The sequence below is a fragment of the Anthonomus grandis genome, chromosome 3 (assembly GCF_022605725.1).
Source record: "Anthonomus grandis grandis chromosome 3, icAntGran1.3, whole genome shotgun sequence".
Lineage (NCBI taxonomy): Eukaryota > Metazoa > Arthropoda > Insecta > Coleoptera > Curculionidae > Anthonomus > Anthonomus grandis.
The window spans coordinates 5532807-5676985 of NC_065548.1; the positions used below are offsets into that span (position 1 = coordinate 5532807).

The 144179-nt window shown below is 28.2% G+C and overlaps 2 protein-coding genes across 3 annotated transcripts; both read right to left on the minus strand.

Annotated features, from left to right (window-relative positions):
• Nucleotides 1-13471: 13471 nt before the first annotated feature.
• Nucleotides 13472-20292, minus strand: LOC126734594 (uncharacterized). Its single transcript, XM_050438286.1, has 4 exons — nt 20202-20292; nt 16946-17124; nt 16796-16879; nt 13472-13969 (listed from the first exon to the last, which is right to left on the minus strand). Exons 1-4 carry the CDS (start codon nt 20218-20220, stop codon nt 13625-13627), a joined length of 627 nt encoding a protein of 208 aa, XP_050294243.1. The 5' UTR covers nt 20221-20292; the 3' UTR covers nt 13472-13624.
• Nucleotides 20293-27490: 7198 nt separating this feature from the next.
• Nucleotides 27491-58041, minus strand: LOC126733995 (uncharacterized). 2 transcript variants are annotated; one of them, XM_050437502.1, is made up of 4 exons: nt 57742-58041; nt 33163-33398; nt 32990-33073; nt 27491-28800 (listed from the first exon to the last, which is right to left on the minus strand). In XM_050437502.1, the coding sequence occupies exons 1-4, from the start codon at nt 57785-57787 to the stop codon at nt 28417-28419; spliced, it is 750 nt and encodes a 249-aa protein (XP_050293459.1). In that variant the 5' UTR covers nt 57788-58041; the 3' UTR covers nt 27491-28416. The 2 variants fall into 2 exon arrangements, with proteins under 2 accessions (XP_050293459.1, XP_050293460.1); XM_050437503.1 differs by lacking the exon at nt 57742-58041 and adding an exon at nt 43867-44165.
• Nucleotides 58042-144179: the final 86138 nt, after the last annotated feature.

Consider the following 144179-nt stretch of genomic DNA (forward strand, 5'->3'; position numbering starts at 1 on the left):
CTAATACAATAGATGTTATTTCTTCTATTTCCACCTTCAGTTACTTGAATTGTCTTGAAATATTCAAGACCAAATTGAAGGTTTTTCAATGACATTGAATTAGTTATAGATAAAGGTTTTTTATTTGGATTGGAATCTGACAATATATTGAGAGTAAGTAAATGGGGAACATCAAAAATGGTAAATATTTTTAGGTTTTCAATCTCTATTAAGGGTCTTTCTTCTGAAGCACCTAAATTTTTAAAAGCTTTTCGATTATTTCTTCCCTGATCACATGTCACTGGAATAAGCCCTAGTTTTTTTTAATTTTTTATAACATATTTTATTATTTCTGTTAATATCGCCCTTAACCGGACCTTGAGAGGTAAAATAACACAAGGGAATCTTCCAGTTTCCAAAAATACCTCTTGCGTAAAAAACTAGAGCTGTATTTTCAATAGAATCATGACGATCAAGAAATGCTATATCTTCAAAACCCTCAATATAATCATGTGCCTTATGGTAGTCTAATTTAGGTTTTAATGCAATCTCATCAAAAAAGAACTGCACACACTCGTTCTGAGTTTTCCACAGATTTTACTTTCGTAAAAAGTTTTTTGTTAACGTGTTTTCAAGTCCAGTTTTTAGGTTAATTACTTTTAACCACGACTGAATAGTGCATACTGAAGGTAGAGAGAATAATAACTTATTCCTTAAAAATTTATACCAGCATGGAGATTTATAGTAAATTGAGAGAGCAAACCTGCACATTTACAATAGTTTGAATGGTGGTTAATAGCAGGTTTTTTGACAGGTGACAAATATAGACTATGTGTGATGACAACAATAAAAAAAAAATCAATTATAATCTTAAGACCTATTTAAATAAATGCTTATCTTACCTTTCCATGAAGCGGGAACTGCATTTTTTAATAAAGTTTTCCTTTTGCCGGCGTTATACACAATGTATTTTTTATCAAAATGTTTCTCACAAACAACTCTGTTTTTTAACATGCTTTCGTCCATAATAAATTATTCAGCGTTCCCGGTGTTTTGTATCCACTCATTAAGTGTCACTGGCTTTAAGATCAAAAATTTAAAAAAAACTAAGAGAATTGTTTTTTCTCTTTCTAGTATTAGTACATCCCCGATAAGCACACTCGTTAATTTTGCTTGAATTTTACATTATTCAAAACAATAATAATACAAAATAATACGCCAAACATGCAAAAACTCCCTTAGACGATGCTGGCGAGCTCCGCTAAACAATAATGAGCGAGAAACGGCAAAAAGATTTCCGCGCGCGTTTGAGCGTGGCTCCATCTATCCGCCGCGCGCTTTTTGGGTCACGTTTTTGCCCGTAAATATGCATATCTTCTCGCCTCTTCAATCAACGCTTAACGTCTTGGTTAGTCGGGGGATTCCCCGTTGAATAGAATTAATATATTATTTTTTAATTTTTCCCATTTAGTATTTAGTAGTTCAGGGCCTTTTGAACTAAACCGTTCTGTTAATCTATCATGGCAAGCACGATTTTGACTTTGATTTGAAGCTAGTTGATTTTTTTAAATATCGCGGTGTATCGTAAAGTGTGTGTGTTTCATTTAAGTATTTTAAAAAGTAAGATAAAACCATTTTATTCAGTAGTTATATTTTTGTAGGAAATTTAGTTATATTTTTGTAGTTTTTTTTGGTTCAAAAAAGATTTCTAGCATTTTAAAAATATTTTATCCTGAAAATAGTATTAGATAGGATGTGGTTCTTTTATTCTAACTAGATTTAAAATGAAAGATATCTGTATTCATTATTTTTCTAGATTGCATGAAAAGATGAGCTTGAGAAAATATTTGGTAGCACAACCTAAACCATCAACTTCACAAGCGCAAGATGGTGGATCTTCTTCTGATTCTACAAAGTCTAGAGAACAAAAAGAATACGTAGATCCATCTTTAAGTCCATCACCCAATCCTAAAAAGAAAAAAAAAATTACAAATATAGGAAAATTTTTGCAAGAGGATTTTCCATGGGTTGCAGGTACATCAAATGAGCTATATGCCCAGTGCATTCTTTGTAAAAAAGACTTTTCTACTTCTCATAGCGTTTTAAGTGACATTAAACACCATAAGGTTGGAAATGAACATAAAAGACGTGAAAATGTGGAAAAGTCACAAATACTAGCAACATTTTTTGTTGATAACAGGAACATACAAAACACTAGTAATGTAATAATAGCCGAGTTAGCACAAATTTTTCAGTGTGTCAATCCTATAATTCTTTAGATTGTGGGATAAAACTTCTTCCGAGAATTTTGTATGACGCACATATTTGTAAGAAAATGTCCTGCGGGAGAACCAAAGCGGAAAATATCGTTAAAAATATTTTGGGGCCAAATTCTGTAGAAGAGATTTTATATGATTTAATTAGCGAAAAAGGGGTTTATAATTATTTTTCTGTAGCAACGGATACATCTAACAAAGGAAACAGAAAAATGTATCTCATCTGCCTACAATATTTTTCAATTGAAAAAGGTGTTCAATCCAAACTACTGGATTTCTTTAAGGAAGCTTCAGAAACGGCTGATGCAATTGCCAATTCTGTTACCAAAGCACTAGAAAGAGTAAATTTAAAAATTGAAAATCTCGCTGCTTTGACAACACAAACGCAAATTTCAGGAAAAATAGATCTGGTTACACTCTTTTAAGAGAAAAAAATTATCGGTTAATTAAAAATGGGTGTTTGGCACATATTGTTAACAATACGTTTAAATTTTCTCTTCAGCAATTACATGTTGATGTTGAAATAATTATTTTAAAAAATTATAACCACTTTAGTTCTAGTGCTTCCAGAAGGGAAAATTTAAAGGAATTTGCTAAGTTTGTAGATTTAGAATGGGAATAATTATTAAAACATATTCCAACAAGATGGTTATCTTTAGGGCCTGCTATTCGGCGACTTCTTAAAAACTACCCTGTAAAATTATCCTATTTTATTTCATTGGGTAATGAATGTCCCTTACCTATTAAAAAACTTCTCGAAATTGTGAAATATGAAGAAAGAAGTGACTTAGACGCTTATTTACACTCCAAGACAGTCATTTACTTACATTTTTGTGCCAATTTATTTCCCGTTTTTGAGAAAGTCTCGCTAATTTTACAAAATGAATCTACTACATCTACAGAATTATTTGAAATTATGTTGATTTTCAAGAAAAGTTTAGAGAGCCGTTTAGAAGAAGAATTTTGTGGATCTTATGCTATGCAAAATATCAAGAACCTAAAACTTACGGAACAAACAACTTTAGTTATTGATTTTAAGTTGGTTTTAACTCGGGAAATAAATTATCTGGAAAGAAATTTTGATTTTCATGAGAATAATATTTTTTTCATATTAGAGCCATTAAATTTAAAAAAATAATTTTCTTTTAATGAATTATTAAAAATTGTAAATGTTTTAAAACTAGATGAAATAGATGTTGATACAAATTTGCCTTAAAGAAATTTGTGAAAAGAACATAACAATTATAAATAAATGGCAATTTATTTTTAAAGCTACATCAATTCAAATGCCCTCATTGTTGAAAATAGTTTCTTTTTTATTAAGTATTCCACCATCTAATGCCTTATTAGTATTCCACCATCTAATGTCGAGCGAATATTTTCATCGATGTCGTTAAAGTGGACAAACACAAGGATTAGATATTCAGTGGATTTAATTAAAATCGAACTTCAAATTTCATATAACTTCAATTTAAGTTGTGCCAAATTCGTAGAGAAGATTAAAAATGATCAATCTCTTATTTTGGCAGCAAAATCAAATAAAAAGTATTCTTTTAACAATAAATCAAATTATAACTTTAGTTTTTAGCATTTCTATTTAGTTAGAATTAGTATATACAATATGTAGTGTACCTAGTACCTTTCTCAAATTTAAGTAAACTAGAAATATTAATTTTTTTTTAGATGTAGTTAAATAAATTATCAAATGTATTAGAATGTAGTCAGGTTAAGTTTCTTTTTGGATCCTATTTCTAATAAATAATACTATTTAGTTTTTACTTTTAGGTAAATATAATAAAATGTAGATAACAAATTTAAGAGTAGTTTTTTTTTAAATCAATTTTATAATATTTGGCATTTTTGGCTGTGTCAGTTCTGTCCCGATTTTCTAAACAGAAAAGGTGGCAACCCTGTACCATACATTAACTTCACTTAAACGTTTAACTTCTATGAAATAAAAATTGTATATTATTAACATGTAATAAACCTTCTTATTAAACGTGAATAAAACTCCTAAACGTACATTTTATCCCTTATTTATAATTAAAGTTCAACTAAAAATGTGCATCTAGTGAAATAAAAAATAAACATTTATTTAGCTATAGTGTGTTGGTTGGGATAATAAATAATTAATAATTTTGTACTTCTAATAATTTAATTTTGCTTTAATATTCCTTTTCGGCTTAAGACACCTTAGTTCATGTTTGAAAGTACGACGGATAGATGACGCCACTATAAAAAAAGCCTGAAATAAACTGGCGCCATCTATACAAATTTGAAAATATTTATGCCCTAAATAATAATAGAAATCAATCGACAATCTTATGCTCTTTGATATGGGTAAGTTTTAAAAACATTTTATATCAATATTTAAAGTTAGAAGCTCTATCTGTGTATAGTCACAAAGAACAACCTGAATAAAATTTAAATCACTTTACAGGAACCTGTTTCGAAGCAAATGAAATGCTTTTGATGATCTCTCCTAGGTGGCGCCGCTAGTTCTAGAGCGGTGACTAAAATAAAATATACAGGGTGTCAAATCAATATACAACAAATATGTCTCTTAGTTACACGTACTTTAGTAATAAATCAATCATAATCGTTTATATTAAAAGAACCGATGCGTATTTCGATATTTACATTATCTAACACTTCGCGGCTATTTTTAGCATTTTGTCTCAACTATTTGCCGGCATAAGATGCAAAAAAGTTTATTATTTCTATCGTAAATGTTATTAAATTTCAAAACAATATATTACGCCTCGCTAAAAATATGTTTTACGAGCGTGACTTTTTTTGCTAAATTGCATTCTTTAATCTCTCTTTAGAGTCGCTTCATATACCGCGCCTGATGATGTCAATAACCCATTTTTTTTTAATAAATTATTTAAAAAGTATTTATTTTAGACAGTGTATTTTTATATGAGATGGAAATATCTTAATAGCTCTATAAGAATGCATGTACCCATGACACAATTTTGAATTTATTTTATTTTATTATTTTATTTATTTATTTTATTATTATATTTATTTTTTTATTTTATATTTATTTATTTTATTTTAGACCATTGTTAATAATAATACAAACGCTCTGTGGTGATATCTGCATTATTAAGTACTAAGAAAAAAGACAAATAGAAAAAGCACAAGTCCTGACCCAAATAAACCTAATCAAAGCAGTTTAAAGACATTTTCCAGAGAACTGGGAATACCGAAAACTCTGGAAAGGTGGGCGAATGATACATTTTAAAATAAATTTTTCTGGAAGGTGAACAACTTTTGTTTTCCAAGATGACCTCGGCAGAGCATAGAACCTTCACTAAAAATATTAATTTTTCTATAGATATATTAATAACTCTCATTTTATTTTATTGTTACTTAAACTGAAGCAATGGACCAATTTGTCGTTGCAGAAATATAAAACTCTTTTAAACGTTCATGTCATTGGGCATTGGACTAATATATTTTGCATTTACAGAATAACTGATTGTGTTAGAGCGAAAAAGCAATATTGTAAGAAGCGTTTATTCTAAACAGTCCCTAAACAAAGACAACGCTGTGAAATAGCAGTGCTTTAGAGAAGGAGAGGAAATATTATTGGGAAGCCTTATTTTATAGTCCAAGTACCTATAACATAATTTTGAATTTATTTTATTTTAAAACATAATAAATTTTGTAAATAATTTACATAAAAACTGCTGGACTATTACAATTTGTTTTTATTGAGAAACTGAAAACTCTATATTGTGAGAGGCATGGCTATATCCTAAGTGTTCACTAAACAAAGACAATACTGTCAGATAACCGAGCTTTAGAGAAAGATTGAAAATATTATTGGGCTCCTGTTTTATAGTCCAGGCACTAATGATATATTTTTCAATTTATATAAATTTTAAATATATTGAAATTTTTAAGTAATGTAAGTAATTTATATAAAACGCCTGGACTATTAAATTTTCCTTTTCCCTAGAAACTGAATGCGTTAGAGCGAAAAAACGGTATTATGAAAGGCCTGTACTATTATATTTTGCATTTGCAGAGTAACTGAATGTGTTAGAGCGAAAAAGCGATATTGTAAGAAGCCTTTATTCTAAACGGTCCCTAAACAAAGACAACGCTGTCAAATAGCACTGGGCGCTCCTGTTTTATAGTCCAGGCACTAACGATATATTTTTCAATTTATATAAATTTAAAATATATTGAATTTTTTAAGTAATGTAAGTAATTTGTATAAAACGCCTGGACATATTTTCCTTTTACCTAGAAACTGAATGCGTTAGAGTGAAAAAGCGAGGTCAAGAGAGAAAAGGCGTGGTCTTGTTGCAAACGATCTCTAGACAAGGACAATACTGTCAAAAGCCATGTATTAGAAAAAGGGAAAGATACTATTGATCAACCTTTTTTTTACTCCAGGTACTTATATTTGAATAATAATTTTGAATTTATTTTATTTTAAAATCTATTGAATTTTTTAGTAAAGTGCCTTTTTTTAAATTTAAGTATAGCTTAGAATGTCAGGGTAATATTTTCCTTGATTATTATCAACATTTGTCACCTGGAATTATGTGGATTTTGTCAGTTTTTTTTTGAATTTCACCCAAAATACCTGAAATTTTTAATTTTGTACTACAAATGCCTGGAAGCAATAAGAATTTTGAATATTTTATAAATTTTTACTTCAATATCTGGTAATTATGAAATAATTACTTTTTTCCGTTAAATTATAATAAATGTTGAATTTTTTTCATTCATCTTTAACCTAGAAAATTAAATTTATTGAATATTTTCCTGGTATTTCTAGCCTGGAAAAATGAGTTAAATTTAAGGATAAAGTGTATTTTACACAAATAAATATTTTCTTTAGTTAAGTATAGGCTAAAATTTTAGGAAAAACACCACTTTTTTATTTTCAACATTTATTGCGTGGAAATATATGAATTCTCCTAGTGTTTTTGACGTTTTGCCTCAAATGCTTGGAAGAATCAAGGAGTTTGAATAATTTACAATTTTTGACGTACCTAAATACAAAAAAATATATAAATCTTCTTAAAAAACTAATATTTTTTCAAAATTTTTTGAAAACTTAGATTTAGAGATTTATTCGTTAAATTTCCATATTTTACAACAGTGAAATATTTTCCATTTTTTAAAATAACCAAACATTTTCACAAATTTTTTATAGAAAAACTTTAATATTTTTGCTCAATAGTTTCTTGTGAATTTATTTACTAAATTTACATCTACATAAAATCACTATGGGGTTATAATACAAATACGGATTTTAATAAATTCTAATATTTTTTCAACATTTTCTGAAAAATTAGGGAAATTTATTCGTTAAATTTCCACCTTTTACAACACTAAAATATTTTATTTAAGACACTTTAATCTTTTTTGTCAAAAATGTCTTGTGAATTTATTTGCTAAATTCACATTTAAATAAAATTAATAAAAAGATTAACATATAAATAAAAATTCTCTTTTTAAAATATTCCGGTGAATTTATTCGCTAAAATTACATCTACATGAAATCACTAAGGGGTTATAATACAAATACGGATTTTAATAAATTCTAATATTTTTTCAAAATTTTCTGGAAACTTAGGAAAATGTATTCGTTAAATTTTCACCTTTTAAAATAGTTAAATATATTTACAAATTTTTCATAGAAAAACTTTCATATTTTTTCCCAAAAGTGTTTTGTGAATTTATTCGCTTTTAACCAAAATTATTAAGTAGATATCAAGATATAAGTAAAAACCTTCATAGACTTTAAACATCTTTTAAAAATGTACCTCTTTTATTAGCTAAATCTGACATAAAGATCATGATAGTCAAACATTCTAAAAAACGACGAACAAAATATTTATTGGCAGATTTATTCGCTAAGGTTGCACTTCAAACTAATTTTATAAAAAAGGCATTTAGAATTTATTAAAATCTTGGGAAGTTTTCTGTAGGAAATTTATTCGCTAAATTTCCTTATTAAAATTGCTTTCTTTTCATAATATAATTGAATTAAGGGTTTTTATTACTACAACTAAATGGGACCTAAATAAATTAATATCCAATCGTAGATAAGCAGCAAAGACATTTATGATGTATCAGTTTCGTTTCGAATGTTAATTTTTGTAATTTGAAAGCGTCCTTTTTAGATTTTCAGAAGTAACTTTTCTCTTTTCCTTTAAATTATATTAAATGTTTAATTTTTTCATGCATCGTTAACCTAGAAAATTAAATTTATTGATTATTTTTCAGGTATTTCTAGCTTGGAAACATGATTTAAATTTAAGGGTATATAAAGTATATTTTCCACAAACAAATATTTTCTTTAGTTAAGTATAGGCTAAAATTTTAGGAAAAACCCCACTTTTTTATTTTCAACATTTATTGCGTGGAAATATATGAATTCTCTTAGTGTTTTTGATGTTTTGCCTCAAATGCCTGGAAGAATCAACGAGTTTAAATAATTTACAATTTTTGACGTAAATGTAATTGCGGCACACGGGCAACAATATAAAATCACATGGTTTCTGGTCATTAGAAGAAAAGAAAGAGCATATAAATTTTTTAGAATTAAAGGCTGCATTTTTTGGTCTCAAATGCTGTGCTAGTAATCTTAATAATAAAAACATTCTTCTGCGTATCGATAATACAACGGCCATTGCCTACATTAATCGAATGGGGGGGATTCAGTACCCTACAATAAAATCCCTCTGTCGGGAAATTTTGCAATGGTCTGAAGAGAGGAATCTTGCTATCCATGCTTCTTACATCAATACTAAGGAGAATGTGATTGCAGATTCAGAATCTCGAAGGTTGATTTCGAAACAGAATGGGAATTGAACGATAAATTTTACAAACAGGTAATCCTAAAATTTGGGCGACCAGACATAGACTTGTTTGGAACTCGCGTCAATTCCAAATGTTCCCTGTTTGTTTTTTGCCACCCAGACCCTCATGCATTTAAGGTAGATGCCTTTACTTTTGACTGGAAAGATTTTAAATTTTATGCTTTCCCGCCATTTTCTTTAATTCTTAAAGTTACGCAGAAAATTATTAAAGATAAAGCAGAGGGTATTGTAATTGTACCTTATTGACCCACCCAGCCTTGGTATCCTATTTTTATATCTCTTCTACAGATACCCGTTTATTTAAAACCTAATGAAGAAGCTTTTATGTTTTGATAGGTCTCGGTCGCACCCTCTTTGGAGGCAACTTACCCTGGTGGCAGGATACTTATCCAGCAGGCCTTAGAAAAGAGGAGGACACCAAAGGCCGCGGTGGATGTTTGCCTGGCATCGATTACTTCTTCCACCATGAAACAGTATGACTCGGGCCTTAAACAATGGTACCAGTTCTGTCATTCAAGAAACAAGAACTGTTTTTCTGCCTCAACTGAAGTCGTTTTAGAATTTTTGCAGGAGCAATACAGCAGGGGCTGTTCACATGGAACACTAAATTCCTATCGTTCTGCTATAGCCCAAATTTTAGGACACTCTTTAGCCAAAGACTTCCGTGTAAAAAGGTTTTTTTAAGGGTGTCTTTCATTTAAGACCCAGTTTACCTAAATATGTTAACACTTGGGATCCTTTGCAGGTTTTAAATTATCTAAGGTCTTTAATAAATGAAGTTGTTTCTATGGAACTAATTTCAAGTAAATTGGCCATGTTGTTGGCCCTAACTTTTGGCCAGAGACCCTCAGTAATAGAATGTCAAGATATAAAATCTTCCTCCCAGGGGGTTCAAATATTCATTCGTAACCGAATAAAAACTTCTGGGCCAAGTAGAAAACAACCCATCATTTCTTTACCTTTTTATGAACAAGATAAGACCATTTGCGTAGCTACCAATTTATTATTTTATTTGAACAAAACAGAATCCATGCGAAATTCAGATTGCAGTAGACTTTTCATAATCTTTAAAAGACCCTATCACAATGCGTCATCACAAACAATTTCCCGATGGATCCAGAATGTTATGGTTAAGTCAAGTATTAATATCTCAGAATACGGGTCCCATTCTACGAGACACGCATCTACATCTCTAGCAGATCGTAGAGGTGTTTCGATGGATGTTATTAGGTCAGCAGCAGGCTGGACCGATCACCCAAAAACATTTGCTAAATTTTATAAGAGACCTGTTTCTGATCCGTATTCTTACGCAAGGGCTATATTAGATTATTTATAGTAACCTTGTTATTTAAATATATTATTTGAATACAAACTGAAATTAGTGTATAGAATATATTTCTATATTTTGTATATATTTTTTATTTACTTGTTTTTTGCTTTGTTTGGATTGATTTATTTTGTTACCATTTAGTCATTAGCTAAGAATATAATAGCTGATAGATTTAGGGAGGTATTGGTTCACTTTAAAATTCGTGGTGTGCGTTATGAAGTAGGAATGCTACGTTGTTGTCTTATTTACTTCACGAGGACTTATATAATTACAATCGAACTTCATTACAGGTAAGTTCGTTATATTTAGTAATAAATGTTTAATTTTTTCCATTCATATTTAACCTAGAAAATAAATGTATTGATTACTTTCCTGGTATTTCTAGCCTGGAAAAATGGTTTAAATTTACAGGTATATAAAATGTATTTTACACAAATAAATATTTTCTTTAGTTAAGTATAGGCTAAAATTTTAGGGAAAACACCAATTTTTTATTTTCAACATTTATTGCGTGGAAATATATGAATTCTCTTAGTGTTTTTGATGTTTTGCCTCAAATGCCTGGAAGAATCAAGGAGTTTGAATAATTTACAATTTTTGACGTACCTAAATATAAAAAAAAATCCAAATCTTCTTAAAAAATTCTAATTTTTTTTCAAAATTTTCTGAAAACTTAGGGAGATTTATTTGTTAAATTTCCATATTTTACAACAGTGAAATATTTTCCATTTTTTAAAATAATCAAACATTTTCACAAAATTTTTATAGAAAAAAAAGTTTTTTAATAATAAAAAAAAATTTTTTTGCTCAATAGTTTCTTGGGAATTTATTCACATCTACATAAAATCACTATGGGGTTATAATACAAACACGGATTTTAATAAATTCTAATATTTTTTCAAAATTTTCTGGAAACTTAGGAAAATGTATTCGTTAAATTTTCACCATTCAAAATAATTAAATATATTTACAAATTTCTCATAGAAAAACTTTCATATTTTTTCCCAAAAGTGTTTTGTGAATTTATTCGCTTTTAACCAAAATTATTAAGTAGATATCAAGATATAAGTAAAAACCTTCATAGACTTTAAACATCTTTTCAAAATTTACCTCTTTTATTAGCTAAATCTGACATAAAGATCATGATAGTCAAACATTCTAAAAAACGACGAACAAAATATTTATTGGCAGATTTATTCGCTAAGGTTGCACTTCAAACTAATTTTATAAAAAAGGCATTTAGAATTTATTAAAATCTTGGGAAGTTTTCTGTAGGAAATTTATTCGCTAAATTTCCTTATTAAAATTGCTTTCTCTTCGTAATATAATTGAATTAAGGGTTTTTATTACTACAACTAAATGGGACCTAAATAAATTAATATCCAATCGTAGATAAGCAGCAAAGACATTTATGATGTATCAGTTTCATTTCGAACGTTAATTTTTGTAATTTGAAAGCGTCCTTTTTAGATTTTCAGAAGTAACTTTTCTCTTTTCCGTTAAATTATAATAAATGGTTAATTTTTTCAATTCATTTTTAACCTAGAAAATTAAATTTATTGATTATTTTCCTGGTATTTCTAGCCCGGAAAAATGATTTAAATTTAGAGGTACATAAATTGTATTTTACACAAATAAATATTTTCTTTAGTTAAGTATAGGCTAAAATTCTAGGAAAAACACCACTTTTTTATTTTCAACATTTAATGCGTGAAAATATATGAATTTTCTTAGTGCTTTTGATGTTTTGCCTCAAATGCCTTGAAGAATCAAGGAGTTTGAATAATTTACAATATTTGATGTAAATATACAAAAAATCAAAATTTTCAATTTCTTTTAAGCATTTTTAGCCTAAAAAATTAAAAATTTCTCATGTTGAATATTTCGTCTCATTCTTAAAATCTCAGAGATACGATGATTTTAATTTAAAATGCATGTAAAAAAGTAAAATTTTGAATTATGAAATAACTTCTCTTTTCCATTAAATTATATTAAATGTTTAATTGTTTTCATTCATTTTTAACCTAGAAAATTAAATTTGTTGATTAATTTCCTAGTATTTCTAGCCTGGAAACATGATTTAAATTTAAAGGTAAATAAAGTGTACTTTACACAAATAAATATTTTCTATTATAGTATAGGCTAAAATTTTAAGGAAAACACCACTTTTTTATTGCGTGTAAATATATGAATTCTTTTTGTGTTTTTGATATTTTCCTCAAATGCCTGGAAGAATGTATATGTATTATGTAAGTATCTATATTTGTATATCTATAGCATGCAATATTTCTGCCAATCTTGCATATCCCGCATTTTTTTTTATTTCTGTCGTGGTATTCCTTGCACTGTTTGCCAAAAACTCTCTCATTCTAATATTATGTTTTTTTTTTTATTACAGTTTATCCAGTTACGTATAAAAACACTAATTTTTGTAATAATTCTTGGCTTATTTTTAGACTTCATTCAGATATTGAAAACAAGTTAAGTAATTAAAAGAAATCAAAAATTATGTAAAAACCTGAATATAAAAACTAGTCCATATGCCTGAAACTGATTTAGAAATTCTCCAAAAGTTACTTAAAATAGCTGAGAAGCTTGTTACTTTCGTTTTGTTTGAATAAAAAAACCTAATCCTGAAAAAAAATTGTCCAAAAGCCTGAACTAAAATTAAAATGTAAAATACCCGAAAGGTATGAAAAGTTAGTACCTTAGAAAAAAAGGCATGAATTAACTGAAATAGATAAAAAAGATTGTAAACTTTTGTATAAATAAAACAATATTTTATTTATTCTTTAAATTTTATTAAAAAAAAACAGATTTTTGTACATTTAACATTAGAAAAATATGTAATACCTAATCAGAATTGTCATGACTAGTTTAACTTAATAACGTCAATGTCTTTGGTTATTTAATAATAAATACATAAATAAATAAATAAATAAATAAATAACAATAAATACTTAAAATGACATGATTCGAATATCAGTCAACTTTTATCACTAAATCGAGCGTAATTTAAGCCCAACTTAAAATACACTCGCCTAAACTATTTTTTGGTATGACTACTAATTAATATTTAAATAATCACACTACTGACTTTGTTCCTAATAATAAATAACTTATTGTCATAAACCTAATATTAGTAATTTGGAAATATCCGATCTAATATTTTATCACAGTATAAATTATTCATCTTCGAAGCGTTTAATAGCAATATCCAGGAATCGATTTAAGAAGTCGATAAAATTAAAATCGATATCCATAATATTCCCGAAGAAGTCCGGTTGAATTTCCAGTAATTTCTTTTTATGTTTTAGGGTATATTTCGGGTAAAAATCTAAGATGTCCTCGATAGCTTGATTAAGTTCCGAATTCACCAAATCCAGCCCGTGTATTAGTCGATTCATAATCTTCTCTCGTTCAATTTGCTTATCGTAAAAGTAAACGTTAAAACTTTCAAATTCGATTTCTTTTATTTGTTTTATTTCTTGATAAAATTTAGTGGTCAGTCGAAGGGTTATTTTCAAGGCCTGAAATAAGAAAAATTGAAAATTCTTCTTCACTATCGCCGTGTAAAATAACTATTAAGGAGAAAGTAATTGGTGTAATTTAAATACAACTTTCGAGTTTATGGTGAAGGAGCGGAAAAATGTATTTTATATTAAAAGGTGCCGTTGCTTTATGTAAAAAAAACATTTTTTAAAGGAACATGTTCTTGGATACCCAATATGAAAAAAAGGCGAAGGAGCAAGGGAATGGCAAACGATGGGATGCTAAGTTAATGGTGAAGAATCGAAGAAAATTTATAAAGAGAATAAAGAGAGGAACAAGAACTCTTAATAGAAAAAATTAATTTTTATACTCTCATTTATTCCGATTAAATCCAACGCCACCATTTGCGCAAATACATTTTCTGTTTAATTGTCTTATTGGGGCAGAAAGTTCTAAATTGGTCAAAATATAATTAGTTTTAGTTCTATGATATTTTTTTTTAGGAAAAGAACATTTGTAATTATGGAAATAAAAATGGTGAAGGCGCCGGGATAGTTTTTAAATCCAAAAGTGTGGCAATTTATTTTTTTAAGAAATGGTGCATGCGCGAAAAATGGACAACAGAGCAAAGCATAAGATTACAAATTTTTTCGTAGCTTTTAACTTTATGGTGGAGGAGCAGGGAAAACTTGTCAAACCGAATTTTGTAAAGGTCATCAAAGAAATGTAGGAGTAAGAATTTGTATAAAAAAAAAAATAATTTTTATCTATAGGCATTTAAATCCAATGCCGAATATGAGATAATACAAGTTCTCTTAAGTTGTCTTAGAGTGGTATTAAAGAACATCTTGAAAATAACAACCTCCTAATACAAAAATTGGTGAAAGATATAGAAAATTTTTTATTTAGGTCATGGTATAAATGGTGAAGGAGCTGGGAAATTTGGTGTAAATTTTCCAAAAAATTCTAAATATGTTATGAACATAAAGTAAGGGATGGAATATTAGGAAAAAAGGTTTTAAAATCCAAACGTCTAAAAAATTATTTTTAAAAAGAAATGGCGAATGCATTATTAAACAATTTTTGTAAAAGGTATTAAGTTAATGGTGAAGGAGCGGGGAAAATTTATAAATGAAATAAGGGAAGGAACGAGAATTCTTATAAAAAAATTCAATTATTATTCTCATTTATTTAAGTCAATGCTATTATTTGAGAAAATACGTTTTCTGTTTAATTTTCTTACAGTAGCTAAAAGTCTTAAATTGGTGAAGAATTTGGTAAAAATATAATTAGTGATATTTTCATGATAATTTTTTTAGAAAATCATAACATTTATAATTACAAAAATCAAAAATAATTTTATTTTAAGAAAAGCTCAATAAAATGGTGAAGGCATAGGGGAAAGTTTTATAATCCGAAGGTGTATAAATTATAATACTTATTTTAAGAATGGCTTGAAAAAAGGACAACAGAGTAACAAAGCATCAAACTACAATTTATTTCTTAGTTTTAAATTTTATGGTGAAGGAGCAGGGAAAACATGGAAAACCGAAATTTGTATTTTCATTCACGTTATTTAAATGCCAATGAGAAAATGCAAGTTATCTTAAATTCTCTTAGACTAGTATAGAATATCTTGAAAAACCTCTTAATCTAAAAAAATGATGGAGGATTTGAGAAAAATTGAATTAGTTACATTGCTATGATAACTTCTTTTTGATAAATCTAACATTCATAATTACAAATAAGTTTATTTTTAGACATGTAATAAATGGTGAAGGCCCGGGAATGTTGTTTTAAAATTTTCCAAAAATTAAAGAGGAAATTTCGAAATATGATAAGAACCTAAAATAAATAATGAAATATCAGGAATAGGTTTTAAAATTCAAATGTCAAAAAAATTATTTTTGAAAACAAATGGTGAATGCGTGGAAAAAAGATAACAGAGCAAACCATTAAGGTACAAATTTTTTCACAGATTTTAAACTTATGGTGAAAGTGCGGGGAAAACTTGTAAAGATCGTGAAATAAGTGAAATACGTGAATAAGAATGAAAGTTTCTATTAAAAAAATATATTTTTCTTCATAATTATTTTACTTAAAAATATATTTTTTTAAAATTGTCTTACAATGATTCATATAGATTATCTTAAAAAGCCTCTAATAGAACAATTGGTGAAGGATTTGGGATAAATCTAATTAGTTACATTTCTATGATAATGTTTTTTGGAAAACATAGTATTTGTTATTACATAAAATGCAATCAATTTTATTTTAAGAAAGACGTACGAAATGGTGAAGGCACCGGGAAAAGATTCTTTAATCCAATGGAAAATCTCTTTATTTTCACCACTACGTTTCTTACAATGGTAGAAAGTCCTAAAAAAAAACGCGGAATTGGTGAAGGACTTGGGAAAAAAATATAGTTATGTTCCTACGACTATTTTTTTATTTTTGCAAATCATATCATTTATAATTACAAAAAATTGTAAATATTTTTATTTTAAGACGTAATATGGTGAAGGCGCTGGGGAAATTTTTATTTCCAAAAAAAATGACGGAAGAAAATTCCAAATATGCAAAAGACGTAAAGTTAATGGTGAAATCAGAGAAAAGTTTTCAAATTCAACGTTGTCGAATTTTTTTTTTAAGGAAATCGTGGATGCACGAGTTTACTTATATTTAAAGAAGGGATAAAGCTCAATACAAAACGGTTTTCGTCAAAAATGTTGATGTGTTGAAAAGTGTAAAACTACTAAAATTAACTGGAAAAGTAAGTAAAATCTAAAATTGTATTCTATTTTAAAAACTAATATTATATATATTAAATTCATTTTAAAAAAAGTACATAATACCACCCTTACCTCTAATTCCGATATACTACTATCTTCCATATATCTCTTAATACTCTCAATTTTCCTACGCTTAAATGAACTTAGGCTGATTTCCTACATTAAATAAGAAAAAAAAACCTAAATAAAAAATTTTAATAACTATCATAAAAATTATAATACCTTATGTTTATGTCCATAAAGTTCTTCAATTCCGGGTATGACTTTATTATGTAAAACATATCTGAGACTCTTTAGTTCCATGAGATAAGGCTTATCATTATCCGTGGGTCTACTTTTGACCAATGGAAAGCCAATAAGGGCACTGAATGGTAGCAGAAGGGCAATTGTGCATAGTCTTCCTAAATAATAAGTATTAAAAATTTATAAAGGAACTTATGGAAGTAGATACTTGAGATAAAAATCTAAAAACAATGCTTCTGTGAAAACCGAAAACCGTCTATGTACACTGATAACGTTTATAATGTTCTATATTAACTGGTTTATTTGGAATTTATTATGTTACGCAAATAATTAAAGATATATTATCTACGTAAATAAATTGGAAAAAGTGTCGTTTTCTGGAAATTTGAATTTTGAGAAATTAATAAGGTGTTTTAAGGATTAAGATATTTAGTCGTACAAAAGTAAATTTTCCTATAAATTAATTACTGTTTTAAGTAACTATTGTTCTTTTTAAACTCATTAAATATGTACCAGTGTTTTATGTATATTTTTTTAAATGAACGAGAAAAAGGCTACTGAGAGTTTTTCGTTATCGCAAATATGGCTGTAGTGATCGACTGCCTGCAATTTTAAATATATTTTAATTTTAACGTCACTAATATATTAATTAATTATTAAGTCCAGGCATTTAAGGGATAACTTTAATTAAAAGGACAAAAAACTACAGCTCGACTGTTAAGAATTGTAAATAATTTTAGTTTAAGTGTAACTATTATATTCATTAATTAATTATCCCAGTCACATGAGTCATAATTTTAATTAAAGTGCCCAAAATCTACAGCTTATTTACCTGGAATTGTAAAGTAACATAAATTGTACGTTAACGTAATTAATTATTCCAGGCATTTGAGTCATAATTTTAATTAAAAAACTTGAAATCTGTATCTTTACTGCCTGGAATTCTAAAATAATTTTAATTGAAACATTAAAAATATACCTAAAATTCGTAAATAAAATTCGTAAAATAGTACAAAATTAAAAGCACGACTGCCTGAAATTGTAAAATAATAATTTTATCTTAACTGTTCACTGCAAATTAATTAATTAGTTAGTCGAGACATTTGAGACTAATTTTAATTAAAAAGCCTAAAATCTACAGCTTGACTGCCTGGATAGGTAAAATAATTTTAATTGAAATGCTTACTATAAACTAGTTAATTAATAACTTTAAACATTTGGGGCATAATTTTAATTAAAGTGACCGAAATTAATAGCTCGATTGCCTATAATTGTAAAATAAATTAAATTGTACGTTAACGTAATTAATTATTCCAGGCATTTGAGTCATAATTTTAATTAAAGTGCGTAATATAATACGAAATTATAGCAGCACTGCTTGAAATTGTAAAATAATTTTAGCCTTAACGTTGACCATAAATTAGTTAATAAGTCTCGGCATTTAAGGCATACAGTTAATTAAAGTACGTGAAATAGTAAAATTTACAGTACAGCCTGAAGTTGTACATAATTAATTAATTAATTAGTAAGTCCTAGGAATTAAGTAATCATTTTAAGTAAATTGTGTGAAATTCTAAAAAATTTGCAGTATGACTGCCCGGAAATGTAAAATAATTAAACCTTAAATTTTAATTAAAAGTTAATTATCAATTAGGAGTGCAGGCATTTGCGGCAATATTTTAATTAATGTGCCTGAAATCTATAGCTTGACTGCCCATGAATTAATTAATTTAAAAGTCCTTTATATTTAAGGCATAACTTTAATTAAAAAACTTGAAATCTGTATCTTTACTGCCTGGAATTCTAAAACAATTTTAATTATTGAAACATTATTAATATACCTACTTAGAAATTAATTATTTCAAGCATTTGAGTCATAATTTAAAATAAAATTCGTAAAATAATACAAAATTAAAAGCACGACTGCCTGCAATTATAAAATAATAATTTTATCTTAACCGTTGACTGCAAATTAATTAATTAATTAGTCCAGACATTTGAGGCATAATTTTAATTAAAAAGCCTGAAATCTATAGCTTGACTGCCTAAAATAATTTTAACTAAAACGCTTTCTATAAACTAATTAATTAATAACTTCAGACATTTGAGGCATAATTTCAATTAAAGTGACCGAAATTAATAGCTCGATTGCTTAGAATTGTAAAATAATTTAAATTATACGTTAACACAATTAATTATTTCAGGCATTTAAGTCATAATTTTAATTAAAGTGCCTGGAATAGTAAAAAATTCACATCACGACTGCCTGCCGAACTTAAACTATAAATTAATTAATTAATAGGGCCAGGAATTTGAGGCATACTTTTAATGTAAGTACCTGAATATTTGCTCGACTGCCTGGAATTGTAAAATAATTAAAACTGAAACGACAATATTAAATTTAAAAATAAATTATTACAGGCATAAAATTGTTAAAGGCATAAAAATTTAATTTTCTTTGAGAAGTATGAACATTTTTAAGATTTTTAAAAACCCTATAGCGATACGAAAAAGTGTAATTTTTTAAATAAAAAAATTTGAAAATTTAATCTGTGATTATTGAGCTTTTTGCTATTCATTTTTTAATGTAAAAAAGTTTAATTTTTCATAATTAAACAAAAAATAAATTGACTTGAACAGATTTTGGAAAATATTTAAAAGTTGACCAGATTTAAATTTCTTGTACCTTTTTAAGTATGCCTAATAGCATAATATAAGGCACATTTTTGTCAATAATATGCAATTTCCTTAAGTAAAAACTCTTTTTTCTTGGAAATTTGACTTTTCTATTATTAATACATGTATGGAATAAAGAAATTTTAATTAAAAAATTAAATAATTGAAGAAAATAAAGAATAAAAAATAAAAATTGAAGGTACATTAAATAAAAATCTTACACATTTTTCCAAAAATGAATACTAAATTATTACCTAAAATTTAAAATGATTTTTTTTTCTGAACATATTAATGAGTCATATTTAAAAAAATTATATTGTATAAGATTTTCTTATCATTAAATTAGCTTTGAGAGAAAATTCATTGGAGGCTTCAATACAAATTTATCATTAAAAACTCTAAAATATGACAAACTAGATACAAATTAAAATTTCATAAAATTTAAATGATTTTCCTTAATTATTTATAATCAGAGTACTCAAGTGCCTACTTACGCATTACAAGTACACATATTATAATAACAAAATATAAGCGAATCTCCAAAAAAATAATTACTGACCTTGATTTATTGCCGACATTTTCCAAAAGCACTTTTTACGGTAATTCTAGTATAACTTTAATTAATTTTTATTAATTAACTTGAGTTTACTCAATGCAGGTTGTAGTAAGACTAATCTGGTGCACGTCCGTCTTTTATACTAAATTGTCTTCGGTCGAACGCCAAAATTGATTTGACTCATTGATAAGAATATCATTTGTTTACCTTATTGATTGAAGAAATCACAGGTGATGATAATTATTTTTAAATATAATAAGATAACCTGAGATTTAAGATAAGACCATTGTTGGTGTTGGCTTATTTTAAATGCACTTACGGGTTTTTAGTTTTATAATTATGTTGTATTTAGGTATTTATAGTTATAGTGCATATGTCAATTTCAAGGAATTATCGGGGATAATTTTAAAGATTTTTGATTCCAGATTTTTTTTCTTTTTTAAAAATGTACTTGATATTAAAATAAAATTTAATAAAAATTACAGCAATTAAGGATGTTAGATAATGACATCTATTCCAGATTTTTGTGTGAAAAATATACCTGAAATTGGAAAAAGTTGATTTTTTCATAATTTTTTTATTACTAAAAATTTTATTAAAAATTAATAAATAAATTAATAAAAATGAAAAAAAAAATCAAGTTTGGTACTCAATTAGATAAAATATTCCAGGTACCTCCAATACTCTTTTAATTTTTTTTTCGCTTTTTTGATACGTTTTGGAATTTTGACCGAAATTATTCATTTGAATGGAATATTCAAAGAATGCATGTATATTATGAAAATGCTAAATTTTCCATTAAATAAACAAAACAAAACTCAAATATTCCAGTCAAATCCTTCAATAACGAAAAATAAACCTAACATCAATAAATATTTTTTTTAAATTATGCCTTCAGAACATCCCCAATAAATATGAATATTCATTATATTCCACCTTAATTCAATAATTTTTTTTTTAATTGGGCGTGGTATACCTTATGACAGTTTCAAAATGGACGAGCGCCATCTTGATTGATCTGAATTAATTAGAATTAATACAAAATTGTGATCTACTAAGGGCAGTTATGAAATACATAATATTAAGAACCTGCAAAAAACACCCTAGATCTCACATTTGAATCTAGTCCGTCATATACTAAAGAAATATTACCTTGGATACAATTTTTCATTTAAATTCAATATTTATAGAATATATGTATATTATAGTCTAGTGTAAAAGTTTATTTAATAAACAATAGCAATTTAAATATGTCAGTCAAATTTATTTAACAAACAAAAAATACGTAATCTCAATTTCCTAGATTTCATAAATAAGGCCTTAAAAACAGTTCATAAATGTTTATTAGATGCCTTTCAATTTTAATAATTTTTTTCAATTGAGGGTGGTATACTTGATGATAGTTGAACGCCATCTTGAATTTTTTTTAATGTCAATAATCAGAACCAAAACAAAATGGCCTCCTATTAAAGGTACTATTTTATTTATATAACCCAAATATCTGTAATTACTGAAGAAAAGAAATATCCTAAATTTCTTATTTTACTGTACTGTGATGCAATACACATAGTGAAAAAATCATTAATTTGAACTTTACATACTTATATACAGATCAAAATTATCAAGACTATGAACCAGTGCCATCTTTAATTTTATTTATGAATTAAACACTTCAGTCGAAAACAAAATGGCGTTTTATTAACAGTATTAATTATCCACATAACCTTAAAAATTTGCAATAACTAAGGAACAAAAAAATACCATAAAATTCGTCAAATAAAAAAAAATATTTATTTATACATGGCATACTCATTGACAATTCCAACGTGTCAAAATTATGAACAAGCGCCATCTTTATATACATACGTCACCAATTAAATCCAAAAGAAAAATATAAATTTTAAATTATTTCTTAGCATTAAATTTCTTTTTATATCAGTTTATATCAGTGTTTTATTTTCTTTGTAATATTATTTTTCTTATTAATATTTTTTTATGATGAGTATTTAATTTTTATTTATCATAACAATTTTTTATTGTAAATATTTGTTTTGCTCTAGTCAGCATATTTTGGATAATTTGCATGGAAATAAATATATAATTTTTTTCACAAATAATATTAAAGGAAAATTTATTAATTATTATACAAAAAAGAGAGGACAAAAAAATAGACAAAATATGTTATGTGGAGAAAATTTTATTTTACATTTTAATAAGAAATTAATTAAGACTCACTAAAAAAATATACTAATCTATGAAAATAGATTATTTTAATTGTAACGTAAATAAAAATTAAACTAAAATAAAAGAATAAAATTGAAATAAAATGTAGAATAATTTCTTTAGTTGGTTCAAACATAATTTATATAAATGTTTATATTTTGTATCGTGTTTATTCTTTACAGAATTTTATTTTACTATTCCCTATTTATATTAATTATAATTTTAATTTTCGTGCAATTGTTTTAATTGTTAAAGCAAATTCCTCTTTTATCATCGTTTTATTAATTTTTTGCTCCTGAATTAGACTTTACAATGTTGTTTTTTTTATTTATTTGGTTATTTTTAATGTTTGCTCTTAACACACATTTATAGCTATATTTACTGATCCTGAAACTCCATTTTTTCTAATTGCTTTTTATTCTCATTTATGATATAATTTAATTTAATATGGGATAATAATCATTTACTAGCTTTAATTGCTTTTTTAATTCCTGATTTTATTGTCTTGTTTTATTTATTTAATAATTTATTTTCTCTTACTGTTTTTTATTTTCCTAAATTTTGTTGTTTATTCCTTATACAATATTTAATTTCTTTTCAGTACAATGTATTTTTATCAGAGAATTTAAAGTAATCGATTATATTTTTTCATTATAGTAAATTTGTTCTAAGTAAAATATTTTCTTTAAAAAAAATTATAATAAAATAAAAAAAAAATATATAGGCGAAGAATAAGAAAAATTCAATAAAATAAAAACAAGAAGAGAAAGAAAAATATATGAATTTAATTTATTTAGAAACTAATAGCTAAGGATACCGATTAGTAGCTTCAAGAAAATTCTAAAAATTATGAACAAAAGGAAATAATTTAATAATAAAACAACTCTTAAGGCATAAAATATAACGGAAAAAATAAACGTTAAATAATAGTTAAATAAAAGAATAAATTTCTAAATTTCACATTTTTCTCAAGTCGGTCAAATAGAAAAGAAAAATAATTTATTTGGGCGTGGCATAGTTATACACAGTTTCAAAATGTCAAAATGATGAGAGAGCGTCATCTTGAACTCTTCCTACGTCATCAGGCAGATCCGAAACAAAATGGCGTCCTATGAGCAGTAATTATTATACCCATGACCTCAAAATTCTGCAATAAGTAAACGAAAGGATATCTCAAATTTCGCATTTCAGTCAAATAATAAAAAAAATATTTATTTAATCGTAGCATACTCAGTGACAGTTCCAAAATGTCGATTGAGCGCCATCTTTAATTTTTTTTTATGTCACCATTCAGATCCAAATCAAAATGTCATTTTATTAATTATATTAATTATACACATAATCTCAAAAATGTCTAATAAATGACCGTAATTTTTACATCTTAGTTATATATATTAAAGAGCAAAAAACATATTGTTTAGGCATAGCACATTTAATGACTTAGGTGTAACTTAATGTTTTAGTTTTAAAATTTCAAAATGGCGAATAAGGCCTTCCTTAAATTCGATTTACGTATACATAACCTCAAAAAATACAGTATAATACATTTCGGTTCTTAAATATCCCCATTTACTTATTACAGTTATTTTTTGGGACCAACACTAACTGCAACAGGATAACTACATGCTTCTATTAAGTCTGGGTGACGTAGTGTTGACGGGATATGCTGATTTGGTCATTTTAATAAATGGGAAGAATGTGACTATTAAAATGTATAGAGTTATTCATGCTTCTAAAAAGATAATTATATTTTTAAATGAGAATACTGCTTTTAAGTAGTAAATGTGACACAAAGTGATTTACTAGGATAAACAAATATATCAAATCTCCACCAATCATACTCAACAATGCTGTTATTTACTTTAAACACCATGGAAAGTACTTAGACATAGGTAAAGTGTAGGGTAATTTAAAGTGGAACATACATATCGAAAACATAGCCAACAAAGCTATAAAAGTCACTCAAGGTGTTAAGAGTATTACGTAGAGGTGTGGTGAGGTGCAAACCCAACTACTTCTTTAATAACCTTCTTTGCCTTAGCTTGATTTCGGATACACATTGATCCTAGAATTCAATAGTTTTAACTTTTAGCCACTAGAAATCAAGATACTCAGTTGCCAATAAGAGACAAAGTATTTTTTTTTTTCAGGCACAATTTCTCGATTTTTAGTGTATGCATTTTAATAACTATTTTAGTATTTACTTGAAAAGCCCTTGAGTATTCTATAATAGTCAGTAATTCAATATTTCAATTTCAATAAGTCAGTAATTTCAATATTCTAGCCACTAAAAATCAAGATGTTCAGTTGCCAATAGGAGATAATTATTTTATTTCTTCCAGGCACTCCATTGAGAAAAATTTTATGGATTTTAATAACTATTTTAATATTTACTTGAAAAGCCTTTGGATAATCTATAAATCAAAAATTTTAATACTTTAGTCACTAAAAATCCAGATGTTCAGTTGCCAATAAGAGACAAATTATTTTACTTCTTCCAGGCACTTCAGTGAGAAAAATATCAATTTCTTAATTTTTAGTATACGGATTTCAAAAGCTATTTCAATATTTACTTGAAAAGCCTTTGGATAATCTATGAATCAAAAATTGTATTACTTTAGCACTAGAAATCAAGATGTTTAGTTGCCAATAAGAGACAAAGTATTTTACTTCTTTCAGGCACTTCAGTGAGAAAAATAACAATTTCTTGATTTTTAGTGTATACTTTTTAATACCTATTTTAGTATTTACTTGAAAAGCCCTTGAATATTCTATAAATCAGTAATTTCAATATTTTAGCCACAAATTATTTTATATCTTCCAGGCACTCCATTGAGACAAATTTCATTTTCTTGATTTTTGGTGTAATGATTCAAATAATTCAGTAAATTCTTAAGAAAACCTTGTGGTATCCTTAAAATGAGTAATTTTAACATTTTAGCCACTAGAAATTAAGATATTCAGCTGCCAATAAGAGTGAAATTATTTAATTTTTTCCAGGCACTCGAGTCAGAAAAATGCCAATATCTTGATTTTTAATTAATCAATTTAAATATTTTTGTTAGTAGTTGAAAAAAATTCCTAAGAGTATCCTAGCAATCAATAATTTTAATATTTTAGCCACTAAAAATCAAGATATTTAGTTGTCCGTAAGAAAGAAATTATTTCATTTCTTCCAGGGACTCCAGTGCGAAAAATATCGATTTTGTAACCTTTAGTGTATGGATTCTAATAACTAATTCAAGATTTACTTGAAAAGCCCTTGAATAATCTATAAATCTATAATTTAAATATTTTAGCCACTAGAAATCAAGATATTTAGCTGCCGATAAGAGACAAATTATTTTACTCCTTCCAGGCACTCTGGTGAGAAAAATAGCAATTTCCTAATTTTTAGTGTATGGATTTAAATAATTATTTTAATATTTACTTGAAGATCCCTGCGATATCCTTGAAATCAATAATTTCAACATTTTAGCTACTAGAAATCAAGATATTCAGTTGCCAATGAGAGACAAAGTATTTTACTTCTTCCGGGCACTCCAGTGAGAAAAATAATAATTTCTTGATTTTTAATATATGCATTTTAATACCTATTTCAGTATTTACTTGGAAAGCCCTTAGATATTTTATCAATCAATAATTTAAATATTTTAGCCACTAGAAATCAAGATATTTAGCTGCCGATAAAAAACAAATTATTTTACTGCTTCCAGGCACTCTAGTGAGAAAAATATCAATTTCCTAATTTTTAGTGTATGGATTTTAATAAATATTTTAGTATTTATTTGAAGATGTCTGCGATATTCTATAAATCAATAATTTTCATATTTTAGCCACTGAAAATCAAGATTCAGCTGCCAATGAGAGACAAAGTATTTTACTTCTTCCAGGCACTCCAGTGAGAAAAATAATAATTTCTTGATTTTTAGTGTATGCATTTTAATATCTATTTCAGTATTTATTTGAAAAGCCCTTGGATGATCTATAAATCAATAATTTTATTATTTTAGCGACTAGAAATCAAGATATTTAGCTGCCGATAAGAGACAAAGTATTTTACTTCTTCCAGGCACTTCAGTGAGAAAAATAACAATTTCTTGATTTTTAGTTCATGCATTTTAATACCTATTTTAGTATTTACTTAAGAAGCCCTTGGATATTTTACAAATCAATAATTTTAATATTTTCGCCACTAGAAATCAAGATATTCAGCTGCCGATAAGAAACAAAGTATTTTACTTCTTCCAGGCACTTCAGTGAGAAAAATAACAATTTCCTCATTTTTAGTTCATGCATTTTAATACCTATTTTAGTATTTACTTAAGAAGCCCTTGGATATTTTACAAATCAATAATTTTAATATTTTCGCCACTAGAAATCAAGATATTCAGCTGCCAATGAGAGACAAAGTATTTTATTTTTTCCAGGAACTCCAGTGAGAAAAATAACAATTTCTTGCTTTTTAGTATATGCATTTTAGTATCTATTTTAGTACTTACTTGAAAAGCCTTTGAGTATTCTATAAGGTAGTTATTTCAATATTTTAGCTACTAGAAATCAAGATATTTAGCTGCCAATAAGAGTGAAATTATTTTATTTTTTCCAGGCACTCGAGTCAGAAAAATGTCAATATCTTGATTTTTAATTAATCAATTTTAATATTTTTGTTAGTAGTTGAAAAAAAGTCCTTAGAGTCCTAGAAATCAACAATTTTAATATTTTAGCCACTAGAAATCAAGATATTCAGTTGCCAGTAAGAGACAAATTAATTTATTACCTGCTATACAGCTCTTAAATAATACTGGAATGAAGTTATTATGAGGCTAAAGTTCCTTATTTAATTTTGGCATTCCAGGAGTTTCGATCGTTTATTAAATAAATCAATAGAGAGATCTATCTTTCCTGGATTTTTTGGATCAATGAAAAAATAGAAAACCTAATCATAAATTATGTTTTTAAAAATAACACTATTTAATTCTTATTTAGGCATTCCATACTTCATGACAGCTCTAACTCTCACACAACCTGAAGAATCTGCAATAAATAAAAAAAAAAGAAACACGAACTATTAAACTTAAGAAGTATATTTCGACTTATTTACAATCATATCGTACAAAAATATCAAATTTTCAGATCCTTAAACGTTCCTTATTGTTACTCAACCATTTTACATTGGCAAAAATAATACTGATAAAATAATACATTAACTAACACATACAAAATACCAAACGAAAAATATAATATGAATTAAAAAATTAATTGTATTATATTTTTGTCTTTTTCGCACGTGCAGTTTACACCACTAACTAAAACTACAAACCAGTCGATATAACAATAAAAAATATTCAAGAAGATTATTGGTTGTAAGTACAGTTTCGGATATACAATCGATCACAAGTCTTGACAAGGCGACGGTATACAAAATTAAAAAAAATAATAATAATAATAAATAAATAAATACTAACAATATATCACAAAGTATAATACATTTAAGTCTGTACAGAAAAAAAGCTTATTTGTTTTTTTTTTACATTTTCCTCACTGGTCTTTTCGTTTGTAAGACTAGCTACAGTGTATAATTGTCATTCCTTGCGCAAAAATATTTTTTTAAAAATCCCTTAAGGGTCGCATAAAATTACATTTCGCCCGCACGCTTTGAGTACCTTAATAATATTAAAACAATAAATAAAATAAATACAGTATCACAGACAAAATATGTTAAAAAAAAGAAATTTATCTATAAAATACAATGTACAGTGCTTTGATTTATTACAGTCAGTTCGTTCCACTGGGATCAACTTTTTTTAAGGGTTTTTTTTTTGTGTTAGAAAAATGATCACTTTTGTCATTAAAAATATAAAAATTGGTCAAAACATACAGTTTTTTCTGTCTAAGTGATCACTAAATTACCCAGCTGGTCACACGCATCTTATAATATAAAAAATACATAATATAATAAATAAATTTAAAAGTCTATGACAAAAAAAAAACACTACGACACTTCACCTTTTGTCCGCTTATGGCTCAATTCGTTTTTCTTTTTTTGCGCTAAAATTTTCCGCCCCTTACGTATCACCTTTTTCAGTTTTTTAACGAACTGTATGTCCAACATTTGAATTTCCCCGAGGTTCGCGGTTTTCGGCAAACATCCCTTTTTGACTTTCGGGGGTTTCGACGCGAATACCACGTTATAATCCCTCTTGACGGTCTCGTGGAACTCGCAGATGGCGAGTTTAAGGGAACTTTTCGTAGAATTGAAGATCTCGAGTCGCTTTTCCGGATTGAATGTCGATACGGTGGTGTTGATGTGGATGTTTCTGAGGGCATCGAGGAATACGGCCAGTTGATACATGGCCAGGTGGAAGTTCTTGTAAGCCTGGAATAGAAGAAGGTTTCGTTAAATTATGTGGAAAATTAAAAAAAAAAGCTTACAGTTTTTATGTTGTTTTTTATCATTAACATTTTAGCCCCTAGAAATCACGATGTTCAATAAGAGACTATTAGAGAAATTATTTTACTTCTTCCAGGCATTCCAATGAGACAAGTATCGATTTCTTTATTTTTACTAAATAGGTTTTAATAATTATTTCAATCGTAGCCTGAAGAGCCCTTGAAGTATCCTAGAAATGACTAATTTCAGCATTTTAGCCACTAGAAATCAAGATATTCAGTTGCCACTAAGAGATAGATGATTTTACTTCTTCCAGGCACTCCAATGAGAAAAATATCAATTTGTTGATTTTTAGTGCATCTATTTCAAAAATTATTTTAGTATTTACTTGAAGAGCCTGCAAATATTCTATAAATCAATAATTTTAACATTTTAACTACTATAAATTAAGATATTCAGTGGCCAATAAGAGACAAATTATTTTACTTCTTCCAGGCACTCCAGTGGGAAAAGTATCGATTTCTTGATTCTAAGTGAATAGGTTTTAAAAGTTATTTTAGTAGTAGCCTAAAAAGCCCTTGGAGTATCCTAGAAATTACTAATTTAAACACTTTAACCACTACAAATCAAGATATTTAGTTGCCAATAAGAGACAGATGATTTTACTTCTTTCATGCACTCCAGTGAGGAAAATATCAATTTCTTGATTTTTAGTAAATGGATTTCAATAACTATTTCACTATTTAATTGCAGAGCCCTTGTATATTCTATACATCAATAATTTTAGCATTTTAGCCCCTACAAATCAAGATATTCGGTTGCCAATAAGAGATAAATTATTTTATTTTATCGAGTAACTCCAATAGAAAACTATCAATTTCTTGATTTTTAATAAAATGATTTTAATATTTTTTTTAGTAGTTGTATTTTTTCTAGTATTTATATTAATTATAATTAATTCTATTATTATAATTAATATAAATATTTTAAAGACATTGATTCATTTTTCTACATTGCACTATATTTTGAACTGCTGAACTGTTAATGTTTATTGGAATTATTAATTTTTTAATTTGTATTTTATTACTGTTGTAATACGTTTATACATTATTAATTATTTATTTATTAATTTATTTTCGATCTAATTAACAACGTTTTAAAAAGTTACTCATAGTGCCGTAACACAATATAGAAAAATATATAAATTCATACACAAGAAAAAATTAGCAAAATCAATATCGAGAAAATGTTATGCAGTAATATTTTTAATTTTAATAAAAAATAAATAGGAAAATAAAATACATCAATTGATACAGAAAATAATTTTTATTATTTTAAATTTCCTGCTCGTGTGTTAATTTATTTTCTCTGTTAATATTCATTTTAGAATTATTAATTATTTATTTATTTTTTTTTACTTTTATTAATTTTGTGACAAATCCATTCTTAAATATATTAAATTTATGTTTAATTCATTCTTACGTAGTTTCTAATCATTTTTAGCTCTCTTTAGTAAATTATTAACTTTTTTAAGGTTAAGTATTTGATTTTATTTTTAATTATTTATTACTTATATTTTCTTTTTAATCTAATTAAATATATTTACGATAAGATTTAAAAAAATATTGTGTTTAAGACCGTGGAATAAAATATAGTTTTTTTTACAAATAAAGTTAAAGGGAAAGTATATTAATTATTAAACAAGAAAAAGAACACAAAAACAATAAGAAACATCCATTATTGCATTTTTTATATTTGTCAATAATAATTATTTGTGTTAAAATTATTAAATTTTTTTTCTTTTATAACTATTTTTACAAAATATTTAACTTTTTTATGGCACAATTTTTTTCCTTATTAAATATTAATTAGTATTGGTTAATTTATTTTAATTTCTGAGTTCATAAATAATTATTTATTTATTTATTTATTTACTATTTGCTTGCACTGTTTTATATTCTTTCATATTTTTGTTGTATATTTATTACAAAATAATTAGTTTTTCCTTAGTAAAATTTTTATAGCCGAGGATTTGGAGTAGTCGATTATTTTTATTTAATTATTAACAGTTCTTAATGAAATTTCTTAAATTAAAGGACAAATTTCCAAATTAATAAACATGAAGAAGAAGATGAAAAAAAAATGAAAAATTAATATAGGGAAAATGGTATATAGCAATATTTTAAATTTTAATGAAAATATAAAGTCAGCAAAAAAATTTATTGCCAAAATATTGTATTTTAATTAATAAATAAATACAAAGAATACGAGTAATGAATATAAGAGTAAAATTGAAATAAAATTTAATAATATGGCCTCAAATATTATTTAATTAAAAATTTATTATTTTTCTTTTGTCTTTATTCTTTTTAGAACTTTGTTTCTAGCTATTTATAAATTTCCCTATTTTTCTTTAAGCACTTATTTAAAATTGTTATAACAAATTTTTTGTTTGTGTCATTGTTTCATTAATTCTTTGTTTATAAAATGTAATCTATAATATTAAATTTTGTTTTTTGGAAAAAAAATATTTATTAGCAGGTAATGTTTATTGTTATTTTTAATGTTTTTTTAATTCCGTTTTTTCTTAAATGTTTTTATTAATTATAATTTATTTATTAATTTTTTCTTACTGCTTTATATTCTTTCTTATTTTTGTTGTTTTATTTTTACATAATATTTAATTTTTCTTCAGTAAAATATATATAATAATAATTCGTATATTTAGCAAATTTGCTACATATAAATTACAGTGTATTAATATAATAAATACAAAATATCTAAGGATTTAGAGTAACCGATTCTCTTTCTTTATTTATATATTACAAATTTGTTTTTAACTCAATATTTTTTTAAAATAATTATACTAAACTAAAAAATTATAAAATAAGAATAAGAAGAGAGTAAAAATATTTAATAATCAAAATTTACTTTTAATCATTATCTATTAAAAAGATACCAAATAATAAACAGACGCAAAATTAATAAAAAAAAAGAAATAATTTAGTATTAAAATAATACCACTTAAAAATGCATTAAAAATAAAGAACAAACAAAAAAAAATTAAGAAGAAAAAAATATTATAAAAGCAATGAAATGAAATAATTAGAATTTAGGTGACGAAGGAAAAAGAGTACCCGAGATAAAAATTAAAAATGTAATCAAATATATTTACGTAGGCAATTAAAAAGGTAAAAAGCAGCATTATTTTAAATTTAAATAAAAAATATTTAAAAGTACGCACAAAAAAATAAATGACGAAAAAAATTAAAGACTGATGAATTAAGCCAAAATACAATGTAATAATTTTGCTCAAATATTATTTAATTAAATGTTTATTTCTTGTCTGTTATTTATTCTTTAGACGATTTTATTTCCAAAATAGAATATTTCTTTTACTATTCCTTTGTTACGCACTTGTTTCAACTATTTTTTGCAAATTCCTTTTTTGCCAACGTTTTATTAATTTTTAGGTTCTCGAAGAATTTTTTACTTTTATGAAATTTGTTTATTTATATTAACCACATCTTTTTCTTTATGAAATTTTTTTTATATTTGCCTTTAACTATATTTAAGCCTCCATTTTTTTTAATTATCTCTTAATTCTTATTCATGGTGTAATTAGTTTTTTAAACAAAATATTAGTTATTGTTCTTTATTGCTTTTTTGTAATTATTTTTTTAATTCATGAGCATATTATCCAATTTGGAATAATAACAATATTTAAAGCGTTTTATGTATGTATTATAAATTATTTCCTCTTACTGTTTTGGATTCTTTTTTTATTTTTATTCCTTATTAACAACAATGAATTCTCCTTCAGTAAAATAAATAATTTAATAAATTTTGATTTAGAGTATGTTGAACAAAAGTAATTAAATAAAAAGAGATAAAAACCAGAAGGGAGCAAAAAAGATTTAGTAATTAAAATTATTAATTATAAGTAAGAAACTTATAAAAGGATGCCAATTAATAAGAAAAATAAAAACCACGAAAAAAGGAAAATAAGTTAGCAGTAAAACATTAACACTCACAGACATACAAATGAGTTAAAGAAAAAAATAATTTATTTTGTAAAATAAGAAAGAAGGAAACGAACTATACAAGCAATAAAATAAAATAACTAAGGAAAAAAGATTGCGAAGTAAATAAATTATTGAATGTAGATACTTACGTCAGCAACCGTAGCGGCATTACTAATGGGTTGCACGAGTTTGTTATACTTGGGGCAATTTCCCTTGACGTGTTTCATTCCAACCTGAAACAAACGAAAGAATAAAACTTAAAAAAAAATACACAAAAAATTAATAAAAAAAATTAAAAAAACGTTAAATAAAAAGTACTCACCCGAGCATTCTTAGGGTACAGCTTCTTCATCTCCCTTATTAAGCTCTTGTTCAAGTTCTCCATTAAAAACTTCAACTCCATGTCGGCACTGGTACTGCGGGCGTGACGTATCGGTCTTGCAACCTGCCCGGAACACGGATTATGCCAGAGGTCAAAGTTCGATTGGGAAGTTGTCGGGGCAGCCAGGCAACAACTCAAAGTCACTAAGATCAGAACGGATATTTTTGCACAGGAAGCTGAAATCAAGAAAAATGAAGTCTAATTAGTCAAAAGTCTTATTGCATATAATTAATGTAAATATTTTAAAGACATTGATTCTTCTTTCTGCGTTGCACTGTATTCTAATTTATTTATATTTACTGGAATGTTAACGTTTATTGGAATTATTTATTTTTTAATTTGTATTTTGTTACTGTTCTTCGATAAGTCCATACTTACATTCATAATTTTTTTTCGATCTAATTAAATACTCTTGTGCTAATTTATTATTCATTTTAGAATTATTAATTTTGTGACAGATGTTGAATTATTTCACAACATTTTCTTTTTATATTAATTTTATTTTTAAGTAGTTTAAAAAGTTTCTAGAGCAATTCAGCTCTCTTAAGTAAAATTTAAAGTTGTTGAGGTTAAATATTACATTTTATTCTTGTATTTTCCATTATTTATTGCTCTTTATAAGTTCTCAAAGTTGGCATTTCATACCGTGGAATAAAATATAGTTTTTTTTTTACAAATTATGTTAAAGGGAAACTACACTTACTAAACAATAAAAAGAAGACAAAAAAAAATGATAAAAAACATCCATTATTGCTTTTTTTATAATTGTCATCAATAATTATTCGTTATAAAATTAATATATATTTTTTCCTAAAATGCTATATTTTAGTTTCTAGGATTTTAGATTTAATTATTTACTTAATTATTTGTTCGAATTAGTTTATATTCTTTCATGTTTTTGTTGTTTATTGCTTACAAAATAATTAATTTTTTTTTAGTAAAATTCATGTAACAGAGGATTTAGAATAGTCGATTTTATTTGTTTTAATATTAACAATTTTTTCTTATTTAAATTTCTTAAATTAAAGGAAAAATTTATAAATATAAATAATTATTATTTTATTTATTAATTTATAAATTATTAAATAAAAAGAATATAAGAATAAAATTGAAATAAAATATAATAATATAGGCTCAAATATTATTTCATTAAATGTTTACCTCTACTCTTTTATTTATTCTTTATAGGAGTTTATATCTATTTATAAACTTACAAATCCAAGGTATTTAATGATTACAATATTTAACATATTGTCAATGATTGTGAAGAAAATAAGTACTGGTGAACCTGATGTTAAATAATATAATCTGGATATTTCTTCCTTGAACTTAGATGATATCAGTCAATGTGAGGCTTATAAACTGATTGAAAACCTCCAGCTAATAAATATACTGATCAGCAATTAGATTCAAATATTGTATACAATTCAAGCATTGTATACTAAAACTGCCATAATTACTCTATTCAAAGACCGACATCCTAAGATCTTGTTACTCAGTGAAACTCGCTAAAATCGCTATTTCTACGATAAATAATAATAGAACTAGACGATTAATTGCTAAATATTTGTATTCTGAATTGTATCATTCTACACAAAAACAAGATGCTGTCTTTATTCAATTTTTTGAAGACTACCTAGACCAGATGCTTGATTTTAATGGTATTAATAATATTTTAGGCGATTTCAATCTCTATTTACTCAATAACTCATTTTATGCTTACAAGAGCAAGGATTTGCATATATTGAAAAATCGCCTTCAAGATTGGTCACTTCTTGACTATGTAGTGAATCCAAAAAACTCTTAAAAGATTAACGAATATTAATAGTACACCTTAAAACACCATCATTTAAGAAAAAGCTTTTATTATATCGATTACTTATTATTATTATTTTTGTCTTTCTGTCATATGGTTAAATGCACTCAATTACCTAGAATAAAAAAAAAAGATTCTTCCAGGCATTTGAGTGGTACCTTCTTACTCTCCCTCTGTCTCTTTCGCTCTCAAATAAATAAATGTACTTAACTGCCTGAAAGAAATAGAAAGATTTTTCCAGGCAATTAAGTGGTACTCTCTTACTCTTTCAGATGATTAAATGCACTTAACTTTTCGAATTAGTAAGAATATTCTTTCATGAATTGAGTTGAACTCTTTTAATTTTTTTCTCTTTCTGTCATGTAGTCAAATAAATTATTCAAGGGATTCTCCCAAGCAAATGGTTTTAGTTGAACTTTCTGACTATCTTTCTCTCTCTCAAATAGTTAAATGCACTCAATTGCCTGGAATAATACAACAAATTTTCAAGCAGTTAAGTTGGAGATTATTACTCTTTTCTTTCTCTCTTTCTATCATGTGGAATCATGCTAAAAAAAATATTCTTCCTTGAATTAATAAGAATTTTCTTTCATTAAATTAAACTGAACTTTTTTAATTTTTTTCCCTCTCTGTCACGTAGTCAAACGCACTTAATTACCTGGAATTAAACAAATTTCTTCCAAGTAAATGAATTCACCTGAACAGTCTTACTATATCTCTCTCTCTTCCTCTCTTAGATGGTTAAATGCACTCAATTTTCTGAAGTAGTAGCACAATTGTCAAGTAGTTAGGTTGGAGATTATTACTCTTTTCTCTCTCTATTTCTAATGTGTGAAAATGCACCACAGTGCCTAGAATTAAAAAAAATCTTCTATGCAATTGAGTGGTACCCTCTTAGTCTCTCTCTCTCTCTCTCTCTCGTTGATAAATAACTGTGTCCAACTGTCCAGAAAAAATTAAAATATTTTTCCAGGTAATTAACTTATGCTCTCTTAATTCTTCTATCTCTGTCTCAGATGATTAAATGATTGCTTGTAATTAATAAAAAAAATTCTTCCAAGCAAATGAATTCAGTTGACCTTTCCGACAATCTCTCTCTCTCCCTCTTTCTCTCTTTTAGATGGTTAAAAGCACTCAAATACCTGGAATAGTAAAAAAATTCTCAAGCAGTTTAATTGAAGATTCTAACTCGTTTCTCTCTCTCTTTCTGTCATGTGGAGTAATGTACTCAAGTGCCTGGAATTGAAAAAGAAATTTTCTAGGTAATTGGGTTGTACTCTCTCTGGCTGTCTCTTTCGCTCTCAGATGATTAAATGCACTTACTTGACTTTTCTCTCTTTTTCTGTCATGTGGAGTAATGCAGTTAAGTGCATGGAAGTAAAAAAAAAAAGACTCTTTCAAGCAAATGAATTTAGCTGAACATTCTTGAACATACTATCTCTTTCTCTCTCTCCCTCAGATGATTAAATGCATTCAATTTCCTAGAATAGAAACAAAATTCTCAAGCAGTTGGGTTGGAAATTATAACTGTTTTCTCTCTCTCTTTCTGATATATGAACTAATGCACCCAGTGCCTGGAATAATAAGAAAATCTTCTAGGCAATTGAGAGGTACCATCTTAGTCTCCCCCTCTCTCTCTGGTTGATAAATAACTGTGCCCAACTGCCTAGGAAAAATAAAAAGATTTTTCCAGGCTATAATAAGCTAAGCTTTAATTAAGTTATACTCTCTTACTTCTTCTATCTCTCCCTCAGATGAATAAATGATTTTAAAAAACTTTTCTAGGCTATTAAGTCGTATTCTCTTACTCTGTCAGATGATTAAATGCAATCAATTGTCTGGAATAATGCAGAAAATTTTTAAGCAGTTAAGTTGAAGATTATTCCTCTTTTCTTTCTCTCTTTCTGTCATGTGGAGTAATGCACTCAAGTGCCTAGAATTAAAAAAAAATTCTTCCTTGAATTAATAAGAATTTTCTTTCATTAAATTAAACCGAACTTTTTTAATTTTTTTCCCTCTCTGTCACGTAGTCAAATGCACTTAATTACCTGGAATGGAACAAAAATATTCTTCCAAGCAAATGAATTCAGCTGAACATTCTTACTATCTCTCTCTTTCTCAGATGGTTAAATGCACTCAATTTCCTGGAATAGTAACACAATTTTCAAGAATATTACTCCTTTCTTTCTCTCTCTTTCGGATGTATGGACTAAATAAAAAGATATTTCTAGGCAATTCAGTTATACACTCTTATTTCTTCTATCTCTCTTTAAGATGATTAAATGATTGCTTATAATTAATTAAAAAGTTCTTTTAAGCCAATGAGTTAAGTTGATCTTTTTGACTATCTCTCTCTCTCTCTTAGATGGTTAAAAGCACTCAATTACCTGAAATAGTAAAAAAAAATTTCAAGCAGTTAAGTTAGAGATTATTTCTCTTTTCTCTCTCTCTTTCTGCCATATGGAGTAATGCACTCAAGTGCCTGGAATGTAGTCAAATGCACTCAATTACTTGGAATTAAACAAAAGATTCTTTTTAGCAAATGAATTCAGCTGATCATTCTTACTATCTCTCTCTCTCTCTCAGATGGTTGAATGCTTTTAATTACCTGGAATAGTAAAAAAAAATCTCAAGCAGTATAATTGGAGATTATTACTCTTTTCTCTCTTTCTTTTTGTGGTGTAGCCTAATGCCTGGAATTTAAAAAAAAATTCTTCCAAGCAATTGGGTGGTACTCTCTCTCTCTCTCTTTCTGATAAATAAATGTACTTATCAACTGCCTGGAAGAATTAAAAAGGTTTTTCTAGGTAATTGAGTTGTACTTTCTGTCTCTTTTTTCCTCAGATGATTAAATGCACTTAACTTGGATATGGAATAAATAAAAATATTCTTTCATGAAGTTGAGTCAAACTCTCTTTAATTTTTTTCTCTCTCTATCAGGTACTTAAATGCCTGGAATTACTTAAAAAATTGTGTGATTGTTGGAATGGAGTTGAACTCTCTTAGTATCTCTTTCTCTCTCTGTGTCAGATACTTAAATGCACTCAAGCGCCTGGAATACCAAAAAAAATTCTCAAGGAATTGAAATGGAAATTATTACTCTTTTCTCTCTCTTTTTTTGTCACGTGGTCTAATGCACTCAAGTGCCTGGAATAAATATTAAAATTTAGTTTTTCAGCTATTGGGTATTAAAAGTTATTGCAGATTAGACTGGACCCCAAGAAACATAAAAGCTAAATAAGTATTAAACAAAGACTGGTAAAAGCATTCCGAAACTCTATATCGGGAGATAATTTTAATAAAATCCTTTGTTCAAAATCAGACTATGGTGCAATAAATTTAAACTCCTTATAGCCATAAAAAATACAACAGTATCTGGCTACCTATAATCCCATTAGCAAATATTTTATGGCAGATTAAAGGTACGTTCGGTACTAATCCCTCCCAAATAAAATGCACGTCTTTCACTTTTGGGCACTTGTTTTAGATCAGAATAATAAACTGCCACAACCATCACGAGTGTTTATACAAAACTTTTACAATAGTATTAACAATTTCCAATCTTTTTTTATATGTTTAGTAATGTGTTCAATTTGATGTGGGTTCCATAAGGTGAATACTAAGGTAATAAACAGATTCAAGTAGGTGTCTCTCTATTTTTCGAATAATTGATTTGGAAACAAGTAAGCAAATGTTGTTTCCATTATTAAAGAGGAATTTAAAAATGTGGTACTAGTTGTTTCATTATAATTAGTTTTTGAGAGTTAAATGGCCCATTTAAGGGACTGCCACTTGTTACATTAGATTTTTCTCACTGTATGGAATATAAAATGAAAAATATTAAAGCATCTTGCTTGAACGTTTCTATTGATTCTGAATGTAGAACTTTATATGTGATTAAGCGAGCAATGAAATCCCGATTGTTTTGTTAAAGCGACCTCTTGGTTGCAAATTTACCACATTTTTTTTTATAACAAAAACAAAATATCGTAAATTCATCAGAAAAAGGCATGTACGTGTGGCGGTAGATGAGTAATATGTTAGCGCGACCTACTTGTGATGCTCATCTCTCTTTGTCTCAAAACGGAAAAATGTAAAAAATGACTTTTTTTCTTCGTCATCGTTGTTCGACTGCGAATTATTATATTTAAGGCATAGTTGAAAGTATTTTTGGGTAAGGCGTTAAAAATAGTGACATTTTTTGGCCGGTACTATTTTTACCATTTAGGATGTTAATGTTGTTATATTTAGATGAAATTCGGGTCAATATGCGATAAATTAATTTTATTTTAGTTTTTCTTAGGAATCAAGTTTTTGCGCACTTAAGCCTAATAATATGTCAGGAATTTTAATAATGTACCTGGAAATTGGCCAATTTATAGTAAATAATTTAAAGTTTTTATGAAAAATTCATAGTTTTTAAAGGTAATTAGGATGAACGTCAATGTTATAAATATAATTTTATTTTGATCACTAAGCTTCGTTTAAATTTTGGGAATCAATAGTAAAGGGATATTTTTAAGGTGAATACTTTAATTATTTAAGGCTCAAAGCAATTCAATCAGAATTTTTGAAAGTATCGCTATGTTTGGAGTCTCTCTGATCTTTAAAGTAACTGCAACATTTATTGGAAATATTTCCTAAAACTGTCTAAAATGCCTAAATTTATAAATCAAATGCCAAAAATTAAAAAAAAATTCACGATTTCTTCCAGGCACTTTAAGTGAAATTTATATTTCAATTCAAATATAACTAATAAAATTAACCTTGTTTGAAAGTACCTCAACTGCCTGGAATAATAAATTAATTTACTACCCAACTGCTTGGGATCAAAGTCTGAATTAAGAAAAATTTTAAAAACTACTTAAGCCTAAAAATAAGAAATCTCTAACTCAGGCAGTCAGCAACCCAAAATCTAAATAAAATATTTAATGATTGTATAAAAATAATTCATTAAACCTAGTTAAGATATCAAATAGTTAATTAACTGCCTAGAATTAATGAATTCATAAGTTACTTGCCTAAAATTGGAAAAAGTCTCAAGTTTCTGAAATAATAAAATCGTCTCAGCTGCCTGAAGTCACTGACTCAACTGCCTAAATAAAAAAACATTTAGACAATTGAAGTGCAAGGTTTTCTTTAAATCCAAATACGAATGACGAGTTTACCGTTGGTCGATAATCACCTAATGCCAATTCATAGGTCTCAAATATTGGCATTGCACCTTGGAATTCATAATATATATCTGCACAAACTCTTTCAAAAAAGCTGAATCCTTGAATTAATAGTGGTATGAAGAGCAAATGAAGAAATGTGGCTTTTTGAGGTAACTAGATGATGTTTCGCATATATACAGCGGGCCTAGAGCGTCAGCAGTCATGTAACGTTTTATTGATGACTTATTTCGAAAACAAACAATCTACTATCTTCTAGTAAAGATATATTTCCACTAACTCAGTATTGCTTCATTAAAGCCAAGCATAGAAGGCTTATTCAGCTTAAAATCTCATAGTTTACACAATGAATCGCATGAAAAAACTGCAGAAGTATTGGTTCAGACTAAAGTATTTTGAAATAAAAGAGACTCAGATTATTAAAATTATTTAAAAAAAATCTTGTCTAAAATCATCGACTTAAATAATCTTAAATGCCTGGAATAGTAAAATCACAATAGCGGCCTAAAGTCTCTGGCTCAGCTGCATATCAATTAATATTTAAAAAAAAAAAACCTTATTCCAGGCAGTTGAAATGAAATTTTCCTTTAAACTCAAATACGAGTGACGAATTAACGTTGATTAAAAGTAGCTAACGACAATAGCTCAATTGCCTGGAATAATAAATTGATTATTTATTTAACTATCTGGAATAGAATTATGAACTGCGTGAAATTTAAAAATCGTATTGTCTTAAGTGCATAAAGCTGAACATAATTTTGATGCGTAAAATCAGTTACGGCTTAACTATCTGGAATCAATGAATAAATTCTAAAAAAAAAATTGCTTAAGCTACTTTCCAGAAAGTACCCGTTAAGGCATTGGATATCTAACGAATGTTCCTTTTTGGAAAAATTGGCTATCCTATGGACATATAAATATTGTCCGAAGAATATTCAATAAAGAGTGAAATGACACACTTTTGGATATCCTTTATTCGTCTTATAATGTAAATACACAAATACAGAATTTCCTTAAATTTAAAGAAAGGAAAATATTTAAATTAGTAAATACAATTCATTCTTTATTAAATTTTATCCTTTATTTTCACATCGGAGCCATCGGAGGTAACGCTTTTTTAAAGAATTACTAAAATCCATAGACTGAAAAGCAAGATTTTGTCTCTTATTAGCAAGTAAATATCTTGGTGTTTTTAGCATTTCTTGAAAAAATTACTAAAATCCTTACACTAAAAATCAAGATATTGAAATTTTCCTCACTGGAGTGCCTGGAAGAAATAAAATAATTTGTCTCTTAATGGCAATTAAATATCTTGATTTCTAGTGACTGAAATATTGCAGTTATTAATTTCTGGTATACTTTTACTGTTTTTTAGCATTTTTTTGAAAAAATTACTAAAATCCTGACATTAAAAATCAAGATATTGAGATTTTCCTCACTGGAGCGCCTGGAAGATATCAAATAACTTGTCTCTTATTGACACGTAAATGTATTAATTTCTAGTAGTTAAAATGTGGTAATTATTGATTTCTAAGATACTCTTATAGTTTTTTAGCATTTTTTGGAAAAGTTACTAAACTCGTTACACTAAAAATCAAGATAGAGAAATTTTTATCACTGGAGTGCCTGGAAGAAACAAAATAATTTGTCTCTTATTGGCACGTAAATATCTTGATTTCTGGTAGCTAAAATTTTGTAATTAATGATTTTTGGTATACTCCTATAGTTTCTTAGCATTTTCTGAAAAAGTTACTAAAATCCTTACATTAAAAATCAATATACTGAGATTTTCCTTATTGGAGTGCGTGAAAGAAATAAAATAATTTGTCTCTTAATGGCAATTAAATATCTTGATTTCTAGTGACTGAAATATTGCAGTTATTTATTTCTAGTATACTATTACTATTTTTTAGCATCTTTTGGAAAAAATACTAAAATCCTTACCCTTAGATTAAAAATCAAGATATCTAATTTTTCTCACTTGAGTGCCTGGAAGAAATAAAATAAGTTGTCTCTTATTGGCACGTAAATACCTTGATTTATAGTAGCTAAAATGTGGTAAATATTGATATCTGGGATACTTTAATTGTTTTTTAGCATTTTTAAAAAAAAAATACTAAAATCCTTACACTAGGAATCAAGATAAAGACATATTTATCAGTGAAGTGCCTTGAAGAAATAAAATAATTTGTATTTTATTGGTAACTAAATATCTTGATTTCTAGTAGCTAAAATTTTGTAGTTATTAATTTCTGGTATACTCTTATAGTTTTTTAGCATTTTTTTAAAGACTTACTAAAATCTTTATACTAAAAATCAAGATATTGACATATTTCTTAATGGACTGCCTGGAAGAAATAAAATAATTTGTGTCTTATTGGCAAGTAAATATCTTGATTTCTAGTAGGTAAGATGTTGTAATTATTGATTCCTAGGACACTCTTATGGCTTTTTTAGCATTTTTGAGAAAATTACTAAAAGTTTTGCTTTAAAATTCAAGATATTCAAGAGTTCAAAATTCAATAATAAAAAAAATTCAAGACATTGTTGGCTGGACTGCCTGGAAGAAATAAAATATTTGTCTCCTATTCGCAAGTACATATCTTGATTTCTAGTGGCTAAAATGTAATAATTATTGACTGCCAGGAAAAACATAAAGCGCCAAACTTCTCAACTGCCTGGAATCAAGGTCTTAATTAAATAAAACTACCTAAAAACTAAAAATAAGGAATCTATAAATTAGTCAAACCACTACCTAAACTGCAAATAAAATTTTGTAAAAGGGAAAAGTTAAAAAAATGTATTCTTACAAATTACTATAGTTCATTCGAATGTCTTTATTATTACAAAATTTCCTAAGCTACTATAATGTTTCTTCTCATTGGATATTGCATAAGAAGTTAAATTAATTAAGACAAACCCTAACATTCAAGACATCAATAATCTAGGAATCTTTTTAAGGGAACCACTTACTTTAAGTCGCAATATCTCGAAAATTAGTCAGACGATCTGTATAAAGTAAAAAACGTAATATTCACGGAGATATTCTCTATAAATTGAATTGTTTTAAGGTTAAGAGACTATTTCAGTCAGAATTTCCAAGAGTATCATTGTATTTAAGTATTGAGGTCCATCCGGTCTTCAATGTGCCTATAAATTTAATAATTGATAAAAGTTTTATGAAATTTTATTTTTTTTGTCAAATTTTTTTTAAATTTTAGATTTTAAAGTAATTAAAAAAATATTTAAGAAAAAGGGCAGTATTTAAAAAAATATGCTATAATCAACTAATGTATCAACTATTTAAGACTTTATTTTTTTTTCATTGAATTTATTTAAATTTATACATTGTTTAAGTACCCAGACTTTTTTTATATACTACCATATAAATTAATTGGGTTCATTTACCGCCAAAATAATAATAAAAAATGATTGAAATAAAAATTAAATGCAAAAAGCGATAAGAAATTGATTAATTAATTGCTTAAATTAAACCAATATTTAAAAATAAATTTATAAACATTTAAAAAAATATAGACTCTTGAGGACGATGAAATTAATCATTTTCTATTTATATGCAGATGACAATAAACCTAGTTTTACTGGCTACAAGAATACTTTCATAAGAATCAAGAAAAGTATGAAAATCCTTACCCATATCACAGTAAGGCATAGTCCAAAAAAACGTTAAAAAAAAAACAAACTCGTCACTACTACTAATAAAACCGTACACACGTCATAACATCACCATAACATTGAGCACGTCATATAAAAATCAACACATCACGATGATGACTATCACAAGCGATCGATCTAATGAACCATAACGTGAAAAACGATAAAGTACCAACCACACTTTTAAGTCGAGAGATGCTGATGATGATGATGATGCTACCTGTCGCGAATTTGGTTCGACGCGGACTGACTACAAAACGCCGGTGGTACCTCACTACTAAACTACAACTACAACCTTTTTCCGCACACCAGAGGGAGGCTGTGACGACGATGGGATTTCGTACAATTGAGCAGTACCACACACACACAGGCCCAGCCTCCCGGTGAATCGCGTTGGTACCGGGAGTTGAGACGATTTGGCGTGTCGTACTTCTTTTGTTTGTCCGGTCCACCCTGGTTGGCCAAAATGTGTTGGAGAGTTTTCTTTTGTTTTGGTGGTGGGTGGGGTGGGGAGGGTTGCTTGGCATCTTGAACGAGGGTGGGAGGAGGTGGTGCACTTTGATTTTGACTGAGCTTCAAACTTTATAAACATTATGGTGACGAAATGGTGAAGGAGCCACTTACGTGTTTAAATGAGTCCATGTTGGATTTAATTGACTCCATGACGAAAAAATTTTTTTATTAAAGATCTTTGGTGGGTTAATTGCTGCGACAGTTTTAAGTTAGAAAAAGCAGACTGCGTCAGTTGATTTTCTATTGACGTACATAAGAAATTAATTAAAGGAACTTAATAAAAAATTAATTAAAAATTTGTTTTAATTTTAAAAAAAAATGAGCTGAAAAAATTTGTTGCGTGGACTTTGGCTACTGTAGAGTTTTAATGGTACAATAAAGCATCAGAGTCTAGAAAATGCTTAACGTATTAATTTGAGGTTTAAAATATTGTAAAAAAACAATAAATTTCTAGAATATTCTAGTAATAATTAAAAAATAAAATGAGAATAAATTTACAAAAATTGTACCAAATATGCATACAACCATCCAATTTACGATATATAATGAGATACTTGTTCAGGAACTGCTTCAGTTGATCATAATTTTAACTTTTATTCACCACTGATTATCAAAATTTATATTTAGTTTGTAATCGAGGTTTATCTTTTGGTTTTTCAATTACACTTTTTTTATGTGAGTTTTTTAGCGACTTAATAAAATTAATGACTTAATTGTTAATATATTTTCATGTATAATTGGAGTTTTCCATATATGAATGGATGAATGACTAAAAAAATCAATATTTTTTTCAGCTTATAAGGTACCGAATATATACTGAACTAAAGGGAATATTTTTATAAAATAAATAAATAAAATATTCAAAAATATGTTTTTAAAAAAAAGTTTCAATTGGCTATTTTCAATACCAGTAGTAAAAAATAATTTTTTATCTTCAAGGTGAGTACTCACATATAACTCCAAAATCTTAAAAAATAATAAGAATATTCCTATGAACCAAAAAGCAGAATATTTTCAGGAATATTCTCGACAAATGTTGTTTAAGGTTAAAGGCAATCCAAGGGAAAGTTTAAGAAATATGGGCCTCTTTTAGTAGTGGTACCGAAAAATTAAGGTTAATTTTTAGGGTGAGCACTTACTTATTTAAATAACCAATATGTCAAAAACTAAAAGGAATATTTTTATAAAATAAAAAGTCAAATAATAAATGGAATATTCCTTCCAAAACAAAAACCATTTTTTTTTAAATATTGGCCTCTTTTGGATTCTTGGCTTCTTAATAAGTCGTGGTATTGAAAAACGATGTCTTTTCTTCAAGCTGTGTACTCACTTAAAAATCTAAAATCTCAAAAACTTATTGGAATATTTTCATGAAATAGAAAGCAGAATATTCTCAGAAATTTTCTTAACAAATAATATTCTAGGTTCAAGGTAATTCAAGTAAAACTTTAAGAGATATCGGCCCCCTAAAGTAGAGGTGTCGTAATGTTGATCTTGAAGGTGACCACTCACTCCAATGTCCAACATTTTGAAAACTAAAGAGGATATTTACATAAAATAAAAGAAAAGAATATTTACAGGAGTATTCCTTAAACACTTTTTTTAGGCTCAAGCTTATTTGAGATTTTTTTTTTAATATTGGCTAAAAGTAATGGTTTTGAAAAACCGAGGTCTTATTTTCAAGGTGTATACTTACTTGAAAGTCTAAAATCTCAAAAACTTATAGCAATATTTTCACAAAAAAGAAAGCAGAATATTCTTGGGAACATTCTCGACAAATGCTGTTTAAGGTTTAAGGCAATCCAAGGAAAAGTTTAAGAAATATGGGTCTTTTTTAGTAGTGGTACCGAAAAATGAAGGTTAATTTTTAGAGTGACCACTCATTTTAATAACCAATATCTCAAAAACCAATAGGAATAATCTTATAAAATAAAAAGTCGAATATTAAATGGAATACTCCTTTCAAAATCTTGTTTAAAGTTTAAATCAATTTAAGCATTTTTTTTAAATATTGGCTTTCTTAAGTCGTGGTATTAAAAAACGATGTCTTTTCTTTAAGCTGTGTACTCACTTAAAAATCTAAAATCTCAAAAACTTATAGGAATATTTTCATGAAATAGAAAGAAGAATATTCTTAGGAACATTCTTAACAAATGATATTCTAAGTTAAAGGCAATTCAAGTAAGATTTTAAGAGATATCGGCTCCTTAAAGTAGTGGTGTCGTGGTGTTGATCTTGAAGGTGACCACTCACTCCAATGTCCAAAATTTTGAAAACTAAAGAGAATATTCTCATGATCCAAAAAAAATTGAATATTTAAGGAAATATTCTTTTTACACTTTTCTTAGGTTCAAACTGATTTAAGATTTTTTTTTAAATATTGGCTACTTTAAGTAATGCTATCGAAAAATGATGTCTTATCTTCAAGGTAAGACATTGAATCTTGAAAACTCATAAGAATATTTTCATGAAAGAAAAGACAGAATATTCCTAGGAACATTCTCGACGCTCGTTGTCTTGGGTTTAAGGCATTAAAGTAAAAGTTGAAGATATATTGGCTCCTTAAAGTAGTGGTGTCGAAGAAAAAAGTTTGATTCACTCCAATATCCAAAATCTCAAAAACTAAAGAGAATATTTTTATTAAATGAAAAGCGGAATATTCAAAAAAATATTCTCTTAAAATTTTATCAAAGGATAGATTTAAGCATTTTTTTTAATATTGGCCTTTTAAGAAGTAGTATCGAAAAACGATGGTTTATCTTCAAGTTTAGTATTCACCTAATAATCAGAAATTTAAAAAAAATAATGAGAACATTATTCTGAAATAAAAACTGAAGTATTCTCAAGAATATTCTTGACTAATGTAACTTAAGGTTTAAGGAAATTCAAGAAAAATTTAAAAAAATATTGGTCCCTTAATGTAGTGGTGTCGAAAAATAAAATTTGACCTTAAAGGTGACCACTCAGTCCCATATCCAATATCTCAAAAACTAAAGGGAATATTCTCATAAAATAAACAGAAAAATATTGAAAGGATTATTTTCAAGAAATTTTCTTAAAGGTTTAAATCAATCCAAACAAGAATTTCATAAATATTGGCTTTTTAATGTAGTGGTGTCGAAGGACGATTAAAAGTTGGAAACCTCAAAGGTTAATAGGAATATTTTGATAAAATAAAAAGCAGAATATTCATAAAAGTATTCTTGATAAATTTTATTTAAGGTATAAGCTAATTTAAGTAAAACTTAAAAAAATATCAGTCATTGTTAGTAGGGGTGTTAAAAAATGAATGTTTGATCCTTAAAGGTGACCACTAACTTAAATATCGACAATTTTAAGAAGTAATGGGAATGTTGTCATGAAGCAAACCTAAGCATGTTTCATGAAATATTTCTAAGAATTCTAGAGAGGGTTTTAAGTCAATTTAATCAATAATTTGATAAATATTGGCCCTTAAAGTAGTGGTCTCAAAGGACGACATAATAAGTATATAATTAAATTATAGCGGTCAATTTTCATTCCAATATATCCGTCTTAATCCGGGGTATTATAAACTGTTTTTCAATTACGCTATCCTTAAGTTTTAAAACCCTTTAGTAAACAGAATCGTATATGATATACATATTTTATATAGTTTAATAAATATACATTTAACGATAATAATATATGATGTGTTGATTGAGTAGTTTGAGATATCACGAGAAAATGTACCATAATTATGCTTTTCTCCTATAAGTATACAAACTATGGAATATAAATGAATAAATAATAGAAAGTAAATAGGGATATATCTATGAAAAATTAAACGAATTCAATTTAGCTCATTTTCAGACCTATAAATTTTTTTTATTTTTCTCAAAATACAATAAACCTATTTACTTTTCCAGATCGGTTTTTCGCAAGAAATGCACTAAATTATATTAACATCAAAATTAAAAATGCTAAATGTTGAAAATATTTCTTCTGTAATTTTTTTTTAAATTTTTGTTTTTAATTTATAGCAAACTGATCATTAAAATAACGATACAGTGACCCAAAAAACACTAAATAAAATCAACGCGATTTTTCCACATACCTAATCCACTTTACTAAGCCACTTAAACAGACAATATATCAACAGCGATCTCTATACTCAAGATTTATCTGATACCTTTCAAAACAACTAAATTAAGGACCACTTATCGTCGCTTTTACTTTCTTTTGGCATCTTTTTTACTGTTCAAATACAGGAAAAATAAAATTATGTATTTTTGTGTAATACCACTTAACTGTGAGATCTGGACTTAAACGTAAATGACGAGGTCATCATACCTGTAGCATTAGAAAAACCAGATCAATAACCCGCGAGGATTTTTTTTACGGTTCAGCCCTATCCAATTTCACAAATTATGCTAAAAATTGACTCATACTTGTCGCAGATTAATATTGATGTACCTGTCTCCTTAAATTAAGAGCTTTTAAATATGATGTTTGAATAACGATTTGTTTTTGTCTGTAAATGCGAGTTCGGACAAGTTTATTTAGTATAGTACCGTTATACCTGAGTAGGTATTAGTATGGATTTAATAGATAATAATATAGATCTGGAATGATCTAGATATGTTTTTTTTTAAGTATTGGTGTTTTTGGTGTGACTCAGTTGCAGATAAGCGATAAGGATTTTGGGACATCACAGAACCGTTGACTATTTTTAGAAATGATTTCCTTACAATAAGATTTGTGAAACAATAGATATAATGTAGTTAATTTTAGATAATTACTGATGATCTTATAGCAATACGAGGTGTCACGAGTCACAACGAAAAGATAAAAAGTCAAATTTGATAAAATATGTAAAACTGCAACCGCAATTCAATTAGGAAGGAACATTTTAAAGGAACCGATAAAGATAGAAATTACTGAAAATATAAAGCTGAAGAAAGAGAAGTGAATTATCATAAATTACACACTTTTTCAGTTAATTTATTAAAAATTTATAATTATTTTGACAATTCTGTAAAGGGAAGTGGTGATATAGATTAGGATGATAATGGTGGAAAAAATGATGACGATACTCCAGAATAAAAGTTGATGCTCATATCAAAAATTTAAAGTTTAATAAAAAAGAACAGAAATTAGGAGGAATATTGAAAACACATTGAAAATATTTTTTTTAATATATTAAAAAAAAAATAATGAAAAAATATAAAAGAATAATGATAAATACGAAAAAGAATTGGAAGTTACAATGTCCAAACGAAATGCTCGAGACAGAAATACAAGAGAAAGAATTAACATGAGAACAAGTATATGAGGGTAATAAATTCGATCACAAGTGACAGATAAAGAAAAAAATTCTGCAAAGTGAAAATTTACAAGAACATGATGAAATTGAACAGACACTAAAATATTATATTTTAGATAAAAATAAATTTAAGATAAAATTAAGATTAAAGATAAAAATATCATCATCAAAGGATCCTACTAATTAAAAAACAAGAGAAAATATTAGGAAAAAAAATGAATATTATTTAGTAAAAGTTAACAAGTCAAAACTTCTTTAGTTATTTTATTTTTTTTTATAAGGATTTGTGCTTTCAAGAAATATGCGAAAATTAAAAAAAATCAATAATTTAGTGAAAATGAGATGCAAAAAAAAAATTAAAAGAAGTAAAGAAAAATTTTTTAAGTGAAGCTGATAAAGACAGCAATATTAATGAGTTCATTACTAAATAGAAAAGAAAATATTATGAAAATTATACCAATAAATTTTTTTTTTATAATTGCCCTCATAAGACACAAAAAATTAAACAGAAAGTGTAAAATAAAAATTTAGAGAAAAATAATAAAGGAATGAATATGAAAGAATTCAAAGCTGGAGAGAAAGAGAAAATGCAAAAGAAATTTCATATTTGTAGATAAGATTCTTGATTTTTTTAAAAAATTAATATAATAATTACAGATTAAAAAAATTAAAGATTGTATTACAAAGATAAAGAAATAGAGAAATATGGTCATACACGAATCAAAAAACGATATAAAAAAATATGAGAAAAAAAAATTTCACGAATGTGATTTACAAATTTACATCTTTGTTAAACAACAAATTAACAAGAAAATTAGAGATAATTGAAAAAAGAAAATAACAGAGATTCACAAAAAGCGCAAAATCGAAAATACCATGGAAAAGAACATTAAAAATAATAACAAAGATAAGAAGTAAAAATATATATTGTGAAAATAATAAAGACTGAAATACCACCTATTTATTATTAAAACCTTATAATATAAAACTGGAGAAAAAGAGAAACACGTACACAAAATTTAAAAAATCAAAGATCACGTGTAAAAGAGCAGCAAAAAAAATAAAAAGAAAGTGAAAAATAAAAATTTAGAGGAAAATAATAAAGGTAGGAGTACCAGAAAATCTGAAGCTGAAGAGAGACAGGAAGTATAATCTTTTTTTTAATTTTTGAGAAAATTAAATTTACTTATTTTCATTATTTATTTTTTGTAAATAACTAAATAACAAAAAGAGTACAGATAAAATAATTAAAAAAAAGAAATTGAGATTCAGAAAAATTAAATGTAATCGTATGCTTAAAATTAGTATTAATTGGATAATTATTTTATGAGGAAAAAATTAAAGAATATAGAAAATATACATTTAAATGAAAATAATAAAGACAAAAATACCACAAATTATTTCATGTATTTTTTAATGAGACTTCTTAGTATAAAATCGAAGATTAAAAACTTAAGAATTAAAAAATTAATATTTTGCGAAAAATGATAAAGGTAGGAATATGAAAGAATCCAAAGCTGGACAGAAAGAGAAAATGCAAAGGAAGTTTTATATTTGTAGATAAGATTCTTGATTTTTTTAAAATTAATATAATAATAAACAAAATTACAGATTATATTATAAAGATAAAGACATAGAGAAATATGGTCATACAAGAATTAAAAACTATATAAAAAAAAGTATTAAAAAAAGAAAAATCAGAAAAAAAATATGAGAAAAAAAAATTTTGAGTGAATATGATTTTCAAATTTACATCTTTGTTAAATATTAAATTAACAAAAAAATAGAGATAAATAAAGAATGAAAAAAATAGACATTCACAAAAAGCGTAAAATCGAAAATACCATGGAAAAGAAAATTAAAAATAATAACGAAGATAAGAAGTAAAAATGTATATTGTGAAAATCATACAGACTAAAATACCACATATTTATTATTAAAACCTTATAGTATAAAACTGGAGAAAAAGAGAAACACGTACACAAAATTTCAATAGTCAAAGATCACGTGTAAAAGAGCAGCAAAAAAAATAAAAAGAAAGTGAAAAATAAAAATTTAGAGGAAAATAATAAAGGTAGGAGTACCAGAAAATCTGAAGCTGAAGAGAGACAGGAAGTATGATCTTTTTTTTAATTTTTAGAAAAATTAAATTTACTTATTTTCATTATTTATTTTTTGTAAATAACTAAATAACAAAAAGGGTACAGATAAAATAATAAAAAAAAAGAAATTGAGATTCAGAAAAATTAAATGTAATCGTATGCTTAAAATTGGTATTAATTGAATGAATATTTTATAAGAAAGAATTAAAAAATATAGAAAATATAAATTTAAATGAAAATAATAAAGACAAAGATACCACAAATTATTCAATATATTTTTTAATGAAACTTCGAAATCGAAGATTAAAAACCTATAATAAAGGTAGGAACAAAATAATTATGATGAATCTTAATTTATAGTAAATTTATAAAATTACAGATGAACTTAATAAAATTATAAAAAAAAGTGGAAATAAAAAAATTAAATGTAAAAGGTAAAGACATTAATATTACAGAAAATATTTTGTTTTATTTTTTTTAACTATTTTTTTGTAAATAACAGATTGACAAGTAAAAGCAATAAAATTAAGGTACAAATAGAGACAAAAATTCGAAAGTCAAAAGTCTTATGAAAAAGAGAAGTGTCAGAAAAAAGGAAATAGCGATAACAGAAATTATAGTTAAGCGTCTATTTTTTTTAATTATTTTTTTTATAACACACTATTAAAAAACAATTATAGATTATATTATAAAGCTAAAGAAAAAAAAAGACGGTCACCCAAGAATTAAAATTTGTATAAAAAAGATGTATTACAAAAAAAGTAAAAAAGACAAAATGAGGAAAAACGTTAATTTATTAAGAAAATATGATTCTTAAATTTACCTCTTTGATAAATAACAAATTACGGATAAATAGAGAAAAAAATAAATATAGAATTACGAAAAATTGCAAAACCGAAAATATCAGGGAAAAGAGAAGTAATGAAAATAATAATAAAAGTTAGGAATAAAAATGTATGTGAAAATAATAAAGACAGAAATATCACATAATATTTAATATATTTGTTATTAAAAATCTACTTGAAGAAAAAGAAAAATACGCACATAAAAATTAAAAAATAAAAATGCTGTGCAAAAGAGAAGTAAAAAGGAAGTGAAAAATAACAGTTTAGAGAAAAATAATAAAGAGAAAAAAAGAGAGAAATATCAGAAAATCTAAAGCAAAAGAGAAAGGAAAAATATGAACAATATTTTAATTTTTTTGGGGATATGATTTCTAAATTAATATATTTTATTTATTGAATATTAAATTACGAAAAAAATTAGACGTAAATAAAATATGTGTACATAGTTAAATTTTCTAAAAAAAAAATCCAAAGGAATGGAACGAAGGTTTACAAAAAATTGAAAAAAAAATCTTATGCGACAGAGAAGCAAAAATTATAAAAAGAAGTAGGGAATAAAAGAATTAAATGAAAATAGTAATATTACAAAAAAAATTCTTAATTTATTTCCTAAATTTACTTTTTTTTATAAAATTATACGTAATATAATTATAATAATAATAATCTTTATCTAGCATAAAAAATCTACATATAAAATACAAAATATTTAACAAAATTCAATAAAATTATAATATTTTTATCAATCCAGTACATTATAACCTACTTTTATCAGCAGAAATAGCATATATCATTAATAGAACCAATAAATTTAAGGTAAAAAAAATATAAATAAAGACAAGAATTTAAAAATCAGTACATTTGTGAAAATAAGAGGCAAAAAAAGTATTATCGAAATAATAAAAATAGAGCACCTAAAACTAAAGAAAAAACTAAATAACGGTAACAAAAAGTGTAGTTAGATAAAAAGATTTAATTTATAAAGAAATTTTTTAATTCAATTTTTTATAGCAGTTTGACAAAGAAAACAGATAAAATAAATAAATCTATGAAGTTAGGTAAAAGAAGATAAGCAAAACACAATTGAAAAATCAAACATCTTATGGAAAAGTAAGTAAAAATGAGGAAAATTGAAGGAGACTAACAAAGACAGAAATATCTATAATTCTAACTAAAAGAATCACTTAATTTTAGTTTATTCTTTAATTTGATTGATAACAAAAATAAGGAAAATAGAATGAAATTAAACAAACAAAAGAAACATTGAAAGTCAATAGTCATGTTAAAAAAAAGAAGTCAAGAACAGAATGAGCAGATTTAGATACAAATGATATAGACCATAATGTTAGGGAATACAAGACTAAAAAGAAAGAAAAGATATCAGAAAAAAAGTATTCCTTCCTATTTATTCGTTAATTTCCTATTTTTGCAGTAAATTTATTCTTTATAATATAAACTTAATGCACATAAAATGGCTCCTAAAAAACATTTTTTGCATAATATTTTTAGGAATTACTATTAGATTCCCAGAACAACATGTTACTGAAAAATCCAATAGAATTTCGGTGAAAACTCCTCTAACACTAAAAACGATTTATTATTATACAGGTCCAAGAAAGTCAATTAATTATTACCGAACAAAAACCGTTTCTAAGTAATCTTATCATTTTAATTAATAAACGCTTTGGCGATTCCGTGAACTTTTCACTAATTATCCGTAAAATGACAGGAATAATAGTATGCCGCCCACCGACATGAGTAGAACATTTTCATGAATGAATTTCGTATCGTTCAATGGGTGGGTTTTGCGTTACTCATTCTTGCGATTTTAAATACGGTAACCTTACGCAACGGTTTAAAGGAAATTAATTAGAATGCCCCATAATTAATTAACAAAAATCAGTGACGTATTATATGAGAGAGAAAACATTCTCATATGGTTGTTTCACGTTGCTGTTATCTTATCCGATTATGATGATGATGATGATGGTCTTGTCTTTATCGTGCGTTGTCATTATATCGACACGAAAGTACACAAAAATAAGGAAATGCAACTTATTATTTGGTTTGTGAATAATTTATTTGACTGCGTGATGGAGGAATGAAGCGTTGAACTCGATATCGGGTTGGATCGGAAGTTATGGCTAAATATGTGTTTTTATGCAATCAAAAGTTTGTTTTAAGAAGGAAGTAGAGGTTATAGACAGTCGAGATTTCTAGGGTATAAAAAAGTAAAGAAAAAGGACCTAAGAAGAGTCTTCAGGGGGCCAACGAGGCTAGTATGGAACTATCTAATAAAACTAAAGAAGCTGGGAAACTAATATAGACTTTCTAGTAGACACCCTGTTTCTTTAAGAATCAAAATTTAAGGATTTTACATAAAAAACATTTTTTAAGCACTCTTAAAAAATAATTTTGCCAGGACATGAAAATACCAAAAGACGTAAATGAAAGTATTTTTTTTATGAAAAAAGGCTTATGTTCATTAAATTAAAAAAATATATATATTTAATTTTATTTAGCTTTTATAAATTTGCTATTTTTAGAAATATCAAAATTATTTGGAAAACATTTTTGGGTACTAAGTACTCTAAAAATACAGTTTTAGTCGTAGTCGTAGTATAACAGATAGTATGTGTTATGGCAAACATTATATTTTTTAGACTAAAATTAAAGCCATTTAAAGAGTTTGTTAATTATTTCTAAATACATTAAAATGCTCTTCAAGGTGTGTTGCTTTTTTTACAACCCTTTAGTTTTCTAAAAAGTCTCATTATATTTTAAAAAAGCTGTATAATTTTTGTTTTCTATATTTTTTTCTTAGAAAACTCAAAATGTTGTTAACAATCGTAGTGCATGGAAAACAATTTCTTTTTTTTTTTTGACAAGCTCTCAAATCTCAATTGAATTAAATTTAATTAAACTTGACAAAAATAGTTTTTGCAGGAACAATTATTTTTTAATTTCTTTTTTCTTTAAAATGCAATTCTCATTCTTTATAAAAATTCGAAAATTCCTAATAAGTATTTTTAAATACACAAATACGCTGAATTTTCATTTTTAAAAATTTTTTTTTTCATTTTTCAAAATTGATTTTTTTGCCTTTTTTTTTCTTTAAAAATTAAAATTTGTCTCAAATTTTCATCATTTTCCTAAATGGATTTAAGAAGAACATTTTGAAAATAATAATTTATTAGGATCCATAATTAGTTATTGAATCTAAAATCAATTTTTAGCCTCAAAATTTATTTATTATTACAGGTTAAATATTTTTAAATTAGAACTTAAAAAAATCTGGAACTATTATACTTTTATCTATTAAATACGAGTACTCCAAAATTTATTTGTTAGAATCTTAATTTCTTTCCACTTATTTTCCTTAATAATTCAATTTTTCCTAAAAATTTGATTTTTTGCAATTTTTTCTTTTAATATTTTGAATATTGAGCAAATGCAACATTTGTTTTGTCTAAAATTAATTTTTTTCTATTGGAAAACTGGATTAAAAAAATCATAAATTATTTTTTTTGACAAGTTAAATCCAGAAAAATAATTTGAAAAAAATAAAACTATTTTATTTATAAATTCTTTGGCCATTACCGATAGTTGCAAATACTTTATGCTTTAATATCCAAATTAAATTTTATTTATCGGAACCTTTTAAGTTTTTTTTTGAAACAACTTTATTTCCTAATTCTTTTTAAAAATAATAAAAATATTATGCAAAGTATTAAAGAGTTCACTTCCCAAGCAACACACCACATATTATTATCAATAAATATATATTTATTACACGATTTTTGGTTTTGGTATATTTATCAACCGTATATGGTCAAGGTATATTTATTAAACTGTAGAACATCCGTATATCATATACGATTCTGTTCAGAAAAGGGAAATAAATTTCGGCATTTAACAAAATTGATATAGGATTTATATATCTAGTTTTTAAACTCGGTTACTACACATCAAATATTTGATGACATTTCTTGAAAAATCATTGTTTTTTGTCCATATTATCCAACCTAATAACGCTGTTTTTATACTAAATATTTATATACAAAATTATATCAAATTTAAATAAACAGTATTATTAAATTAAATATTCAATATATATTCTCTGCAAAAACATTGTTTTTTATTGACAAATCCCTTACCCCCCCACCCACCCCAAACATTTGCTCAGTAAGAAATTCTTTTGAAAAATCACCGTTTTTCGTCCATATTATCCAACCTAATAGCACTGTTTTTGTATTAAATATTTATTAACATACATATACATATATAATTATATTATATTTAAATAAACAAACTTTTTTGTATTGGATATTAACGACGAAGCCTGCTGCTATTCATGCGTATTATTTTAAAAAACAATGATTTTTGAAAAAAATTTCTTACTAGTAAATTGTGTGGGCTGGGTGGGCAAGGGTAAGGTTAATGAAAAACGTTTTTTTGCAATAAATAAACAGATGCTTTTTAAGAAAATTAATATAAGAGATAAGACGTATATCGCAAAACAAAATTTTAAATAGGGTCAAAATCGATATAAAAAAACATTAATTATTAAAATTTTGTAACTACTTACTTTATTACATTTTTCAAATGCATATATCTCGAAAACTCTTTGACCAAAGTATCTTATGTGACCTATTATTTTTTGTTAAAATTAGCATAGAATTCAAAAAAAAAACATATAAGATAATGCTATTGAAATAACACTGCTGCAGTACGAATTACCCTAACCGAAAAAAAATTAATAGACAATTAGTTCGAATATAATAAAGTATTTAATTTTTCGATATCGACTATTATAATCTCACCATTCTGCCTAATTATTATTCGATTTCCTAACACTTTATTAAATACCTTATATGCTAACCTAATTATTATATGATCATCACTAAGCTTTAATATATTAGGTAAATTAGGCAAAATTAACGTTAATGAGAAACGATAACCTGATAGATAACTTATTTTATGCTTAATTACTGATTGCATTGATATGAATTTTCAAGTGGATTTACGAACTAAATATTTTTCTAGAATAATCAACACAGGTGTGGCTCTTTTAATATTTAAAAAAATTATTATATACGTATATTGTGCTTACCTCTGGCTTTTGGCGATCCTTTGCTCCAACAGTCTACTCCAGCCATGTAGTAGTCAAAAAACAGCAGTTAATCCAGGAAAAAAAATAATTAAAAAAAAATCGAGAAAAAGGAGACACTCGTTTCTCCAGTTAGGGTAACTCTAGGTTACCAATACAGGAAAACTATCGCGTTAAACCGTCTATCGTATCGTAAAAATCGTATGATTCATTGAAAAACACGCGTTTTCGGGTAAGCGAGGAGAGTGTGTGTGTATGTATGATGCTTCACTCTCTCGCTAGATTTCGATTTTGATCGTTAAGGTCGGGTTCGTTTGTGAATGAAATTTTACTAACGACGGGTTTTATATGTCTCGCCCCCTCTGCCCACCTTGTCGCTCTTTTGTTTTACGTCATTTATTTTTTTTGCGATGGTTCCCACAGATCCCGCGGGATAAACGCACGTCGGTTTCGTTCGTAGGTTCCGGGATCGAGATTTTCGTTGTGCTCTGGTTTATCGGTGCCGTAATCCGCTATTATTAGGTTCCGTTTACTTAAATCAGTCAGATGTGATATTGTCACGTTTAATTGTTAAAAATTGCTATTATTTTTTTTAAAAGCTTTTTAGTCTGCTCCTATTATGTTTTCTCTTATGCACTGCGCTGGACCTATGCTTCCTCTACTCTTTTATTCAACATAATCAAAGCAACAAAACTTATATTATTGGCAATTAGTTCAGAATTCGGACCAAAAAATCACAAATTAGTTGTAACCAAAAAAGAGGAATATTTTGAAATAAATAAAGAAAAAATAGCTTATATTAAATTGGATTGACTCCTTAAATTGGATTGACCGAGTTTCCTGAGTCCATTTTTCAATTTCTTTCCAGTCCTCTAGCATCCAACAATGTTCTGGATGACTCAATAGTTACTAGAGATGGGTTGTTATTTGACAATCTGGTATTTGTCAATAGTTACCCTCAACAAAAAGCAACAGATATACAAATAACAGGGCTGATGCCTGATATACCATTACACTTACATTCACAAAATACAAATATAAAGAAATGCGTGTAGCCTTAGAAATACTGTTGACAGTTCCATTGACGTTATTGACAAGAATGAGGGTGGCATGTGGCGGGAAATTTAAACCTGATCTATTGCGCGATATTTGATTTCGAAGTCATTGCAAAACTATAGAAGTTAATACGTTAACTGGAGAATGATAAGAGATGTATTTAAATGGAATTTTATTTTATTCTTAAATTAATACTCACACTCATTGAACGAAAATATAGAGAAATGCGTATTGCCTAATGATCAGACAGAAATTCCGTTGACAGTTCTGTTGACGTTATTGAGAAGAACGAGGGATATTTACAATGGGTGGCATGTGGCGGGAAATTTAAACGTGATCTATTGCGCGATCTTTGAGTTTTAAGTTATTCGCAAGATATAGCAGTTAATACGTTAACTGGAGAATGATAAGAGATGTATTTAAATGGAATTTTATTTTATTCTTAAATTAACACTCATACTCATAGAACGATAATATAGAGAAATGCGTGTTGCCTAATGATCAAACAGAAATTCTATTAACAGCTCAATTGACGTTGTTGACAAGAATGAGATGCATTCATAATAGATCGCGTATGGTGGGAAATTTAAACCTGATCTATTGCGCGATATTTGAAAGTTATTACAGAAGTTGCGTTAACTAAAGAGTGATGAGAAATGTATTTTAGTGGAATTTTATTTTATTATTAAATTCACAATATATTTATCAGTTTAACAATAGCCGCATTTTATTAAAATTGTTAATTTTGGAAGTTGCAAAAGGAAAATATCTCATCAATTTTTTCAAGAATTAACATATCAATAAAAATTTAATTTGATTTAAATTTAGTTCAGTTCTTAAGGAATAAATTTAATGGGTCAAATTTAGTTCTCATGAAATTGCTTATTTAGGACATTTGAGTCTGGACTTTAAAAATATTTAGTTATAGATACTTACCAATAATTATTAATTAGCACCATAAGTATAGGAACAAATTTTAAATTTAAAAAAAAACACTAAATTTGTTTTTTAAATACTTTATTTTAAGATGAATTGATATAAATTTAACAAAGGGCTTTAAAACACATAAAAATAACTACAATATATTCAAAATTAAATACTAATAAAATATGGAATTTTTGCAGGTATAGAGCGTGTTTTACCTGAAAATCATGACAGCAAGTAACAAACACCCTTTAATAAAAAAATATGATTTTAAAAAGATTTTTCCTCAGATAATACCATGTAAATTAAAAATAAATAAATAAATATATTTATTTTAACTATTTAGACGATCATAGCAAAATATTATAAAAATATATCCCCACTTTATGGAAAACAAAATATAAGCTCTTATAAAAAAATGTACAAATTATTATACATGTTTTTTTTTACTAATTATTTTTAATGTATAAATAACAACGAAATATAAATTGTAACAACAAAAAATAAACAATAAACACACTCAAATATTGAGTTTCACGGTAAAGACAAAACTTATTAGTCCACGCGTTTTTATACAAAGTACTTACGTTCTTTAAAAAAATAATTTTAAAATAAACTAACAACTTACAAATTATAATATTAGTACCTGGACTATAAAATAATGCCAATCAATAATATTTTCTCTCTTTCTCTAATGCACGGTCATTTGACAGTGGTGTCTTTGTGTAGAGACCATTTACAACATAGCCACGCCTCTTGCAATATAGGTTTCTCGCTCTTACACATTCAGTTTCTTTGTAAATGCAAAATATAATAATTCAGGCGTTTTGTATAATTTACTTCAAAAATATAATATATTTAACAATAAAATAAATTTAAAATTATATCATAAGTATCTGCACTATAAAATAAGGTCACTGGATAATATTGTCTCCCTTTTTCTGATACATGGTTTTACATTATTTAAAAAATCAACATTTTGTAAAAATTAAATAACTTGAAAATTATATCATTAGTGCCTGGACTATAAAACAGGGGCGTCCAATAATATCTATTTTATTTCTCTAACGCACCGATATTGGGCAGTATTGTCTTTGTTTAGGGACCGTTGAGGATATAGCCACGCCTCTTATACTATCGCTCTCTCGTTCTAACACATTGAGTTTCTTGGTAAAGGCGTAACATAATAGCCCACACGTTTTCATACAAAATACTTACGTTATTTAAAAAAATCATTTTAAAATTAAATAAATCTAAAATTATAATATTAATACCTGATGGACTCTAAAATAAAGCCAATCAATAATATTTTCTCTCTTTCTCTAAAACACGGTTTTTCGAGAGTGTTGTCTTTGTGTAAAGACCACGACTCTTACAATATAGGTTTCTAGCTCTAACACATTCAGTTCCTCGATAAAGGCAAATTATAATAGTCCAGGGTTTTTTATCCAAATTACTTACACCATATTCATTAAAAGATATATCATTAGTGCCTAGACTATAAAATAAGGCCTTCCAATAATATTTTCTCTATTTCTCTAACGCTTGTTTTTAAAACTATGAAGTATCATAGCAATTATTTTTATCTCCAATTAATCAATTACGTAATTCATTTAAATTTAGGCGCCATAATAACGTCAAAATGACAGTTTGTTTAACGAATTTTGTCACAGCCAACTGATGTCTTTTAATCCGTCATAACCACAGCACCCTATAATAAGTTTATTCAGGTTCTCGATAATGACAGAAAATTATATACCAGGTGTTCATATAAAAATTCAATTAAATGAAGTCAAGTTTATATGGACTATGAACTAAAGCCAATTGATAACATTTTCTCTCTTTCTCTAACGCGCGGTTATTTGATAGTGTTGTCTTTCTCTTTAGGACCAAAACCATTCCTGGGACAACATTGCTTTTTCGCTTTAACGCATTCAGTTTCTCGGTAAAGACGACATATAATAGTCCAGATATAAGTCCACGTTTTAAATTATTTAAAAACTTCAATACATTTAAAAGTAAAATGAATTGAACATTATATTATAAGTACCTGGACTATAAAATAAGGTCTCTCGAATATTTTTTTGATTTGAATTTATATGTTTTCTCGCTTTTTCTAATACACAGTTTTTGATAATATTGTCTTTGTCTAGGGATCACTTACAACAAAGCCACGCCTTTCACACAATCACTTTTTCGTTTTAACGCATTCAATTTCTAGATAAAAGGAAAATACAATAGTCCAGGCCTTTAATACAAATGACTTACGTTACTTAAAAAATTCAATATATTTTAAATTTATATAAATTGAAAAATATATCATTAGCGCCTGGACTACAAAACAGAAGCGCCCAATAATATTTTCTCTCTTTCTCTAACGCTCGGTTATTTGACAGTATTGTCTTTGTTTAGTGAACTCTTACGATATAGCCACGCCTCTCACAATATAGAGTTTTCAGTTTTTCAATAAAAATAAAAAATAGTCCAGCAGTTTTTATGTAAATGATTTACATTAATTATTATGTTTTAAAATAAAATAAATTCAAAACAATGTCATAAGTGCTCGGACTATAAAATACGGCCTCCCAATAATATTTTCTCTCTTTCTCTAAGACGCTGTTATTTGACAGTGTGGTCTTTGTTTAGCGACCGTTTAGAATAAACGTTTCTTACAATATCGCTTTTTCGCTCTAACACATTCAGTTACTCTGTAAATGCAAAATATAATAGTCCAGGCGTTTTATACAAATTACTTTAAAAATTCTATAGATGTTAAAATAAAATAAAATAAAAATTATCATTCAAACAAAGTCCCTGGAGTATTAAATAAGGTTGATCAATAGTATTTTTTCCCTTTTTCTAATACATGGCTTTTGACAGTATTGTCTTTGTCTAGGGATCGTTTACAACATAACCACGCCTTTTACAGTATCGCTTTTTCGCTCTAACGCATTCAGTTTCTAGGTAAAAGAAAAATATAGTCCAGGCATTTTATACTCCCAATAATATTTCCTCTCTTTCTCTAAAGTATTGTTATTTGACAGCTTGTCTTTGTTTAGGGACCGTTTAGAATAAAGGCTTTTTACAATATGGCTTTTTCGCTCTAACACATTCAGTTATTCTGTAAATCTAAAATATAATAGTCCAGGCGTTTTCTACAAATTACTTAAAAAATTCAATAGATTTTAAAATAAAATAAATTCAAAATTATCATTCAAACATAAGTACCTGGAGTATAAAATAAGGTTGATCAATAGTATTTTTTCCCTTTTTCTAATACATGGCTCTTGACAGTATTGTCTTTGTCTAGGGATCGTTTGCAACAAGACCACGCCTTTCACAGTATCGCTTTTTCGCTCTAACGCATTCAGTTTTTAGGTAAAAGAAAAATATAGTCCAGGCATTTTATACTCCCAATAATATTTTCTCTCTTTCTTTAAGGCACTGTTATGCTGACGCCGTTGTCTTTGTTTACGGACCGTTTAGAATAAAGGCTTCTTACAATATAGCTTTTTGGCTCTAACACATTCAGTTACTCTGTGAATGCAAAATATAATAGTCCAGGCGTTTTATACAAATTACTTGAAAAATTCAATAGATTTTAAAATAAAATAAATTCAAAATTATCATTCAAACATAAGTACTTGGAGTATAAAATAAGGTTGATCAATAGTATTTTTTCCCTTTTTCTAATACATGGCTTTTGACAGTATTGTCTTTGTCTAGAGATCGTTTGCAACAAGACCACGCCTTTCACAGTATCGCCTTTTCGCTCTAACGCATTCAGTTTCTAGGTAAAGCAAAAATATATTAGTCCAGGCATTTTATACTCTCAATAATATTTTCGCTCTTTCTCTAAGGCACTGTTATGCTGACGCCGTTGTCTTTGTTTACGGACCGTTTAGAATAAGGGCTTCTTACAATATAACTTTTTGGCTCTAACACATTCAGTTACTCTGTAAATGCAAAATATAATAGTCCAAGCGTTTTCTAGAAATTACTTAAAAAATTCAATAGATTTTAAAATAAAATAAATTCAAAATTATCATTCAAACATAAGTACCTGGAGTATAAAATAAGGTTGACCAATAGTATTTTTTCCCTTTTTCTAATACATGGCTTTTGACAGTATTGTCTTTGTCTAGGGATCGTTTACAACATAACCACGCCTTTTACAGTATCGCTTTTTCGCTCTAACGCATTCAGTTTCTAGGTAAAAGAAAAATATAGTCCAGGCATTTTATACTCCCAATAATATTTCCTCTCTTTCTCTAAAGTACTGTTATTTGACAGCTTGTCTTTGTTTAGGGACCGTTTAGAATAAAGGCTTTTTACAATATGGCTTTTTCGCTCTAACACATTCAGTTATTCTGTAAATCTAAAATATAATAGTCCAGGCGTTTTCTACAAATTACTTAAAAAATTTAATAGATTTTAAAATAAAATAAATTCAAAATTATCATTCAAACATGAGTACCTGAAGTGTAAAATAAGGTTGATCAATAGTATTTTTTCCCTTTTTCTAATACATGGCTTTTGCCAGTATTGTCTTTGTCTAGGGATCGTTTGCAACAAGACCACGCCTTTCACAGTATCGCTTTTTCGCTCTAACGCATTCAGTTTTTAGGTAAAAGAAAAATATAATAGTTCGGGCATTTTATACAAATTAATTAATTATTTAAAAAATTTAATTCAGCCGTCCAATATTCTCTCTTTCTTCATCGCAATGTTATCGGACAGTATTGTCTTTATTGAAACAAAAATCGCAAAAATCTGTGATATAAGCAAACACATAAAAAAAAATCTAACCCGTTTACATCACGTTATGTGGCTTCAAGTGTTGATAATATTTGTAGAAAATACTTTATTGAATATTATGCTTCTTAATTCAGGAGCATCGTGGCAACAATTTTCCAGATTTTGGGTTTTGAAGTAAATAGTCTCCTTCAAGATTAAACACCTGCTTGAGCACTGCTGACTTGTGTTCAACTCCGTTGATTTAAACCGATAACTGGTAGACAAGAACGCATAACAATTCATAAATAATATGCGTTATTACAGAACAAAAGAGACGAGTCCGTGGTCGTCTTAAGTAATTTAGCATTTAAACAAGTGATTAACAATGCCCCAAAGATTGCTCATCCGAATTCCGACAATCCGAAAAAGGAATTCCTGAGTGTCGGTCGCGATCCGTTAAATTAAAAAAAAAAAGGCAGATTTAACCAGCCTCTTTACTTTCTTTAACCTCCGGTTAAGTGGGCGAGTGTCGGGTTATTTTTAGACGGTTTACGTTAATCATTGGTTGATCATAGTAATATACCATATTGACTATTTATTTCTTTGGTCGCGGTTTTATGATTCATTAGGCCTGTTTGTCATTTTTTTTCTCCTGTGGGAGGATTATTTAAAAAAAAATATTTAAATTGCCTTTTAAGCATCTATAAAAATTGTTGAAGATCATTTGCAAGAGTTCCATTTTTAATTGCATAAAAGCCCCATGATTAAAAATCGTTTTAATCAAAAATAATTTGTAATTAAATTCGAATTATTGTGAGATGTGACCAGCAACCCCTATTGGTGATAATGATCATATTGGCCTTGATGATCTTATAAGTTTACTGAACACATGTTTGGAATTTTAAGGAATTTAATTTGAAAATGATGAATATTCTTAAGCATTACTTTATATTTTTATGTAAAATTGATTATATCAAATGCTCGTTTCAATGTTACAATTCAATAATAGAAAGAACGCTAGCACAGAGAGTTAAATACTTAAAGGATAAGTTTATCAGGATACTTTGGACTCTGCTGGAACCTGCGTAAACTCATAAAAACTGGACGTATGTGCACTTGTTGAGAACATTTTGCTTAGTTTCATTAAAAGATGAAAGAAATATTAAAATGTCAAACATAAACAAGCAATTTTTGTGCGAGTTATATAAAAGTTATATAAAAGCTTGCCTTGTTTATGGAAGTAAACATAACATGGAACATATGTAACATAAGTAAATAATATAGTGATAGAAATAAAAAGGAAATCAATTCAAATTCAACATGGGGAAATGGCTGTTAAAAATAATAATAACCTAAGAAGTTCCTTTTGAAAAGAACTGAAGAAAATTTAAAAAAGCAAAGTAAGAAGATGTCTATACCCCGAATTTGTGATATTATAATCTATTGCTGTTTTTATTTGATCAAGAGATACCGCATACCTCTAAGAGTAGCCTAGAAAATGAAGAAAATGGAATAAGGGTAAGTATTGCTATAATTATAATATATACAGGAAGTCTCAGGTAAAATAACTTAACTAGAAAAATTAAATAGATGAGAGCACGTTTTCGAGATACAGGATGGTGAATTTAATTAACAAATTATGTCCCAATCAACACATAATATATTCAACGATTTTTTAGTAAATTTGTAGTTTTGGTATATTAATCAACCATATATGGTCAAGGTATATTTATTAAACTTTAGAATATCATATACGATTCTGTTTACAAAGGAGAGAAAATTTCGGCATGTAAAAAAATTGACAAGGAATTTACATATTTAGTTTTTAAACTCGATTACTACACCTTAAATATTTGATGAAATTCTCCTGAAAAATCACTGTTTTTCGTCTATTTTACAATCTAATAACGCTGTTCTTATCTTAAATATTTATATATAAAATTATATCAAATTTAATTAAACAGTGTTCATAAATTTAATATTGAATATATATTTTCTGCAAAAACATTGTTTTTCATTGACACAACCCTTACCCCCCCACCCACCCCAAACATTAACCCAGTAAGAAATTCTGTTAAAAATCACGGTTTTTCGTCCATAAAATCTAATGTAATAGCACTGTTTTTGTTTTAAATATTTATTAATATACGTATATATAATTAAATCAAATTTAAATAAACAAACTGTGTTATCAGATTAGATATTAATGACAAAACCAGCTGTTTTTCATGCATAGTATTTTGAAAAACAATGATTTTTGAAAAACATTCTGGGGGGCTAAGGGTAGACTAAATAAAAAACATTTTTTTTTGCAGAAAATAATTGCCTTAGAAAATATGATTTTTTAGAAAATAAGTTTTAAAAATTAATTAGAAAATAAGTTTTTGAGTAAAACGTGAAAAAATCCTACTTTATTTCTTAAAAGCAAGGCGTATTGCTATGAAAATTGCAGAAGTTGTGCCATTTTTTTATTGCAAATAAGTGGAAATTCAATTTTTTTAAGATGAAATTTAGTTTTTGTCAGTTCTAGACAACTTTCCATTTACTAAGTTTAAAAATACAGTTTTTAAATTAAAGCTATTGGTATATTTATTAACCGTATATGGTCAAAGTATTAAGCTGTAGAATGTACGTATATCACATACGATTTTTTTAAACAAGGGAGAAAGTTTCGACATTTAAAAAAATTGACAAGGGACTTATCGGACCATCGCTAATTTTTACACTCGATATAAACAAAATTTTAATATAAACAAGTCCTTAAATATATTAATTATAACATATTTTAGGTTCTAAAATTGATGATTATCATAACGAAATAAATACTGAAAATTTCATGAACTGGGTGGAAATCCAATTACTTCCCAATTTGCCGCCAAATTCAGCCTTAGTTTTAGACAATGCATCTTACCTTAATGTACAAGTAGAAAAGAATATTAGGTCAAACTAAGACTAAATATTTAAGGGACTTATTTTTTCACCATGATTAACACAATGTAAGAATTCCAAACTTAATTAGAATTCCATTTCATCATTGAACATCAGGTTTTAAAAAATCATTCCAGTATATAGGCATTCATATGTGGAACAAGTTTACATTAAAAATAGTTCACCAAAGAGATTTATTGCATATGTTAAAGAAATTCTTCTTAATTCTCAACTAACATAGGCATTTTAACAAATACACACCACCAAATTTTTATTAAAAATGTAATTTAATTATTTTTATTTAATTGCAACCATATTATTTTTGAGTTCTTATTTTTTAAATTAACACGGGTCTTGTTGAACTTTTAGGCATAAAAATAAAATTTTAAATGGTTCATTTTGGAATACCTATTCATTTTTGCGTCGTGTTGCCCTGGTTTTCCAGTCTCGGCCTCTCTGCCTATTGCACAAATGGTACCTATATTAATGTAATTGATATAGTTTAATAACTTATTTTCTAAATAATTTTAATTGGAAAAGTTTTTATTTTTGTTTTAGTTGTAATTAAATTAGTATGTTTTAACGATCTGAGCAGCACATGAGCGCTAGCTTATGTATGTGTTATCGGTTGTTTTTATAATCGCAGTTCAGTCCGCATTACTCTTAGCATTGTGTAAAATCTTGTAATAAAAAAAAAATAATTTTTTGTGTACAATGTTTAAGTGGTAATAACAGTCTTTTGAATTTGAAACTTATGATTGATTGGCTTAAGCAGAAAGTGACAAAAATGGAACTTTATGAAATAATTTAAAAAAATAAAAGATGTTATTCAATAAAGTGCAAAGAAAATTTTGGCATTTAAAAAAATTGACACGGGATTTGCAAATCTAGTTTTTAAATTTGGATTACTACATCTTAAATATTTATTAAAATACTTTTAAAAACTCATTGTTTTTCGTCCATATTGTACAATCTAAAAAGGCTCTTTTTTTTATACTAAATATTTATATATAAAATCATATTAAATTTAAATAAACCGTGTTTTTAAATTAAATATTAGTTATATATTTTCTGCAAAAATATTGTTTTTATTTAACACAACCCTTACCCCCCCCACCCACCCCAAACATGTGCCCAGTAAGAAATTCTTTTGAAAAATCACCATTTTTCGTCCATATTATCCAAACTAATAGCACTGTTTTCGTATAAAATATTTAATTAACTAGTTGTTGTTTATGCGTATTATTTTGGAAAACAATGATTTTTGAAAACGATTTCTTACTGGTAAATTGTGTGGGGTGGGTGGGGGGCTAAGGATAAAGTAAATGAAAAACGTTTTTTTTTGCACAAAATAATTGCCTGAGAAATCAAGATATTATCCAATAAAGTGCAAACTTGACGTACTAATGGGTAGAGATAACTTTACGGTTGCCTCCATACCACCCAGAATTAAACTCTAATGAGAAAATCTCAGCCACTGTTATATAGCTTGCAGAAATACAACTTTTAAGTTGGCAGGTATCGATACTTTGATGGGGCAAATAATTGCAGAAGTATCTGTCGATACAAATGTAGAAAATTATTTAAAAGACCATGATTTTTTTTATGAAACTTTAGATTCCCTAAAATTTATTGTAAATACTGGTTCATCAGTAGTAGCAATTTCGATATCTTATCAGATAGTGAATAATTTAATAATATATGCATTATATACCACATTTATGTAGGACTTAATGAGAAGTAAATTCATATTTTTAATATAAACAATTATTTCATTTGTTTAATATCTTTAATAGCTGAAGAAAGAAAAGAAATAGATGTTTTAAAACATATTTTAGTTTTATTACAAGATATCTTAAAGGACATATTATTAAATGATCATTAGATTAACGAATAGCAAATAATGTTTGCATTATAAATGGATCTAAAAATATATATATTTCTTTAATATGTATCGTAATCGGTATTTTGTGGATCCAAAGTAATATATTATTATTATTATTATTATTATTATTACTTTTATTATTATATTAAATTTATTAGACGCATATTTTAGAGTTTTTAAAAAAATTGAAAAAATACGGGTTTTAAAAGTTATTTAAAAAAAATTATTACTGTCCAATAACTCGAAAGGCACAAACTATAGACAGTAGAAAATTTGTATAAAGCTTTTTTAATCAAATTTCTTAGAAATGTATAGCATATTTTTTCAAAAAAACATTATTTTTCGTTCAAAAATGTTATTTCTGTATAATCCAGAAACCCAAAATTGTAGACATTTCAAAATTTGTATAATACTTCTTCTATTAAATAATATAAATATTAAAAGAGTAAAATACAACGTTAAACTACACAAATATTAAAATTAGATATACCCTCCTAACAACTGTTTAAATTCTCTTATATAACTACATTCCTTAAAATTATTTGATAACTTATTAAATTCGATTAACTATTTATAAAGAATAGAATTCATCACTTTGCTAGAATAGCATCTATAACAATAATATTATATTTATTTAGCATATTTGCTACATACATGATAGCAAGGCAAGATTTGAGAAACTATAAACTCATAATTAACAATATAAAATTAAAAACTATACTAAAAAGTGTAACAATAAAAGACACAAAGAGAGACAATTAAAAAATTCAATGTTTTTCTAAACATAATTAGGCTTTTACAGTTCTTAATATTAATGGGTAATTCATTTGTTTCATTTCAAATATATTGAAAACTTTTTCAAAATTTTTCCAAAAAAAGTAAAAAATATAGACATAGCCATAAGTCGATAACCTAAGAACCAAAAATTGTAGATAGTAAAACATTTTGATCAAAATCCATGTTCCAGTGCAAAAAAATATAACTTAAAAACCACAAAAAATAAATACATTTTAAAATTTGCGAGAATTTTCCAAATAATGACATTTAAAAAAAAATTAAAACGAATTTAGTGTTAAAACCTGACTGTTTGCAATTTTTGCATAGTCACATCTAAACAACATTGGCATTTAGTAAACATAACTTGATTTGATTCCACAAACAATTAATCATAATAAATAAAAAAATAATAAAATTTTATTATTAATCGTCTCGCTGTAATATTTCCCATTGTATTTTAAAAAACTAATTCTATAAATATCTTAGCACCCAATTATCATACAGTTTTTATTTCTAAGTACACCGACTAAGAAATTTACCAGCCTTGTTTTCTCCCGATAATTTAAATACACTGCGGTTACGATATAATCGGTTTTCTGAATTATATATGCCCAATAAATCTTGTTAATTAGATTTATTTTTCTTGGGGAATTTTTTAGTTTTAGGAAACAAATATGAGTTTATAGGGTAACAAAATTTATATAAAGAAGTTGTTATATGTCCCTCGTAATAAAACAATTCTAATAACAATAAGTAAATAGACTTTGAACAGGCGGGATTCACCACTGATGATGATGGTAACCTTTTAAATAAATAGCGGAGATTAGATAATGACATTCTGATATGTATTACGCGTCAAATGATAAGTCGGTACGAAAGTTTTTAAATGTTTATTATTATTATTTTTATCAAGAAAATTTTCGTTCAAAAACTATTAGAAGCCTTTACTTGAAATAAATGTAGAAATATTGCAACTGTTTGTACTTTTATAGTATATTATTTTCTTTAATGCAATTTGTTTTTGGGTCTTAAGGTGGTATAATTCTTGGAAGAAAGTAGCAATATAAAAAATTTAACTTTTTTATTCTGATTAATACAAAATGGGTTTCCTTACTTCATAAAAAATTATCCTTAATTAGGACGTCAAGAAAATCCTATTGATGACAAATTGTTGCAACTAATATTACTAAAAAGGTATTTCACCCAATCTCAAATTACACAAAATATGACATCTTATTATTTAAATAACCCCCGATAATTGCGTTAATAAATTAAATTTAACCGTCAAAACCGCACAGATTGTATGCTGGATAATTAGTAGCAATTATACAAAAAAAAACTTTAAAACAGTATTTATAATACTGTTTTATTATTGCATTACACCTAATTATCCTATTTCGATTTACGGTACAACGAGTTATAAAAATCAGAATGGAAATATTTTAAAAAAAATTTAATAGAGAAATAGTTTTATATTGAGGGAAATTTTACTCGGCAGGTGAATCCCCCTCAGTAAACGGAGAAAATACTGAAACAGGAAAATTTGTAATTATGCATAATATTTTATCACGACATTTTTATATTTTTTAAAATATTTATGCATCAAGAGAGTTTTCGCATAAAGTATTACACGGGAGCAATCAAGGTAAACAAAACAATGAAGCATATTTTAAATAGTTGAAAATTATGCGTTTGTACGTAAGAGTTTCGCTTGGGCTTCCCGGTTTTTTATATTTAATTTCGATTTGCCATTTTACCTCGAATTAAATGAACTTGAAGAAATATCTTTCTACTTAGAAGCTATTTTATGAATGCAAAGAAGTCGGTTAGGTAATATTTTAATTAGTACCTATAATATGTGGGTTTAACAATGACGCGCGAAAATATTTAATTTATATCGACGTTTTAATTGTTTTTGAAAGTATAATAAAATTTCATAAAGATTTTTTTTGTTTTTATACCTTTTAGAACAAACAGTCATTTAGTAATGATATGGAAATAAGGTGCAAAAGTTTATTGCTGGTAACAATACCTCCACAATCTGGGATATCATTATGAGTTTGTATCTTTCAGAATTCATGTGTTCTCTGCAAGTAATTTAAAGTTTTATTCAGGGAAGGATGAAAAAAGCTCAAGCTCTTTACACACATCTAGATCCAAGGTAAAATTTAAAAAAGTTCTTGTCCTATCAAATTGACCTATATCATATACGCATTTTAAAAATAAGCGAAGAATTATTATAAAATGTTTCTTCGTACCTGATGGGATAACTAAACCTTGCTGTAGTCTAACAGCACTAATGCAGTAGATTTTCTACGATCAGTGGCTTCAGTTATATCATCTGTAATTTTTAGAAGTCAAGATACTCCCTTATTTGAGCATTCATTATATTCTTAGTAACCTTGGATAAAACTGACAAAATACTTATGAATCTAGAAAAACACAATTTTATGATACCAAGGATATTAAGGAACTGATAGGGATATGTCCGAAATATCGCCCTAAAAGTCGAGATTTTGCCTCTTCTGTTATCTAAATTCTGGACACCGTTTACAAATTGGTAAATAATTTTTATAAAATGGGTGTCATTGAATTAGCTACAGAAGAAATCAATTTACACTTGAGTATAATCACTATCGCATGTAACTTGGAGTAGATTATATAGGTAATAAATAATGGAAAAAATTATAGGGTCTAACACAGAACCTTGGAAATTCAAGCATTTACTGATATTAAAGGGGTTATGTATCCATTAAATTTCAATCTTTGACTACCTTAAGATCATCGTAACATAGGACAGCAAAAGCGCAGACAGACCCATTTTTCAAATCAAAATATTTTAGTTTTAAGGGAAATAAATCATGTCGAATGGCTTTGGAAAGTCAAGAATGATAAAAATATCCTTGGGTATGTCCCAAAAATTGCAAAAATTTCAACATTATCATGGGTAACTGATTACGTTTATATTTTTTGGTTTTTACCATCATGCGTTAATAATTATCAAAATTTCATATAAGATTCAATAAAATTGTTTCTCTACAAGGAACCCTAAAAGTTAAAAGTTCTCTGAAATTACAAATAATTAATTATTGCATGGTCTGCAAATGTCATATTGGATATTAAAACCTAAATACGTCAAAAACGCTAAGACTTTGATATAAAACATTATAGCCAAAAAGTTTTTTAATTTTAATATAGAATTCAAAAATGTAATATCTCATCCAAATTAACAAACCTGAAGATTGACGTCATTATAGTGTCAAATTATCAGATTTTTCCTAATTAACCTGATCCATCAATAAACCTATAATGCTGCAAAACTAATGTACCAAAATTGATGCAAGTTGTTGATGAGAGGTAAAGCACCTGATAATAGGATTTTAAATTCCTTTAAATAGTGATTGATAATTTAGTTTTAATTAAGCACATTCACTTTGACATTCTTCTGCTGATGTGCGGGCAATCAAGAGTTGAAATGAATAAGAAAAACCCAATTGGAAAATGGGTCAATTAAAATAAGCAGGTAACAGTATCGTTTAAACGAAATTATTTGATTTCAGTTCAAAGCCCTCCGGGAATCCCTTCTACCACAAGAAGAAATTAATAAAACTGTACTAAGGTGGTAAAATAATTAGAGCATATTAAACGCTGTGTTTTTCTTTCAAGAAACGGAACTGCATGAAAAAAACAAACTTAAATGTAAACAATCAAAATGTTCATCGAGTGACATAAACAACGTTTTAAAATTGTTATAACCAGTTGTAATGAATAAATGAATAAATAAAAAAACAATTCGCAAGCATGAATTGACAAGGAATTCCCGAATGTAATCTGATAATAATAGGATACCAGTGCGTCGACTTGCGGATTTCCGAACGGATTATGTAAATCAGTATTGACGCAAAGCAAAAAAAATATGTATGTTTTATTAACTTTACGTCTGATTTTTTTCTTAATTAACAGAAAATAAGTGGTCGTTCGGTATGTGATTTAGTAGTTAACGGTAGAAGGTTAGGTATAAATATTATTATTTAGAAAAAATTCTAGTCATGTTATGTTTTTTTAATAAATATTTCAGTAGCATTGTATATGGAACATCACACTAAGATGGCGATATAAGGAATAAAACTGACCTTTTTACTTTTTTTCTTTATGGTCGTTTTATTTCTAAATTAGTGCTTAGCGTTGGTCTGATTTAATAGAAAAAATATACTTTTATTAACATTTTCTGAGATACTTCAGAGTGAGATGACGATAGTCTAAGATATTCAACTTTTTTATTATAACTCATTCCGTTACTCAATTAGTATCTGTATCACTTAAAACTTGCACTTTCTGCCATCTAGTTTACTAAATTATGTACAAAAAACACCATTTGACCTTTGTCAGTATACCCTAAGCTAAAATAAGAATAGACGTTGGAAAATTGGACCTTTCTACCAAGAAATTCACGGAAATATTAACCAATAACCATTACTTCATCAAAAAAACCCAACAGCACGTCAATATGAAAAGTAAATTCAATAGTCATGCAATTAAAAAAAATCTAATTAACTTTCAATTGCAAAACGTTAGTTTTTGGTGAAAGCCCAGGGAATCCCTTATAGCAGTACCAAAAAGGTTCACTCAACCCACTATGTTGGTAACACAAATAGAACATAACGATCGCGTACCAGTAATGAAGTAATTTTTTATCAGACAAAAAACTAAGAAGAATCTTAAATACTTATCATACATTTTCAATGGGATTAGGATCGGGACATTCCCAGGGCCAATCCAATTTGATTGTACAGCCAATTCCTCACAAACTAGGATTTAAGTGTGGTAGTATTTGTAAGCAATTTCCATTATTCTATTTTATAGAAAACCATAAATTATTTTGCCAATTATTTAGGGAAGCAGAAGAAACCAGCTCAGATCATTACACTTTCACTGGAATTTTTTAAAAAGTTTATTGAAAAATTCTATTGTGAAAGTGAAGTGAATAATTAATAAGAAAGACACTTTCTTAAAAAAAAACCAAAACTAAATGTTTTGTACGATGATAATGAGTTCTCATCAAAAAAAAAAAAAAAAAAAAAAAAAACTAAAAAAAACTTATTAAATGACTGTTGGTTAAAAAGGTTTCTTCGTACTGTTAACCAATTAAAATTCAATTTTATTCCTTAATGGTAAAATATTGTTAGTTAGAAATAATACGATTTTTTTTTATTTTCAACTATGCAATTTATCCCAAAGAGCCTCAAAGAACCTCTTGTCGTGTTAAGAACCCAATTTCATTATTTTCAACTAAAGATAACTTTCTTGCTTATATGTTACCAGAATATGCTTTCTTATTCTTTTGTGATTCTGAATCAGTACTTTGTGCTAAATGTCATAGCCAAACCAGGTAAACAAATTGAAGTATCCTCTATATCTATGTAAGATTGGGATGAACATGAAACTATTTCTTAAAGTCACTTGATCCCATTCTCAGGATGTGACGTTCTAGATGAAAATTTATAACTAATCAGAAAGTCTGAGTGGAAGCTGACCTCACTTATCAACAACAAAATGAAGTTCATAACGTTAATGATGAGCAAAGACGACGTAGAGAGAATAATACTGATTCTCTAAAATAGTACCATCTATTGATACAAAAAATTTCGTGCTAAATTATTTTTAAAATTTATGTGTTTATAATTTATATATTTTTCCCACTGCTAGTGATTTAGATGTCCTTACTTTCTTTGAATCCGTTTCTTCACTTGACTGTTTATTTGATATTATCTCTTAAGGGAGCTAATATTCATCAAGGAATATTTTAACATTTCTTCATATGCTACTATTAAGCTACCTAATTCTTGCCATTAATTCTATATTAAAATCAATTTTTGCATCAACAGTGCCCCTTAAGGTCTTTTTATTCTCGATTTCTTCACAGCATTTACCTCGACTCGGTATTTTTTACCATTTCAGAACTTTAATACAACTGGTGACTCTAATTTCATCAACTTACATCATTTCTTTGAACAAAAAATGGAAAAGTGTTCCTATGAAATAAATCTACAATTTTGAATACAGATACTGAAGACCAAATAAAACAACGTAGTTCTGATGTTTAATCAATTTACCATCGAAACTAACTCAAATTGCGCAATCAATAAACAACAAAATTGGCGAACCAAAGATCGTAATAATCACTGGAACATGACTGCAACCAGATGAGGAAGTTTCTTTCAATAATAATGGGTATACCTCCAATTTTATCAGTAGATATAAGCGAGGGGGTGGTGTTAGCATACTAATAAAAGTAGAATAAACACTAATTGCTCAATGCTTTTAATGGTTATAAATAATATGTAAATAGATGGTATACAGTCCACAGGACATAAATGACATGATTCCGATTGACTCACTTGATGAGAGTTTGAGTGATATTGAAACTAAGTATAAGTCAATATACATGTTTGGTAATCTCAACATAGACTATTTAAATAACTTAAAACAAAGGCTTCTTCATTGAATAAACCTAAGTATTCTTTGCATCTAAACAATATTGAAGTAGGTCAGTCCCTAGTTCCTAGTCCCTAGTTAAGGAGAAAAATGAGATATCTGGCTTTGCTTTAAAGTGGCTAAAGGATAATTTCTTGGGACTAATATAAAAAGGTCTACCATGCTCTTATACACTCACGTCTCTCATAGCTCACTATTATTTGGAGAAATACTTTAAATAGCCACCTAAGACATTTAAAAACTTCACAAAACAGAGCCATAAAGAAAGTGTTTCAATTCCCACATCTCCATCCCACTTCTGGGTTGTATAAGGCGAACAAAATCATAGACATATGCCTTTTATATGTTTTTTTTTGCGTTTTATAGATCCTACTAGACTCTAGAATATTCACATCGCATTAACTAGCTGCCAAGAAGTACACGACCGATATGCTTAGAACTGAGCTGATGAGAACATCCGGAGGTCAAAGAACCTCTGCAATTAATTGTAATTTTTCTTCTCTACTTATAATTGTTTAATATACTAATCCAATATAGATTGTATGGTCCGCATAGCTCCGGTTCTGGGACTATCAGACGTAATTGTTCGCCTTTTTTAGAAATAAAAAAACTGGAGTGTTGTCTGATAAGTGGATCTCGTGTAACTAATCTTTGCTCTTTTTCTCATAAACCTTACAAAGCTCTAAATGAAGCAGGTTAACTAGATGCTATTTATACTGACTCTAGCAAAGCCTGTAACCAAAAGATGGTCAAATAAACGTTAATTTTCGGTTTACACCAGATATACATTTTTGGTTGACTATAATTTTCTTGAAGGGCATTTTTTCTGGGGTAATTATTTTCTAGAAAAAAAAAACGTTTTTTGTTAATCTTACCCTTGCCCCCCCACCCACCCCACACTACTTACCGGTAAGAAATTATTTTCAAAAATCATTGTTTTTCAAAATAACACGCATGAATAACAGCTAGTTTTGTCGTTAATTTCTAATCTAATAATAGAGCTAATTTATTTAAATTTGATATAGTTATAAATGTGTATATTAATAAATATTTATTACAAAAACAGTGCTATTAGATTGGATATCATAAACGAAAAACGGTGATTTTTCAAAAGAATTTTTTACTGGGCAAATATTTGGGGTGGGTGGGGGGTGTACGGGTTGTGTTGATAAAAAACAGTATTTTTGCAGAAAAGACATATTCAATATTTAATTTAATAACACCGTTTATTCAAAGTTCATATAATTTTATATATAAACATTTATAATAAAAACAGCGTTATTAGATTGGATAATGTGGCCGAAAAATAGTAATTTTTCAGAAGAATTTTATCAAATATTTGAGGTGTAGTAATCGACCTTAAAAATCAGAGATGTAAGTCCAGTGTCAATTTTTTTAAATGCTAAAACTTTCACCTTTTTGTTAACAGACTCGTATATGTTATACGTATGTTCTACAGTTTTATAAATATGCCTTATATGGTTGATATATATACCAAAACCAAAAATTTACTTAAAAATCGTTGAATAAATATATATTTAACGATAATAATACATATATGATGTGTTGCTTGAGTGAAGAATTTTATACCACTAGTATATTCATTTCATTTATACTAGTCTGTCTGCATGATGTTCACTAGCAGTGCAATTTATTATATAAGTACCTAATTTTTGTAATGGACTTTTGATGAGTTTAATACTATGATTGGTATTATTCTTATTATTGTCGTTATTGCTCTTATTTTTAGTTAACAAATTTCATCTGTTTTTTTACCAATATTTTTTTATTAGTTAATATCTGTTACAAATAAATGCCATAAGTATTATAATACCCACAAATAAAGAACACTTGTATTGGCTATAAAACTTCTTGTACATTTTCAATAATAGCAACAAATTCAAGACATTTCACTCAGTTCAAATAAAATAAAAAAAGAACTAAATCACGGCCAGTACATAAACATATCCGCGCAGCCAAAGTAATTACGAGGCCATTATTAGACTTATAGCAAACAAAAAAAAAGAAAAAAAGAAAAGCAGTTACAACTAGCAGTAATAAAATGCAGCCATAAAAATAATATAACCCGTAAGTCGATTCCATATTGTTCTCCGTTTGGCTCGCCACTTCTGGTATTTAACCGATTATCGGACCTTTTGTATGTGAAAGAATTGTTTTATTGGCAGGTTATGATACTCTCCTGCTGCAGCGAGGTTTCTCGGAATTATTATTCGAGTTTTTTACAGTCGTGAATATTTGAGAAAAAAATTGTAAGAAATTGACTAAATTAAGTATTTGGTTGAATTGGATTTTGAATCTTAATACAAACTACATTTAAATCTGAGGTGTAGACCAAAGGCGGAAAAGTTTAATTCTTATGTTGCCATTTTAGCCTGAGTTACAGTATATACATATTCTATATACTCTACCCGTATTCTATTTACGATTATATAGTTGTTGGTCTTCCTATTCTATTTACAAAAGTGAGAAAATTTCGGAATTTAAAAAAATTGACACAGAATTTACACATCTAGTTTTTAAACTTGATTACTATATTTAGTAAATACTATACATATTATTTGGGAAAACAATGATTTTTGCAAACAATTTCTTACCGGTAAGTTGTGTGGGGTGGGTGGCAGGGGTATAAGAGTAGGGTTAATGAAAAATGGTTTTTCCATAATTAAAAAATGCTCTTTAACAAAATAATAAGTGACTTTTTAAGAAAATATTAGTCAAAAATATACATTTGGTGTAACCCAAAAATAAACATTTATTTAACCATCTTTTGGTCACAAACTTTTGATCCAATTGAGCTTCTTTATTTAGAATTTTGCAAGGTTTATGAGAAAAAGAACAAAGATTAGTTTCACGAGATCCACTTATTAGATAAAAGACGATTTATTAGAGTTATATTTTATAAGCACAAAAGAAGAAGAAAAAATTTACTAGGTGCAACTCTTATAGGCCCAAAGCCGGAGCTATCCGAGCTATACAAACTATATTGGATTACTATATTAAATAATTATAAGTAGAGAAAAAAAATTACAACAAATCGCAGAGGTTCTTTGACCTCCAGATGTTCTTATCAGCTCAGTTCTAAGTTCTCAGTTGTTTTGTCTTGTATTGTAGTTATATTCGAGAGTCTAGTACGATCTAGAAAACAACAAATTTAAAAAAACATATAAAAGGTATATGTGTATGATTTTGTTTGGCTTATACAATTCAGAAATGGGCCAAAGCTTATTTGTTAAACTGTAGAATATACGTATATTATATACCATCATGTTAACAAAAGTGAAAGAAAATTTGAAAATATTGACACGGGATTTACATATCTAGTTTTTAAACTTAATTACTACACTTTAAATATTTGATGAAATTCTTCTGAAAAATCACTGTTTTTCAACGCACAATTTAACAACGCTGTTTTTATGCTAAGTATTTATATATAAAACTATAGTAAATTTAAATAAACACTGTTAATAAATTAAATATTGCATTAATATTGTTTTTCATCAAAACAACCTTTACCCCCCCACCCACCCCAAACATTTTCCCAGTAGGAAATTCCTTTGAAAAATCACTATTTTTTCTCCATAATATCTAATGTAATAGCACTGTTTTTGTATTAAATATTTATTAATACACATATATAATTATATTAAATTTAAATAGACAAACTGTGTTATTAGATTTGATACTAACGATGAAACCAGCTGTTATTCATGCGTATTATTTTGGAAAACAATTATTTTTTAAAACAATTTCTTACTGGTAAGTTATGTGGGGTGGGTGGGGGGTAAAGATAAGGTAACAAAAAAACGTTGTTTTTTTGCAGAAAATAATTGTTTTAGAGAAAAATGCTTTTTAAGAACATTATGGGTGAGAATATACGTATATAATATACGATTCTGTTTACAAATCCGAGAAAATTTTGGTATTTAAAAAAATTGACAGGGGAATTACATATCTAGTCTTTTAACTTAATCACTACACATTAAATATGTAAAAATTACCCCGATATTACATATATGCCACTGTGTAGCATATGATATACTTTTTATACACGTATATATCTAATAGTTTAATATTGGAATATAATTCACAGAGAAATCTAAACACAAGGAATATATCAAATAAAATAACCAAATTAAAAAAAAACAATGAATAGAAATTATCTCAAAACTAAACAAGGATTTAAAAATAAAATTTATTCTAGAAAAATGCAATGGTGTACTTTTTTTTATAAACAAATATTTATTATAAATGTAAAGTTACATAGATTCCCTGGAAACCCAGTAATATATACTATAATTTAAGCTTAAATAGATACCTATTAAAATAAAGGTTTTATATTTATCTTCTAGAAATAAAAATTTAACGTTTTGTTGACGGTAAATATATTTGTTTAGAACCTCATTCCGTTTTGTAAACGTCTTTATATATTATATACAATATATCATACTTAAACGTTTAAATTTATGACATAATAATTTTATATTATTTATATGTAATAAACCTTCTTGTTAAATGTGAATATTATAAACATAATTAAATAGCGCAGACATTTTATCCGATATGTTCAACCACAAATGTATTTTTGGTGTAAACCAAAAATGAACATTTATTTAACTATCGTGTGTCACTATAGATGCAGAATATGTTATACTCGTAGTTCAAGTGTAGGATAAAAATATTAAAATAGAGAAGACTAATAAGTCGTTTAATACGGTGAGAATTGTTGTTAGGTCTAGTAAAAATGATGATTCTCAGAGACATTAAATTAAAGCGGATAAGATAGTAATGGAAAGAAATGAATATTTGGAAAAAAGTGGCACACTTTTATTACATAAAAAAACACCTATCTAAAACTAAATAAAGCTAAAATTTTGGATCACTAACGGATAACTGTTTATCACCTATTTGAGCTTATAGAACTGATCAAGGTCACTTTTTATTTTTGTTTAACTCATTTTAAATAATATTTTACTTCTTCCAAGTAGTTGAAGCCATTTCTACTTATTTCAAGCATTTTGAGTCAGTTTCTATTTCATCTGCCTGGAAGAAATAATACATTATTTATATATTATATAAATTGCTTCATAGCCTCATAAAATTAGAAAATGACTCTTACCTCCGTTAAATAAATTGAAAGTGATAGCAACTGCTTATTTCAGGAAAATGTTTAAAAATTCTTTGAAGTCGTCAACTTATTGCAAGATTTTCAACTATCACTAAATTTCGTCTTCTAGTATCACTGGATGTTATTTCTTTAATTCCAAATATTCCAAATACCTAGAGCCCCGAGGTTGATATCATAAAGATCGAAACGTCAACCAACATAATATATAAATCGCTCATCTAAAGTAGTTTTTTTGAACTATATCCAAAAAAAAAATAAATTAGGCAACAAGCTTAACGAACTGTGATCACGAGAAACAATTCTCATACCCTATTTTAACAACATCTTTAGAACATTTAAATCTGTAATTCTTCCTGTTGAAACTTGATGAAAAATCACATCTACGTGAACCGTAAAGACGTAAGCGAGCAGCCAAAGTATCCATTCCGTCTGGGACCTTGAATGGCGGCTGCTTAAAAAGTACTAACTCACAAAACTGGACATATTTCACACTATATTGACAGCGGTATGCCGGGCTGCGCTATGGGGGGCGCAGACCCGCGGGGGCCACCGAAATTTTTATTTTTTTTACATTTTTTTGAAAAATGTTCAGTCGAGGTGTCTTTTACCCCCATCGTTTTTAGGGAATCTTTAATGGTAGCAAAACGTGATAAGAAAGTTGTCACGGTATAAGCGCAAGTAGAAACTACAGGTGTTGGAACACTGAGTATTGAAGTTTTGTCGTCAAGATTCATTCATTATGTACTTCGATATTTGCCCTCTAATTGTAGTATAGATTATTTATAATTTTAATAATTTTTATGTCTATATTTTTAATTTTAATCAATTGAATAAGGTGGTTATGGCGATCTTTATTAAATATTTTGTTGTAGTCGAGAAAACAAACATACATCTGTTGATTGATGTCCAAAATCTGTTGATTGAGTCCATCGATGGTCGTTACATTCTGTTGTTTTAACCTTTTTGGTAATGTAATAAAAGTCAATCAAAGTCATTCACGGATATTGATTTCTGTTTTATATATTGCGTTAAATATTTCACCAATATGCTAATTTCATTCTCTGTTAGAATAGATTTTGCCATTTTTACTGCGTGGATTACCTCTTGGATCAACTCTGTATCTGTGTCCTCCTGCACTATTTTTTGTTGTTTGTCATCATTAAATAGTTGGATATACTGATTCCATTTTAGTAGTATCCCTTCAGTGTCTGAGTTTTTTTCTATCTCTGTCCAACAAGATATTACTTTGGTTTCTGTAATTTTTTGACAATAAAGCATTGATTATTGATTGATTGATTGATTTCGACTTTTTATATTAACTAACTCCTTAATTTTTTTATGGAGGTTAAGATCGTCATGTTTTATTAGTAAATCCTCTATTTCTATACATTTTTCTCTATACAATTTTTCTTTGGCTATGCGTATTCTGTTCGTTATTTCCATATGTATGATTAGATGCCTTGTTGTCCGTGTTTTTATACGATCTTCTTCCTTTTATTAGCTTTAATTTCGTCAGTGGTATTTGTTTGTAAATAGTATTCTCTGTTTCCAATTACTCTTGTGTTAAGTCGTAATTGTAGTTATTTTGATAGTATCTCATATCATGTTTAGAATCTCATTCAATTCTGATCTTAACTAGTTTCGGTTAATATTTTTTGTCAATTGATCTCTCATTATTGGCCATTTAAAATTTAGGGTTTTCAGATGTGTTTTGTTTTACAGAGCTTTACCGCTTATTTAATCACCAAGCACTGGGAATTTTATAGTTGCTTGCTATCTTTTTTTATGCAGGATCAAAGGATCAAAGCATGCTGCCGAAAGTCTTTGTTGGGAATTCCAATGAGCAAATTAATAGTATATAGCTAATAAAGTTTATGCTACATTAACAAAGAACATAGCAAACATCGCCTTAGCAGTCAGAACAAGTCGATATACACATATAATAATAATAATAATAATAATAATAATAATATATTAATATAATTCCAATTATCCAAAAACTTAAAAAAGAATATATCTTTAAATACATACATTTTAATAAAAGCGTCTCTTAGCAGTTATAGTATGGTTTCCAAATGTAACTTTCCAAGATATTTGACAGCACCTTTCTTAAGATTTCTAGTGGGTCATGGTAATTTTATTAAATATTTACATAAATTAGGAATAAATAACTCATATACGGGGTGTTACAAAATTCGATGCAAATATTTCAAGAGCGTATTGTCGAAGTTTAAATAAGACTTTTTTTCCTATAAACATGTATCCTAAGATGCATCCCCTCAGAGCTACAGCCCGCACAATTTGCTACGTCAAATCTTTTGGAAATTTGCAAGTCTTAATTGTTTTGGGTCCTCTTGACATTTTTGTCCCAAAAATGGTGTAAATTAACTTTAGGAAAGTATTTAGGGAGGCTTACCCTTCTGATGGCCCATATCTCATGTTTCCAATAAGAAATTTAAAAATGTAGAATACTATCTAATTAGGCATGAAAAAATCTAAAATTACGTTTTTTTGCATATTTGGATAAAATTGACTTGATTTCACAAAAAATAAAATAGTCACAGCCCACTTTGTTTTTTTTTTATTTATAAGATTAATCGGGCTTAATAATACTCCCTTTCATTTATTTATCAGCGATTCTCGCGAAAACGCTTAATTATATCGAAAAAATGCAAGAGACAAAAAATTTATATTTTTTTCATAGTCAACCAGATGGCATTGCTAGATTTTTACATTTCTTATACGAAACTTATACAACAACGTTCATCACAAGGGTAAGCTCCCCTGAATCCTTCCCTAAAATTGGCTTTACACTATTTTTGAGAAGTAAAATAAAAAGAGCACCCAAAATACGGGGACATACAAATTTTCAGAAGAATTGATAGAATTGATGCATAATTGTAGTTACGATTCTAAATAATCGATTTTCTTTAAGCAATTTGCGCGAGCTGTAGCTCTAAGGAGGTGCATTTTGGAACACATGTTCATAGGAAAAAAAGTCTTATTTCAACTCCAACAATACGCTCTTAAAATATTTGCACTTAATTTTGTAACGCCCTATGTAATTGTGACAACCAGTCAATTGATGAACCATATTTTATTTGAATGTAAAAATAATTTTGACGCAGTGATGTTTGTAATAATAAATTGAAAGAGCTTGACTTGCTTCCTATGTGTCATACTTCAGTTATAGCAAAAGTAATTGCGGACGATGGAATGGAGTCTATTTTCCTAACATTTTTGAAATTTTCCAAAAGGATAATAATTATAGCACTAGTTAATAATTTTAGTTACTTGGAGATCCCTTTGTTTTTTCCCTATTGTTTACCTACATATACGAGCCCCCCTATTTTTTAAAAAATGTCCTGCATTGGCTCCAGGACGAGAACCGTGTGACCCTAAGACCCTAGTATTAATCTTCTTTTTTTTATATTCTTCTTTAGAAATTAGATACAATGTCATACTACCAATATTATAATTTTTTAAATACTATATTAGCAACCTATTCTATTATGAATGAGTTCCTATATTGGATCACGTGGCTAAATGTGCCTTGCACAGGACCAAAAAAGGAAAAGAAAGAAAATTATTCTCAAATATCTGCAAGGTTTGAAAAACAAAAATTTATATAATTACATAGCTCTATTGGACTTGATTGACTATTGAAGGTGAGTGCAGAATTAAACCAAATCCCTAAGTCTTTAATAAGACAATGACATTTAAGCTGAAAAATGATCCAAATGGTACTTAAAAGTAAATGGATTATTTATGTATAGTGGCTACCAGTGTTCTCTGTAAATTCGTTTTTTCCGAAGCTGGACAATGTAGTGACAGAATAAAAAAACAGGCTAAAATCAAGAAGTCTTCCTTCTGGGTGAGCTGGATCTATAGATAGAAGTTAAACAGAACTGGTGAAAGGGATGCACTTTATGGAACTTTTGCTAAGATTTGTTGTGGTGTAGAAATGTGTGTATTGACGGAGACAAGAAAGTTCCGTTTTTTAAAATTAGTCCATTGATTTTAATAGTTCATGATATTGTCAATGCCTTGGAGATATCGACGAAAACGGTACCTCTATTAAAAGCACGGTTTGCTCTATTTACGATGTCAAAGTGAACATGAGGAAACTTTACTGTTTCAATTTAAGTATGAATATATATTGGGAAAAAATTATTCTTGAAGCTTTATCGCACACATACCCCACAAGAAATAGGCTTAATCAAAATGCGCGTGTTGGTAGGAACAAAAAAAGTACTGGTCAGCGTCATTTCAAATATTTAGCACCCAAACTTTATAATATTTTATCAAGACCCATAGAGGAAAAAATGTCTACAGGAACGTTTAAAGTTTATGTAGAGCAATCGATTGAAGATATAGATGCGGCTATATTTCATCGTTTGGTGAGTAACTTGTAGCTTATTCTTATTATTTTTGTAATAACTTTTATTAAAAGTTTGATTGAATTCCCATGTTCTTTTCTTGATTCCTATGTACTACTGTGAGTATTTGAATTTAAATAATTTTGTCCTTTCTTATTGTATGTATTGTGCAAGATGTGGTTGTTCTTATTTTTAATGTTGTTTTAAAACCAGCAATAAAAATAATTGTATATAAACAGATACAAATAAATGAGTATTGTATGGAAATAACATTGATGGAATATTTTCTCGGACTTGACAAGAAAAACCCGGTATTGACCTTTAAACCCGAATTTGACTATATAAATCCCTAAAGAAAAAGTACCAACAAGTTTCTAAATAGAGCAGCTTCGTCGCTAATCGTTTTTTTCTTTCTTGTACTTGTACGTAAAATAGAATAAGTATTTTGTATCTAAATTTTGTAATTTTTGAAATAAACGTATTATTATTATTATTATTATTATTATTATTATTATTATTATTATTATTATTATTATTATTATTATTATTATTATTATTATTATTATTATTATTATTATTATTATTATTATTATTATTATTATTATTATTATTATTATTATTATTATTATAGATTTTTGCCTTGCGGCAATCACACTCCCGTTTTACGGGGAACATTCACTTATCCCAGATATCTAAGATATCAAAAGGATTAAGCTCTGAGGGGACCCTTTCCAGGTTGTCAGGCCCTGGATGGTGTTCGGTCTTCTGTACCCATGAACTTTCTGACGACCCGTGCCCCCCAGTAGCACCGCTTTTTGCATGTTTTTGTAGTGGTGCTCACTTAGTCCCAGTTGTTTGAGGTTCTCTACAAGGGTTTTTGGTATAAGTCCAGTTGACGAGATTATTATCGGAATTGTTTGAACATGCTCCATCTCCCATTGCCATCTGATTTGCCCTTCAAGATCTCGATATTTGATGATCTTTTCGTTGTATTTTCCTTGGAGGTTATTGTTATTAGGTATAGCAACGTCAATCAGCGTGGTTCTCCTTAGTCGCTTATCCATTATTTATTATATCTATTACTTATCCATTGTTTATCTATTATTATTATTATTATTATTATTATTATTATTATTATTATTATTATTATCATTATCATTATTATTATAAAGTGGAGTCTCGTCATAAAGCGTACCTTGCAGTGGAATCTGAGTCTGAGTTCTGATTTTTTGTCATAAAATTAAATAAAAATAGAAATTAAAAGGACAATTTTTTTGAAAAGTAATTTTTTATTACGTCTATTCAGTAAAAGCCATTTAATTATGTTGTCTAAGAAGCAATTGAAGTAATTTGTGATACTCTTCAGGCAGTTAAAGTTATATTCCTATTTTATCCAGGCAATAATAGAACTAAATACCAAAATATGGTATCAATTGCCTAAAATTAATAATTAATTTCTTTAAAAGCCTAAAATATTAAAAGTAATTTTTAGTTGTTTTTTTGGGTAATTCTATTACAAGTTCGTATTAAACTGAATTCATAAACAAAGGTATCAACTGCCTGACATTGATATTAAAATGCCTAAAATTAGTAAAATATGGCTCCATCAATCTTAAAACAATTTCTCGTTGATTGGAAATATTTAGGGCTATTTTTAGTTAATTTTTAAGTTTTATACTTAAAAAATTATTCTTAAAACATTCCAGGCAGTTGAAATCATATTTCCATTTTACCCAGGTAAAAAATTAAGTAAATAAATAACAAATTGTATCAACTTTCTGATATTATTATTAAATTAATTTAAATGCCTGATATATGTGAAATATGACCTCAACATTTTTAAAACAATTTTGCCTTTTTTAATTTACTTTCAGGTTACATACATCCGAGTTCCCTGCAGTTGAACTAAATTAACTTCTATAACAAGCCTCAAATAAACTTAATCATTAAATAAAGATTTTAACTGCCTAAAATTGAAAAGGTGAAAAATAGCTCCAGTATTTAAAATAGCTACAGAAAACAAATTTTTATTATTTTAAAATATTCAAAAGTTATTTTTAATTAATTTCCAGGTAATATATTTTCAAATTTCCGGCTGTTAAATTTAATATAAATCCCTATAACAGGCAGCTGAAGTCATTTTTGATACCTTCCAGGCAATTAATGTCATCTTATTATTTCTTTCAGGCAGTTGACGACATAGTTTTAATTTTTACAGGCATTAAAATAAGCGTATTAATAAGAAATGGTATCAAGTACCTAAAATTATTCACAAGTTATTTCAAATATCTGAAATAAGTAAAATACGGCTTTAGCATTCTTAAAGTAACTTTAAATTTCTTTAATATGTATAATTAAAGACATTTTTAGTTTTCTTTCAGATAATATATTGTTTAGGCAATATGATAAAATTGTGAGTGAGAAATGGTATCAACTGTCTGAAATTAATAATAAATTTCTTCAGATGCCTGAAATATAGCTTTAAAATTCTTCAAATATATAAGGCCTTTTTTAAATTTATTTTCAGGTATCATATTTCCAAATTTCAGGCATTTGAACCCAATTAATCTCTATAAAAAACTCCAAAAAAAAAATTAGACAAAGGTATGAAATGCCTGATATTAGGATTAAGTAACTTCAGATAGGTACCCGAAATGATCTCAAATGCAGTTTAGTCACAAATTGTTTTTTACTTTAGAAAATTGGGATTAACAAAACACAAAACTGCCCTTATTTTTACAGTTTTTAAACTAAGTTCTCCAGGGATGTTGAAAAACTCGAAAATTTAATATTTTCCCTACTCTTAGGCACAGAACTCTTTTTCAGAGAGACATAAATTATTATTTTTATACACGAATTATTTTCTATACATAAAACTTCCAAAAGTTCCCTTAGTTTCATAGTTTTTGGTATTTAAGCAATAAATTTTCTAGAGACCTTAAAAAATTGGGAAACTTGACTATATTGGACATTTTCCTAGTTTCAGGTACAGAAACAATTTTGTCATAACAAATAATTTCATGTTGTTTTTTTAAACAATTATAAAGGCACTTGATCCATAAATATCTAGATTGAAAGAAATCGATTATCAAGTACTAAGCCTAGGAACTTATAATCTTGAAGAAAATATGGCAAGGAGAGAAGGAGGAATAATTTAATTCATCCAAGCAGTTAAAACTCTTACTTTTCAATATCATTGAGCTTTACATACTCAATTTACCTAAACTATTTAAAAGCCTTGACTATTTCCTATTAGGCCTCATTTTTTTTGTAATTTGCTAATGAAATTAGGCAATTGAAGTCACATTTCTATTTTGTTTCAGGCAGTTAAAGTCCTCATTCTTATTTCTTTCAGACAACTGAAGCCCCTTAAAGTAAAAAATTCACGTTATACAAGCATTTGAAACTAGGAATTTAATTTGCAGATTATTTTAGGCATTTGAAGTCATATTTTCAGGCAATCGATTAAAAAATAGTTTTTTTGTAGAGTATTTTCTTCAGCACATCGATATGAACAATATTAATAATCCGAAGAACGTCCTTAATGTTTGAACGTTTCCTTTTGTTGGTAATTAAAAACGTCAAGAACAAAAACCGATAAAATCCGAGAGAGTATAGGCGATAAAACCGTGCAGAAATCTGGCGTTACTTGCGCCAATTACCCAAGTAACTATAAACAACTAATAGTGGTAATGGCGACATTAAAAAGACGGTAAATATACGTTACGGCGACAATTACGTCTACTTGGTGACAGCCCGTTTTAAGTCCGTTTATTTACACGCAATAATTTGTTTATTTTTTGAATAATTTTAGGTATACGGACAAAACAGTACCTCGGGCTGCGCTTTTTTTAATTGCTCGTAACGACTGATTTCCTTTCGCGTATTATGGGAATCCGATTTGTCTGTGTGTGTTTGTGCGAGGGTTGCTTTGGTTTATTTTACCAAATTACTGGAGTATTTGAACAGTAATTACCGAATTCCTTTATTTTTTTTTTAAATTAATTTTATGGGCATTCTTCTATAGGATGAGTAACGATTTGAATACTTGGTAATGGCAAGCCTATCGGTTGAATCATATATTTGCTATGATTTCTAGTAGAAAATCAACAAGCTTAATAGTCAATTTTTTTCAATTAAAATTCTCTGTTTTTCATAAATCTTCTTTTGAAACCGAAATAGTACGTGAAAAAATATCTTTTTATATCGCCATCTGAGTATAAGGTATCATAGGAAACAGGAATTAAAGATTTCTTTTGTAAATAGATATACTTTATTAAAAAAATATAATTTTTAGATCAATTTTAGTTGATATATCACTAGTTTAGTCTGCGGTAATAAAAACGTTAAAAATGGTAATCAGTAGATAATTTTTTAATTAAAATTAGAGAAACTTTAGCAAAAAAAAATATTTTCTACAAGATTCAGGCAGTACTTAAAAAAATCCATTTTCATGTGAGTCTAAGATATCATAAGGAATCTTGGAGAACTAAGGAATATCATAAGCAGAATTGAATATACTCGGCCAGAAAAATACACTTCTCAAATAATCCAAGCATTATTTAGCAAATAAAAAATTTTATAATAAAAAGTAAAAAAAAAATTATTTTTCATTTATGTATCACCATCTTACTCTGAGGTATCATAATTTTAAGCAATTATAAGCAAATAATTTTTTTTAAATCTTAACGAAATTTTACCAGAAAAGCACATTTTCCAGAATGTCCTGACGGTAATTAAAAAGCAAATAAGTTGACTATCCAACATCACCTGAGTCTAAAATTAAAAAAAACCGCTAGAAATAAAAACTAAAAAACGACTAATAATGCTAACAAACCCCACAGATAAGAAAAGGAAAGAATTTGACAAGATAAGAAGAGAGACGGGAAAAATTAATTTTTTCCTTGGTACGTCGAAAAATAATAAAAAATTAACAAATTTGTGTATTAATAATCCCAATTTTCAAAAGTAAGAAACAATTTGTGACTAAACTGCATTTGAGATCATTTCAGGTACCTATATGAAGTTATTTAATCCTAATATCGGGCATTTCATACCTTTGTCTAATTTTGTTTTGTAGTTTTTCATAGAGATTAATTGGGTGCAAATGCCTGAAATTTGGAAATATGATACCTGAAAATAAATTTAAAAAAGGCTTCATATATTTGAAGAATTTTAAAGGTATATTTCAGGCATATGAAAAAATTTATTATTAATTTCAGATAGTTGATACCATTTCTCACTCACAATCTTATCATATTGCCTAAACAACATATTATCTGAAAGAAAGCTTTAATTATACATATTAAAGAAATTTGAAATTACTTTAAGAATTTTAAAGACGTATTTCACTTATTTCAGGTATTTGAAATAACTTGTGAATAATTCTAGGCACCTGATACCATTTTTTATTAATACGCTAATTTTAATGCCTGTACAAATTAAAACTATGTCGTCAACTGCCTGGAAGAAATAAAAAGATGACATTAATTGCCTGGAAGGTTTAAAAAATGACTTCAGCTGCCTGTTATAGGGATTAATATTAAATTTAACAGCCCGAAATTTGAAAATATATTACCTGGAAATTAATTAAAAATAACTTTTAAATATTTTGAAATAATAAAAAATTGTTTTCTGTAGCTATTTTAAATACTGGAGCTATTTTTCACTTTTTTAATTTTAGGCAGTTAAAATCTTTATTTAATGATTAAATTTATTTGAGGCTTGTTATAGAGGTTAATTTAGTTCATCTGCAGAGAATTCGGATGTATGTAACCTGAAAGTAAATTAAAAAAGGCAAAATTGTTTCAAAAATTTTGAGGTCATATTTCACTCGTTTCAGGCATTTAAATTAAGTTAATAATAATATCAGAAAGCTGATACAATTTGTCATTTATTTACTTAATTTCTTGCCTGGACAAAATAGAAATATGATTTCAACTGCCTGGAATGTTTTAAGAATTATTTTTTAAATATAAAACTTGAAAATTAACTAAAAATAACCCTAAATATTTCAAATCAACGAAAAATTGTTTCAAGATTGATAGAGCCATATTATACCACTTTTAGGCATTTTATTATCAATATCAGGCAGTTGATATCTTTGTTTATGATTTGAGTTTATTACGAGCCTGTAATAGACTGTAATATGTACACCTCGTGTAAATCAAAAATAAATGTTATATAAATATATGTTAACCGGGATCTAATATTTTATATTTGAACTATACTTCCATATTTCTTGTAAAAATATTATAGAGAGCGGGGCTACGTCACACAAGCTTATATTTAAAGCAAGCTGATCATATTTCGTTTATTATTATTGTATTGTTACTATATATAACTCGTTATATTAAGGACAAATAAAAAAAAATTAAATTTAATTATTTTAAAAGAGCCTCCTCGATAATATTTTTTTTACTTGTAAGACACTGGAACTAATGCAATCGTCTAATAAAAAAAATGAGTTAATTGAAGCAGAATATGTTGTGTTCCAAGGTATAGTCTTTTCCACATTACTGTTCAATATTTATTTAAATAAATTAATGGAGCAGCACGAGTAAGATGAAATCTATTGCTGTTATTTTTCACTTAATGATAAATAATGATACCTCAAATTTTCAATAAATAAACTCAAAACAAAAAGAAGAACCTATTTTATCCGTCGTACGCGCAACAATAATCAAACAAACCCAATTATTATGACAAATGAATCATCTTAACTCTTATATCAACAATGTACGAGTATAACTTAACACCGCAATATCAATATTGAACAAAAACCGCGATATTTTGTCACTCACTTAACGGAACATGTAATTTTCTATTTTTAACATTTCATTCATTCGGTAGTTGATAACGATTGTTAATGATAACCTGCATTTTCGTAGTAAACATTGTGTTTTCGTTCATTCATGTTTTATTAACTGGTTTAACATCCACAAATCCACTTGTTATATCATTTTTAATAAATAATACCTTAATTATAAAGGTAAATCGTTTTAATGGTATTAAATCATATCCGACTGAAACCAATGATGGGGTTAGTAACCACAAATTGCCGAGTAAACTGATGTTGGTCTAACCTTTAAAGAATTAATAGATGGTTAGTCACCCGTGAGCGCCTGAATGACCAAAAGTAGTAGAATTTCGCGGTCAGCAGAGAAAGAGAGAGAGAACCCATATCATCCCATATCCTGGTATAGGTACTTTTTTCTGGTATGTCTGACCGTTGTTTCATTCATGTTCGGACACAGGTAGGCGCATTTTTCTTTCGGTTTTCTCACAATATAATACGGGTCTATTATTTGGTTTTCGGACGGGTTACATGGGTCGGCGGCTTGTTAGACCAACAGTTTTTACTTGTTTTATATGTTAATTTTGTCGGGGGGCACTGTATAATCATTAGGATTAGTGGGAATTTTTAAGGAAATTTTATTTCTTGTTTTATTGGCCAACGGTAAAGGAGGTTGAGTCAGAAAACGTCATTTCTAAAAAATGATTCAGAATTCTCTTGCTATGTGTAATGATATAGGACAATGCAAGAGTCCAGGAGACAACAACATGCTTGAGAACGTAGTTCTTCTCTAAATTAAAGATTCATATTGAGATTATTTTGCAAAATATCTAGGTCCTATCTAGATTAATATACAGATGTGTCATCTGCAAATGAAGTCCACCTAACCTTAAGAATTAGATTAGGTCATTTAAGAATAATATAAAAAGTAGAGCAATCAAAATAGAACCTTAAGGTATGTACACGCTCCAAGAAATTAAATACACTTGACACATTTACATTATTAGTATGTGTTACGCGTACGCATTGTTTTTATTCTTTTAAATATAAAGCACACATTTTTCAAAAGTATTTGAAGATTTGTACAATCAATTGCCTTGATAAGATCAAAATATCCGAAGATAGTTTTTGTCAGTTAATTGTATAAATATGTTTCTGCGGCTATTGCGGAATCTTTGGCGATGATATTATTTTGAAATTTCTCTATTTAAAAAATTCGTAATATTTCATGTTTTATGTCCAATTTTCTCAAAAATAGTTGATTCTACAAGAAAAATTATTGGAATCATTGTTGATGACCATGATTTAATTAACAACTTTGCTTATTATAAAATTCTCTATTTAACGAACTAAAATCGAGATATTTGATGATATGTCTCGAATTGAGCAATAAAAGTTGATTTTTTCTTTAACAAATGTTTGGCTTCAATTTTCTAGAAAACGGTTCATTTTACATGAAAAATTATTAAAATACTTCTTTTAGACTACTACTTAGTTAATAATTTGCTTCTTATATATTTTTTTATTTAACCAATGAACATAAAGAAATTTATTGATTTATCGGGCACTGATCAATAAAGTTGAGTTTGTTAAATATTTCAAATCCAGTTTTCTCGAAAATGATTAAATCTACATGAAAAATAACCAGAATTATTTTTGTAGACTATAATTTATTTACCAATTTTGCTATTTGTACATTTTATCATTTAATCAACGAAAATCGAGGTATTTAATAATTTGTTGAAAATTGTTAAATTTACATAAAAAATTATAAAAATTGTTCTAGTGGATCATGAATTAGTTAACAATTTTGCTTCCTATGCATTTCTCCTTAATGAGAAAAAAAATTTAACAAATGTTAAACTACCATTTTCTTAAAAATGGTTGATACATGAAAAATTTAAAAAATCATTCTTGTAGACCATAAATTAGTCAACAATTTTTTTTCTTATAAATTTCTCCATTTAACCAACGAATATCGAGATATATCTTTATTAAATTATTTATTATAGACCATCGAGATATGCTAATTATCTTCAGATTGTCCAAATCAGGTAATATAATTAAATATACTAGTAAAACGCAATTTCCTAAGGATCCACACAATAATTTACAAATGAAATAATGATATAAGATAAAAATAAAAAAGTTAAGCATCAGTCTGATATATCATAAATAATCATAATAAAATTAGATCTACATACAAAAACATAATTTTTCAATTACCCAGATAAATATTTATGAATTAATAAATAATGATTAAAGTGTTAACACTTTCATATTAAGAAACGAGTAAGAAAACAAAAATTTGCAATTTTTCATTAGGAACAATCCTACTTACAGAGTTATTTAATGCAACTTTTATCTGTCCTTTCTTCTCCTTATTTTACTTCACTGTGGAAGTGTTTTTTTCCATTTCCCTTTAATTTTTTTTATATTCTTTCAACCTTCTGCTGTTCCCTTTAACTGCTTACTCTTTGCTTTATAAAACACATTTATCCATCTGGATCACACAATTTTAAATAAAAAAAACCTTTTGTTTTAATAGCTTGCTTGATCGGGTAAGTACAATATTTTTATTGATTTTTTTAACAATTAAACACTTCTTATCCTAATTATTATTAGTCTTATTTCTTATAGAATAACTTAATATATACACAGCATAATGCATAACTTAAATGGCTATGGTACCTATATTTTATAAGAAGCAATGTATAGGCATAAAAATTGAATTATTATTTGTCACGATTAAAACTAAATTATTTTTTCATGCCAGACCTTTTAATATAAATAATTTAATGTATAGAAAATTAGATCAAATAGTGAATTCTAGCTAAAACACTGAGACGTATTCTAAAGTCGAAATTGTAGTTACGTCATTCAGGTGAGAAAAAACGTATGGCGTAGATATTTTTGCCAATCAATATTAGGTTAGAAACTTTACCATCGCCTTCAGAAATTAATAGTCTGCTATGTATTTTTATACGTTCAGAAATTAACAAATGATTTATTTTAGCAGCATATTATTATATTTTTATATTTGTGTATATACTTTCATTCCCAAAAAATTTAAAAAAATCTTGTAGTATTTATTGTATTATTAATAAACTTAAGAATTAACAAATATTATTTTAATTAATGATAAATAATGGGACATAAACAACAAGTGCGAAACAGAGTTGCACTTCAAATTGAGAATGTGATAGAGCAAGCCGCAGATGCAACAAAATTGAGCACAACAACGATCGCAAATATAAAGAAGAATGGGATAAAAATCAGATCAGGATTACGCTGCTCATATATTTTCCAAGTTAAAAAGAGCGCAAAAATCAAATCTACAACATATTTGAAAAGTAGAATTCGGCATGAGCAGTAGACGTAACAAAACCGAGCTTACAAAAATTGTGAATAATGGTCTAAAATTATTTTAACTCACTGGGAAAAATTGAAATCCTGATTTCCTCTTTTCAATTACCTTTTCTGTATGAAAAACATATTTTTGCCAATGATCTATAGAAATTTCGTTTATTACCCTTTCCCATGTAGTCAGAACTTCTGAAGGTGACCCCTTAAAATTGGAAATATATTGATCATATTATCGTTTACATTCCGATCATACCATTTCAATTGCATTAAACTGGCAATGATATGGTGGCAGTCGCAAAATTTTGTGTCCTAAAGGTTTAACATATTCATCAAGGAAGTACTTTTTTTCACCAGGGCAGTTTCTGCGTGCAATACTTCATATTTTATCTTTCATGGCTTTTTCTGGAAAGCCAATATTCTTTTTCTTCAACCATGCGGTCAGTCTCTGCTTTGTCCAAGATTTTCTCGGGATTTCTTCTAATAAACCAGAATGGTCTTAGTCTTTTAGTCACGAAATGTTAAATATAATTTATAATAAAATTTTCTAAGGATTTTATTTAATAAAAAAAGAATTTCAATATTGCGGAGGATTGTTGGGTAGGGTCAGAAATTTCTGAACCCAACAACTCTCTGAAAACAACCCTCCGCAATATTGAATATATTGGGTCACAAACACGAAACTGAAAATAAGAATTTCGTATAAAATTTTAACAAAATAACAAATACATAATAAGGTATTAGGAAAAATCAACCATATTGAAAAGGTTAGTATTACCACAGTAACAGAGACACAATTTTCACGTCCAGAGACCTGTTTTGAATTTATTTTTATATATTTTATTAAGTCTATATAGTATTCGATATTTTTTATTACAAAGTATGATTATAAGTTTGAATTTATTGACTTGAATAATTAAGAAATATATTTCACGTTAACATTAAATAATATCTGGCTACTCTATAAATAATTGAACCTTATGGATAATAAGCAGCTCCAAGTTTCGCATAAGAGCATAAAGGGTTTTTCTTACTACTAAATTTATGTAGGTTACCTGAAAAGCGTCCTAACGATTTAATTTCCCTATTAACCTTCTTGGAAAATCAACTTTTTATAGGGATACGTAAATGAACAAAAATAAAGTAAGAAGTATTAACTCTTTTTTTTTTAAGGTGATACTATATTTTATTTTTGCTGTTAATTAATTTTCTTTTTTTTACATATTATTTCTTCAATTTTTTTGATATGGCTTATCTTCGCAGTAAAAATACTAATTTAATTAGACTAAAATTTAATATAGGACAAAAAAAAGTTTAAGAAACATCAGCATAAATACAAAGTGCATAATCAATCATATTATAAATTACATAATATTTCAATGAAAAAAATCTTTTACCTAGTGCATCATTATTTAACTACTTACATTTTCTATGTTTTACTAATTTTTACCTTTTACATTTTTTGTCTGCATCTAAAATCCCTTTTCTTTGTATTAATTTTCTTGAAAACCCAAAATTAAATTTTTCTAGATACATTTTATTTCAATCAAATCAAATTCTACTCTATTAATAATTCTATTAATAATAAATAATAAGTACTCTCAGTAACTTAAACAGATTTTTCAATATTTCCCTGTATTTAATAATTTTTCATATTTTGATAAATCTTCTTTTACAAGTACAGGATCAGTTTCACAATATTTGAGAAATTTCAAAAAATTTATAATTTTAATTTCTGAAACAATATAATAAAGTATGCATGTCTTCACCTAATGTTCACCTTGTAGTTCAGTCATAGACGCAGTAATTTGTTCGGGTCCTCTAGAAGGTCTCCTTCTTATTTTTCTCTCTTCATCTATTTAATTTTGTAATTTCTTCTTCTAAGTCCTAGTCTAAATAAGTCCCTATCTGTCTTAGATATAGGATATCATAGATGCTATTTTAACTTTATTCACTGCGTCCCAAAACAACCCAGTTGTATTCATACCAAACCAGGTTTTAACGTTTTTTAACTAAGAAATTCGTCTTTTATCCACACTTATGCTGAGAACTTCGATATTTGTTATATGAGCTGTCCATGGTTATTCCAATATTCTACATAATAACTTTCCTATTTCTTCGTAGTAGCTTTAGGAGGTATCTATGCTTCTATGTCGTAAAATAGTCTTAGCTTGGTGTGATGGCTTCTGAACAAATCTTGTCTTTTTAATTCTGCTTCTTATCTTCTTACAATGATCACATTACTCATTCACTAACGTTCCTAGATAAATAAGTAATACTCCTCACTCGTTGTATCGGTTCTTGCTTCACTATAAACTGACAATTCTTAATGTAACCTAATATTAAAGTGCACTCTATTATTCTTTTCATAAGATTTTGTAAGCCCTCTATAGTCATCAAAAACGGCCGTATCGTCTGCATAAAGAATATTGTTTACTCTTTCTCTGTTCAGGGATATATTTGAATAAAACGTATTTTAAGGCTTAAAATTGAGTTCTGAATAAATATTAAACAGTAATAAAGAGAGATTGTAGCCCTGCTTTAGATCCCTCAGTATCTTCATTTCCTCTGCTGGATTTTTCCCTGTTTTACTTTATCTAAAGCCTTCGTGTTTCTACTACAACTCTGAAATCAAACTGTCCAGGTGCTATTAACCCTTCTGATTCTTCTGTTTATAATTTTTAAAATCGTACTCATCAGCTCTTCATTTTTTAGTCCAGGAGATGAAGTCCAACGTATTGTACAGAATCTTACTAGAACTGTACATCTTATTGGTATATTTGCTAACCACGTTATGCTTTATCAAAAAGTTCTAAATATTTTTCTTCTTTCATGAACTTGACCTCATCAATGAGTATATTTGGATCTGTATAATCATCTACTTTGGATCTTGTGTCATAAAAGAGTTGTTCTATGTCTTTCAAGTCAGTGACATTAGTTATAGGTTCTGCCTTATTATTGGTTAAGGTGTACATTAGAAGTATAATGCCTTGCCTGCAGTGTTTCAATTTCAATACACTTTTCTTGAATGTCGCTTTACTTGGATTGACGGACTTTTATCTTAATGTCTTTCTTTTATCTTCATTGTTTCATCCAAGGTCTCTTCTTCATTTTATCAGGTCGTAACAAGCCGTTTTTGATGTTTTTAATTGTAGTGCTCACTTTACCCAATTGGTCCTCATAGTTGGGGCCTAACAAGGATTTGATTTTCAATTTTATCTAAGTTATTACTTAATTTTATTTATCATACAGATTATCCATATTGTAGGTGACATCCGGCCTTCCGGGAAAAACCACACCGTCACAAAACTACTCGCCGTTATTAATCATTTGTTTTGAAAACAACGTGGAAAAATAAACGAGTTACACATAAAAAATTTATTGAGACAGATCCGATGCCAAGAGGAAATCATCAAAGTGGATAAGTCGCGCGAGTTTGTGCGATAACTAGAGAATTTAGGCGCCGACCGCACGTAGTTGCCAAGCAGTGGGTCGAAATCAGATAAAAATTTTCATCGAGTTGTCGGATTACTCAACTTAAAATAAAATAAGTAAGTAGATGACACATAAACATTATTTATTGAATCATGACGGCGTTATCAGATAAAATCGGTTAATTGAAAGATCTTATTATTACCGGTTCATTTGTTTTATTGAAAACCTTAATTAAATAATTCTTGTGCAATAATATATTTTAAATTGGTTTTAGGAAGTCAAATGGAAGATTTTTTTTATATTTCCATGTTAAGAGATTTCAAAAAATTATTGAAAAGTACTTTTTTGCTTTAGATTCAGAGCTAAAATATTTTGTCTTAGTGTAGGATCATAATAAAAAAATATGAAATAAAAATCAAATCCTGGATGATCGAGCCAGAAGTGGACAAGTAATAATAAATTACTGATTGTCAAATTTACAAGGACCTCACTTTACAAAATTTGTACCTACCAGTAAGAGCTACATAACATAAATTAAACATTTAATTACATAAGAAAATATATATAAAATCACAATTTAAATAAAATCTATCAAACCCTCTTAGTGGTTTTTTAAGTTCTAATTAGTTTTTCAGAGGCAAAGTTTCTATGACCTCTTTGGTTTCCAGAGTTTTCTTTGATAACAGCTATGTTGTTTTTATTGAACTTGTGGCTGTGTAATTACAATGGTCTTGACAAAGAGGACGATCAACTGTGGTTTTGGCTACATTACCAATCTATCTGTCTAGTGGTTTGTCAAGTGGTTTCAGAGCAAATGAGCAACATATGCAATCATTTGATTTTTCTTTTATCTGATTTTTCGTGAGAATGATTTATTTTTCCAGAATTCGGTAAAATATCCATGTAACAATATTAAACACCTTGTATTTGGCTTATCTTACTTAACAGCTGCAAATAGTAAAAAAAAATCCAGTGTTCCCATTAAAATGATCTTTTTGGTCTAATTACTGTTTGTTCAAGAAGTTGCCTTTGTATGATGCAGTTTACGTGGAACAAACGTTATTTTGACTCGTCGAGGTAAACAAGAAGCGGAATTCAATTTGGTTGTGGTCGGGAACCAATGGGCCATTATCGATAATGGAGCTGGTGCTAATTGAAGAACAAGGATAAGTGTCACCGACAAGGAGGCCGAAAATAGTCGGTAAAATGAACTAGAATTTTAGTTAAAAATCCGTGTTTCTATCTCGGTATGAGGTTTCAGTCTCAATAAGTTAAGAAATTAGGCACCTCGCCTAATGCACGAGTAATAAACGTATTAATTAATGGATCAGCACTGTTGAATTTGTTAATGGAATAACTAAACAACAAAAGGATTGTTGAAATTAAACTCGAATTATTATGTTATTAAACATATTTACACTAAGAAGAAAAATTCCAAAATAAAAGAAGCACTAAAACAAATATTTTCTCGGGCTTCTATTTTCTCTTAACTGGAGAACTTAAGCTTTATCTTTAGATTTTCTTCTGGCTTTTCATACGCCGTTGACGTCGTAATTGCCCGTAATTTTAAGGCGATTACTACCGGAAATAAGTGGGAAATAGAGTCCAAATATCGACTTTAGAAATTTGTTTACAAATTTTTTTTTATATATCGAATTAACTGTATCAGCATTTTATTCCTAACTCCTAAATTACGAAAACACCGGGTTATAGTTGGATATGAGTAAAAATAAGGGAATGAGAGCATTCTGAAAATTAATAAAATTGCCATTTTTTACGATTTTTTTGAGCTTTAAAATAGGCTCTAAAAATGCGAGATCCCGGTTTCTAGTCGAGCTACAATTTTCCAAAAGATCACGTTGTAATCACAAGAACGAAATTAAGAAGATATGGTTTGAATTTTCCGAATGGTGGGAGTTCATTCTTAGAAGAATCTAAGAGATCCTAAGATCCGTATAGGTTTATACACTCTATCCTGAAAATTTTCATGTTTAGACAGGAAAGCAAGACGTTTTTAAGGTTAATTTTATTATTAATATCGAAAAACATTAACTTCTACTACAAGCGTCGCTTAACGACAATTATTTCCTATTTTATTTATTTTTTTATTAGATGTCTGTTAGCTTTCTCGATTTTTTAATCAATTTTCTTATTGTTTCTCCTTTTTATTATTTTTTTTCTGTCCTCTTCTTAGAAGCTTTGTAGGATTCTTTAAATAGGTTTCATGAATTTTCTTTACTATGCCATCTTTTTCATAAGGGTTACTGACGGTTAGTTCGCAAATTTGATATTGTTTCATGGCTTAATTATCCTAAGACTTCTTAATAAATTCATTGTCATCATGACCATTTCATCAATTTCTTAATGATTTTCTAAGTTGACTAAAATCACCAATAAAGTTGCTGTTTCCATAAATTTTAAAGTCCATAAATTTACTTCTATCTGACTGTAGTCAGTGGAACTTTAATTAAAAATAGTGAAAAATTGTTTAAAAATTCCTGAAAATTAAAAACAAAAACAATTATTCATTTTAATGTAACTTGGTCCAGAAATTCGAAAGGTGGCAAAAGCTTGTGAGCCAATTATTTTGTTACATTGAGGTTGATACTGAAACTAATACAAATATTCAGCTAGTTAAATATAAAAGGTCTGGAGCATAAATTGGACTAAATCATTTTGTGATAAAAAAAGGTATTTGTTTAGGTTTTATAGAAAGAAGTGCGAAATAATTTGCAAAAATGCAAAGTATAATTCTTATTGTAAACATATTTTTAACTAAGTAAATAAGTAAGCATGCAGTTATGCTATGTAAGCGGTTTGAATTCCAGCTTATCAGGGAACTTTTCCAAAATGTAAGGATAGATAGAGATACCATGAACCAGCTTAAATACAAAGAATACATCTGACATTACTCTTCGTTACTTTAGAGGGCTTAGACTCTTAAAACCAAAAATAGTCCTTCTAGACAACCGATGCAGCATGCTCAAGGTGATGAATGCAACACCTTGAAAGTAGTTGTTGAGAAAATGTTGGTTCTTTCATAGTAAAACCATGCACCTTATTGCCTTCAAACTGACACCTATGCAAAAAATCGATTTCTTTTAAAATGTTTAAATTGACTTAAAGACCGATAGTATGCAGCCCAGAAGCAATCACTTTAAATAATGTCACAATCATCGGCAAATATAAGTGAAACTTTAGATGTTGGATGTACTATCCAGTAAAAAACTATACAATACTGTAATAACTGTAGACCTGTTAGTTTAATATTAAATTTTGCAAAAGTTTTCATTTCTTATAAGTAGTATGGCTTTATGAGAGGTATAAGTATCGATTTTATGACAACGCAACTAACATCCAAACTATACGGAATTCTTGACAATAAATTGAAAACAGGAGCCGTATTTATAAACCTCGCTGAAGCATTCGATACAGTTGAGCATATAGTACAGTAAATCTGTCAAATTTGTGACGAAAAATTACCTACAAATTTTTTGCGGAAATCATTAAAAGAGCATACAAAAAACTTAATTTGAAATTTGTGACCTCGATGCGTACCGGGTTTTTGAAAAAACTCGAAAAAAGTTTTTTGGATTTCATTTATCTCTAGAATGGTAGGTTTTAAAAAAAATTTGTAAGGACAAAAATTGTCGGGGACATCATTTTGTACAACTCTTTTCATTAAGTTTACTTGCTGCGATAAAAATTACAAAAAAGTGTTTTTTCGCTTTTTGGGATAGAAAAAAATTCTTGGCCGATAAACCGTTCCTTAGTTCAGCGTCTATCTATCCTTTTTCACCAAGTCCTCTTGGAAGAGTATTATGTCTATATCGCAGACTTTTGTGGCCCATTTTACATGTTGTTAAAATAGTAAAGTCTTATTAAGCATGGAATTGCACGTGTTGATGGTTTTATAAAACTTTTTAAAATTTAGTTTTACTTTTACGAAATCAATTCTTGTTCTAATTGTTGCTTTATGTGCTTCTAATCGATTTTGTTCATTTGTAACACGCCTAGGTATTTCTAGTACTCTGTATCCTTCTCTGATACTTGTAGATTTTCATTTATTCTAAAGTCCGTCATTCCAATATCTGTACTTATTTGGCTTAGTACACGGCCATTTCAAGCGATTTGGATTTTTTTTATAAAATACGAAAATGCAATAAAGTATATTTTTAAACCATATATTTATTGAATGTTATTTAATTGTCATAGAAACTTAAGATATTTAATTGTCATAGAAACTAGCCCCAGGGAAAAGAGACGTTATCGCTTTAAAAAATGAATCATGAATCAAAGAAAAAAAGCAATAGCGGCACATGAAGAATTAGATGTTAAACTAACAAAATTTTACGAATATCGACCTAAACATGTCTTGCTAAGTTCCCAAATGCCTCACGACGTTTGCGTTTGCAAGTACCATGCGAACTTTAATTTTTTGGTTGAGGCTATTTGCAAAAATGTACATGAATTTCCAAAATCTTTTAAGGAATTAATTTCAGTCATATGTTGCGATACAGATAATTTCGACTGTATGAATAATTTATGCCCAAACTGTGATACCGATATTAAATTTGCTTTGGTGCCTTTAAATACCGATTTGGAGACCGAAATAAAATGGAAAAGGTGGCAAGTCAATCTTCATAAACCCCAAGTATTAGAAGTATCTGGTACTTTAAAAGCTGCTTTGGATCAACTGCAAGAATCTATGGAGAAATTTAAAGTTCATTGCTTTGTAAAAACCACACAAGAACGCAATTTTGAGAAAGAAAAAAGTAATATAAATTAAGAAAAAGTTGTCCTGCAAGTAGACTTAATAAGTCAGGACGAGAAACAAAGTGCGCACTGGAGCCACAGACAGGTCACAATATTTACGGCAGTAGCCTGGACTAAAAATACCCATCATTCGTTTGCTATTATCAGTGATGAGTGATCACATAATAAGTTTGCAGTTTGGGCATTTCTAAAAGAAATAGATCATTGGTTAAGAAATGCCTATAGTACTTTGAGAACTGTATCGATATTTTCTGATGGCTGTGCAGCACAGTTTAAAAATAAGTTTACTCTATCGAATTTATGTCATTTTCATAAAGATTTCGATATATCTGGCTTTTGGAATTTCTTTGCCACTTCTCACGGGAAGGGGGCTGTAGATGGAGTAGGAGGGAAACTTAAAAGAGTAGCCTGGATAATGGTGAAAAGTAGAAAACTACTTATTAATAATTCCAAAGACTTTTTTAATGCACTTAATGGTAAAACCAATATAAATCTTATCTAAGTTTCAAGCCAAAAGATTCAGGATAACAAAAACATGTTAACCGCTCGATGGGAAAGTGTCCTGCCTATTGCAGGGCTCCAATCATGCCACTTTTTTAGGCCTGTGTCCGAAAAAATATTGGAAATTGGTCAGACCCATCAAAACAATATAAGAAAGATATCTGTAACAAAACATTATAATCATTAATTATTTATTGTTGAACTAATTCGTCGTTATCATTTCCTTTAATTTAGTTGTATTACATAGTATATTGTTATTTATACTAAAATAAATTATAAAAAATATTCTAAAGTTATTAAGGTTTTTTGTCCGGTCCACAACCGTCCCGTCCACAACCAATAAATATCATTTTTTAGTTACGAATTCTTAAAGAAAAATTATTTCTTAATCATTTAATGTGATTTACTAGTATTTTGTTGAAAATTAAAAACAATATCTTTTTTCTTAAAACAACCATTTCAGAAATTTTGGTTGTTTTCTTATGTAACATAAATGATACGGAATTTTCCGGTCCCGTCCACAACCGTCGTTTATTGCTATTATCTCTACTATAAAAACATGTTGCTTGCATTTATATTTTTTAAAATATTGTCTGATTAATAAAGAATATATTTGCTAATTTTGGTGAAAAAATATTACCTAACAAATTGGCAACATTTTTTTTCGCATATCCTATTTTGTGATTTGTCCCGTCCACATGCTTGAAATGGCCGTAGAGTTAGTTTTTGCTTGATATACAGGGTGTTCGAAAAATAGACGATATTTCAATGGGTGATTCCTTATAAAAAAATATGAGAAAAATTTTCTATAAACATGGGTCCGGAAATGCATAGTTTTCAAGATACAGGGTGATAATTTTATTTTTTAAATATTATTTTTTACTTGTTTTATTAGAAGGCTAATTTAGCCCTAGTTAGATTAAAATTATAAGGTTCAGTGGCGTCCCGGGAAACACCTTAGTTAATATTTCTTGGCAAGAAAATGTACGTCACTGCCTTTTTTCAACTTTAATATTTGTTGTTTGATTAAGCATTTAAAAATACAACTTTTTTGCCTTTTGTATTTTTTTCAAATCTCACTTCTTTTTCGACGAAAAAAAAATAAATACCAATTTATTGCATGCCACTGGACAAAATTGGTTTATTAATTTTTGGTGAAAAAATCACAGGTGTCTTGAAAAACAAAAAATCATTTCTGCATGGAGGTTTGACATTGACAAGTGTCAGTTCTATTAGAAAAATAATTAATATTAATAAAAAAAAAACATATCACTCTGTATCTTGAAAACTGTGCATTTCCGGACCCTTATTTATAGACAATTTTAACTATTTTTGGAACACCCTGTATATAAATAAATATCATTCATATAAAGGGGATGATTTAGCTTAAATAAACTGGTTTAATTAAATTCCTTCACAATAGGATTTGGAGACATCAGAAATCAACAAGATCACAATGTACTAAAGGTATCACCTTGGTATATTCCTTTTTTTATAGGTATTTTATCAGATTCGATTCTGGTTTCTTAAAAGAAATGTTATATTTCAGGATCCAGATCTTTTTTTATTAAAAATTAAGATACTAAAATCCGAATTTACAAGAGCACATTACACACTTACAACACTTAAAAATAATTAATTATTTTCATTTAATTAATAATTTCTTATTTGCCCCTTATAGGCCCATTATATTCATATTCAAATAGATTTCCCACTTCATTGATATGATTCAAAAAAACAAAAGATAAAAGTCACGACGTACCGCCAAGATAAAAATCCTTATCGTACAATCGAATCAAACATTACTCATTATTAAAAAAAAATAAATAAGGAAACTTCCTATTAACTTCCTATTATCGAGGAAGGAAATATACGTTAAGGAAAACCACAAGTCATACCAGTCAATGAAATCACATGGAAATGTTCCTCAATAGAATTTCACATAATTTTCAAGTTAAAACTTGCAAAAGTACGTCTCAATAAAAAAGGTATAATTATTCCTATGAGAAACTGGGTTTTTTGAACTTATTACCGTTATGAATGAGTGAGTTTTAATTTACTAATGCGCGTCAGTTCAATTAAAATAGTTTTTAAATGATTATGTTTTGCTCCTGTAACATGATTTGTGTTAGGAGATGCGTCACTTTTAAGTATCATTTCGATTGAAAATGGACCGTTTACCTTATAAGGCGTCAAAAAATATCAAATTCTCTTATCAACCGGTGTAGCGGATACACACGGCGCCAAAAAAAAAAAAAACACTTTTTCCGCGAACTATCGAAGTTCTATCGCGAACGGAATGCGTCACAGGTGAAACCTATAAAAACAACCTATTATGAAAATTAAATAATGATTCAGAGAATTGAATTTCGTTTAGGTGAAGCACCCTATTGTCGTGGGTGTGATTCGCCGAAATTTATCACACACCCCTTGTTTATTGGAAAAATGATATGGATTCAAAGGATATCAAAATGTATTTTTTTTTAAAGTAAATTATTAAGTGCTTGAACGTGAATAACTCGTTTTAATTGCCTTCGAAGAAAAAATACTGCAACTATTTGAAAAACTTACTGCCTGGAACTGCTAACCTAGTTTTTATTCAATTGCCTGTAATAAAACTTCCTCTCATTATAAGCTAAATTTACTTACCAAGTAATCTCTAACCTTTTACACTCGCATCTCACTATTATATAGTCAATTGCCTGCAATTAAGGAGATATGACTCTCCACTGCCTGGAATTCGCAATCTAGTTCACCTAATTAAACATACTTACTAGAAAATCCACTCAATTCACCGCAATTGGGAGAATATAATACTGAACTGCCTGGAATTAAATTTTCTTTTACTTATAGTGCCTGGGATTAAGGAAATGTAACTATTAACTGCCTGGAATTATCAATCTAGTTCACTTGATTTTATTCAATTGCCTATAATTAAGGAAATATGACTCTCAACTGCTTGAACTGACCGACTACTAATTTCGTACACATTATAATTTTAAATTGCCTTGAGTAAATTTTTTTGAAATTTAAACGCCTGCAGCTAATAAAGAATAGTATATTGAACCGCTTGGAATTAAATTATTTCTTACTGAAAGTGCCTAGAATTAAGAAACAGTTTTGGAAATTTTATAAAATAAAAAAAATAATTTTCAATAATTCGAATAAAACCACATTTAAAAATCATCAAACAAAAATCTAAACACCATATTTAATCCGTTCAGCCGTAAATAAAATTAAAATTTTAAGTCAAAATACAACCAAGAAATAAATGTTTTATTAAGCATTTTGCTTCTAACTAAATTGTATCTTATACATATTTTAATTATTTATAATTTTGAATTATTTATAAATTGAAATTTTCATAATTTTTTTTTTAATTTAAATTATATAAAATTTCTTTAATTTAAATTAAAAAAAATGTTAATTACAATTAAAATTTTTATATATAAAGCATTTTTAATGTTTTTGTAGCAATAATCATAATTTTGGCAAGACTTTTATCATTGTCATTTATTTCGTTTTTTCTTCTTCAAATTAATTATTTTTAGCTTTTATATAATATATTTTAAATATCAAATATATTTTATTTTAAATATGGATTCCATAGAAATTTAGCACAATAACCAAAACCTGTAGGTCTCATTAGAATTTGAATGTTTGCGCCCGGACTATTGAAATAACGAGCCGGAATAGAGATGGCGCGCAGTGTATACAAGAGAGAGGGAAACATCATGGTCGTAGATACTTATAGTACAGGCGTCAAGTGCAAATAAATTGAAGTTTTATTATATTTGGTATGTAGTATACAAAACTAAGGCTCGAAAACTTGTATTGAATAGTATATAACCATCATACTTAAAAGACAAATTATTTTCTAGGCCATATATAACTGATGCTCTCTCCAGGTGGTGGTGCCATTTGAGTTACTATATCTGACTTAGTGTTTATTATGGCTGGTTTTTGTTGTGATGAAACTTTTTAAGAATTAAATTTTCTATAATTAATGCTTAGTAAAGTATATTGTAGCTTGAGCACTTTTCGAAACATACGCTCTTAGAGTGGCATAAGACCCATGAAGCATAATCGGTTTTCAGCAGGTGACTCCGTTTAAATTCCAATATCTAATTAGGTATTTAGCATGGCTGATTTTTGTTATATTAACCTATTACATAATTAAATTGTCTATAATTAATGCTTAATGAAGTATATTGTAGCATGATCACTTTTTGAAATATTCGCTATTAGAAAGGCCTATAAAGCAATATGGGTGTTCTGGAGATGACTCCGAATTCCTTTCAAGGGTCCAAGATCATAAAACAAGATTATTCAATCAAGTGCCTGGAATAATTAGTAAATATAATTTTCAACTGCTTGAAATCAAATTTAACATTAATTTATTTAATAGGGTGAAGACCTAAAATTATTTTATAAATTGCCTACATTTTTTTTAATTAATGAAAATTACTTAAGCTACTTCTGAAATAAGCTAAAATGTTGCTACTACTAGCACTGACTATATTCAACTGCCTGGAAAAGATGGACAAATTTTCAATATATTTGAGTAAGAAAAATAAATTAATTTAAGAGTTTAAAAAAGTTATGTACTTAATTAGAGGCTATTGAAGAAATTATAAATGGCTTGCCTCGAAAAATTTTCCAAAAATCAAGAAAATAAGGAGAAAGAAGTTTCAACAGTTTTTAACCTAAAAATGGAAATAACTTTAATTAGAGCCTAAAAAACACTTCAACTGCCTGAAAAAAATTACTTAATGTAGCAGACTTCAACTATAAAGAAATTTACAAAATTTTGTTATTGCTTGGAAAAAATTAGAACTCTTTTTTTTATATTATATCATAAAAAATACATGTAAGTTGATTTTATTAATTTCCAAATAGTAGAAAAAAAATGCCTTAGTTCCTTATAACAGGTAAGTTAGTTTTTGGGTCATTTCAGGCAGCTGAAACCAGCAGTACTTGGAGTGCATGGAAGGAAAAATTGATTTCTATGAACTTTTTGAAGTTTTTTCCCCACTAAATATCGTTTAAAAAACAAAATTAATTAACAAAAAGGCTCCAGGAACTCTGAAAGAATAAAAGAATTTTTAAAATTTTTAATTCTAGCAATAGTCGATTTACGCCTTTATTTTCCAGTTTCACCACTTTACTTAGTACTTTACAAGTATTTTTTAGGTTTCTCAGTTTTCTCATTTAGTTTTAGTATCGTGTTCACACTTTATTTGTATTTTTCCTATTTTAATTTCTATTATTCGCATTTTTGGTTATTACATCAAAATTCTTTAGCAGTGAAAGTATTAAATTAATATAATAAAAACAAGAAAAGAATTATTATAAAATAAGTGTAAACGTCCGTAATTAAATTAATTGAACTAGAAAAACACATTTTTAGAATAATACCGAGGATACTAAAGAACTGAGACAGGGATATGTCCAAAAAAATCGAGATTTTGGCCCTCCTTAGACATATATCCTAGACGCAGTTTAAAACTAAGAAAATTAGCGTATTCGTCCGTGATTGGATTTACTTCCAGGCATTAAATTTAGAGGTACTTGGGAGTACCTGGAAGAAAAACTTGATTTCTATGATTGTTTTGTGTTTTTTCTTTACTGAATTCCGCTTAGTCTATCTAAGTTTTTTTTTAATCATCAGTTAATGGGGATTACTTCCAAGCAAGCTCCAGAAGCCCTGGAGTGCCTAGAAGAATAAAATAATTTTTCGGATTAGTCATTTACAAAATTCTGACAATAGTCACTTTACGCCTACGTTTTTCTAGTTTTATCACTGTTATTAAAGGTATTTTTTTCGTTTCTCAGTTTTCTTGTTTAGTTTTTGTATTGTTCTCACACTTTAATTGTCCTTCTTATTTTAATTTTTATTATCCAAATGTTTGCGTATAACACAAAAATTTCTTTTTAGTAGTTAAGGTAATTTTTGAATTCCAGGCATTTAAAACCAAAAGTGTCTGAAAAAAAATTGATTTCAAACACACACAGTATTATTTTACCATTGTGCGTTGAGTTAGTTCTTGGGGTATTCCAGGCAGTTGAAACCAGCAGTACTTGGAGTGCCTAGAAGGAAAAATTGATTTCTATAAACTTTTGAAGTTTTTTTCTTTACTAAATATCGTTTAAAAAACAAAATTAATTAACAAAAAGGCCTCAAAAACTCTGAAAGAGTAAAATAATTTTTAAAATTTTTAATTCTAGCAATAGTCAATTTACGCCTTTATTTTCCAGTTTTACCACTGTACTTACCACTTTACAAGTATTTTTTAGGTTTCTCAGTTTTCTTGTTTAGTTTTAGTATCGTGCTCACACTTTCTTTGTCTTTTTCGTATTTAAATTTTTTTTATCCCCATTTTTGGTTATTACATGAAAAAATAGTGAAAAATATTTCTTGGGTTTTTGGCTCTTCTAAGACATATATCCTGGACGCAATTTAAAAATAAGAAAAGAATTAATAAAAAATGAGCGTATTCGACTATCATTGGATTTACTTCAGGCATTTAAAGTTAGAGGTACTTGGGAATCCCTGAAAGAAAAACTTGATTTCTTTAAATTTTTTGTTTTTTTTCTTCACTAAATTCCTAATGGGGATTACTTCCAAGTAAGCTCCAAAAGCCCTGGAGTGCCTAGAAGAATAAAATAATTTTTCGGATTAGTCATTTACAAAATTCTGACAATAGTCACTTTACGCCTACGTTTTTTAAGTTTTATCACTGTTATTAAAGGTATTTTTTTCGTTTCTCAATTTTCTCGTTTAGTTTTTGTGTTGTTCTTACACTTTATTTATCTTAATCTTATTTAATTTTTTATAACCCAAATGTTTACTAGGTAATTTCTGAATTCTTCGAGGCATTTAAAACCAAAAGTGCCTGAAAAAAATTTGATTTCAAATACCCACAGTATTATGTTACCATTGTACGTTGAAATAATGCAATGAAAATATGTTTTTGTTATTTATTATTAGAAAATAATCGGGTAATTATAGGGACAACATGTAATACTATACAACTAAAATTAAGATTGACCATTGTTATATTGTTGGTATTGTAGTATAAGCCTATTAGGTTTACAGAGTTTGTATTTATTTGTAGTCATTGCTTATAAATAAATAAATAAATAATATTTCTGGGGTTTTTTGTTCACTACATCACGCTAGTTTAAATGTGTTTTCTTTTTTTTTGTGTTATTGGTTAACGGAATTTTTGATTTCTTTCAAGAAATTTTAAAAATATATCCTGAAAAACTGGTGACTGAAGAAGACTATTAAATTGAAAACAGAAATGGCTTCAAGTGCTTAAGAAAAAGAAAAACATTAATTATTTGGGAAAAAGTGAAAACAAGGGAGAAATTCCATTTTTATTTATCATTAAGGGACATAAATTAAAAAATCTAATATGAATGAATACTTATTAAGAAAAAATAAATATTTCCTAATAAAACTTAAGAAAAAGTGTAATGCTAATTTAAACTTGCAAAATTATTTAAAGAGTTTCTCCATATACTAATAGGATAAAAAGAAGGAAAAAGAATTAATTGTCTAGAAAAGTGAAACGGAAGTATTTTTAACTATCTAAAAAAATACATAAAAAATTCAAAAAATAGGAACTATTTTAAATATATTGAATTTTTAAAAAGTACAAAATTCATAAAAAAAGAAGGAAGCCTTCAGTTTCCTACAGAAAAATGATATGAATTTAGTGTAAAAAAAATAAATATACATCGACTTTCTAGGAAAAAGTTAATAAAAACAGAAATTTAGCTTTTATTAGGGCAGAAATTACTAATACCAGAAAAAATTAAGACAGATCTGACTAAAAAAATGTGATAAATGTGCCTTAAATTTAAATAATAAAAATCAATTAAAAAGAACATTGGAAAAAATTTGAAAATTATTTATTTAAAATATTTAAAAAAAATTAGTTCAACTACAAAAAAAGAAATAACAGCATTTTCTGGTAAAAATAAAAACTTAATTGGAAAAAAACAATAATTAACTGCAGGTATACCCATCAAAATATAATTCAACTTCCTAGAAAAATAAATAAATTTCTTCACTGAGGTAAAGTAAATATTCGCCACATATATCTTAATTCAATTTCTAATAATAACACTTAAAACAATTAAGTGTTATTATTAGAAACTATTAATAACAATTAAACACTTAAAACAACCGGAAATCCTTAAAACCCTCCTCTTACGCCACGTTATTACGCTTCATTATGTCAATAACTATGACTAGCAAATCTCAACTTATCGATCTAGTATTTTCGGCGAAGGTTATTTTATTAGTGCTATTGACCTCCTTCACACTTATTTATATTTAAGATTTATACAGATAAAATAATTACACATAACAAATATACCCAAAAAAAAAACAACATTGTTTTAAATTAAAGTAATAATAATCGGCCGAAAAAACATCAAACGCAGCAAGAAAAAAAAAAGGCAAATTAATAAAGTCTGCCTTAATTTTGATTGACATCTCCAACAGTTCTTTGACTCATTCGGTGCTCAGGTGGTTCACGATTTCGGGGTTCTTTCACTTTTCAGATGTGACTTCATCGCTCATTTTAAAGATTTAATAGGCAGTGGTGTACTAGTTTAATATTAATAGCGATTAAGTGATTTAGAGTAATGAAACCTTTTACATTCTAACATTAAGTTTATAGATGCTGATGAGCAATGTATGATGGCATCAAAAGAGTACGCTTTTTAGTAGCTGCTGTAAAAATTTTGATATTTTTACTCTTTAAACAAGTAAATAAATAATTAAACCTGAGCCTAAGCTCAAGTCAGAGATAAGTCAGTTCATTTCTGTTACTGACCAATTCCTGGACAGAATTGCTGAAAAAGTGGATAAGTTTCTAGAAGGGAAGTTTAACGAAAAACTAAAACAGCAACAGGAAACCATAAATCAGTTACATAGAGGAATAGAGGATTTAAAAAAGGTAAACAAAACCATTCGACAGGCACTCAGAAACTTTAATTTAAGTCTTCGGTTTGCCCAAGTTTCTTCAAGGTTAGGTAAATTATGAGGGCTACTAACGGCCGCTGTATTGTTTGTGTAAAAAAAGATAATGTGATTAAATACTTATATGGATAAAAATGGATGAATTGGAATAATTGTAAGGCTGAAAATTGCAGTTCAGATGACTATTTTAATACTCTTATGGCAGTAAACTGACAAATACATATAAATGCGCATGTGAGTGTATATTTTTTACCTATTGATTGGAACTATATTTTTTTGATGCGGCTACTTGATAGCGTTTATATCTGATAGAAACTGATATTCTACCTTAAATTTTTTTAAAGTAAGTACAGTCAATAGTGGCACTGCTTGCTATATTCTCATACGTCCTTTTTTTCTGTATTTATTTTTATTTTAAGTTTAAATTATTTATTAATCCTCGGGACATCAATTTATATTGTTTGTTCTTTTCTGGTCTTATAGTGTTTATACTTATTGTATAGATAGATAAGAATGAATTGGATTATTAAATATGAAATTGGTGCTGCGACTTTTAAATTTATTTTCTTATTTTTTGATAATTTATAACTATTTAATGAAAAAGGCTTATAATTAAAATAGCACATATTATTAATGTACGCTCAATAAATACAGGTTTCGATCATATTAAAACTTGGTTGTTGATACTAATGGTTTTGACGTAATTTTTTTAACAGAAACTTTAATAAAATCAACTATAAACAGGTATCAATTTTTTCGTTGTAACAGGGAAGTTAATACAGGGGGATATATAGGTGCTTACTTCAGAAATACCATAACATCTAATACAAAAAGTTTATGTATCTCAAAAACAATTATACAATATAAAGGAAGTCGTCCATGTTTTCAAAGAGACCTTCATACTAATAAATCAAAAAAACAAACAACAACACAAGTCTTGGTCTAAAAAAAAATTATTTTTTTAAAAGCAGTCAACGCAGTAAACCTTACCAGTTTTGCTGTGAGGTTGTAGGTTCAAATCTCGATGGTTCCTTTTTACTTTTTTTATTATTTTTCTTGTATTCGAGTTCTAGTGTCAGTTTTTTAAACTTATATTTTTCCGTTCAGTGTGTACAGTGGTGTATCCAGACTGAGGTCTTGGCCTAATGGGCATTTACTCTTCTAAATTTCCAAAAAAAAAACACAAAAAGTAAATTATGTATAAATTTTTGTGGGCGCCACACCAATAATATTTTTCTTGCTACCAAATCGTAAACACTAAATAAACTTATCAGGAAATTAAAATTAGGTACTTTTTCGCATTGAGAAATGTGCATACAATAAATACGCAAAATACATTAATATTTTGTAAAGGATAAAATAATAAACAGTAAAAAAAAAAGAAAGAATATATTCAGATATTTATGTAACATTATACCTAAATATTTAAATAAAGTCTAAATATATATATATACAGTGTCGCCCAAATTGGGTGTACATGTATGGGTATCATGAAAACTATAAGAGATAGAAAATTGGTTAAATGGAGAAAGTTGTAGGGCATCTAGTTACCAATTTAGTGCCGGTCTTAGAACGATTTTATCTTTTTCCGATTTTGAAATATTTGGAAAAAAGTTGCATTTTCAAAAAAGGCCTCTATTTTTTTTAAGAGGATTAAGGACAACACATGCCCGAATTCAGTTTTTATTTTCGACGTTTTGGTTCTGAGATTTCATCCTCAACTTCTTTTTTTCTTATGGCGGCTATTTAAGAAAATATTTCATTCTTAAGTCAAAAAGTTACAAGGTTCAATTTTCGCGGAGTTGGCCATGATTACGGAGGCCATTTGTCGGTTAAACAATTATTATTGCTTATTGATTTAGCATCATTTACTGACAATTCTGCAATATATTATTTATTTGATTTCACTTTTTATCTTGTTTAGTAGTTCTTATCTTGTTAATTTTTTGTTCTTGTTCTTGTTAGTGTTAAATAGTTTTTTCGTATCTAGTTGTTTCCGTTTGTATTTAGTGAGTTTTGTTTAAATTGTCAATTTCCAAAAATCACCATGTGATTTACCAGTGAAGAAAAATTTGACATATTGGAATGTTATATTACATGTAATAGGAATGTAAATCTTGCAATCGCCAGATATTTGGAACTGTAACTGTCCTGAGAGATAACAGCCAGGTCCAGAAATATTTGCTAGGTCATGAACCTTAGAACTTATGGAAGTTTTGAAATACCAACGCCAGAAAATTTAATGCGAACTTGAAATCATCAATCCGAAAAGCTGCAACTAATATAAATATACCAAGGACTGCCATTCAAACAGTTCTTAAAAATAATAAATGACGTCCATATAAGCCTACTATTGTTCAAGATTTAAGACATACAGACTACCCAAGACGATTAGAATTTTCAAACTGGTTTGTAAGGCAATGTCAAGAAATACCTAATTTCAGCAGAAAAGTTATTTGGACCAACGAGACGTTTTTTAGAAATTGCGGAGTATCCAACAGAGATAATCCTCATTTTTGGGCTACTGAGAATCCTTATGAAGTGGCTAAACGTAGGTTAATTACCCACTCCACAAAAGTAAAATGCTATAATTGTTTTTAGATAATAACCTTATTGGGCCCTTTATTCATAACCAAACACGGACATGTCAAAGATATTTAAATCTTTTGAAAGAGCAGATATTACCTGTCGTGAGAGCTATAATACCTGAAGAACAAATATAGAGTGATGTGTGGTTTCAACAGGACAAGAGTTCCGCGCATAATACTCGGTAACTACGTTCTAAACTTAACTTAAAACTTAACATAATACTCGTAACTACGTTCAAAACTTATTAACGCAAGCATTTAACAGTAAATTTATCGCGAACCGCGGTACTGTAAATTAGCCAGCTTAGGTCTCCAGATATTACACCCCTGGATTTTTATCTTTGGGATATTTTAAAAATGAAGTTTACGAGTTTAAACCTCCTACGACTCTCGAACAACTAGAGGACAGGGTTCGGAATGTAAAAAATTGGTAGAAAAAAATAATATAAATATGAACATCCTGCGCAAGGTAACGAGAAGTGTCTTAAAGAAATGTAAAAAATGTTTTAACAAAAATGGTCGTCATTTTGAATAGTTTAATTTAATATTATTGTTACAAGTAGTTAATTGTTTTATTTAGAAATTACGTAAAAGTATAAGTTAGCAAGTTAGTAAGTTAATAATACTTGTGTGCACGACAAAATGCCAATAAAAGTCATGGCCAACTCAGCGGAAAATAAACTATTTCATTTTTTGACGTAAACGTAAAATATTTTCATAAAGTGTTATACATCATTTTAAAGGGAAAAAAAGATCTTTTTAATTTAGCAAAAAAACAAAATGGCCGCCATAAGAAAAAAAGAAGTTGAGAATGGAATCTCAGAACCGAAACGTCAATAACAAAAACTGAATTCAAGTATGCGTTGTCCTTAAAAAGTTGTCCTAATAATGTTTTTACAGATTTTAAAAATACACCGAAATAAAAAAAAGACAGCCCTTTTTCAAAAATGCAACTTTTTGATTTTTCCCAAATATTTCAAAATTGGAAGAAGATAAAATCGTTCTAAGAGCGGCACTAAATTAGTAACTAAATGCCCTACAACTTTCCCTATTTAACCAAATTTCTATCTCTTATAGTTTCCAAGATACCCATTCATGTGCACCCAATTTGGGCCACACTGTATATATATATTTCAATCAACTCATTTTACTCATTTAAGATTTTGTAGTAAGTAAAAACAGAAAATGGAAATTGTAATACATGAAGTAAATAAAAAACAAAATATTAATAGGCCGCAACAAGCATAAGAAGATAGATTAATACATTTTAAGCAGACAACAAATAAATGGAAGTGAGAATATGTACGTGTAAATTTTTTAAATAATAATGTAAATTCTTCTTGTGTGTGGTGTTATTGATAAAATTTGATATACGTATAAAAGTGTCAATCCATTGAGTCTATGCTCACCCATTATATTACCTAAATAGGATTTTAACACCTTCAAAGTTGAAACTTGCCTCTCTGGTGTTGGCTTGCTTACAGGTAAAGTGCAAAAAATTTGTAATAAGGTATAAATGTTTGGATAAACGGTTTTGTCGCAAACTTCCACGGCACTTAAAGCCGATTTAGGTAAGTCTTCTGGAGTATAATTTTGAAACTGTCGGTACCAAAGTTTAAGTTCCGCAAACATTATTAAAGAACTAAGAAATGTACATTTCTAGAGGGTTCTTTTATGATAATTTGTTAGGGAGGATTAATTTGTTTTGTATAGTTACTGTACTGTAATGCTTAAAATATTTTGAAGAGGATGGACAGTTTAAAAGGAAACTCTTATCCCCGCCTCAACCCAGTGCGACAAAATAGTGCAAATAGACATGTTTTTTAACGATCCAATATTTCTTTAACGATCCAAGACTAAAAGTACTAAATACCAAATACAATTATTATAATTTTATTAATATTTTATTCTTGTATTATAATAAATTGCGACAATATTACACGATTTATAATATTTTTTTTAAATATTAATAAAAAAATTGTGACGCCACTGAGTGTGCGTATAATTGACGCAGACATGTCGCGTTTTAACCTTTTTAAGGTATATTTTACGCTTTATTTTAAGGTCATTTTGTAATTTTTTTTTTGGTTTTGTTTACATTATTTTTTAGGTTTGATGATGCTTTTATGAGCGAAACACGTGTCACCACTTTGACTAATAAATTTTTTTTTTTTTTTAAACCGAGACTATGTGTTATTGTCTTTTGATTTAAGAATACAACAGCCGAGATATTTTAAAAATTAATTTAAAAAAGAAATTATCCGAGTCTTTTGTTCTCTTTCATTTTAACTATGGGGACTTAAGAAAATATGATTAAGAGGGTATCACATAGAATCAATGAAATTCAGCGGCTAAATATGTCAAATAGAAGGCTCCTTTACCTAGGTATATCTTTTAATACAATTATAAACTTTATTATTGCTTCATCTCTTCAAATCTTAAGTTAATTAAAGCCTCATTTTTAAAAAAAAAAACAAATATAGAATTATATTTTGGCCTATCACTAGCCATAGTTGAATAGAAGTCCATATTTTGTAGGAGAATGCGTATATAAAGATTACAAAACAACAAACAAACAATTATATTACAAACAACAATAAATGAATGAATGATTTATTGTTGTTTTTTTTTCCCGATAACGGGTAATTTTTGTTTTATTTGATGAACGTATATGTTTTTTGTAATGTTCTGTATTTGATGATGACACAACCGAAATGCATAATACATTTACCTAAGTGACCTACATGCATTTTTCTTGGAGATAAAGACTTCCCCTATTTGTAATCTTTATCACTAGCCACTTTGCTGATTCCCAAACATTGAAATACGTAAGGAAGTTTATAAGGAATAATTCAGAACTTAATTAGTATTTTTATTTTAATGTAGTTTCTATCATGGAACTGCTAAAGTTATCGTGTTATAATCCATTGGAGGTTAACTTTGAGTAGCCATAGGCTAGACTTCGTCTTCTTGGAATGTTATCATAACCAGTTTCAAATTCAAATTCAAAACGTTCATTTGCCAATATCAAAAATTACAAAACAGTTGTAAGTGTAAGGGAAGTTAGCAAATAGGAATGCATCTTGATTATAAAAATCGTTTCTCAAAAGTACCTGTGCAAGAGGCACGTTTAAGTGATACTCAATACTCAATACTCAAATATTTATTTCTATAGACTCATACAAATAAGTGTCGGATAATGTTAATAAATAAAACTAACTATAAGACTTAAACATACAACTTTTAAAAAGAATTAAGAGAAAACAATAAAAAATCTACAATTAACTAAAGACTAAGAATATAAGAAAACTACAGCTTTATCAAACAAACAAATACGAATTATAGAAGTAAGGATGAGATGCTGCAATTTAAATATCTGTTACCCTATAAAAGGAATTTTTAATTAAAATTCTTTTCAATGAAGCTTCGAAATTATTAATCTTCTCAATTTTTTTTTAATTTCAATGGAAAGATTATTGTATAATTTAATTGGTAAAACTACTGGGCTGTTTGCCACTTTGGTCAATTTATATTTGGGTAAATCCAAATTTAAGTTAACCCTGAGTTCATAGTGGGTACCTCTAGACAAAGAATAGTCAGACAGGTTACGCTTTATATGCATGACCGAGTTGAAAATAAATAGGCAAGGAAATGGCATAATTTTCAAGTCTGGAAAGAGTGTTCTACAAGAAAATGTATAAGGCTTAAATAAAATAGTTCTAATAATTTTTTTCTGGGCCGTAAGAACTTCACCACTTCTAGAACAGTTACCTCAACACATTATGCCATATGACAAACATGACTGGACATAACCATAGTAATAAAGAAGGATCAGGCCAATATCGATTTTATTAGGTAATTGCCAGATCACAAATAGGCAAGGAAATGGCATAATTTTCAATTCTGGAAAGAGTGTTCTACAAGAAAATGTATAAGGCTTAAATAAAATAGCTCTAATTATTTTTTTCTGGGCCGTAAGAACTTCACCACTTCTAGAACAGTTGCCTCAACATATTATGCCATATGACAAACATGACTGGACATAACCATAGTAATAAAGACGTGTCAGGCCAATATCGATTTTATTACATAACTGCCAGATCACATATGCATAAATTGATAATTTCTTTAAATCCATATCTACATGATAACACCAACTAAGATGTGCATCGATTAATATTCCTAAGTGCTTGACAACCTTATTTTGTGAAATGATACATCCTCAAGAAAAAGGAACAAAAAAGGAAACAAAAAAAAAACCTTACGTAAGAAAATCGTTTTGATACATTTTGATAGTGAGAGTTTGACAAAGAATATAAATATAAAAATAAATATAAATATAAATAATATGATACAGGTATATCTTGTTAAATGCGAAACGAAAATGTAAGTTAGAAAAGACGCTTATCATTCTTATTATTATATACTATTTTGAGGTTAATTTTAAATATTTTTCGAATAAAAAAAAGGTATTTTCCCAAGTTAAGCGAGACATACATACGAAAGACAGTAAACATCTTTATTTTCCCTTGTTGTCACTTCTGATTTACAACCGTGGTGTGGTACGTACATTCGTTTGTTTGGTGGGTCGCCGCAACAACCCGGCTGCGGTGCAATATTACACCGGGAGTGAAATATTGCCCCCAAATGCATACCTCGGTAGATGGTGAGAACGCGATAACGCGACTCTTATACGGACGGACGATGGTCATTTTGGCTGATGCACACACACACGCTTTTCTTCGGTTATGGTTTATGTGCTGATGGTATCCCCTTGGTATGTCAATGGTGATCCTCGGATTATACGCGTTGATATTCGGAAACTGGACTAGCAACTTTATGGATGTTTTTTTAAGAGAGTACACTGTAAAAAATGACTTTGTATTTGTTACTACAATGTTGCGTCGCCCTTTTTTTTTACAAATTATAGTAAATTTTGTTTTATTTGTAGCAAGAAATCGTATGGGCATATGAAAGCAAATCTGACAGTATTATATACTCGTCAAATGGTAATTAGTCCAATAATGAGTCAAACATTTTGCTGCAATGAAATCAGAAAATGTGTCAAAGTAATTGGGAGAGCTATCTTACTGCTTGTTAAAAGTTATTTAATTATTTATAGAAAAACCTTTAAAAATAGTAATACTTTATGTTTAACAACTTTGTAGCGAAATTCTTAACAAAATATATGTTTCCAATTCTATCAATCCTACAATTTTTACGAAACAGGCGGTGGGTTTAATTTTAAAGTGTATTAAAAACACATAATTTAAATTCGCCACCTATCTTAAACCCAACTTTTTACTTGCAAAATAATGCACAATTTACTATTTGCTTTATTTGACAGGAAAAAAGCTCTTTTTAAAAGAATTTTGAACAATTTAGAAATCTTATATTAATCATTGTGTTTCACTTAAAATAAGCTTTTTTTTACTATAGCAAACAAGCGGGAAAAACTAAATATTTCTTTATTTATATGTTTTTAAATTGTACATATTATTTGATACATACATATTTCAATACAGCACTGTAGGACCACGTGTCATCAAATGTGTATACATTTTATTTACAATTTCAAATTATTTGTCTTATCGCAATATCTGAAAACTCCTATAATTAAAAATTTTACTTGTAAGAGTTATTTTTTATCAGAAACCTTTTTAATGATTAGTTTTCTTTAGATGTTTCCATTCTCATTGGTAAAATTAACCAGGCATAAATGTCCATAATAATATTGTGTGTTATAATAATATTATATATAATTATAAGACATTTAAGATTTATTCTATTCGAATCATTATTTATGAACTATTACGTAGGTATATTTATGCAAAAAAATATAATTGTAATGTTTTTACATTCGATCACAAATACTTATTGTTTCGTCCAGCATTTATATACATAAGCCATTCTTATCTATAAGAAGAAACTGAATATTATAAACACCAGTAGTGTTTCTTAATTTTTATTATTAACGCTGAAATACAATGAAAAAATTTAAGTTATCAGAATAAAATTTAAAGGATTCAAACAAAAAAAATTAAACAGAAACCATAAGGCCGCTTGAAATAAAACCGAAAAATTAATTTATAAAAATTAGAAAAGAAAAAATATAATAAAAGATTAAGATCCCTTATTAAATAGTTGTATTGCTTAGTAAATTTTCTGTTCTTATGATTGTCTATCAGCCTTGACACTTCCAGCAGACAAACATCATTTATCTTATAGTAATTTGCATTCTTGTTGATATACATAGGTTATTTTGGAAAATGAGATTGACAGAGAAAGTCTGGAAAATATGAACATGGAATTCTTAAAAGAATTCAAAATTTGCTAAATATTGGTCCTAGGGTAAAGATTGAGACGTCAGTATGCCTTGTAATATTATTGATTCACCAGTCAGCAAGAATAATGTAAGTAAACAAAAATGTAGTGTAAGGAAATGTACTCTGTTAGGGATAAGTAAAAAAATATGTTCATTTAGGAATCTTTAATTTTAGACTTTGAGCAATGTAGCAGCAACCTCAGTTATGTTAGTAATATTAATGGAATTCTAAAAGATAGAGACTAAAGGTATTATTCGAAGTTCTAATTCAAAAACTCGTAGTAAATAAATAAGAATAATTATAATATTTTTTATCAAGACCATATATTCCTTGATTAATTCAACTGAAGAGAAATTGCTCAATGGCACGAATCTGAAATCTGGAAAATGATCTGGCAAGGAAAAGTTCCTAAGAAATTAGTGGCTCTTATAATAAGGGATGAACTAATAATAATGATAATAAAAGGTGCTTTTGTTGAACATAGTATATATTAGTACATTTTATTTTAATAAAATTAGTGTGTTTCATTAAATCAAGCTGTAGGTTTGTGCAATTCATGATATTTTTAAACAGAGATTTTTTTTATAGCAAATAGACAATCCCTGAAATGTGATTCTGAATCTAGGAAGTTTTAGAGCAGGTATCTATTATTAGTTTGATTTTTTTCCCCAGTTTATAAATAAATAGTTGAATTTCAAGCAATTTGTATGTTTCATATGCATTAAAATATTTTTTCTAGACAAAGATCACTATGAGAGAGTGAATTTTTCTTGTGGCTCTCGAATAATAATGAACCGGAATAATAATGATGTATGAGAAATATAGTATCTTACAAATAGTAAACTTTCTTCTCATAATGTGACATCAAACTTTTCAGTATTATTTGAAATCTTTCTATTTTTCGTGTCATCTAAGAGTATTTAATTTTGTAACAGAATCTCCTACTTTTAATATATCACATTTCTCGAATAATTGTATAAAATTTGTTGCCAAATTGCAACACTTTAAATCACAATTTTAAGGACATTTTAATTATAATTTTATAGAAATTGCTTTAATAATTTATTACCGTCCCTATTTGTACTTTTTTTATAAGAAAAATTCCCCTAAAAACTATAGCATTTTTTCTTACATATTTTTTTCAGTGTATTCTTTGTAAAAAAGGTTTAATTGCTAAAAAACAGTTTGGTGTTCACTAATTTTCAATTGTTAAAGATATTTACAATTACAGGCTTTAAAGCTGCCTGAATGATATCGCTTACTGAATTTTTTTAAATAATCCAAGTTCAACATCAGTTCTTCAATATCCCTATGATAGAAGAAGTCTTTCTTGGCAATGTCAATGGTGTTTTCCGTTATGGGTCTACCGTAGAGTTTGATGCGACTTAGCAAATCTGCCCTTGGCATTGTCACCATTACAAAAGTACCATATTTTCTCGTTAATGGTGGAATTTTTTACCAACTACTTTTGCTACAAAGTTTCCTATTCACTTTAGTTTTTATTTGCAAGTATCGATCATCTGCTTGCACGCATTTCCCAAGGCAACACAGTTGACATGATTTGCGAAGCTTGAATCTTAGCGTCATTTGTCATAAGCAGCATTTTGATGACCATCCAAGATTCTAAAAGCTGTGATGAATTATCCTATCTGAATATAGAATTCTATTTTCACTTTTTTATTTTATGTCTCTATCACTGCATGATGCAATGCAACTGAAATATGTATTTGCTTAAGAAATTAGGTACGCAGCGTATGGTCGTCCAAGATTCTTAAGACTGAAATGACTTTTTTATTGCCCTATCAATAATGTGATTAATTGGCTTTAAATAACAAATTTGTAGCAGTGATATATGATATATTTGGTAATAATCTTGAGTAAAAATTAGCCTTGACCGAAGAGAATTCTTGTACGTTGACGTCGTTTACTTTTTACTTGGATATTATATTGACGTTTATCACAGATTTCATAATTGTGTTGAAAGAAACCTTTGAGACAGTGCACGTCTAATTTTTGATACTTCCTTCGTAATATATGCCACTTAAACATTTTTTTAATTAATAAAGTATGTAATTTACTTTGGTGAGATCTGATGATGACCCATTATTGGCTGTAGATCATATGATATTATCAATTGAGATAAATATGGATAAAAACTTGCTGGAATGTGAAACAATAAATTAAAACTTATTTTAAAAAATATATTTATTCTTAGATTTTTATCACTGTTAAAAAAAGTATTTTTAGGCGTCCCAGTTTTCTTGTTTAGTTTTAGTATCGTTTTCATACTTAAATTCTGTTTACTTTATTTTAATTTTTATTACCCGCATTTTTGCGTATAACATAAAAATGCTTTTTTTCTTAGTTGAGATAATTCTCCGGTATTTCTAGGCATTTAAATCCAGAAATACTGGGAGTGCCTGGAAGAATATTTTGATTTTAATGAATTTCAAAGGTTTTTTCTTTACTACTACCCGTTTTAATTCATGAAGTAATGGAGTTTTTGATTTATTCCAAACAGGCTCCATGAATCCTGAAGTGCCTTGAAGAATAAAATTATTTTTAAGACCAGACATATAATAAATTCTGGTAATAGTCTCTTTAGGCCTTCTTTTTTCCAGTTTTATCACTGATTTTTCCTGTATTTTTTAGGTTCCTCAGTTGTCTTGTTTAATTTAAGTATTGTTTTCAAATTTTATTTGTCTTCATTTTAATTTAATTTTTATTACCAAACTTATCGCATATTACATTAAATTCCTTTTCAGCAGTTGAGGCAGCTCTAGGTTCTTTCAGGAATTTAAAGCCCGAATTACTTGGAATTACTGAAAGAAAAACATCTATGAATTTTTAGGGGTTTTTCTTCACAAAATTATGCTTAGTGTAAATGTGTTTCCTTTTTTTTAATTTTTAGTTAAAAAATTGTTGATTTCTTCCAAGCAGTTCAACAAACAAAGTAATCCCTAATTTTCGTAAGAACGAACCTAAAGAATAGGCGACTAAGAAAAATAATTTACTTGAAAAGAAAAAGGGCTTCAATAAGTGCTTAGCAAAGAGAAATAAATTTAGGTTCTTGGGAAAAAAATTAAAAACTTGGATAAAGTTTTAACGTTCATCATAGATTTCATAATATTAGTTTATGGTTAAATTTGTATTAGGTATACACAAAAATTATTAAAAACCATCTTGCAAAAAAACGAGATTTCTACCAACCTATCGACCAAGCAGGATTTCTTAGTGCAGTCAGTACCATTGACGCATCATAATCGAAAAAATAACTGAAAACAATACCTAACATTCAGAAACTTCTATAAAGCATTAGTTCACACCAAGAGACATGGTTTTCTTCTTAATATCTTCAATAATGCTAGAATCGACTTAAGATACAATGAAAACAACAAGGAAGTAAAGGCGTTACAAAAGCGATTCACCTATTCCCTACTTTCCAAGATCTTGATCACTTAAAAGAAATTATGCAACAATTAAATTCAACATCAATAAAAATAGGGTTGAATATTGAAAACGTTGACGAATACGTAAGCCACTGGGACATCTCATTCAACTACGAAAGGTGAATCAAAAATTGGAAATATTGCAAAGCGTCAAAATAATATGAGTTGTTTTTGGAGAACTAAAATACATTCTACAAAATCCAGATATTTCAATGCAACCACATATGGTCGCGAAACAATGACAAGTATAAAAGGTAGTGCAGACCGATGGAAAATAACACAAAGGGCAATAAAATGTTGCAAGAAAGGGTGACAGTAAATTGACCAATAAAGTAATTTAAAAAGTTAGTAGGGAAAATTTTTTTTCTACAAATAAAATGGCAAGTGTTCTTTGTATCATCATATGTATGAGTTACTTAACACATACACACATTCTGATTGAAATATGTGTTAAGTAACTCAGCAAGTATTTTACAATTTTATAATTTTGTCTGTATTTTTTATGTCACCTGTTAAGGAAAAAAAATGTTTGTATACGTTTTTGAACTGTTTGCAATATATTTTATAAAAAAATATATTATAGTATAAAATATATTAGTATAGTATTTATATATTTATTATATATTATTATAGTATAGTATAATATTTATATATTAGTATAAAATATATTATAGAGTCTGATGATGGCAAGAACACTTGCCGAAATGCGAGGATTAGCATTTTATTTGTGGAGAAGACTTCCCCTATTAACTTTTCAATATTATATTGACTCAACTTCAGAATGGACTTTTTCCTTAATAAAGTAATTCATTGACACTCCAGGTAAAACAAAGAGAAGCACAGGAAGACCGCAAGAGTGCTAGCTGGATAAGATTGGGGAGGTTGTCGGTAAAAACTGAGTACAACTATCTCAAGGTTGATAGGAATTAAAGAAACTGAAAAGGCCTACATCCAGAAGTTAATGAAATAATGTTATTCACGAAAAAGAAGAAGAGGATTTTATTTCTTCAGAACTGCTTGATGCAATGCCACTACTAATTTAATTGTTATACTTGAGATAAATAAGAACACTGCATATGATAAGATTCTTATGTGCAAGATTCTTGAGACTGAGATAAGTTATTCTGTTTTAAAAACATGAAACATTTTAAACTAGTTTTTTTTTATCTCTGTCTAAATGATCTTAAAAGTATAATTTTCCTGAATAATTTTAATTTCTGCAAATAAAGATGTTTGTGAAATCAAAGATCAAACTAGGAAAAATATTGAATTTCTTAAGAATTTCTCTTCTTCTTCTTCTTCTTCTTTTCCTTAGTAGCACTACAACCCTTGTTGGGTCTTCAGATTCCTCTCATACGTTAGAATATTATTAATTTTACTATATCCAGTTTATGGTAGAGTTTTTTTGATATACGTATGCGATATTCCTCTATATTTAGATGCTTGAATAGAAATATTCTTCTTAAACATTTTCTTTTAGTTTGCTTTAGAAGAAACTCATTGTGTTTTATAAGAAACCATGCAGATGATCGGTTTGGCACCTTATGTGACATAGCAGCACCTTATGTCACACAGCGTTTGTTGATGTTATTGTCTAACCATATCGTGGCTTTAAGGTTCTATAACTGTATGATGCATTCGAAGTTATAGCTGTTCATCAATATATTCTGACCGATTCTGTCCCTGGTTAGTTATCAGATAATGTGCAGGTTTTTGGCTTTTTCCTCGTTGATGTTGAGGCCCATTTTTTACATTCCATTTTGATTTTCATCTGTTCGTCTTCTTAATATTGGCTATCAAAAAGACGAGTAGATGTGACAGTTCATGCCCTTGTCTCATAACCGACAATTCCTCTGTTATATGGTTTGCTACTTTAACGTGACACCTGATATTACGTATAACTTCGTGAGAGTAATGTGGTGTACCTATTTTTGCCATGGCTATCCAGACATTGTGCACGTCTTTATTGAATTTCCAGTGCTTCTCCAGTTGATTGTGAATTTCTGGTCCACTGTTGACCTCTTGGTCTGAATCTATAATGACAGTCACCAATTTTTTCTGAATACGATGATATAAGTTTAGTATCAATATTTCCCTGTAGTTGATGCATTTTATGCGGTCCTTCTTGTAATGCCTTGGTCTTCATATTTTAGACGTTCTTCTGGCATTGCGTCGCATCCAGGAATTTTGCTATTTTTAAGTTTGTTAATTCCCATTATTAATTCAGCTTCCAAGAGAATAGTTCTAGAATAATTTTTCTATCTTCTTTATATTTAAATACTCATTAAAAAAGGAAAAAAACTCATATAAGCAACAAAATCACAAAAAATACATCTACATATACACGTAACTCAAACTGTTGGCTGCGGTTTGACTCAAGATCAAAAACCTAGACGGTGGTGTAACGCGATACTTTCGACACCAGTTAATAAATTTGGTAAAAAAGAAAACATCGTGATAATTATTTAATACGTGACACGGTCTGGCCTGGTCATTAGCTTAAAGTATATTTTGGCGAATTCAACTCAGACCTTTAAAATATAAAGAATTTTTTTTTTAATTTTCAGTTTTTTCTTTACATTAAACGTTAATTTCCACAAACCATTTAATAAAAATTAAATCCTTACACCGCAATTACTACCCATCAGGACCCGACTTAATTTGCTTGATTGGATGACTACAATGTCGCTACGGTTAAACTATTTAGCCGGTTTTTAGAAATGTGCATGTGTCATTTTTTTCATCTGGAAAAGTAATTAAAAAAATCGGAAATAACGCAAATCATTTTTTTTTTGTTAATTAAATTAATTGTTAAGGGACGTGACAGGAGCAAAGGTGATCCTTTTAAAATAATAGACATAATATCCGAGGTATTATACATTCTTTCAACAACTTTAAATTTTCTCAATGTTACCCAGAGATATCTGTTAAAAGTCATATTTAAAAATAATGCTAGATACTCAACCAAACTCTTATTACAGGAAGCTTAAGTTATGATGGTACAACAATTATACGTTGAGTCAATTCTTTTATTAGTGTACAGGCCTGGCTTAAGACAACAATATACTACAAATTATCATCCAAGAAGCACATCTGCGAAGTCTGTGAAAAAGATTTGTAACATATATTGGTCCTAAATTTTACAATACAGGTATTAGACGCATCCACAACAAAAATCGATAAATTAAAAAAAATGATATGTTTGCTAACATCTTGGACAGGTCATAAGAATGCATTTCAAGTTTATACTAAACAAATTAGGTGTATTAGTCATCAATTGTTAACAGATAAGTTTTATATAGTTATTAGAATAAGTGATGGATATGATAGTGATGGTTCTCTTGTATGCACAAAGACATCTAGGTGTACAACTATTATTTTAAATTAATTTGAAAAAAAAAATTTTAAGATTTTCCCTTATGAAGGAGCTAAAGCATGTTTGTTCTTTTAGCACAATTTGTTGTTTTAATTCATTTTATTATTTCAATTAACTGTTTGAGGGAAATAAAACCAATCTTCTAGGCAATTGAATCTGGATCTAATATTATTTTATCTATGCGCTGCTAGAATGCACTCAACTGCCTGGAAGAAATACACGATTTATTTCATATTATTATTCCAACTTGTTTTTGGCTTAGAATTTCAAGTTTGCTTCATATAATTTTATTTCAATTAATTATGTTTTTCTAATCCTCCGCCAATGTCTTCTGCTTGCTATGTCATATGTCATGAGATCTTCTTAATATAAATTCACGGCCACAGCTTAATTAACATAAAAGAGTCGTCTATACACTCTGTTCTAGATTTTAATTAGATCTTTTTTTTTTTAAATAATATTAGTAAAACGTGTTTTTCCATTCAGGTTTTAGGGGACAGGTAGTCTCGCCGCACGGTAATTTGTCATCTTTATTTAAATTTTCGGTTGTTAACTTTTATGTGCTAATCATAGTTACGGTTATGGTTATTTTATGGGTTTGTTATATATAGGTTAGAACCTTGACACTGATTAATTATTATTACAGCTTTTAGGGTCCAAAGACTATAATTTGTTAATAGGGTTATTTGGGAAAAAAGCGATTTAATATCTTCCAAAATTAATACATTTTAACGTCATTTATTATCCCACAGATTTAATTTTTTTTTTGGTATAACACTAACCTACGTAACTCGACTTACGTAAAACCGCGTAAAAAATTGTGCTAGATAAATAAATTTTGTCATTGGCACCATAAAATTTGACTAAAATAAACCAAAATGATGCGGTTTATTATTGTGACGTATAAGAACCGCGCGGTTTTTCTAATGCGGTATTTGCTTTAAATGTGAACATCGAATGTTTGGGATATATGAAACAGATGGCATGAGTCGTAGAATTTTGTTAAAAAAAAATAACGTTAAATATAATAAAATAACGCAATTTTGCACATTTAAAAAAAAAAAATATTCCGAGATATGGATATATTTTGCATGCCACGAAAGAGTTTGAAATTAATTAGCAAAGGAATATTTTTCCCAATTTAAAAAACTTATAGAGAAATAAACTGTTATACTGCTCTCATTGACCTCTAAGTAAAGGGAGCAATTAGTTGCCAATACTAACTTTTTTAAGTACTTGCAGCTCTTTGACTTGTATGGTTTGCTTAATAAAATAATAAGCCTTAAATTCTCAACATTTATTTAATCATTTAGTATAAAATAAGGCTTATTGTATTACTGGTTGCCTGCACCGGTTTTCTTACGTGACTTGTGGGTTTTGGCAATAGGTTAACACGAGAGGTGTCACGAGTCTGATTTTTCTAATTTTTAAACTGAGATAGGGATCTATAAATAAAAATTCGACTTTTCCACTGTGTCAAGTTGACCATTGACACTAAGTCATAATCCCAGACACTAAACGATCATGATATCTACTTTTTTGCATTTAGTGGGTTAACGCAGGTTTTTTTTTACGATTTGTAGAATCTTATTTTGTTGCCGTTGTTTTTCAAATATTTACCTTCGACTTTTACTTTGACCCACTACGGAAATCCTGGTGGTATGTTACTTTGGTTATGTTTGGCATTGGTTAATGTAATCTCCTGAAATTCTAACCTAGCAGGTTCGATTATCGACCATCTTGGTTCTTTTTCTGGAGGACTCTAATGAGTGAAACAATGAATCTAATGCTTAAAGACCCTCCTAAGATCTTAAGGTCTTAAGTTAAGGCCTTTTGTTGATTCCTTCCATTCCTTAGCATTCTCAGTTGATTTCTTACTATTTCAAAAATGTTGGTGTATTTTTCTCATTTTTCCATCAAGATGACATAATTGACCTTTAAATTAATTTCTTGTTTTCCCAAGACACTTTAGGGTTACTTTACTATTTTTTAATACAGTTCGGGGTGATCTATTTAGGGGCCACTTTTTCCAATGTTGTAAATCTCACATTCTCACTCTTGACAGGATCCTACTGAAATGATTACAGATTCTATGGCTACTTTAAATCGCCTGAATAGAACCCAATTAACCTGAATTTCCAAATTTCTAATGGCATGCTTTTAATTCAGCCCAACCAATACTATTACAGCATACCCTCTACAAATATCAAACGACATAAAATCCCATAATAGAGAGGGCGTTATATATGGTGGTAGATCAAATAAGAGATAACTTACCCGGTGATAATACCGCTCACCTGGGGGTTGAAGCTTAAGCTTCAGCCCTCTATGGGGTGTCAAAATCATAGCGGGACACCTTGGATTTATGTATGCGAGGCGCGCACCGAGAATAAGGAGGGTTAATTGGACACAATGGGGCGGCGTATGTCGTCACAAAGCTGGTCCTCGAAATGGCCAATAGACCCCGGCGGTTTCAATGAGTCCATTGTTCGCCCATCGAAGTACCGTTTCCGGATTTTTTCAGGGGAGATTTTAGAAAGGATCTTAAATATGTGTCAAAATAAGGGTGAATGTGTTGTTAGTGTTTTTGATAGGGAGTTAATTTAATTGTTTATTTTTTTTATATTATTTTATGTTAGATCAGTTCAAAGTTCTAAATGACTGTATGGACTTACATGTTACATGAACTTCAGGAGAACGCGAAGTTTTAAAAACGTTTATAAGTTTATATAGAGAAATTCCAATACTTTGGAAGATTTCATTAAAGGAGTATACTGACAGAGATCAGACAAACGTTTGGTGGAAATATATAAAAATAATAAAATAAATGCAAAAATTGAGGACGTGAAAAAGAAAATTAACTCAATAAGAACCAAACTATAGAAAGGCACTTAACAAAAACCGAAGATTCTCAAAGAACAGGTGGTTCCACTGACGACATTTATGAGCCAACATCATGGATATTTTGGGAACTTCAATTTTTAAAGATGTGAAAAAGGTAGATACCAGCAGTACTCCAATATCAGAAACAGGCGTAAGTATTATCATTTTTTTTTTATTTTTTTGTTGTACATATACTCTTAACCCTATTTTTATAGTTGCTAAACTATATTGTCCTGCCAAGGTATCTGTCCCTTCTTATTGAAGTAATTTTGATGTTTTCTGACTTTTTTCGCACTTTTGGAAGAGTTTTTAAATGTGCCTTTTTGAAGTGAAGTCAATTCGTTTTCTGATCTTTCACTTCCAACTTTACAATGTCCTGTTCTCAAATTTTCTGTTATTAAAACATTATTTGTGTAATATTGCTTGTTTTTTCTAATTAAAAAATGATGTAGATAGCAACATGCCAATGTAACTGTAGCGACTTTTTTTTTTGAAAAATTTCAAATCTCGTAGCAAGGATTCCAAAGGCATTTTCCACTACTCTTCGGGCTCTGGATAAACGGTAGTTCAAAATACGTTAAGATATTGTCGCGTGTTCTCGATTATATGGTTTCATTAAGGTGCCACCCAAAGCAAAGGCATAATCCTTAACAAATACATATGGACAGTAGACATCTGTAGCTGGAAATTTTGAGGGTTCGGGAATATTTAACTTATTATTTTGTAGCAACTCTCAAAATTTTGTATTGTAGACCATGCCACCATCTGAAATTCTACCGTTTTGTCCTACGTCAACCATCAAAAAATTGTAATTGGCATCTAAAGGGTGTCCCAATAGGAACGCACGTTTTGAATTGCGCAGCATTCTTTTTTTATCGCAGTATGTCAAAAAAAAACTGAAAAGAATAATGTAAACAGTTTGCGATTAGTAGCCATGAAACGATATACGGTCGAACAACGAATTATTATTGTTAAAACACACTACAAATATGAAGAATGTTTTGCGGAAACAGTTCGTAAATTGCGGGGCATTTTTGGTCGACACGATGCACCACCAAATCACACGACCGTTCAAAGACTAATTGATAAATTTGAACAAAATGGTTCTGTCGTGGATGTAAAAACACCAGTGCGTCACCGTGCTTGCCGTTCTGTTAAAAATATTTGCGGTGCAGTGCGTGAAAGTGTTGGCGAGAATCCAGGAACATCTATCTATCCGTCATCGTGCACAGCAGTTGCACATTTCGAAGAGTACTACCCTCCGAATTCTAACAAAAGATCTTCAATTACATGCCTATAAGATTCAATTGACCCAAGAATTAAAGCGAGTGGACCATGCGACGCGCCGTACATTTTCTTCTTGGGTATTGCAAAAACAACAAATGGATGTCGATTTTTCGAAAAAAATTTTGTTTACCGATGAGGCACACTTCGACCTTAATGGCTTTGTTAATAAACAAAATTTCCGAATTTAGGGCAAAGAAAATCCTAGGGTCATTCATGAGAAGAAAATGCATCCATTAAGAGTCACTGTTTGGTGCGGACTTTGGACAGGTGGAGTAATTGGACCGGACCGTACTTCTTAGAGGACGAGGCTGAAAATGCAGTTACCGTGAACAGCGAACGCTATCGTAATATGCTCACTGAGTTTTTATGGCCTGAATTGGATGGTATGGATACGGACGGTATATAGTACCAACAGGATGGTGCGACATGTCACACTAAACGTGAAGCAATCCAATTGTTGCAAAGAAAGTTTCCCGGTTGTGTCATTTTACGGAATGGAGACCAGAACTGGCCCGCAAGATCATGCGATTTAACGCCTTGTGACTTTTTTCTTTCGGGTTTTTTAAAATCCCTCGTATACGCTAATAACCCAACAACAATTCCACAGTTGAAAAACGAAATTAGACGTATTATTAGCAAAATTGGGCCGCAATTATGTGAAAATGTAATTGAAAATTTCTCAAAACGAGTAAGAGTCTGTCACGAAAGTCGAGGCGGCCATTTGCCAGATATTATTTTTCACCTTTAATTGCAGTGTATTAGCTTTACATTAAAATATAAATAACACTCAGTTTAAAATAAATTATGACTTTTATTTACCAATTAAAAGGGTGCGCTCTTATTGGGACACCCTATACAATGGCCATCAACACCACACTGTGATATCCTTCATAGTTAAAATATCTGGACCCTGCATTTCGTGGTTTAATAATTTTAATATGCCTGCCGTCTATAGCACCAAGGCAATTCCAAAAATTCAATTTTTTGTTTAACTCTGAGGCAACTTGTTCTCCTCTTCTTTTAGTGGAAATAAATTAAATAAAAACCATTTTTTACTTTCAGATCGAATCAGAAGATCAGAACCACCTACCTGCAGAATCAGCAACACCCAAAATTGGAAGAAACCAAATTATTATCTCTTGCCTGCAACTATCTGTCAAAGGATGATAAGAGTTCCGAGCATGATGAAGAATTATACCTAGCCCAAATTTAGGCAAAAAAGTTAAAGGCATTGAAACCTAACCAAAAAGTATTTGCTGAAAAAGCGATAAATGATATATTGTTTGAAGCAAAATTGGGAACTCAATACAGAGACTCCGTTAAAATTATTTATTCAAATCATAACCCTTCACGTTTAACATTGGCTGAAAGTTGGGCACCTTCCCCCAACCACAGCATGGGTTATTCGTATTCAACTACTTCAACATCTCTACAATCACCCCAGCCCAAGATTAGTAGTTTTAGAATGTTTAGAAACACAACCACCACAACAAACTCCTGGATACCCTCAGACTTCATCACTACAAAAATTTTATTCTAGATAGTAGAAAATAAGATTTATTTGTAAACTATATTTTTCTTACCTTAATAAATTCTTTTAAAACACAGATAATCGTTTCACAGGTTTCCATAATTATTTCACTGATTGTTATTGGGGAAATCAATGTTAAAAATTTTAAATCTTCGAAAGATCTTCCTGTGCCAGCCTTTCATGAGGTGATATTGCTTTTCGCATATTCGTATCTTTTTTTTTAATACTTGGAGTAAGCAAATCCAGCAGTACTTGATATGTCTCGGAGTTCGTTCTAAAGTAGTTTTTGAAATCATTCGGTTCTACTGTCTTTATGCGATGCAGGAGATTTACATGAGTAAATTTTTCCCGCTGTAATATCCAAATTTTCACCCAACGTCTTTTTTTATTTATTTTTTCTTCAATATTTTCGCAATGCGGGCCAGCGTAATAGCAACACAAACTTTTCCAAGAGGATTGATCATGAAGTTTTCTGGCGTAAATTTACTGAGAAACTAAACTTTGAAAGAAATATTGATCGTATGAATACTTTATTAAAATATTGACAATATATTGTCAATACGAAATATTGATAATAATATTGACCGTGTGCGATTATATTAACGATTTTATTGAAAAGTGATCTTTTTTAAAAAAACTATTTTATAACTTTTGCCATTTGTTATCAAACAATTGGCAAACCTTTTTTCTTTAAGGAAACTGAGTCTTTTACGCACATGCTTTCCTTTAAAGTTAAATATCTTTAAAAATTTCATCGTAGAATCAACATGTGGTTAAAAAATATTGAACACGCAATTAGAAAAAAAAATAACATTCTTTAAATAGGTGTTTTATTAAAAGGCTAATGTTAAGACAGTGGCAAAAATTGTAATTACTTCAGAACTAACTAAAAATGATTTTTTCGCAAAGGGATTACCTATAAGAAAAATGCTTTGTGAAACATTGGTACTATCCCAATTAAATTTTTGTGACACCATCTATGGCCCTTGCCTTGATTCTTCTGACTCATATAGAATACAAAAACTTCAGAATTCCTGTCTTAGGTTTGTATATGGCATAAGAAGGAGAGAACATATTTTACATAAGCTAAAGGTTGCGGGGTGGTTAAATATGTACAATCGTAGAGTGTTGCATCTTATTTGCTTCTTTTTCAAAATTCTTAAGTTAAGGATTTCTTCATATTTACATCGAAAAGTTAGATATCGGACTAACGTGCACAACTTGAATATTAGAAGAAAATAATTATTAACTATTCCTTCACACAATAAAGGATTTTTTAATTGTTTCAATACACATTAAATGTGCTCTTTGTAAAGAACGAACTATTCAATATGTGATATGCATTTGGTTTATAACAGAATTGTAATTTTTTATTTTTCTGGTGATTAATAAAAGTCTTATTATTATTATTATTATTATTAAAGATCTCAGATTTCTAACTATTAAAAAGATCGATTCCTATCCTTGTCAATCAGAGTTTCGTCCAGGATTAAGAGCAAGTACAATTCTCGTTAAAATATTAAATTATGTTTGTGTAAGCGTTGCCTGATTTTAGCAAGGCATTCGATACTATAATCCATAATATGTTATTAGCGAAGCTGCTATATTTTGGTTTGTCAGTAAATGCTACTTAAATTTCTTAAAGCTAACACCTCTTCTAGCCCTCAGAAATTTCTTTAAAATCTATTTTTTTTTGCTTTTATCAAATAAATACCACTGACCTCAACTATTGTTTGTAAGTGGTTGCTTATTAACATATTTTATTAATAATTTTATTTACATAGATTGCAATTATTTTTTTAGATAAAATTTCATCAAATTTCCATTCTTTCTAAAAGTGTCTCTTTTGCACATATTTGGCATACCATCAATAATTCTTAATTGGTAAGAATTAACAAGACTCTTGAACCTTAAACGTTAATACATGAAAGCAACGAATTTTGTAATGTAACAAATTCTAAAGCGGCCCTCACACGATCAGTAATACTGACAGTACTTGATATTGTCAGTATTTCAGCAATATTTTGAAATTCACCTTACACTATCAATATTTCTATCAGTAACCTATACAATATTTAGTTTTGTTGTGATCGTTCTTTCTCGTATTCCTCTTCTTCAAAAAAATGGGCAATAAACAAAAAGCTTGTGTTGCCATTATATTCTACTGTACAAGTTTTAAACGCAAGAAGCAAAAGAGACGTTGGATGAAACAACGGATAGGTCAGCGTCAAGAATACACTCATTTAAATTTGTTAAATTTTATAAATAACACGGATCCAGATGATTATCGATACTATTTCCGAATGAGTAGTGATGTGTACAATGAACTCCTCAATCTCCTAAGGCCTTCTATTACCAAACAGGACACAAACATGAGGCAAGCAATATCAGCAAACCAAAGGCTAGCGTTGACGCTAGGATTTTTAGCTACTGGGAGATCGTTTGAGGATCTAAAATTTTCCACTATCATTTCTCCTACAACCATAAGTGAAATTGTGATGAAGGTTTGCAACGCCATAATTGAATTATTGGCAGACTACATCAAAGTAAGTACACATTATTTTTACATAAAACAAATATGTTTTTTTATTATTTTATTTTACATTAGAAGCTATTACAATTTATTTAAATGTCTGTATAGTAGGAAGGTCTGTTGGTAATTGTGGTGTGTATTCTGTTTGAAGGGCTTGTTGATGATTTTGGGATACATTTTGAAGCTCTAAATGACATTGGTGGAGAGAACATGGGCGCTAAAGTGTAACTATAGTTGCAACTTGCGGATGATAAAATTTGAACTGATGGTGCTCTTGAGTATACATCAACAAAATTTGCTTCGTCACAATTTATTTTGACGGCGCTTTTGGTTAAGGTGCCCTGTTCCTCCTCGAAATTTATGTATTTCTCCGCCAATCTTCGTTGTTGTGGGTCAGTAAGACTTTTCAACTTTGCTTCCCAAATTTTTCCAATGGGATATTCATCGTCCCTAGTTAGATATTCACGCGCCATGGATAATAGCTGCTGACGATCTTGGTTATCCTGGTTTCCAGTAGCTTTTCTTTTTGTTGCTTTCTCAGTTCTATCAGTGCCTTCTTTTTGTTGCATGTCTTCAGAACGCTGAAACAATAGGAAACAGATCAATGAATTAAATGCTTTGTTTTTTTTAGATACCGTTAACCGAAGACGAATGGGAGAAAATAGCAAAGGGCTTTGGGGCAAAGTGGCAATTTTGGAACTGCCTTGGGGCAATAAACGGAAAACACGTTCATATTATTAAACCAGCGAATTCCGGATCAAGGTACTATAATTACAAGGGCACCCACAGCATCGTTTTGATGGCGATTGTAGATGCTAATTATAATTTTATAATGATTGATGTTGGCACTAACGGACGGGTATCGGATGGAGGATTTTTTTACAATACCGATTTTTGGGAAATGTTCCAAAACAATCGGTTGAATATTCCTCAAAACTGCTAAATACCGACGAAAAATTTCCTTAAGTTTTTATAGGGGATGATGCCTTTGCGCTGAGCGAACATTTATTGAAGCCAAGAGGATTTATCAGTGACAAACCGGATTTTTAATTACCGATTGTCACGGGCTCGCCGAGTAGTTGAAAACGCATTTGGCATACTTGTTACTCGATTTGGTGTATTTCAAAAAGCTATAAATTTATCACCTGAAAAGGCCACCGTTGTTGTTTTAGCCTGCTGTTATCCACAAATTTTTTTAATGAAAACAGCAAATACAAATAATTATTATAATAACATATTAAATAAAGAAAACAAGGAAACAGGAGACGTCGTTATTGGCACAGACAGATCCGAACATACATTGAATGGGCTTCGTTTAGGATCATATCGAAATGCATCAAAAAACGCTAAGCAAGTTAGGGTTACGCTTTAGGAACTACTTAAATAAAGAGGGGCAAGTGGATTAGCAAAGAAAAATATTGAATTTAACTTAATCGAAATAGGTATTTTGGTTTGTTTAAAAAATGTAAAATGTAACTTTCCTGTTCCAATAAAACACTATTTACTTACCTCATTTTTTTTATTGAGCTTCTTTGTTTCTCCGGAATTTCAACATCTGCTAAAAAGTGAAGTTCATAAAATATCCATGAACTGGGTTCACACACACTTTCAGCACTACTACCAGTCTTTTATTTTCTTCAATTCCTTCCTGTAATTACTACGTAGTGTATTAATTTGCTTTTTCACATCGTCAATAGTGGCTTGTGCCTTTAAACGTACATAAATTTGAAGCAAAGCTTCGTATCCGCGTCTTTTTTTGTCTCGATCGGAATACTCTCTCAATGTGATATTCCACAACTCTGGCATTGACTTATAAGCTGCAATAAACCTCTTTAATATTGATTTTCTTGTTTTTTCTTCTTCAGAAGATATGCTGGATGAAGGTGACCCTACTGGAGACTGCATCGATTCCATGTACGTATCTAGATTTGACTCCTTTCCTTCGGTTGGTCTTGTTTCCTCTCATGTTTCCTTCTCTCTTTTACACACGCACACACACACACTTGAAATACTGAATTACTTTACTTCACTGCGCTCGGACGATCAATATTTTCATCAGTATTTTGGCTCCGCCTAAATACTTTCAGGACCCCGAAAGTATTATCAGTATACTGAAAGTCCATCAGTATTTGCCCTCACACGATCAGTACTATTGTCAGTATTTCGAAATACTGTCAGTAATACTGATAAGTTATGAATAATTAGTGTACTCTTTTTATATATCTAATTATTATAGAATAACAGTATTCTTTAATAGTTTGAAAAATGTCCCATTTTTAGTCCACTTATTAAAGATCTTCGATCTCAATTAAAATTTAAGTTCTTATTCTTTGCAGATGATAACGATTGACGACCACAGACAAATCTCCTCTTTACTTGATCTTTCGACTTCTTCACGTTATATCTCCTCGTCAAATATTGAGAAACATTAGGGTAATTTTCACTTTATTGACAGGTAATAATTAATTAATTTAATGTTATTCCAAATCTCCTAAGCTCTCGAGCCAAGATGTTCCTCTTTTCTTAAATTTTTTCCTCCATTATATTTCACAGTAGCATATATATTGGACTTCTTACTATATTCATAAAGTATATATAGTATTTTTTATTGCTTGCAAGTTTTGGATGGACTGGTTTCATAAAATTCATCAATAGAAATATTATATTTATTAATACTTTTGAAACGACTTCATTCGGATAATTTTGTTGAAGCTTCAATAATATGTTTGTTTTTAATAACCCTAATATCTTTAGGAATTATCCTAAAATTATCTGCTCTTTAAGTTTCCAGACTCATATGATTGGATTAAACTTTGGAACATTTATCCTTATTATATCAGGATAGTATTTATTTTTATATTCAATATATGTTGTTGATGTACCAGGCTGTCAAACATACCAAGCTACAAGAATATGCCGATGATTTGCACACATTGTGTACCAAAGATTACGCAAAAAATAACTCTTAAAAATATAGAGTCTTTGTATTAAATCATAACTTAAAATGAACACTTTAAAAATACAAAGCGTAGTACTAGGATACATAAACATAAGAAATGACGTTGAACAAGAATCTTGGTATTATATTTTAGATAGTTCTTTAACAATTTAATTGTCCATGTGTTTCTGAAGGAGGTTTCTTGCACTGGATCTTTTTTGAATTATTACTTTATTTTTTATAGTATTATTCGACAAATATATCCTTTTGAATTTGAATTTTGATGTACCTAGGATCTAGGTTTGACTCCTTTCCTTCGGTTGGTCTTCTTTCCTCTCATGTTTCCTTCTCTCTCTGACACACGCACGCACACAAACACACCTTGAGTGCATTTAACAGATGATTGTCGAAACCGAAATTGTCAAGGTGGTTGGACAGGAGGTCCGAATGTTTAGCCAAAAGCGGCAAAATATTACTCAAAGGTAAATTTGACCCATTGTTCGTATCGTTCGCTTTATTTAGTCCCGGATTAGGCCCTCTTGTGACAACTAGATTTATTATACAAATGGGGCTTGTAATCTCTTGAGGGCTCCAGTGCCGTAGAAAACAATAAATAAATAAGAGATTTTTATGAGTGCCTCAAGGTTCTATTCTGGGGCTTTTATTGATTGCTCATTATCTACAATTCTCACATACTTCAAAATAATTTAAATTACGAGCCTTTCCAGATGACACTCATGTTTATTTATTTATTTATTTAAGGGATGTCCCCATTCTAACAAAATTACAAAATAAATTATATCCTAATCCTAAATGTATATAATTATTCTGCCATCAACAAATTTATTAATAAGATGTACAGTGTGATAAGAATGTCTATCATGGGGATCTCGGCAGCTATAGAAGATACGAGGTTGATTAAATTGGAGAAAAGTTGCTCATTTTAGAGCCTAACAATACGCCGTTTAGAAAGGTTTAAAATCTTGAGTAGTTCCAGAGATATTTAAGAAAAACCGAAATTTGCCGATTTCGTTTTAATTTTTTTCTGGCGTTTTTATTTTTTATCTTACCATCAAGTCTATTTTGCCGTTTCATGGTATTCTTTAGTTTATATTTACTTTAAGCATCAGGATATAAATTGTCTCTCCTTTAAACATAACCTTAAACTTAACCCTTTGAAATCTAATGCTATGATATTTGGCCTTAAAAAAGATATTAGAATCAATATGAATAATAATCTGGATTTCTTAGTAAGGTTAATAGTGTAAAGAATTTTGATGTTATTCTGGATACTGAATTCAAAATTCGTTAATATGTAAGAATATTAATTCAAAATTTTTGCTCAAGATTCTATTAAACCCATCATTTTCACTGGCTTCTAAATATAAATTTATAACACGCTTCAGTATTCTAGAGTAGGGTAACAATACTCAACATCGAACTGCTACGTTTCAGCGCTTATTTACTTTTAATCCAATTTAGCTATACAACTTATTTCATATTGAATTACTATTACTTAATGAAAAATTCTATAAACTGAAGTTTAAGCAATATCCATTGAACCTGTTATATGGATTCTTATAGAATATGTATTTTTTTTGTTACTATTTTGTTTAAATCTAACAAGTGGGGTTCAATAGAGTAGCTGCCTACACCGGGCCTTTCTTTTCTGGTATATACTTTAATGAATAATTAAGTTTGTACAAAATATACAAAAATAAGGACTAAAAAGTCTGTTTTTCTACCAGGTTCCTGACATGCAATTACTGCACAAAAAAAATAAATTAAACAAATAATCGGTTTAAGACACTCGAGAGATCTTCCCTGTACCCACGTGCGGTAGGTCTCACCTGAATGAAGAACCGACTGACACCACTGTGAATGAATAGAACCGAATCCCCCGTTGAATAGAGCCGTCAAAAATCTCGAACAAAAGCGCCCCATAGTAAATATTTCCACTTTTCTTCTTTTAACAGCAACAAGAAGAGAAAAAAAGAAGAACTAAAAATCGTTAAGAGGACCCCGTCTAGGTACCATCAAAGAGACGCCACCGCCTTTTTTCAAATATCGAATGAAAAGCTGTTTACAGCATTGTCGATCCGATATGCTTCCAGGTGAGCGTGTATAAGGCCATTTTTCAATCAGATTCGGCGTGTAAAGCTGTCACTGTTTCCGGACTGTATGGACACCCCGATTTTATGGGGGTGTTACCTGACTCTGGGGTGCTTAATGGGGTTATAAATGCGCTCCGGGTAATTTGCTGTTACACCTTTTGTTTGTTAACAAAGACGTGTAGTAAGAGTCAATGAATGCTTTCTGATATGCTTATTTAAGGGTGGTTTCTTTTTTTGGCACGAAATTTGGCGTCATCAATGTCAATTATTTCTAGTGACCTTAGTTTCATTAATTTTTTTTGTTGCATATAGGTCGAAAAAAAAATTCTGCAGACTGTATGAGATCATCGAAGATCACTCATAACAATTAATAAACAATTATCCATACCTAATCCAATAACTTTTTGTCAAAAGTGACGGTAAAAAGTGAAACAATTTTTTTGAAAAATGAAATGACTTCTTGCGTACGTACATCGGACCCATCGGACAAAAGTGCTTATAACTTTGTTGGTATTTGGGGTAGAGAAATAAAATTTACCTTTTATAATCTAGAAATATGAGGCTACAACCTGATTAGTTACAAATTTTCATTTATTTTTTTTTGTGTAGGACAAAGATACCTTCAAAATCTATAAAAAACTTGTCTACATTTTTCAATGTTAATTCGATACATATCGCAACGGTTCTTTGAATATTATGAAATTCAATGAATCAATAAGAGTTTACGTGAGACAGTGCTATATAGGTGTGCTATTTTGACAGTGCTATTTTGGTTATTCTCAGCATACGGGAAGTATTTTTTTTAAGGTCCAATATTTCGGTCATGTGTGATATTCTAGCCCCTCTGACGGTCTTTGCAGAAATAATGGCCTACAGAAGATATGCGCCTCTCATCAAAAACTTCAAATTTAATTCAGGTTTTTTTTAAATATTGTTTTTTTTTGGGAGAAAAATCAAAAAAAACTTAAGAAATTGTATTTTTCAGTTTTTCGGTGTAAAATTTATATGGTCTAAATTTTAAAAAATCATTTAGTATGATTAAACCTGCGTTCTTTCCGAATAAAAAGGTGTATCAAGTTTAACGCTATCGTTTATACAGGGTGAGCACTTCTTAGTCGAAAACACCCTTTTTCACACTTTCTTTTCCAAATTTTTATTAGCTATTTAGTTGTGCCACCCAGAGTCAAATGGCTTATAGAAGGTTTGTAGCCTGTGAAAAG

Excerpts from the sequence above, each read along its gene's own strand:
- LOC126734594 (XM_050438286.1), bottom strand. Across the intron at positions 16,880-16,945 it reads TTTATGGACATAAACATAAG|GAAATCAGCCTAAGTTCATT; the intron begins GTATTATAATTT and ends TATTTAATGTAG. Across the intron at positions 13,970-16,795 it reads GTAGTATATCGGAATTAGAG|GCCTTGAAAATAACCCTTCG; the intron begins GTAAGGGTGGTA and ends TTCTTATTTCAG.
- LOC126733995 (XM_050437502.1), bottom strand. The coding sequence starts at position 57,787 with ATGGCTGGAGTAGACTGTTGGAGCAAAGGATCGCCAAAAGCCAGAG. Across the intron at positions 33,074-33,162 it reads TGTACCCTAAGAATGCTCGG|GTTGGAATGAAACACGTCAA; the intron begins GTGAGTACTTTT and ends CGTTTGTTTCAG. Across the intron at positions 28,801-32,989 it reads ATGCCGCTACGGTTGCTGAC|GCTTACAAGAACTTCCACCT; the intron begins GTAAGTATCTAC and ends CTTCTATTCCAG.